The sequence below is a fragment of the Schistocerca piceifrons genome, chromosome 3 (assembly GCF_021461385.2).
Source record: "Schistocerca piceifrons isolate TAMUIC-IGC-003096 chromosome 3, iqSchPice1.1, whole genome shotgun sequence".
In the NCBI taxonomy this organism is placed as follows: domain Eukaryota; kingdom Metazoa; phylum Arthropoda; class Insecta; order Orthoptera; family Acrididae; genus Schistocerca; species Schistocerca piceifrons.
This window is the reverse complement of record NC_060140.1, coordinates 780338384-780482562: the sequence shown is the minus strand read 5'-3', so window position 1 is coordinate 780482562 and position 144179 is coordinate 780338384. Positions and strand designations below refer to the sequence as shown.

Genomic DNA, 144179 nt, shown 5'->3' with positions numbered 1-144179 from the left:
GTCCGCAGCCGTCAGCATGTCTTCGATTACTACCCCAGGTCCCATGTAAGCGCAGAAGAATGTCTCCCATAGCATAATACTGCTCCCACCGGCCTGCGTCCGAGGCACCCTGCCCGTTTCGAGCCGCCGTTCACCTCGATGACGGCGTTTGTGGAGACGACCAGCGACCTAGTGTAGAAAAAATGTGATTCACCCGAAGAGCCGACAGTTTTCCGCACTGATCGACTGTCGAATCCCGATGGTTACGTGCCCACTGCAGTCGTAATTGACGATGTCGTTGGGTCAACAAGTGAACACGTAGAGGTAGTCTGCTACGGAGCTCCATGATCAACAATGTACGTATAAACGATGAACTCCAAAACACTTGTGCGTTTACCACATTGTGTTCTTTCGGCAGAGTGACCACATATCACCACTTATCCTACTTTACAGAGCAGACAAGTTTCCGAACCCCAAGTGCTGTGAAGAGTCGTGGACGTCCAACCATTCAGCACCTAGTGGTAGTTTCATTGTCCTTCTTACCTCTTCACGACAGTAGCACGTGGACATTCGACCAGCTTCGCCATTTTAGAGGTACTCGTTCACAATCTCTGCGTAATAATAATCTGCCCTTTGTCAAAGTTGCTTATCTCAATAGATTTTCCCACTTGCAGCCGATGTCTTCACTAGTGTGGTCCCTCGCCCGTGTCTGCTCCGCTTACATAGCGCTTCAGGTGCCCGCGGCGACAGGAGGCGGCATCCAACGTTACTTTGGGCAGTGGTCATAATCTTTTGGCTTATCAATGTATAAATAAAGACACGTTAATGCTGTACCATAGTCTGTATTAGATTGTGGCTGAACATTGTTTTGAAGTCGGCACTGCCATGTTAGATGCCCCAAAATATTGGCAGACTATTGTTTACATGGAGATTACTATTGCTTTTTGTTTGCAATTTATGTCGTTTGCACACGACAGCTGTTCTAAATAGTAAATTGCTTACACTAATATCATAGATTCAGGAAGGCATTTCCAAATGTTTTTTTCTAGTCTTAAACGCATGTTTGATCGAGTAATACGACGGATTTGCCTTTGTAAATACAACTTTCTTTGTGTTTTACATTTGAGATAACCAAGAAGAGAAGTATATGCTATGAAAAGATTGCTTTCGTAATCAATTGATATCCTCTTTTACTGTATTTGCGCCGATAGTTGATGAAACTAGAACTCCGCAAACAATACTGTACTTGTTTGTTTACTGATACTGATTCCTAGTCATTACGTTTTCAAGTTTCATACCATGTGAACAACATGTTTAATGTTAACATTTGCAAAAAAACTTACCTATGTTTCATTTGATTGTCCATAAATGTGTGCAATGAGGGAAGAAGAAAGCAACGCGTCCTGATTTGTGTCGGAGACAGCACCTCGTGTTCCTGCTGCTAACAAGGCGAGTGCACTATTCGTTTGCCATATATTTTTACGAGCTTCCAACAGGAGCGACTTGTTTACAGGTATCTGTGTAGTTACCAGACTATTTTTGTAATTTCTTGTGTGTTCGAGCGCTTACTAGGCACAAGCTTTTATTTTAATAACAGTGTAGCTGACAGTACCGCCGTTGCTGTCGACCCGTATATCGACCCTCTTGTCGTACAGATTTTTGTTTATTTTCGTTAGTATAGCTCAGTGTCGGATAGAGCGTCAGAGACAGAGCACCTCGTGTTCCTGCTGCTAATAAGGCGGGTTCACAGTTCATTTGTTTATATTTTTACGAGCTTCCAACAGAAGTGACTTATTTACAGATAGCTGTGTAGTTACTAGATTACTTTTGTAAATTCTTGTGTGTTTGAGTGCTTACTAGGCACAAGCTTTTATTTTAATAACAGCGTAGCGTACAGTACGCTGTTGTTATCGACCCTCGTATCGAATAAACTTTTGTTTGTTTTGGTTAGTTTAGCTCAGTGTCGTTTAGACCGTTAGTGAGAGAGCACTTCGAATTCCTGCTGCTAATAAGCCGAGTACATCGTCCATTTGTTACATATTTCTACGAGCTTCAGACAGGAGCGACTGCAGTAATGCATAGGAACTGTGATTGTTGTGTACAGATGCGAGCTGAGTTGGCGACTCTTCGCTCACAGCTCCAGGATGTGTTGCTTTCCGTCACACGGCTTGAGGCTGCTGCCAAGCGGCACCACTCTGGCGGGGGGGGGGGGGGGGAGAGGGGGGGGGAGGTTGAACGCGGGGATGCGAGGGACGTCGAGCAAGTCCCATGTGTCCCCCGATTGGTTCACAGTGTGGCCGCCCTGGCTACTACCTGCACTGAGGTTGACCCCTGACCTGTGGTCGGGTGGGAGATCATTCCAAAGTCTGGGAGGCAGCGAAAAACTATGCGAGGGACCGATCGTAGGTCCTCCACAGTTCGTTTGGCGAACAGGTTTCGGGCGTTGGAAAATGGCGTTATCTATGGCTGACGATGTCTCTAAGCCGGATGCAGTCGTCCACCCTGTTCCAGAGGGTGGGTTTGCTGGAAGTTGGGAGCTCCAACGTTAGGGGCGTAATGGGACCCCTTACGAACATGGCAAGGAGGGGAAGGAAGCCAGTGTGCACTCCATGTGCATACTGGAGGGGGGGAGTCATTGCGGATGTGGAAAGGCTGCTTCCGGATGCCATGAAGAGTACAGGGTGCAGCCAACTGCAGGTGGTGGCTCATGTTGGTACCAATGACGTGTGTCGCTTCGGATCGGAGGAGATTCTCTCTGGTTTCTGGCGGCTACCAGAAATGGCAAAGACTGCCAGTCTTGCTTGCGAGATTAAGGCGGAGCTCACCATCTGCAGCATCGTCGATAGAACTGACTGGGGTCCTTTGGTGCAGTGGAGGGTCTGAATCAGAGTCTCAGGCGGTTCTGTGACTGTGTAAGCAGAAGATTCCTTTACTTGCGCCATCGGCCCATCGGGTGGTGGGTTTCTGGCTTCCGCTTAATACACTCCTGGAAATTGAAATAAGAACACCGTGAATTCATTGTCCCAGGAAGGGGAAACTTTATTGACACATTCCTGGGGTCAGATACATCACATGATCACACTGACAGAACCACAGGCACATAGACACAGGCAACAGAGCATGCACAATGTCAGCACTAGTACAGTGTATATCCACCTTTCGCAGCAACGCAGGCTGCTATTCTCCCATGGAGACGATCGTAGAGATGCTGGATGTAGTCCTGTGGAACGGCTTGCCATGCCATTTCCACCTGGCGCCTCAGTTGGACCAGCGTTCGTGCTGGACGTGCAGACCGCGTGAGACGACGCTTCATCCAGTCCCAAACATGCTCAATGGGGGACAGATCCGGAGATCTTGCTGGCCAGGGTAGTTGACTTACACCTTCTAGAGCACGTTGGATGGCACGGGATACATGCGGACGTGCATTGTCCTGTTGGAACAGCAAGTTCCCTTGCCGGTCTAGGAATGGTAGAACGATGGGTTCGATGACGGTTTGGATGTACCGTGCACTATTCAGTGTCCCCTCGACGATCACCAGTGGTGTACGGCCAGTGTAGGAGATCGCTCCCCACACCATGATGCCGGGTGTTGGCCCTGTGTGCCTCGGTCGTATGCAGTCCTGATTGTGGCGCTCACCTGCACGGCGCCAAACACACATACGACCATCATTGGCACCAAGGCAGAAGCGACTCTCATCGCTGAAGACGACACGTCTCCATTCGTCCCTCCATTCACGCCTGTCGCGACACCACTGGAGGCGGTCTGCACGATGTTGGGGCGTGAGCGGAAGACGGCCTAACGGTGTGCGGGACCGTAGCCCAGCTTCATGGAGACGGTTGCGAATGGTCCTCGCCGATACCCCAGGAGCAACAGTGTCCCTAATTTGCTGGGAAGTGGCGGTGCGGTCCCCTACGGCACTGCGTAGGATCCTACGGTCTTGGCGTGCATCCGTGCGTCGCTGCGGTCCGGTCCCAGGTCGACGGGCACGTGCACCTTCCGCCGACCACTGGCGACAACATCGATGTACTGTGGAGACCTCACGCCCCACGTGTTGAGCAATTCGGCGGTACGTCCACCCGGCCTCCCGCATGCCCACTATACGCCCTCGCTCAAAGTCCGTCAACTGCACATACGGTTCACGTCCACGCTGTCGCGGCATGCTACCAGTGTTAAAGACTGCGATGGAGCTCCGTATGCCACGGCAAACTGGCTGACACTGACGGCGGCGGTGGACAAATGCTGCGCAGCTAGCTCCATTCGACGGCCAACACCGCGGTTCCTGGTGTGTCCGCTGTGCCGTGCGTGTGATCATTGCTTGTACAGCCCTCTCGCAGTGTCCGGAGCAAGTATGGTGGGTCTGACACACCGGTGTCAATGTGTTCTTTTTTCCATTTCCAGGAGTGTATTTTTGAAAGTATTGTTCTTCAAATATTTGAATAAATCGTCAACTGTAGGTTGTCCTGCACATGTTATAGCATAACAGCTGTAGCTGCGTTAGTTTGTACTACAGATTTCGGTAGGTTAGGTGTAACTTTTGATCCTTCAAGGGGTGATCGTGGCCCTGCGGCCCGGGTCTGTACTAGCCGCGGCTCGCGAGCTACGGGCCAGCCAGGCTGTCCGAGGCGAGACGCAAGTGAGCGAGCCAGCTCGGCTGCGCCGCATGCCTCTGCCTCTGCCGCTCCGTTTGACGTAAGTATGTTTACCTCCTCTCCTGGAATCAGTATAAGAGCGGCAAGCAGAAATACACATCAGGCTGTCTGCCGTAATGGTTCACTGGGAGAGGTCTATTCGAGGTAGAGTCAAAAAATGGTTCAAATGGCTCTGAGCACTATGGGACTTATCATCTGAGGTCATCAGTACCCTAGAACTTAGAACTACTTAAACCTAACTAACCTAAGGACATCTCACACATCCATGCCCGAGGCAGGATTCGAACCTGCGACCGTAGCTGTCGCGCGGTTCCAGACTGTAGCGCCTAGAACCGCTCGGCCACTTCTCCCGGCCATTTTTCCTCAATGGAAGCTAGTGGAAGATCGCGTGGCAACAGAAAAGATACAATATGGGTTAGCTTTCCTTTGAGTTGCCCTTTTAATTCAATTGGGTTTCTTTTGAATATACAGTTTGTTAAGTATTCTATTTTGATTTCATTTATACGATGTCTACATGTTTACAAACTAATCAGCTTAGATGGACTCTGTCACAGTAGTTTTTGTTATTTCAAATAAGTCTCTCTCTTCCCCTCCATCCATGAATATACCCTCCGTCCTCCACACAATACACCAACGATTTCGTATTATGTTTACTCGCCGCGCGGGATTAGCCGAGCGGTCTTAGGCGCTGCAGTCATGGACTGTGAGGCTGGCCCCGGCGGAGGTTCGAGACCTGCCTCGGGCATGGGTGTGTATGTTTGTCCTTAGGATAATTTAGGTTAAGTAGTGTGTAAGATTAGGGACTGATGACCTTAGCAGTTAAGTCCCATAAGATTTCACACACATATGAACATTTATGTTTACTCGTTGTTAATATCTCTTCTATTCTCTCTCACACACACTCTCTCTCTGACACTATCGCAGCAAGTGCCCTTCTATTACACTCCCCCAAAACTTTGTAAACAAATCTAGCGGTTTCCAATGACGCTTCATTTTCTCTTTTAATTGCTGCTGTCTTTACTCTCTATCATTCCTCTCACCACCTATGAAACCGTATTCGTTGATCTCCCCTTCCCTATAACCCATTCTTCGTTCTGAGAACAGTCCTTCCTTATCTCTCGGTCCTAAGATAAAACGAACTGTGGCACACGTCTAAGTAAGCAATACTTTGCAAGCATTTCACGCTTATATTTTGCACTTCTGCACTTCTATCCATTCCCAGATCCCGCCCTCCTTCCTGTTACGCGTCCCTTGACATCTGCATCTACATCTAAATGAATACTCTGCAATTCATAATTATGTGCTTGGCAGGGGGTTCTGTGGTCTCGTGGATTAATCGTGTATTGATGTGTAAAACGTGTAGGTTCACATCTCACGTCGGGCGCAGATTTTTAACACACACAAGTAACTCTCCTTCACCCGTAGTAACGCCAAGTTCAGAACGCCTGTAAGCTCCGTAGTTCAATATCCGCAGTAAATATAACATCCCTTCGCTGCCGACTGGGCATTCGTTTGAGCTGTGACAGATGTAGAAACCCCGTAAGGCAGAGACTCTGTCACCAGTAAGCCGTAGTAAACTAGAAAATGTATTTCATTTTAATGAACCAATGGCCATGTAAGTTCACAAGGATCTTACTTTATTTGAAACCGAGACGTTGAAAATTGTGGTGCTGGACTGGGATTAGAATTCGATTTCACTATGTTCCCGAAGATCGCAAACTCTTCTAGGCGTCCTCGAAAGGCACCTATCTGGTTTCGAATCCTGATCAGCACAAAATATTCATTATTTCATTTCAAGCCCTAGCTTGTGCACTCCGAACTACTGGTGGAAAATAGTTGCATTTTCAACGTCTCTTCGTGCGTTGTCAGCTGTAACGTGTTCGTTTCAACTCACAACCACATGATGAGCGTTTTATCACAACATTACAAGATCAAACGTTTCCTTACATCTTTTCAAGTTCAAACATTCCTCTCCATTCTACTGGTGAAAACGGATTTGGGTTTGACGTTGTGTTCGTTGTGATCACCAACGACGACATGTTGTGGATTCAACTTCTAGACAGCAGAGTATTTTCCATCACATCATTGAAAGTACAAACATGCCACTCCTAGCTATTATGGAAAAGAATTTGATAGTGAATGTGTCTTCATGACCACGTGTGTGGGGTTTGAATATCATTCAGCACAGAACTTTTCGTCGCCTGATGTCTAGCTAAACATACGCACATCTCGCTACAGGTAAACAAACAATAGCTATTTATCGTCTGTTCCTGGCTATAAAACGGCGCCGCTATAGGCTGGGTTCGAATCCCAGTCAGGAAAAAACAATTCTATCGTCAATTAAGGTTCCAACATGTCGCTATTGGTGAAAACATTTGATATTTAACTTCTGATTTTATGTCCAGTCGTGCTCAAAAGTTTCCGAACGACCTGAATTGCATTTCACCTGATTCCCATGCGAGCTACATAACGCTGCTGTCTAGCAGGTCCTCTAATCGCTCCTTGGTACAGTCGTTTGACTATTGAAAGTGGTTCCAACAAGTCACCACTAGAAAACACTGCTCTGTATCGCAATAATTCAGGATGTAAAGTAATACCACAATACTAAAAGTATCAGGGAACACCGCATCACGGATGAGACTGTCCTTAAGGCTTGTAAGCTCGCATTTATTGCAATAACTGACATACCTGAAATGTCAGCACTCTCATTATTACGTCAGATAGGTAATGCACGTAGTACGTTCGTCGTATTCATGATTTCCTCTTCAAAGTAACATACCATACTTGTTATTCAACACAAAATGTCATTAAAAATTTACGTTATTCACGAGCAGTTAGTTGAGAATATGTATGAACTTCAAATGACACGACGAACCGCCTCGTTCTGCATATGGATTCAAACCCAGGTCATGCAGGCTAGGCCGCGGTGGCCGTGCGGTTCTAGGCACTTCAGTCCGGAACCGCGTGACTGCTACGGTCGCAGGTTCGAATCCTGCCTCTGGCAGGGATGTGTGTGACGTCCTTAGGTTAGTTAGGTTTAAGTAGTTCTAGGTTCTAGGGGATTGATGACCTTAGATGTTGACTCCCATAGTGCTCAGAGCCATTTGAACCAATCATGCAGGCTAAGATTTCGTGGCTGACGGAAATTAACAGTCATTCCCGACTAGGCATAAAGAGAGTGATATAGCTCATTTTTGGACAGTATCAGTTAGCAAACATCAACTTTAAATTACATAATGTAACATTTTTAACGGACGCGAATTCCTACCCAGCATCTATTGTCCCTGTTAACGAACTACGAGAGATGTTAAATATTGCTGCTTCAGATGTTAAATATTGCTGCTTCACAAGTAACTTACTTGAAATGGAGTGAGGTAAAGCTTTGTGTTGGACAGGGATTCGAACCCAGAATCTAATCGGATTGTTATCGAAGCACAATCAACTTTGACATATCGGATTTTCTCGGCAGTAGCTAGATGTATTAAATGAAATGACGAGACGAAACATTAATTTTTCCCTTCCAGGACTCCGACCCGGCACATATCGCTGTTATATTCCAGAGAAAAGGAACGTTAAGTATGGGTTAGTTACACCAGCAGCGACATGTGAGCATGTTTGAACTAGAAATAATATGACGAAGTGTTCAGTGCTGACTGAGAATCGAACTTCAAAAATATCGTTGTTGGCTACACACAAAGAGGCGACACCAAATTTTTCTCCACCAGCAGCTCGGAATGATATCCCTGAACTTACAGTGATCTCGCAAATAGTTCTGCGTCTCACTGGGAGTCAAAAACGTCGGATATCGTTAGTGTTGACAACGAATGAAAATGCATTAAAAATAAAAATTATTATCCACCAGCAGATAGGTGTTCTCATGCTAGAGCTTCAGAATACCTAATAGAATAGTTACAGGTACAGAAAGCAGGCTAAAGCCGGAAAAAAGTTCAGCCGAGATGTTTTCAAATGATCTAACTGTGTTCAGAAAGGATAGATTAAATGCAGTTGGTGGTGGAGAATTATTGTTGTGGGAAGTAGTTTGCCTTGTGAAATTGAAGTAGATACTTCCAGCGAAATACGGGAGAATGGGTAGTGGTTATACTTGACAATCGGACTAAACTATTAATTGGATCGTTTTGCCGCCCCCCCCCCCCCCGACTCAGGAGATATAGTTGCTGGAGAGTTCAAAGAAAACTTGAGGCTCATTTCAAATAGGTACCCCACTCAGACAATTACAGTCGGTGGTGACTTCAATCTAACCTCGATATGCTGGAAAAATTACACGTTTAAAGCCGACGGCAGACATAAACCGTCATCCGTAATTGTGCTGAATGCTTTCTCAGAAAATTATTTTGAACAATTAACTCATGAGCCCACTCGAAGCGTAAATGGTTGCGAAAGCATATTTCACCTCTTAGCAACTAATAATCTTGGCAAAATAGTGGTATCGTGACTTACAGAGAAACGGAAGTACTGTTACGTGGCAACGTTAGTTTTTTGAAAAATCGGTCAAGGTGCTCGAAAATCTGTGCTAATGTTTTTATGGACTTGAGAAAAACGACCACGACCCACTCAGTGGTGAGGAAGAACAATCAGCATCCATTTTCTACTCTGAGCTCTTTTCTTCTCCTTCTTTGATTCATGTTACAATGCTGCCGTTCCAGGTTACTGGTTTTCCAACAATACTTGGAAGTTCTAACTGTTACATTGTTCACCAATAACGCAAAGACCAATATAAAATTGCGCCAAGCTGGGCATCCTATTAGCAGGCAGGAGAAGGAGTTTTTCTCGTTAAGTTGGACAGAAATACACATAAATGTCATTGTACATAAAGTTATTTCTTAAGGGAAATGGGGGCATCAGAAATGCCGGAGAATGAATTTGAACATTCCAGTTCTGTGGAGAATACAAGTACAAGGAAAATAAAACTTTTGATGCGTATTTCTGATTCTTCAAACAGATTACAGCCTAAGGGTCACTTTACAGGTGACGATTGTAAGTGCTTACGACTGAGATTTTTCAGAATGTTTCATTTATGGAAAGGAATAGATTAATGAAATGATTCAGTAAATGGCTTCATATGATACACAAAACTCACCTGACTGGTGCTATCAGTGTACAACCTGTGGTGCGAAAATGACCGAAGAAAAGTCCAGATGAAGCTGCATGTCATGATTTCTCCTACGTCTATAAGGTGCATGTTAACCGATATGGACAAATACAGGATGTTCAGGTATGTCAACTAGCATTCTTGACATTGCATCATCAACAGACGTCTTATTACTCTTAAAATGACATTGGCTGCAATAGGAAAAGCACATGTCGAGACCAGAGGAAAACATAACACTAGACCAAACAAACTCAAAGGAAAAACCGTATCTAAATGTATCAAAATACACAGTCACTGAGATTCAGACCAAATGAAACACAAATACCACAGTGAAGGGTACACAGACTGTCGCGTGAATACACAGGCGACAACAGAGGCGTGATACGAATGACATCCTGTAATAAATTGTCTCAAGCATCTTGCACCTTTTGTTGGAATTCGGCATTGGGTTTTGCAGTCTCTGGAGTAAGAATGAATTCCCGCCTCACCATGTCCCAGATGTGTTCAGCTACCGAGGGATTTGGTGGTCTTGCTGTCCAGAGGAGTTGAGCACATCGGAGAGCACGTTGCGCCACGGAAGCCGTATGTGGGCGTACGTTTTCTCCCGAAATAGTGACAGTAGCACGGTGGTAATAGCCTGTGAAGTATAGAGGGCACTGGTTACTTCAGGCTGCAGAAACCCCAAATGTGGCTGCGAGTTGCAACTGATGGCCTCCCACACTACGAAGCCTTGAGTGCAACCTGTGTATCGTGGGCGAATACTATCCGGAATAGGCAGCTCACCAGGTCTACGGTGTACGCGTTTACGTCCATCATTCGCATACAGACAGAAACTACTCTCATCACTGAAGACAGCGCCATTCACGATCCCCAGTGAACTCCTTCACGACCCCAGAGTAGCCGTGCTTGGCGATGACGTGGTGTCAGTGGTAGCTTGACGAGAATCACAGGTGATTTGAGTCCTACCGCGAGCAGATGGCTCCCAGTGGTCCTCGGTGACACAGGAGGCACAACATGTACCCAGATTTCTTCCCCGTATGATGTTCGGTCGGTCACCGCCGCTCTCACAATGCATCTATCTTGACGTGTGTCTGTAGTAAGCGGACGTTCGGTACCTCGTCTATAGGTGTGGAAATGTGCCACAGAACACTGCTGAAAGCAGTTGCACATCACCGATAAACTATGCCCAGCATGTGCAGCAGTCCGGCGTTAACTCGTCAAAATGAGCGAATTTGTCAAGATGTTTTGATTTAAATGTCTTTGAAACTACCATGTAAGTCGGAAAGCTAGTTCCCTTCTGTAACATCCACAACTCTGCACAGAGCATATTCGTCTTTTTTGGGTTATGATAGGAGTGTTTTTCATTCTGATTCCCAACTTTTACTCTACCATAATTTTGACATTAGACCGCCATAGCTTGGCAACCGATGTAAATTCTTGTTGACGAGTGATCCGGTACAGGCTTTTTTATTGGCTTTCGAACCTTGTTGCTTACATTGTGGCTACGGAAAAAGCTTTCACAACAACAGGACGACCATTAATTACTTGTATTTGTCCACCTTCTTACAAAATTTCAGTCGATTCGCACAAGTTTGAAAGCTAGAAGTGGCTCTCGTAAAAACCTCATAGAAGTGTGCTTTTGCACGTGAAGTCCGAATGAAGGTAGACTTTCTAAATCAAATTTTTAATTTTATCGCAGGGATGTATTTTTTTATTTGAATCTCTTTAAACCGTTTCCGCGCGTTCAATTCACGTAAGAATGAATTTTATGTGCTACATTTAGTTCGACTTTAAACCATCGTGTTTCGACAACTGATAAAGATTACTGCATAAAAAATTTGATTTTGAGTTTATCAGTTTATATATCTTAGTACAAAGTTTGAGCCGACTGGTACAAGTTCATAATATAGAAGTGGCGCGCTTCAAAGCCATCCCAGCACGTTTTTGCACGTTTTGGACGAAAAATTCCAACAGTGTACATACAAATGGTGCCATTAGCTGAGCATTAGTTTCAGCCCAATTGACATCTTTTGCAACAGGAATTAATCGATTCACACATTTTGCGCTGTAACGATTTACGCACTCAGTACAGTCCAAAAGACACAGACGCAGCTTGAAGCTCTACGTTAATTATTTCTCTACGTTCCTAGATAACTCTCGAAAGTGTACAAACAAATTCCGTTTCGATTTAGTGGCCAGGCACGTACATAAAAATACAAAAGGAAAACAGATTATGGTTCAACGTCCCGTCGACGACAACGCCATTAGAGACAGAGGACATACTTGGATTGAGGAGGACTGGAGAGGGAAATTGGCCGTCCCCTTTCAGAGGAATGAACCCTGCATTTGTCATAAGCAATGTATAGAAATCACGGAAAATTGAAATCTGTATGAGCAAACGTGGATTTGAATCTCCACCCACCCGAAAACGGGATCAGCGTCTTACCATTACTCCACCTTGCTCGCTCATACACATGTACTTCTGCTCATTAAATGCATTTATTTTTCCCATTCACAAGTCACTTTTCAGGCCCTGTAGTTACTGCTGCTACTCCAGCTGTTGTGTAAGACCGAAAATACCACTTGTTTGATCGCAACTAATAAATAAACTGACACCATGTACAATAAGAGAGCGAGAGCCAGACGATTGGGTAGTTAGTCAGATAACAGAGGGGACCAAGTGCGGTTCCGTTAACACTAGCAGTGGCAATAGTTTATCAAATTTTGTTTCAAGAGTTGCAAGTTTTATTCTAATGGCGGCAATAAATGAAATATAATAATAAATGAAAATATAGTGTGTATCCTAACAGACACTGACGCAGGCGAAAATGTAATAAGATAATGGAAACAAAAACATTCCAGTAAACATAGGTCGGTAAATGAGCCCTTTACGAGATTACTGTGACAAGTGTTTAAGAGCCGCTGCTGACATAAATGCGAAATATTGTACTAGTTGGTACAAAATGTATTTTAAATGAAGACTTTTTATTAACTTTATCTAACTGGGCTGACATTTCACACATACCCTACGGTAACAAGGTATACAACACTGCATCGGCATGTTTCAAAATTACTGCAATCTCGAACCAGTTAAGGAAAGTGTTCCACGTTTTGTCCACGCACCTGGATACAATATCAAGCGCCCTAAGCATTCACAAATACCTAGTGGGTGGCTCGTTCACTGGAAATGTTTTTGCTTCTCTTAATGTTGCGAGCTACAAATCTAATTTGCGTGCTACCATCTGGGTGGCGAACTTGAATACACGACCGGAGTAATACAAACACTTACGTCCCAACAATCTTCAGGCTAGTGACTGAACGCGCACCAGTGCAAAACAGTTCCTGTTTTGTAATGTTCATATACTTCTCTGCAAAGATGTTAACTGCATCGATAATAATTAAAGGTAACCAGCATTGAAATGTTCAAAATAAGATGGGCGACACAAATCATTCATCTTTGAAAGCCAATTGTATGTCATTTGTAGAAATAACTCTGAACATCAGCAGTTATTTCTATTCAGTAACATAGGTGGCAGATAATTTCACAAGTGCTACTCAAATGTCCAGCGCAATACATTCAGAAAAGTTCAGTAGCACAGTCTGCAGTGGCTATCTTCATTTTATGTGTGAGTGTTACTGAACAATGTGAAAAAATAATTTCTTATCCTTCCACATTTAGCGTTTTCTTAATCGCGATAAGAGGACCACATTCTAGACACAAAAATCACACCCATACCATAACACCACCTCCTCTGTTCTTCACCATTGGCATCACACATAAGAGGTAAAGTTCTCCATCCCATCGGACTGACACAGGGTATAGCGTGATACATAGCTCCAAATCACTTCCAGACCACCCGTTTCCAGTCATCTATCGCCCATTGCCGTTGGTCTTTTCACCACCACAAGTGTAACTAGTACTGTGTGGCTTATGAGCAGCTGCTCGCCCATCGTACCCCATTCTTTTGAACTCCCTAGTACAGTACCTGTGCAAGCTGGACTGCTGGTGACACTTTATGGCTCATGGGTAATTTCTTCCTCTGATTTCATGCGATTTTTTGAACACCCCCCCCCCCCCCCCCCCGCAATCCTCAACAGTCTCTGACCAACAGTACATGAATCCTGCCTGGTTTTGTTTTAGCTGTGGTTGTTCTTTCTCGTTTTCTTCTGAATAATTAAACAAATGTTGGAAAGTTGGAAAATTTTATTGATTGGGGAGAAATTACAAACAGAGTCCCACAGGTTTCAATTTCGGGTTCACTCTTAGTCTTCACATATGTGTGAACGCTCTTTCACTTAACATTCAGCTTCTTGCAAATGATACTAACGCTGTAATAAATCCTATTAGAGACAAAGCAACAGAAGATGTGTTGTTTCTCAAAGAATTATTAAGTAGTTCTCTGAAAACAGAGTATCCCTTGATTGTGAGAAAATAACCTATACTCTGTTCTGTACAACAAACAGAGTCATGTAATTTCTTAGACTTTCGCGGCGTCTTTGGAAGACGCTGATATCCGGCAGAAAACCCGATTTCCACGAGATGTAAACAGAGTCATACCAAAATTTGATGTAACACGTGAACTGGAGTCAGTAAATAGGGTAGAATGCCCCACATTTTTGCATGTGCATATTGATATAAACGTGAACTGGTAGAATCATACTACTGAGCCTCTCAAACAAGTAAGTTCAGCAACTTTTGCTCTTCATATAATTTGTGGTCTTGGAAACAAACGAATCAGCCTCCTAACATATTTTGCAAATTTCCACATTAATGTCTTATGGAATAACTGCCTGTGGAGCTCTTCACTTAAAAAGAAAGAACTGACTGTATAAATGCGGTCAGTAAGAATAATATGTTGTGTTCATCCACAGTCGTCATGTAGTTACCTCTTCAAGCAGTTAAGCATTTTAAGTCTCCATCACAGTACATACATTCGCTAATGGAATTGGTCATAAATAATCCATCGCAGTTTGAGAAGGATAATGAAGTCCAGACTTATAACACAGAGTACAAACTGACCTTTATTACTCAACATTAAAGCTGTCAGTAGTTCAGAAAGCAGTTCATTATGCAGCAACAAATATTTTTGATGATTTGCCCACTACCATAAAATGTCTGACAGGTAGCAACGCAAGTTTTAAATCTAACCTCCTGGACAGCTCCTTCCATTCCATGGACGAATTTCACAAACTGGTAGTATGTAAAAAGGAAGAAAAGTGCTAGTTTTCTAATGTAGTTGCGTAAACAGGATTAAAAAATAATGCGTTCGTCAATGTTAACACTAAACATTAATACATATCCTGCAAACTGACCCGTTCCACGTCATTTCGGTAAAAGAATCTTTCAGATGATCGGTGGAACATCTAACTAAATAATCACTACACAACCACATCAACAACTGTCCACTTGGGCAGCTTGAAAGTGGTTGGAATGTCCCTAATGGATTTGTTAGTCAAGTGACAAGCAGTGACCAGTCCACGTTCCAAGTCACTGAGATATCCTGAACTGCTCATTCTGCTGTTATTGCTTCTCTACTGATAACAAATTACTCCTCGCATCCTTTTCCACCACTCATGACATCTAGTGTCGGATACTTTTGATCAGATAGTGACCTCTACCCCAAATACATATAGGAACGGCTCTTTCTGTAGTCTTTCTAGGAACCACAAAATCTGCTTTCTAATTGTTGTGTACACAGTTCCGCATAGTCAGTGCAGACACAACTTTCCCACTAGAGCGCGCCCCGCTAAGCACAACAGTGCAGGCGCAGCACTTGTCCGTCTCCGCACTACGAGATGGTGCTGCCATAGAGACAGACCAAATTCTGCTTCCGCCAATCCGCGTATTAATATGTAATGCAGCCAATGAGATTGCTGCTAACGTAGAACCTTTTCTCCTCGTGGATCACACTCGCACAGTGATACATGAACGCGTGAGGTATTATAATGAGTGTACAGACCTCCGATTAGTCAGTCTGCATTAGTCTGTACCAGTCTGCATTTGTCTGCACCAGTCTATAGTGAAGTTTCAGTCTGTGCCTAATAAGATTACCATATTCCTGTACATAGCCATGAAGATAAATGTATAGACACTTTTGTCAAGTATCAGAGATATATGTGAGAATCAGATTAACGTACCAATACCAAAGGAACTTCGGATTGTCAATTGTAAATAGCATCCAGAACCAAGATAATTGGTCACTGTCAATATGCTACTCTAAGCGTGCAAGAGGTATTTCTATAGTCTTACCTAACGGCAGAAGATAAACACGCCACGATAAGACCACGAGACATATCGCTTACACTCGCCTACTTCGTTAGAGCGACAAGTCAAATAATCTGATGGTGTGTGTACTGAAGGTCTTACAGTACGGAAACCACACTAATTCTGGCTGTGGCTCTAAAGTAATGTGCTCTCTATTGAACGTTCCTCGGTGGAATACCATAAGTTACTGAAACTCCCAGATACAGGAGACTTCTGCTCTTAATTTACATTGACATATTGTTAACTTATATGAAATAGATGCAGTTGTTTCCACTGTAATTTTTCAAAAATAGACTACTTCCACCAACATCAGTTTCACTGTTACCGGTAATTATGATACAAAGTGTATATTAAGCAGTCTAGACGGCCTCATTAGCAAAAATAAATTATGATCGCATACTCATTTAGGAAATCATTTTCTGTCTTGGCAAAGATTGGGACTGGAGTCCAGGTTAGCAGAAAATTTAGGACGTTCACTCAGTATTCAACCTAATAAATAATATGACAAAGTAGTTTAAAATCCTGTTTCGAAACGGGTCGTCGTGCAGTAAGAGAGCCTAAGCCAGACTGTCAGTAGACGCTTTGGTGCGCGGAGGACGCCCCTTGGCGGATATGCCCTGACATGTCGGCTGTCCTCGGAACCGCAGCGCTGCGGCCTGGCGCGGCTGCCTGTCCACTGCTATTTCCGTCGCCGCCAATTACACAAAAGCCCTCGCCAGCCGGCGAGAAAAGCCGTTCACCATTCACAGCGGTCGCGCCCCTACCCCTCCTCCCGCAGTGGTCGCAACACAGCAGTCCGAGAGTACCAGAAGGCACACAGCACCATAATGGATCCCAGCTTCTGTACGGGAGTTATGAAGTGTGGCCTTCTTTCATATCAAAGTACCACGGTATAGTTCATGATCTGAAGAAACAATGAACAGCACACCTTCTGTAACTCTTCTGCATTGCCTAACAATAAGATGAAGCACCCGACAGACTTGGTCGAATATCAGTGTATTATGTTGGTGCGTAAGTGCGTAACGTTTTTGTTTTGCATGATGGTATTCCGGTTGCTCTCGGTGTATACATCGATTGTCATTTTTTATTTGTAATCCACTGTTGCTTTCTGAGTTTACATATTGCCACTTTGAAACGTCCCCTTAGAAAAATTAGTGAATTACTGTGCTGATAAACATCTTACGTTATTTGATTTTCAAACAGCTGAACAAAACTACAATAGCGACTATTATAACAATGCCACCCAGCCACAGACTGCACACAGCACAGTCGGTGATTTTCATATAGAGCGCTACATGGCGTTACCAACATAAAAACCTAAACAGCTTACTTATAACTTTCTTATTTGGAGATAGTGAGGGTAGCTGCGGACGTTAGAAAATGGAGTGCCAAGTGGATAAATCGAAACATATTCTTCTGTTTGAATTCAATAGAGATATCATTTACTGAAAACTCGTGATCAATAAAGTTTCAAAAATCAAGAATTATTCTTCCTATAGAATTGATAGGATGGTTGTTAGGTTGTTTTCTATGAGTGATTGTATAATAAATCATTTTGGCAGGCATGGTTGCTTGCTTGCTTCACACGTTTGTCCCACACTGGGCCTTCTGGCTGTGAGCACTCCCTATTAAAGGGTAGACAAAGATGGCACTCTGGTAGCTATGTGCCGGCCGCTGTGGCCGAGCGGTTCTCGGCGCTTCAGTCCGGGACCGCGCTGCTGCTACGGTCGCAGGTTCGAATCCTGCCTCGGGCATGGATGTGTGTGATGTCTTTAGGTTAGTTAGGTTTAAGTAGTTCTAAGTCTAGGGGACTGATGACCTCAGATGTTAGGTTCCATAGTGCTTAGAGCCATTTGAACCATTTGAACTGTTGAGCCCAAACAAACCAGCAAACCTGATAATGTAATGCATCCAGTGGAACAGCGACGGAGTGGTGTACTACGAACTGCTTCCCTGAGGTGTAACCACCACTGCTGTCATTTATTGTCAACAACTGAGGCGTCTTGCAGGCGCAATCCAAGAACAACGACCAGGAAGATTACGTGAATTGACGCTGTTCGAGGATAATGCCCGCCCGTGTTCTGCTGGACTGACAAAAAATACTACATAGGAGTCGGGTTTGGAAGTCATTTCTCATCCAACTTATTCACGTGATCTTGCACCGTCAGATTTTCACCATGGCTCAAAGAGTTCTTGGCCTCAAAAGCATGTGATTCCTGAAGTCAAGGACTCGAAAAGTAACCCCCAGCGTTGGCAGACAGTTGTAAATAGCAAAGGAGAATACATTATTGATTACTAAAGTCTCTGTTATTTGTCCGCAGCTCGTGATCGTGCTGTAGCGTTCTCGCTTCCCGCGCCCGGGTTCCCGGGTTCGATTCCCGGCGGGGTCAGTGATTTTCTGTGCCTCGTGATGACTGGGTGTTGTGCGATGTCCTTAGTTAGGTTTAAGTAGTTCTAAGGTCTAGCGGACTGATGACCATGGATGTTAAGTCCCATAGTGCTCAGAGCCATTTGAACCATTTGAATCTCTGTTATTTGTATCTAATCTCTTTATTAAACTTATGGAAAAACGCTACGAACTTAGGCACCAACCTAATAACTTGTTACACGTACACCGTAGGTAGGTATGTAAATGATCAGAGTTTCAGTTCTCTCTCACAGGTAGAACGGCCACCAGGTTGCATCAGTGTTGCTCGTGTTTAGTGTTGTGACCAGAACTGGTAGGCTGTAAAGGCTAATGGGCACAAACAGCATCATATATTGAATGATCAGTGTGAAGGACACGGAGATGCTGGACACTCTTGTGAGACAGCAATATCACTGATGGAGTTCCAAATGGGCTCACTATGGATGTCCATTTGGCAGGCTGGTCGAATCGTGACAGTAACCTTATCTTAGACTGCGTGGGAACGTGAGGGCAGCCGTACACATTATCAAGGTTCCGGCAGAACACTACTGACCACCAAGCACAATATTCTGTGTCATCCTGCACCATTGGTCGGAGACCACTACCAGCCAGACTAGGGCATTATCGTCGCATGTGAAGGCTGCCGTTATCACCACAACACAAGTATATATAATTATACTTCATGCCGACGTTGCAAACCGAAGATGAAGAGATAGAGAAAGTACAGGAGGGTATTGAACAGGTAATTCAGCACGTAAAGGGAGATGAAATCTAATGATCATGGGAGACTGCAAAGCAGTTATAGACCAAGGAGTACAAGAAAGGATTATGGAAGAATATGGGCTTGGTAGCAGAAATGAAAGAAAAGAAAGTTCCACAATAAATTTCAGCTAGTAATAGTGACACTCTGTTTAAGGACCACGAAGTGAAGAGTTATGCTTGGAAAAGGGCGGGAAATACGGGAAAATTCCAGTTAGATTACATCATCGTCAGACAGAGATTCCGGAATCGGATACTGGATAGTAAGGCGTACCCAGGAGCATATATAGACTCAGGTCACAATTTGGTAATGATGAAGAGTAGGCTGAAGTTTAAGAGACTAGTCAGGAAGTACTAAGGAATGAAGAGATATGCTTGAAGTTTTCTAAGGTTATAGATACTGCAATAAGGAATGCCTCAGCAGACAGATCAGTTGAAGAGCAATCACAGAAGTTGGAAAGAAAACATAGTTATAAAGAAGCTAACTGCGAAGAAACCATGGGTAACAGAAGAAATACTTAAGTTGATCGATGAAAGGAAGAAGTACAAAAATATTCAGGGAACTTCAGAAATACAGAAATACAAATCCCTTAGGAATGAAATAAATAGGAAGAGCAGGAAAGCTAAGGTGAAATGGCTGCATGAAAAATGTGAAGAAATCGAAAAAGAAATGATTGTCGGAAAGACAGGCACAGTATATAGAAAAGTCAAAATAAACTTCGGTGAAATGACAAGCAATAGTGGTAACATTAAGAGCGCAACTGAATTCCACTGTTAAATGCAGAGGAGAGAGCCGATACGTGGAAAGGGTAGATTAAAGGCCTCTATGAGGTGGAAGACTTGTCTGATGTGACAGAAGAAAAAACAGCAGTCGATATAGAATAGATAGAGGATCTAGTATCTGGAGTGTAGCCGGGTATTGTATTGAAACATAGACGATAAGCAGGTCAGACAAGAAGAGACTAGAAATTTGTGGCACAACTAAACAAAAGGAAGAAATCCGTTGATACAGTACATTTCGAGGGGTCATGTTTGGTAACAAAGTGTAAGGGATAGAAACTATAGAGGGGTACCAAGTCTTGTGTACAGTAAGCAGTTCTGGTGATGCAGGCTGCAGCAGTTACGTAGAAATGCGGGGTTCCCCCAGAACAGACTAGTCTTAGGGCTGAAAACTACCACGGCGCCGACGGCATCACGCACAGTGTCTAAGTAGTTTGGGTCGACACTAGTTTCGCTCGCTCCTACAGATCGTAGGTCGCTGGGATATCTGAATCCCGGGACGACGCGGCCAGTCCAACAGGTGCCGATAATAGCATGCCGGCCAGGCCGTCAGGCAGCAGCGTGCACGGCGGTGGTAGAAGTCGAGGAAGCACCGCACGACTTTGAGCATCCGCATACATTAGTATCGCCGGTGCACGAACTAAACCAGTTCCACCGCACTGAGCAACCGAAAATAGTATTTCAGCAATGCTTCGCTATGGGCTCCGACACTATCTCCCAGGACAACACGCCGCTTCCTCCGTCTGAACTCTAAGGTTGATCGGCGGCGTGCTAGCTGCGTCTTGGTATAATTTCTACTGTTTTCACTTCACCAACAGGATAGCTCCAAGACTTCATTTTGTACTAATATGCTTGCCGGACTTAAAAATTTCCCATACTGTTTGATCGTCGGAACTTCTACTGAGAACTACAACTGTAACGAATTTCGTAAATGTTTGCTTCCGCGACTTAAGCTAGAGTGCGGACTTCGTTTATTTTCAAACCCAAGAATTAAGGAACTTATTACGTTGAACTTTAACTTTATTCAGGTTTCACGAAATTTACTCACCTTTAAAGACTATTATATTCTCACTTATCAACTGATTATTTTCACGTTTTGAGGAACTTAACATCTTTTTTTTATTCAGGACCTTAACTTTGTTTCTTATTGAAGAATTATTGTTTATTTTTAACTTTTGTAGGAAATTTGTTTAATTTAGGACTTGAAGGAAATTTACTTCCACAATACGTTGAAGATTTTGTTAAAGTTGTGCTCTAGAAATAATCTTGTTACACTGTGACTACATGTCTCTCTAGTGCATACCTCCACGGAACCAGACATATCAAAGACATAACAAAAACAACAAGACAAATGCAGCTCTCAGTTTTAAGCAAAACGTGAAATTTCTAAAACTCATCTTATTGTTTTTTTTTAAATGAAACTGTTGGTAGCTGACACTCCTTATAGGCTTCGAATTCGGATGTGTTTAAATGTTATTCATCGTTCTTGGGGAGCAGGTCGTCTGCTCTAATTCTGTAAAGCCTATCTGCAAAAAGTGGTTCAAATGGCTCTGAGCACTATGGGACTTAACTTCTGAGGTCATCAGCCCCCTATAACGTAGAACTACTTAAACTTAACTAACCTAAGGGCATCACACCCATCCATACCTGAGGCAGGATTCGAACCTGCGACCGTAGCGGTCGCGCGGTTCCAGACTGTAGCACCTAGAACCGCTCGGCCCCCTCGGCCGGCGCCTGTCTGCAGATCCATCTTGAATATGGATGCTAGATTTACAGGTCAGCAAGTCCTTCCTGCGTTAAAATGCTAGATGTAGTGCACTATGAGGGAATTAGGGTGTCTATGGGGCATGATCGCTCAAGCCGAATTCCTAACTTTCTATGTATGGGATGACTCCCCCTCATGGTGCGCCATACATATCTGTTCCGAAATCGCCTCTATTCACCTCCATTGCCCGTCTATCACTGCAACGTTTGTGCAAGAGCTTCCCGCAGGTAGGACACTTAGAAAATGTAACAGACCTACTAAGGAGACTGCCTACACTACGCTTGTCCGTCCTCTTTTAGAATACTACTGCGCGGTGTGGGATCCTTGCCAGATAGGACTGACGGAGTACATCGAAAAAGTTCAAAGAAAGGCACCACGTTGTGTATTATCCCGAAACATGGGAGAGAGCGTCACTGAAATGATACAGGATTTGGGCTGGAAATCATTAAAAGAAAGGCGTTTTTCGTTGCAACCGGATCTTCTCACGAAATTCCAATCACCAACTTTCTCCTCCGAATGCGAAAATATTTTGTTGAGGTCGACCTACATAGGTAGAAACGATCACCATGATAAAATAAGGGAAATCAGAACTTGTACAGAAAGATACGTTCGTCCTTTCTGCGCGCTGTACGAGATTGGAATAATAGAGAATTGTGAAGGTGGTTCTATGAACCCTCTGCCAGGCGCTTGAATGTCATTTGCAGAGTATCCATGTAGATGTAGATGCTGACACCCCTCGGGCGGTTCACCCTTCTCTAAGGGCATTGTGAGCCAGCAATCCCATTGAACATGATTACAACCCTTTGGACTGCAATTCGACCACAATTTTTTTCTCTGTTGTACAGCGTGGATGCACTAAGACCGTTCAAAACCACTCGACGAAATCTGAATGTGATCCGAAACAGCAAAGTGTGCTTATGCTTTTTCAGCTCTCCTGTTTCACACCCTCCTGTGAAGTGATCAAGAGGAGTGTAGCGTTAACGCCTGGGTGACTAAAACGGCAAAGAGTCCTTCTAAGAGCCCCTAGATTGACAATACCCTCCGTACCAACCTCTCGCCCATGTTCAGCACTTTAAAAATGTACTTGAACAGAGACAACCTGTGGGGAAGTCCTAGGCGCTTGCAGACCGGTAACGCCTTCAGGCGTAAGAACAGTAGGTTAGCGGAACAAGTGTAGCAGTGCAGCCTGCATGCAGGCGGGTGGGACTCTCGTCACGTGTTCTGTCCGTGCAGATACATGCACACGCTGGCTACTTCAGTCAGCTAACCGCACCTAATAATACGTTCCTAGGTAGACACCATCTACTCAAGTTATCTTCTTTGAAAAAAGGAAGGTTTATATGACAGTACCCTGTGCATAGTGGTCCATTTCAGGAGCAATTCAGGGCAACCCTCATTGTTTATTATCGAGCATTGAATCATAGAAAATAGCGTCGTCGTAAGCAATTTCAGAAATATTAATGCACTCTCCTCAGTCTATTACTTACGACACTGGTCAGTATAAACATAACGATTATCCACATGAACCCCATGGAAGGTATGAAAAAACAAACAGCCACCTCAGTATACAGGGTGGTCCATTGATTGTGACCTGGCCAAATATCTCACGAAATAAGCGTCAAACGAAAATACTCAAAGAACAAAACTTGTCTAGCTTGAAGGGGGAAAACAGATGGTGCTATGATTGGCCCGCTAGATGGCGCTGCCATAGGTCAAACGGACATCAATTGCGTTTTTTAAAATAGGAACCCCCCTTTTTATTACATATTTGTGTAGTACGTAAAGAAATATGAATGTTTTAGTTGGACCGCTTTTTTCGCTTTGTGATAGATGGCGCTGTAATAGTCACAAACCTATGGCTCGCAATTTTAGACGAACAGGTGGTAACAGGTAGGTATTTTAAATTAAAATACAGAACGTAGGTACGTTTGAACGTTTTATTTCGGTTGTTACAATGTGATACATGTACCTTTGTGAACTTATCATTTCTGAGAACGCATGCTGTTACAGCATGATTACCTGTAAATATCACATTAATGCAATAAATGTTCAAAATGATATCTGTCAACCTCAATGCATTTGGCAATACGTGTAACGACATTCCTCTCAACACCGACGTTTTCGAGATTCCCGCTTCTCGCGCAATTTGTCTGCTACTGATGTGCGGATTAGCCGCGACAGCAGATAAAACACCTACTTGGGCATCATCATTTGTTGCAGGTCGTGGTTGACGCTTCACATGTGACTGAACACTTCCTGTTTCGTTAAATAACGCAACTATCCGGTGAACAGTCCGGACACTTGGATGATGTCGCCCAGGATACCGAGCAGCATACTTAGCACACGCGCGTTGAGCACTTCGATCACAGTAGCCATACATCAACACGATATCGACCTTTTCCGCAATTGGTAAACGGTCCATTTTAACACGGGTAATGTAGCACGAAGCAAATACCGTCCGCACTGGCGGAATGTTACGTAATACCACGTACTTATACGTTTGTGACTATTAAAGCGCCATCTATCACAAAGCGAAAAAAGTGGTCCAACTAAAACATTCATATTTCTTTACGTACTACACGAATATGTAATAAGAAATGGGGGTTCCTATTTAAAAAAACGCATTTGATATCTTCTTGACCTATGGCAGCGCCATCTAGCGGGCCAACCATAGCGCCATCTGGCTATCCCCCTTCAAGCTAGACGAGTTTCGTTCTTTGTAGTTTTTTCGTTTGATGCTTATTTCGTGAGATATTTGGCACGGTCACTATCAATGGACCACCCTGTATAGCTAGTCAGCAGGGAGCTTACACTATACACAGCTAGTAATCAGCTGTATCACTAGAACAGGAAACATTTTACACACTTCCAAAATTGTAAACACATAAACATATTATATCACACTTCTGAATAACATAAACACAAGACCACCTGCCACCGCCACATCCATCTCAACTTTTCTTGAAACTGTTTCACTATTCCGAGGAGATGTATTGTTCCGCATCTTTGAGAGCAGAAACATTCTTGAACAAAGACACACACAGCATAGATGGTAAACCTGTTAACAGATTTAAAAGTGTTCAGCAGTAAACGATGAACTAGTATTTCTGCAAGCTTATATATACTGAGATGACAAAAGCCATGGGATACCTCCTAATATCATGTCGGCCCTCCATCTCCCAAGTGTAGTGCAGCAGCTCGGCGAGGACTCAAGAAGTCCTTGGAAGTACCCTGCGGAAATAATGAGCCATTCTGCCTTTCTATCCATTCATAACTGCGAAAGTGTTGCTGATGCAAGATTTTGTGCGAGAACTGACTTCTCGATTATGTCCCATAAATGTTCGTTGAGATTCACATTGGGCGCTCGGGATACCTAGATCATTCTCTCGAATTGTCCAGAATGTTCTTGAAACCAGTTGCAAACAGTTGTTTGCGAGTGACATGGCGCACTGTCATCCATAATAATTCCATTGTTGTTTGGCACATGAAACCCATGAAAGGCTGCAAATGGTCTCCAAGTAGTCAGCGGTCTGTTCAGTTGAACCAGAGGATCCACTCCAACACAGTCCACACCATTATGGAGCCAGCTTGCGCAACGACGTGATGAAAACTGGGTCCATGGCTTCGTGGGGTCTGCGACACACTCGAACCTTACCATCAGCTCTTACCAGCTGAAGTCGGGACTCATCTGACCAGGCCACAGTTTTCCAGTCGTCTAGGGTCCAACCGATATGGTCACGAGCCCAGGAGAGGCGCTGCAGGCAACGTCGTGCTGTTAGCAAAGGCATTCACGTCGGTCGTCTGCTGTCATAGCCCATTAAAGCCAAATTTGGCCTCACTGTTCCAGCGGATACGTTCGTTGCATATCCCACATTGATTTCTGCGTTTATTCCACGCAGAGTTGCTTGTCTGCTAGCACTGACTATGCAAAGGCAGCTGCTCTCAGTTGTTAAGTGAAGGGCCTCACCCACTGTGTTGTCCGTGGTGAAACGTAATGCCTGAAATTTGGTTTCCTCAGCACACTCTTGAGGCTATTGCTCTCGGAATATTGAATTCCTTAACAATTTCCGAAATGGAATATCCCATGCGTTTAGTTCCAATTATCATTGCGCGTACAAAGTCCGTTAATTCTCTTCGTGCTGCCATAATCCCGTCGCAAACTTTTTCACACGAATCACCTGAGTAGAAATGACAGCACCGCACTTTTATACCTTGCGTGCGCGACAATAACGCCATCTCTATCAGTGCATAATGTTGTTCCATGACTTCTGTCACCTCATTGTAGTCACTTAACTGTAGAAACACTTCTGAACAATAAATGTTGTTAACTCTGCTCTAAAAGCCGTTTCGTTATCCAGCTGCTTTATGTATGTTGGCATTACATTATAAAGAATGACACCAAAGTGGCTACCATGTCTTTGAGTATGAGCTGTTGTAATTTTTTTCAGCATGGAGAAACCCACAGTTCCATCATTTGTTATAACTATGGTAATCACTACTAATTTGTATGTCTATAAGATTAGCTCTTGTCACTAACACATATTTGTATGTGTATAGGGAGCGTGCAAAAGCACACGCAAGTTTTTAAACAGGGACTTGTTGTGAGTCCTTGTAGAACTAAGTGACACGATTCGAGTAGCCCTTTCCTGTAATGTCAAAATTTCATTTGATCGGGAAAACTATTCCATAAGCTACAATCCACTGGAAGCAAATCAAAGTAAGCTGTTATAACTCTTACTGAGGAGTGTGTAACGTGCGCGTGGGGCACACAATACCCGTTAAAGCCTGTACTATGGTAAGTGAGCGGGGTTCACCTTATGAAAAAGGATTTTTGTATAGATATCGACCGCGTGTAGCTGAATGGTGGCAAATCAGACATACATCCACTCTGTAATAACAATGATCCGTCAAGTAAGTTGAAAATACAATTACACGTCAAGATGGACCAAAAGCAACACTGAAGATGCTAGCAATTTGATAATAATACGGTCGCCAGCCTAATTAGGCATTAACTGAGTTTCTTCCCTGTACAAGTTGGTGTATATTCATGCTAAACAACACGTAGTAACACAGCATAATATAGTAAAATTTTAGAACCAGAAAATCTATTGAACTGATAGTTTCACGTTCTGTGCTGATATGGAAAAACCATGAATACATAACACTACACCATAATGTATACTACAAAACTTCGTACTGTCTATTGATCTGATTAAAATCGGGCATAGGTCACCCTAGCCCTTTCGAGCCACACACAAAATGTCAGTTTTGATAAAGATAAAACACTGATAAATTTTGGCTTTTATACTGACTTTAACTTTTGCTGGTCAAATCAATTTATAACACTTCAGAATTCAAATGAATAAAAAAAAAGGGGGGACCCTGAAACTGTTATGATCACTGTACTAAAAAAATTGATTACTGAAATTATTATACGTTCAAGATTTCCAGTATATGAGTTACTACTCTTTTTATCTTATTTACTGCTCATTTAAATACCTTTATATCTGTCTCGAAATAATTAAACTTCATTACTATATCAATATTAAAGTTACCTTTCAACTTCGTTAGACCTCCGTTATTCATTTACTGGTTCATTAACAAAACAGTTCTTTAAACACCATTCTAACATAGTTAGGTCTGCATGTAATTATTATTAACACAAAATTTAATTTTTCATTTCGGGGCACTCGGATTGCACAACATTTGGAAAGGACCCTGTCTAGGTTAGTTGTGAGGATAATTAAATGAGGGGAAAGTTCTGGTAAAATTTAGGTTATTATTGAACAGTTCACTCTATGGTCCATACGAATACAGTACTAAAAGTTTCAACCTGCTTGTATCGATGCGGCGGTTGGCGGGCGGCGAGATGGCGAGGCACAGAGCACACATGCAACCACAGCTATGGCTCTTGATGTATCGGCACTTTAATTCTTCTTAGCGTCGCACTACTTTTCCATTTAGTGCCTATGGAATTTTGCCATGCTGTGTGGGCGTTGGAACGGCTTACCCGAGGCTCAATGAAGCTACGTCTTCCAGGAGAGCCTCCTCGCTCCAGAAGATGTTGCTCAGACCAGTGCCAAACTCCAACTAACTACTGCTGAGCCCGTTGTGCCGTGCAGTGCCCGTGCGCATTTTCCCGCGCTCGCCTGCCATCCACTTTTTACCGCTCGCTTACAGACAGGGTATTCACCCGAGGTTTTGCATTCTACATATCCTAACACATTGCCTACGTATGGATCAGACGCACAGTTACAATTTTAAACACCTTACAACAGTCTCAACATTTGTTACATTTCAATTCTATTACAATATTGCTTGACATTTAACATAAACATTAACATTCACATTGAAACTTGTTTACAGTTTTCTTAACACAATGACATGAAACAAAAAAGAAATGAAATCAGAACATCAATTACACTAGTTTATCGAAAAATCAGATGGAAAAAAATTTACTTATATGTACAATAGTACAGCGTCGTTGTTGTTACAAGTGTACTTTCCAAATGATTCTCGGAGTGGAAGTCTTGATCAACGTACATTCCTAGAAGTTTTGTACATCGAACCCTTTCTAATCTATTTTCACCCTGTACCAGATGGTGATCTTGGTTTTGATTCATTTTTTTCCTTCTCTAGCAAAGAGACAATTTTCTGTTTGGTATCAGGGCGCATGGGAATGCAGGAGAATGAACTCGCTGACACAGCGGCCAAAGAGGGCTGCTTTCTTTAGCGCTCTTCTCCTGCAGGGCCGGTTCGAGAATATTTTTCCACACAAGCGACTTATTATTTGACCGTTTCTCCCTCCCTTATTTTCCCCTGTACACTTTCAGCCGTGCCTCTTTTCGCTACTAATTGTGAAACACACTGTACACGAATCTCGCAATTGCGCGCCCTTTTCACCTTGGCGTCCCAAGCGGCCACTACTAACCGTTTTTCTATGTCCGTCCTTGCGATTGGTGGTCTGCAAAACTTTTCATAATAAAATGTAACACCTGCAGTCGTCGTTACGATGTCACTTTATTGCACTGCAACCAGTTTCGGTGACCAGGTGAAGATGGTGTACTGAGTTACCGAAACTGATTGCAATGTAATAAAATAACACAAAACTGTTAAGGCTTTCGTGGCCACTTGTTGACAAACTGCCTATTGGCTTCTGTCTCGGGTTCTTCGGCCGACGTTCATCTAATGATTAGACGAATGTCGGCCGAAGAACCCGAGACAGAAGCCAATAAAATAACGTCAATATGACGGCTGCAGCTGTTTCATTTTATTACGCTACTAACTGTTCTGTATATAAGGTGTTCGGAAATTTCAGTTACGAGCTTCTAGGACTCGTAGAAGGGAGTGAGTAAGCAATATTTTGAATAGGAACACGACGTTTTCAGTTCAAATGTTAACTCATCCACTTTTGCTTGAGGAACTGAATCAGGTGTGACGCCGTACCGTTATTAGGTAACAAGTCGAAAGAAAACATAAAGATACATCGAATTTTCACTTAAGCAGATTTGTTTGTATTAACGCTTGAACATTATAAGTTTTAATTACTGCAAAACAAAAAAGAACCCTACATATTGTACGTACAGATCAGTACTGATTCATTACACTAGCGGCTCGATGCGGCGACTACCAACATCGTTATAGACACTGTATCTACGAAGCATGTTCTGATACACACCCTCCATCCCACCTGGTCTCTCTTTAGTTTCTAGTGCAGCGGCCAGATGTCGTCGTAGCAGCAGATCGTCCACTGTCTCTGCAGGAGAAACGTAAATTAAACTTTGCTTACGACTCCACAAGAAGTAGTCCACAGAAGCAAAATCCGGCGATCGCGGCGGCCACGAGGTTGGACCACTTCGGCGTATCCATCTTTCACCATATCGTGTGTTGAGATGTCTCCGAACAGCACGTGAAAAATGGTGTGGTGCACCGACATGCTGAAACCATATTTCCTGACTGGCATACAGTGGTCTGCCCAGACACGGCTGTTTCGCAAATTCAGAAAATAGTCTCTAGTGGACTTACATTCATCTGTGAACAGAACTCGGCGTGGAAACAGGGGTGTGTCGATGCAACGGTGGAGGAACCGCGTGCAGTAGGCAACGCGTTGTGGAAAATTGGCCGAACGCATTGCGTGTACCCTTCGTAAGTGGTACGTATGTAATTGTTGCTCACGCTGAACGTCCCAGACAACACTGCGACTAACACCCACTGCACGCGCAATGTTCGAGCACTCGTTGACAGGTTCTCTTCAACGCGAAGCAGTACATCTTGTTCAAATTCTGGCGTGCGGCGTTGCCGTGGAGCGGCACAGTCCTGCCTCCTCGCGGTGAAGGTACCTGTTTTTCGGTGTCGCTGCATAACTTGGGTAAAAGGTTTGTGCGATGGCATGTTACGTTGCGTTAAAAGTTCGTGGTACAGCCGACTAGCAGCTCTTCTGTTACCTCGAGCTTCAGCATACACAAGGAGCATATCTGTCTATTCCGAAAACCTGTACCTAACCATGTTACTGTATCGGAGACGCACAGGCAATGAATAGGTCTCCCAGCAAGGCAGACGTTAACTGGTATCAGGTGACCCTCTGACGTAGTACACGTCATCCTGTCTGCCGTACTGCATACCAGGACAAGCAACTCTGAGAGTTTTCACTTTCCCTAAGCAGACGAATGGAAAAACTGGTAGAAGCCGACCTCGGGGAAATATTGGAACACGGGAGGCAATACCGACCCTAAGACTTCTCTTAGAAAATAGATTATGGAAAGGCAAACCCATGTTTCTAGCATTTGTAGACTTAGAGAAAGCTTTTGACAATGTTGACTAGAATACTCTCTTTCAAATTCTGAAGGTGGCAGGGGTAAAATAGAGGGAGTGAAAGGCTATTCCCAATTTGTACAAAAACCAGATGGCAGTTATAAGAGTCGAGGGACATGAAAGGGAAGCAGTGATTGTGAAGGGAGAGAGACAGGGTTGTAGCCTCTCCCCGATGTTATTCAATCTGTATATTGAGCAAGCAGTAAAGGAAACAAAAGAAAAATTCGGATAGGTATTAAATTCCATGGAGAAGAAATAAAAACTTTGAGGTCCGCCGATGACATTGTAATTCTGTCAGAGACAGCAAAGGACTTGGAAGAGCAGTTGAACGGAATGGACAGTGTCTTGAAAGGAGGATATAAGATGAACATCAACAAAAGCAAAACGAGGATAATGGAATGTAGTCGAATTAAGTCGGGTGATGCTGACGGAATTAGATTAGGAAATGAGGCACTTACAGTGGTAAAGGAGTTTTGCTATTTGGGGAGCAAAATAATTGATGATGGTCGAAGTAGAGAGGATATAAAATGTAGACTGGCAATGGCAAGGAAAGCGTTTCTGAAGAAGAGAAATTTGTTAACATCGAGTATAGGTTTAAGTGTCAGGAAGTCGTTCCTGAAAGTATTTGTATGGAGTGTAGCCATGTATGAAAGTGAAACATGGACAATAAATAGTTTGGACAAGAAGAGAATAGAAGCTTTCGAAATGTGGTGCTACAGAAGAATGCTGAAGATTAGATGGATAGCTCACATAACTAATGAGGAGTTATTGAACAGAATTGGGCAGAAGAAGAGTTTGTGGCACAACTTGACTAGAAGAAGAGATCGGTTGCTAGGACATGTTCTGAGGCATCAAGGGATCATCAATTTAGTATTGGAGAGCAGCGTGGAGGGTAAAAATCGTAGAGGGAGACCAAGAGATGACTACACTAAGCAGATTCAGAAGGATGTAGGTTGCAGTAGGTACTGGGAGATGAAGAAGCTGGCACAGGATAGAGCAGCACGGAGAGCTGCATAAAACCAGTCTCAGGACTGAAGACCACAACAAAAACAACAAGCAGACATGGAAGCGTTACACATCTGGCTTGAAACCGTCGTAGAATGGAAACAATAAGTCTCTGGTCATGGGTTCCTATTCAAAATATTGTGTACTCACTCCTCTCTGCAATTCCTAGAAGTTTGTAACGGGAATATCCGAACACCCTGTAGAAGTCATAGTTGTCGCGGCTCTGGAGCCCGTCTCAACTCGGCGCCCTAGCCAGCGGCTTGTGTCACTTGTGCGTTAAGCTGGCTCCGCCTCCTCGTTAATCGCCTTGCGATCAGTCACCACATATATGACAAGGAAGACCGTGGCTTGTTGGGAGACTCAGTTGCTGGAATGAGGGGCAATAAACTGCGGTTAGTGCTATCTGCAGAGCGATCATGGCTCATGAGGTGGGAGCTCAGCTCAGAGGCGGATACAGAAAAGGCTCAAGGAGGGGGCGCTAAAGATATCTTGAGCTAACCTTACGCATCAATAGTTTCCCATACATAACTCGCATTACGAGTTAGACATGGGAAACTATTGTTACGTTATTAGTGAAAATATTGTTACGAGTCTGGTAACAATATTTTTACTCAGAAATTACTATGAATTACTATTCCATTGGAATACTATTACTATTCCATTGGAACTACTGACGGCCGTGGGAGAGCCAGTCCTGACAAAACTCTACCATCTGGTGAGCAAGATGTATGAAACAGGCGAAATACCCTCAGACTTCAAGAAGAATATTATAATTCCAATCCCAAAGAAAGCAGGTGTTGACAGATGTGAAAATTACCGAACTATCAGCTTAGTAAGTCACAGCTGCAAAATACTAACACGAATTCTTTACAGACGAATGGAAAAACTAGTAGAAGCCAACCTCGGGGAAGATCAGTTTGGATTCCGTAGAAACACTGGAACACGTGAGGCAATACTGACCTTACGACTTATCTTAGAAGAAAGATTAAGGAAAGGCAAACCTACGTTTCTAGCATTTGTAGACTTAGAGAAAGCTTTTGACAATGTTGACTGGAATACTCTCTTTCACATTTTAAAGGTGACAGGGGTAAAATACAGGGAGCGAAAGGCTATTTACAATTTGTACAGAAACCAGATGGCAGTTATAAGAGTCGAGGGACATGAAAGGGAAGCAGTGGTTGGGAAGGGAGTAAGACAGGGTTGTAGCCTCTCCCCGATGTTGTTCAATCTGTATATTGAGCAAGCAGTAAAGGAAACAAAAGAAAAATTCGGAGTAGGTATTAAAATTCATGGAGAAGAAATAAAAACTTTGAGGTTCGCCGATGACATTGTAATTCTGTCAGAGACAGCAAAGGACTTGCAAGAGCAGTTGAATGGAATGGACAGTGTCTTGAAAGGAGGATATAAGATGAACATCAACAAAAGCAAAACAAGGATAATGGAATGTAGTCTAATTAAGTCGGGTGATGCTGAGGGAATTAGATTAGGAAATGAGGCACTTAAAGTAGTAAAGGAGTTTTGCTATTTGGGGAGCAAAATAACTGATGATGGTCGAAGTAGAGAGGATATAAAATGTAGGCTGGCAATGGCAAGGAAAGCGTTTCTGAAGAAGAGAAATTTGTTAACATCCAGTATAGATTTAAGTGTCAGGAAGTCATTTCTGAAAGTATTCGTATGGAGTGTAGCCATGTATGGAAGTGAAACATGGACGATAAATAGTTTGGACAAGAAGAGAATAGAAGCTTTCGAAATGTGGTGCTACAGAAGAATGCTGAAGATTAGATGGGTAGATCACATAACTAATGAGGAAGTATTGAATAGGATTGGGGAGAAGAGAAGTTTGTGGCACAACTTGACCAGAAGAAGGGATCGGTTGGTAGGACATGTTCTGAGGCATCAAGGGATCACCAATTTAGTATTGGAGGGCAGCGTGGAGGGTAAAAATCGTAGAGGGAGACCAAGAGATGAATACACTAAGCAGATTCAGAAGGATGTAGGTTGCAGTAGGTACTGGGAGATGAAAAAGCTTGCACAGGATAGAGTAGCATGGAGAGTTGCATCAAACCAGTCTCAGGACTGAAGACCACAACAACAACAACATAATTAATACTTCACAATCAACTGATCGCTCTCACTCTTGACTAATCTTGACACCTGCACTTGCTACAACTAAGACTTTTACTTATTCATTCTTCAGTGTTAATATTTCTGCTTCTGAACGTAAACTAGCTTCGTATTCACCGAATAGTCCGTATTTATAAAGCTACGTATCGAAGGTTCTCTGTACAACAAAATAATAGAATATTCGAGACTTTTATGGAACAAATGCCAGACAGAATAACGTATCGACATCACTAGAATGGCCCTGAATTTTCTCGTAGGTATGTGTTAGCTATCTATGTAACAGATAGAAAAGTATAACATGCGATGACGCGTACGCGCGTGCTACGTAGCAAAATGCAACTACTCGATAACTCGTTTCAGTCGAGTCTACTGACGCAAGAAACGAACGAATAGCGTGCGGGCTGACTGGCGTTGGCGGCACGGGTGAAATGCGGGTGGCCCCGCCATTTGTGTCCACCACTGGCTCAGCTCGCTATTTGTGACATCGTATCCAGAGCGATCGCGGTAGTCTGGTTTGGTGTGTAGTGTAAGGTCTAAACCAGAGTCTCAGACGATTCTGCGACGATATCGGATAAGAATTTGTCGGCCTCCGCAATCGAGTGGAAAAATAATAGTCGGGCCCCCTCAATAAGTCAGGCGATCAGTGATGAACTGAAGGGCTTATTTCAATAGTGGTACAAGTCCATTACCTCCATTTTTCTGACTCTGGTGCTTATGACATTAATGATCCAAACAAACAGAAAGAAAGGTTCATCTCTAGCAAGAAGCCGTATGCTTGAATATTTCTGGTATCTCAACTGCAGATTTTTCAGCGCTCATTTAACTTTAGGACTCTGTATCTTAAAATGAACAAAAATGGACTTTTACCACTATTGAAATAAGCCCCGTCAGTTGCCTACTGAAATCGAAGATAGGTCAGCCACATTATTCTCAGAGAAAGTTCTTCCTCATAGATCGAAAACAGGAAATGTTATTGTGATATTAGTAAACTGTAGTAGCATCAACTGTTAGGTCCCAGAATTAGTATCACTTGTCTATATAAATAAAAATCGGTTGCCGCATACACGAAGCATCATTACCTCAGCTTGATTTGAACAATTTGTTTGGTTTTTTTTACGTTCGTTATTGTCAGGACAAGATTTGTGTGAAAGAAAACTTTGGAAAATCCAACGGAGAAGTCAGAAATTAGCACCAACTGCCGCATGTATGAAATATCATCAATTAAGAATGGCTCAACAGTTTTGGTTGTTTTGACTATGGTGTGTTCATAGTTGTCAGGACAAGGTTTGTAAGGAAAAAAAAAGTTGGAAGATCAATCAGAAAAGCCGGAAATTAAAATCAGTTTTGAAAGATCAAAATGGTTCATATGGCTCTGAGCACTATGGGACTTAACATATGAGGTCATCAGTCCCTAGAACGTAGAACTACTTAAACCTAATGGACCTAAGGACATCAACACATCCATGCCCGAGGCAGGATTTGAACCTGCGACCGTAGCAGCAGCGCGGTTCCGGACTGAAGCGCCTAGAACCGCTTGGCCACAGCGGCCGGCTTTGAAAGATCATCACGAGAACGGCACGATCTTATTTTCCTTTTTTTTGGTACTTGTGGATGGTAATGGTATTTTTGGTATGAAAAAGAAAATAAAAAAATTGCATTCAATTTGACAGTTCTGCTGTCACATGTTTACATAGCAAAAATATCGGTCGGGGAACGATAGTTACTGAAAATCTCGAGATCGATTTACTACAGATTTTTACATGACACTCTAATGAATGTATGGGCGGACATAGGCTTAGGCTATGTAGTTACCTCAAACTTTTACGCGATACTCTAACATTCGGACAGTCAAAGGCAGATAGGTGATATATTTTTGTAATGTATTTAATATACACATATGTACCTAATACATAAAGGAGGAAATGTTGTTACCAAAACCTCAAAAAGTCCTTGTCCGATACAAATTTTTAGACGAAACTTTAATGAATGTTCGGGTGGGCATGGGAAGTGTAGTTACCACATATCACGAAAAGTTCTTGACCGATTTACTTCCAAGTTTTTACATGATACTCTAATGAACATTCAGACGAACATAGGCTATAAATATTTGTAATATACGTAGGTTGGAACTTAAATAGTGGCAACACTGCTGTGGAGACACAATGCAATGGAATCTACTATTGTCGCTGATAGCACACGTTTTGACATACCTACCTTACCTCAGAGCAAATGGACTCACCCGTCCCACGTCACCGGCGTGCGCACAATCGAGGGAAAAACAGTCGCTTGTGAGCGAGCGGTCTAACGTAACGGTGTCACTATGTTTTCGAAACAGGAACAGCGGAGTTGGATCAAGATTGAATGTGCCAGAGGTCATACAGCACGACAGTGTCATCAAGGTCTTCAATAGGCGTGCGGGGACTCGGCATTGCCGCACAGAACAGTGGCATGTTGGGTTAAAGTCTTCAACTAAGGTCGGCAAACTGTGGCAGACAAGCATCGAGCAGGTCGTTCTAGCACCTCTGAGGAAGAAATGCATGCTGTTGCCGCTTTAGTGGCCAGTGATCGACGCCATACGATTCGTGAGCTCGCCCACGAAACCGGATTAGCGCATACGACTGTGCTTTGCATCCTGAAGGAACGCCTGGGCATGCGAAAAATTGCACCACGATGGATTGCGCCTGACTTGACGCAAATGCAGAAATGGATACGTTACGACGCTGCTCAGACGCACATGGTGCGCTATGAGCGTGAAGGAGAGGCTTTCTTACGCCGTATCGTAACACTGGATGAGACATGGGCCACATCGTACGAGCCGAAACTGAAACGCCAGTCCAGTGAATGGCGTCATTATGGGTCGCCGTGAAAGTCGAAAGTGCATCAGAGCTCCAATATGGTAAAAGTTATGGCGTTCTCATGTACGACTGTGATGGTGTTATCCTAACGCAGTACGTTCCTCCACGGCAGGGCGTCAGTGCACAGTATTACTGTTCGTTTTAGGAGCATCACCTGCGACCAGCTTTGCGAAAGAAGCGGCGACCGTTTCTGCGCAACCCATCCATCATTTTGCACCAAGATCTTGATGGATTTACTTCAAATTTTTACACGATACTTTACTAAACATTCAGACGGAAATGGACATAAAGAGGAGGAAGGAGGAGCTAGACAGAGAGAGAGGGCGTAGGTTGTTCATAGAGAGATGGGGGAAGGAGAGGATGTAGGAAGCTGCTGAACACTTAGATGGAAATCGATATAGAGAGGGGGAGGAGCAGATGCACAGAGAAAAGGGGGAGGAGCTTATGCACAGAGAGATGGGGTAGGAGGAGATGTACAGAGAGAAAAGGAGAAATGGGAAGATGGACAGAGAGAGGGGGTGCAAGAACCTTAGATGTATATGCAGTTGACATACATATTTAACAATTACCAAGCACTGATGGGTTCGCTAATTAAAGATAATAATGCTAGGACAGTATTAGGCACAGAAATTTGACTGCAGTCGGAAGTGAACAGCAAAGAAATCTTAATTACAGATTAGAATATACACACATCAAAAGAAAGTTTTTCATCACCCCGGTTCCCAGAACTCCTGAAGATAGACCTTGACTGTGAATATTGTATCACAGACACAGTCCTTTTGACTGTTCAGAGACGTCACTAAACCCGCCCAAAGATGTAAACAACCATGTATGAGCAGCGCCTATTAGACGGAGGGGGTCCGACAGCCGATCAGTTCCAGTCATTCCATCAGGAAGGAGGTACAAAGCTCGTGTTGTCTGTAGTTCAACCATGCCTAGGCGGTCAATACCGCGGTTCGATCGCGCCCGCATTGTTACTTTGTGCCAGGAAGGGCTCTCAACAAGGGAAGTGTCCAGGCGTCTCGGAATGAACCAAAGCGATGTTGTTCGGACATGTAGGAGATACAGAGAGACAGGAACTGTCGATGACATGTCTCGCTCAGGCCGCCCAAGGGTTACTACTGCAGTGGATAACCGCTACGTACGGATTATGGCTCGGAGGAATCCTGACAGAAACGCTACCATGTTGAATAATGCTTTTCGTGCAGCCACAGGTCGTCGTGTTACGACTCAAACTGTGAGCAATAGGCTGCGTGATGCGCAACTTCTCTCCCGACGTCCATGGCGAGGTCCATCTTTGCAACCACGACACCAAGCAGCCCGGTACAGATGGGCCCAACAACATGCCGAATGGACCGCTCAGAATTGGCATCACTTTCTCTTCACCGATGAGTGTCGTATATGCCTTCAAAAATGGTTCAAATGGCTCTGAGCACTACGGGACTTAACATCTATGGTCATCAGTCCCCTAAAACATAGAACTACTTAAACCTAACTAACCTAAGGACGGCACACACATCCATGCCCGAGGCAGGATTCGAACCTGCGACCGTAGCAATCGCGCGGTTCCGGACTGAGCGCTTAGAACCGCTAGACCACCGCGGGCGGCCGTATATGCCTTCAACCAGACAATCGTCGGAGACGTGTTTGGAGGCAACCTGGTCAGGCTGAACGCCTTAGACACACCGTTCAGCGAGTGCAGCAAGGTGGAGGTTCCCTGCTGTTTTGGGGTGGCGTTATGTGGGGCCGACGTACGCCGCTGGTGGTCATGGAAGGCGCCGTAACGGCTGTACAATACGTGAATGCCATCCTACGACCGAGAGTGCAACCATATAGGCAGCATATTAGCGAGGCATTCGTCTTCATGGACGACAATTCGGGCTCCCATCGTCCACATCTTGTGAGTCACTTCCTTCAGGATAACGATATCGCTCGACTAGAGTGGCCAGCATGTTCTCCAGACACGAACCCTGTCGAACGTGCCTGGGATAGATTGAAAAGGGCTGTTCATGGATGATGTGACCCACCAACCACTCTGAGGGATCTAAGCCGAATCGCCGTTGAGGAGTGGGACAATCTGGACCAACAGTGCCTTGATGAACGTGTGGATAGTATGCCACGACGAATATAAGCGTGCATCAATGCAAGAGGACGTGCTACAGGGTATTAGAGGTACCAGTGTGTACAACAATCTGGAACACTACCTTTGAAGGTCTCGCTGTATGGTGATACAACATGTAATGTGTGGTTTTCATGGGTAATAAAAAGGGCGGAAATGATGTTTATGTTGATCTCTACTCCAAATTTCTGTACACGTTCCGGAACTCTCGGAACCTCGGTGAACCAAAACTTTTTTTGATGTGTGTATATGAGAAGGGTATGTTAGACGACAATGCTGGCGGCATACACTACCTGATCAAATGTCTAAAAACACCTTTCAGAGGGTGTTAATATGGTGTGTGTCCTCTCTTTACCTCTCCTGCGGCTTGAACTCTGCTGGGGACACCTTCAGTGAGATTTCTGAATCGCTGTAAAGGAATGGCTGCTCATTTTTCCTCAAGAGCCGAAACCAGAGAAGGTAGTGATGTTGGACACTTGGGTCTGAAGCGAATTCGATATTCTGGCTCTTCCCAAAGGTGGTCCATTGGCCAGAGTATTCCAGGAATGTTGTTGTCCACGAACAGTGGACTCATAGATGATGCTTTATAGCAGATGCATTGTCGTGTTGAAACAAACAATCATCATCTCCGAACTGTTCCTTTATTGTACACAGTATTCAATGCTGTAAAATGTCTTCATATCCTTCTGCATTTGGAGTTTTCTTAAGCACAATAAGAGGACCACACACTAACTACAATAAACACCGCCATTCTGTAACACCACTTCCTCCAAACTTCGCTGTTAGCATTACATGTGATGACAGATAACGTTTTCCAGTGATCCAATCAGCACGCTTTTGATCAAATAGTGTGTGTACAATAGTAAAGAATACGTTAATAGCTAGTGAGGTTATTGTGAAGAATATCAAATAATATGCCTGAAGTTAAGCATCAAATGTGTGTTAAACATAGCAATCATTAATCATATGCTTTAATAGACTGCCTGCGTCATTAGCTGTAGCGGCGTGATGTTTTAGGAGAACTTGAGGAATATTGTGAAAAAATTTCCTCATCGCGCTATTGTAATAAGGGGAGACCCCGATTTTCCAACTATAGAATGGGACAGAAACGCGATCAAAACTGGTGCAGGAACAAGGATTCTTGTGACTCATTCTGAATGCCCTGCCCGAGAATTACTTCGTACACATAGTTAGATAACCAGCGCATGAGGGTAACATCTTACACATCCTAGCAACAAACAGACCTGAACTTTTCGAATCAGTTAACAGAGAGAGGCATCAGTAGTGATCAGGCTGTGATAGTCAATGATCATCAGTGTTATAAGGAATCTAAAGAAGCATAGAAAATTATTTTCTCTTTGCAAGAGTGATAGGATACAAATTGAAGGGTATCTGAGTAGTCAACGCCCAATATTCCGTTCTGAGGATGATTACCCGGAATGCAAAAAATTCAAAAGCATCGTTTAACACTCTTTAGACAAGTACGTTCTGAACAAGATTTCAAGGGATGGGAAAGACCCACTGTAATTTAATAGCCATGTCAGAAAGTTATTATGAATGCAAAGAGAGATTCATCGCGGATTTAAGAGAAGTAAAAACCCTTGCTGACAAACAAAAGCCGAACGAAGCGAAAATGAGAGTAAGGAGAGCAAGGACACAAGAGTTCTATGAATTTGAAAGTAAAATTTTTCCACCCAACCTACTAAAAATCTAAGAAATTTTGGTATTGTGTAAAACCAGTAAATGGATCGAAATCATCTATACGTTCGCTCAGTGACCGTACTGGCACCGAAATGGAAGACGACAGAGAAAAGGCCTAAATACGTATTTCAGTCTTCAGAAACTGCTTCACTATGGAAGATCGTAATTTGGCCCCTCTCTTCAACAACCGCACAAATGCCAAAGTGTCTACATTAAGATAAGTGACGGCTGAAAATAAAAGCAACTACAGTCCCTTATGAAAAGGCATCAGGATCAGATGAGATCCTGTAAGATTCTACAAAGATTATGCAAAATAGCTTGCTCCTTTTCTAGCAGTAGTCTGTCGTAGGTGGCTGGAGCAACAAATCGTACCTAGCGACTTGACCAAAATACTGGTCGTTCTTACTCTTAAGAAGGGTTTTTGTACAGATACACATAGTAATATAGGCTTATATCACTGGCGTCAGTCTACAGTTGATTTATGGAACATTCTGTTCTAACATATTATGACGTTTTTGGAGAACGAAAATCTCTTCTACAAAAATTCTTCAATCAGAGATCCTTTGAAGCTCAACTCGCTCTCTTTTTCCATGGCATCCAGAGGGCCGCAAACGTCGGCGCTCAGGTTTATGCAGTGTTCCTTGACTTCAGGTAGTTAACCCCAAACGATAGTAAATGTATCGTATTTCGCATGCGTAAAAGAAGAAATCAACTATTGTAGAAACCTCACCGTTAGAAAAAGATGTTTCAAATATCTATAACGAAGTACTGTCTGCAAAGGCTGCACACATATTCAGTCAGATCTTGATAACATTTAAAAGTGGTGCAAAGACTGGCATTGTGCTTTAAATGTTTAAAATGTAAAGCTGTGTGTTTCACAAATGGAAAAAGCATAGTATATTACGATTATCAACCTATCATGAGTTACAGTGTGAATCAGTTAACTCATACAAATACCTGAGTGTACCACCTTGTAAGGATATGAAATGCAATGATGACATAGATTTACTCATGGTAAAACAAGTGGCAGGCTTTTGTTAATTGGTGGGATACTAGGGAAATGCAGTCTGTCTACAAAGGAGATTGCTTACAATACATTCAAGCAATCCATCTTGTAATATTGTTCAAAGGTGTGAGAAACATACTAAATAGGGCTGATGTGGGATATTGAATGTATGTACAAGTTTTTCTGACCCATGGGAGAGAGTCATAGAGATGCTGAAGAAACTGAAATGGCAGACACTTGAAGATAGATGCACACTATCTTAAGGAAACGTACTTACAAAAATTTAAATTACCAATTTTAAATGATGACTATACAAATGCACCACAGCTCCCTGTGTCTTGCTCCTGTAGGGACCCAGAGGACAAGATTAGACTAATTACAGAATGCACAGAGGCATTTAAACAGTCATTCCTCCTGTGCTCCTTACGTGTATGGAACATGAAAGAGCCCTAATAACTGGTACAATTGGACATAGCCTTTGCTTTGTACTTCACAGTGGTTTGCAGAGTATAGATGTAGATGCAGATCTCAATACAATGTCATATTGTAAGGAAAACAAATTATTGCACACTTTTACTATCCCATAGTATGTTGCTTCAAGCAAACAGCGAAAGAAAATGTTTCATGAATTTCTCTTATTCTTAATAAATACTTTTATATTTTAGAAAAACTGAATTAAAACTTTGAAAAATTCAACTGCAATCAGAGCTGTATCATACAGCATTACGTTCATATTAAAATAAGTAAGTGTTATGGAGATGCTTTGGGAACTAAAATGGGAATCCCTGGAGGGAAGGGGGCCTTCTTTTTGGGAAACACTATTACGAAAATTTAGAGAACCAGCATTTGAAGCTGACTGTCAAATGATTCCACTCTCGCTAACATACATCTCGCATAAGAACCATGAAGATAAGATACGAGAAATTAGGGCTCATACAGAGGGCTACAGGCAGTCGTTCCTCCCTCCCTCTATTTGCGAGTGGAAAAGAAAGGGAAATGACAAGTAGTGATACAGGGTGTCCTCCACTCGCACCTTACGTTGGCTTGCAGAGTATCTACACTCCTGGAAATTCAAATAAGAACACCGTGAATTCATTGTCCCAGGAAGGGGACACTTTATTGACACATTCCTGGGGTCAGATACATCACATGATCACACTGACAGAACCACAGGCACATAGACACAGGCAACAGAGCATGCGCAATGTCGGCACTAGTACAGTGTATATCCACCTTTCGCAGCAATGCAGGCTGCTATTCTCCCATGGAGACGATCGTAGAGATGCTGGATGTAGTCCTGTGGAACGGCTTGCCATGCCATTTCCACCTGGCGCCTCAGTTGGACCAGCGTTCGTGCTGGACGTGCAGACCGCGTGAGACGACGCTTCATCCAGTCCCAAACATGCTCAATGGGGGACAGATCCGGAGATCTTGCTGGCCAGGGTAGTTGACTTACACCTTCTAGAGCACGTTGGGTGGCACGGGATACATGCGGACGTGCATTGTCCTGTTGGAACAGCAAGTTCCCTTGCCGGTCTAGGAATGGTAGAACGATGGGTTCGATGACGGTTTGATGTACCGTGCACTATTCAGTGTCCCCTCGACGATCACCAGTGGTGTACGGCCAGTGTAGGAGATCGCTCCCCACACCATGATGCCGGGTGTTGGCCCTGTGTGCCTCGGTCGTATGCAGTCCTGATTGTGGCGCTCACCTCCACGGCGCCAAACACGCATACGACCATCATTGGCACCACGGCAGAAGCGACTCTCATCGCTGAAGACGACACGTCTCCATTCGTCCCTCCATTCACGCCTGTCGCGACACCACTGGAGGCGGGCTGCACGATGTTGGGGCGTGAGCGGAAGACGGCCTAACGGTGTGCGGGACCGTAGCGCAGCTTCATGGAGACGGTTGCGAATGGTCCTCGCCGATACCCCAGGAGCAACAGTGTCCCTAATTTGCTGGGAAGTGGCGGTGTGCTCCCCTACGGCACTGCGTAGGATCCTACGGTCTTGGCGTGCATTCGTGCGTCGCTGCGGTCCGGTCCCAGGTCGACGGGCACGTGCACCTTCCGCCGACCACTGGCGACAACATCGATGTACTGTGGAGACCTCACGCCCCACGTGTTGAGCAATTTGGCGGTACGTCCACCCGGCCTCCCGCATGCCCACTATACGCCCTCGCTCAAAGTCCGTCAACTGCACATACGGTTCACGTCCACGCTGTCGCGGCATGCTACCAGTGTTAAAGACTGCGATGGAGCTCCGTATGCCATAGCAAACTGGCTGACACTGACGGCGGCGGTGCACAAATGCTGCGCAGCTAGCGCCATTCGACGGCCAACACCGCGGTTCCTGGTGTGTCCGCTGTGCCGTGCGTGTGATCATTGCTTGTACAGCCCTCTCGCAGTGTCCGGAGCAAGTATGGTGGGTCTGACACACCGGTGTCAATGTGTTCTTTTTTCCATTTCCAGGAGTGTATGTTGATGCAGATGTAGATATTTATTAAAATAAATAATTGTATGCTAACAGGTAGTTGTGTGAATCATAAACTTCTTTAAATACTTCTTTTGAGGGCAATCTCTGCATGTCTTACCTCTTATAAAAAGTTGATTCAGTATAGGAATAAATGCACATTTGATGCTCATGACATTACTATCATCTGTTCAGTACAAGGACCATCTCTACAGCCCACATTACAAATAGTGTCTAGCAGATTTCCATGCATGATTTAAAAATTTTAATATAAACTGGACTAAAACGTGTATTGAAGCATGGAAGGTCCACAGAGTTTATTAGAATTTTGTTTGAGTTGAAATAATGCAATAGTGACTGATACATATAATTTATTTTGTTGTAAAGCAATAAGCAATCTGTAAATAACGTTTTGTGACTACACCTTGTGGCTTTGAAATATAGTACATTCTGAAAGCTGTCATTTGCTTCATTCACATGTTGTCTACCAAAGCTTCGAAATAATAACTTTTAGAACACAGTTTTGATTTATGTATCTTTGTAAATGTTTCTCTAATTGGTGAAAATTTTTGTTGTAACATAACATAAAAATGATCAAACTCCACTGTTAACACATTAAGAGGTAAGAATGAGTTAGGCATCCAAAGTACCAGAATGTTAACAATGCAAGAAAGCCTAGAACCAGCATAAACCTGCCATGATATGTGACTTCTCATATCACAAATTCTTCATCAAGGATACTCTCAGCCTAGTCAAGTAAACCATTTTCTTTGAAATTTTTGGTTTTTGAGACCCCTTTATGTAAATAAGCTGTGTCTAAGCTGTACCAAAACAAATTACCAGTACCTAGCACCAACACTGTATGACTCCTATAACACACTTTGTATTCCCAAAAGCAACAGCTTAATTTCAATGTTTTTTTGAGAATGAGATAACTGAAAAAATTGTGGGTCATGCATTAGGGGTAATTAATGCAGAAGAATAATACAAAAAATGGAAAATACCAAGGAAACAGTGACACATACTTAAAGGACATAACAGACTATCAGGTTTCTACTTAATATAAAATGGTCATTGACTGTTGTCCTGTGACAGTTTATACTATGTGGACATTTTCCAGTTATATGTATAAGTTACAGGTAAAAAATTACAACATGAAAAACTAGTGTGTGAATTTCAGAATGTTCCATATTCACATTAAATAAACAAATACAAATGAAGTTTGATTGGTTTGATAGATCACATATGAATCTTTGTCAATGCAGTTATATAAGACACACACAAACAGTACCTAGAACTAAATAATTTTAGACATCACAGCAGCAGGTATACTTTTATCACTATCATTAGTCCCCAGAATGAGCTCTGGAGCCTGAAAACATAAATACATTTCTAACACATGTGAGACTGGTTCTGATCTATCTTCCTACCACAGTCGCACAAGGATGCTTTGTGAGTGTGTTAGGAATTTGGTGTTGTACCTATGGTCTGCATGGTACGAAAATACCATTGCACACATGTAATCAATGATCTCAATGTTGGTTCCACTACACTCCCTGTAAAGGAAACATTATCGCTAACAGAAATTAGTGTATGGGTTCAGACCTAACTATGCGTTAGCAAAAAGTTGAAAATCTTATATTTTCACTATTAAGGTTTTTTTTACTCTGAGTATGACTTCATGACATAGCAATGTTAGCAAAATTACGTACAGGATTGTGAAATATTGATACTGGGATTTCACAATTGTGAAGCGAAATTCCTAACTATTATAAGGTTCTTTAATGGCAAGATAGTTGATGATCATGTCTGGGAATCGATAAAAATGCAAACAAATTAAATGCAGAGATATCAATTACGCTAAAATACACAAAATTGAATGGGGGTCGGTAAAGAGCAATCAGAAAGAAGTACACAATTAAAACAACGCATAACTCTACAGTGGCTGATCAGTCCTTTTCGTTAGATCGGATATCTCGCGTTTCTGCTTCAATTTAGTCCAACAGTAGTGAGCTAGTTTAACCTCAGGTCATGGTTGAATGTACAAAAAAAGTAGGAGAGATGGAGACGACTGCAGTTCTGATTGTCAATTGAATATTACTTGCTGGCGTGGCACGAGTGCGCATGTGTTTACCTTGAGTCGATGGCGGCAGTGGCGGCTGTTGGCGCGAGCTGTGAACTTGAGAATCTATTCGAAATGTCTCTGAACTGTTGAACACCAGTCGGATACATTTCCCAGTTCTTTGGTGAACCCAAGACTCCTAGTTATTCTCAAGCTAATTGGTATGGTACACACTATTTGGCTGGAATAGCGAATATGTCATTACCCTCAAATCCCTTGCAAACATTAACTGTCAGTGCTTGGTGCGATTCTCCGAACTAGGAGACTTTGCAGTTTAACTCCTAACGAGTTAAGACAAGCATATGAACAAGTGTTACGATGATGCCTCTCACAACCATCTCAGTGCAGTGCGAGTCACCTCGCTCAAACACTGGACGATTTTCTGCAAGAGAAGAGGCAGTTACTCTGACTTCAATTTACCTATATCAAAGCTGGTGGCCACACGTTTTCTTTCTGGCCAATCAGGGCGTTCATACTTGTTATAACTCCACTCACTAGAGATTTGTACCTTATCACAGGCGTCGTTTCTTTCATAGGGCAAAGTTTAAATTCTGCTACGTAATACAGAGATAAACAGCTTTTTCTCTCATGCAAGTTTTTAACCCAGGTGGCTATAGTGAGTCACCAATGTTTTGAGTTGGATTTCTCTGGACGTTTTATCTGGGCTCTCCTGCCGTGTTCCTGTAGAATGGCTTTCCGGAGGGTTGTTGTTAAAAGCAGGGACAAGTTTGAGCTTTTGCCGACAGCCTATGCAATGGCTCAGTCATCTCATTGCATCTGCTAGGTGCCCGGTGACGAAAGGTGTCGGCCTACATGGGACGAGCATTGCCATCGTAAAATTCTCTTTCCCTCAGAACTGTGTCTTGTAGCTCAGATCAGGAAAATTACATGGGTGCAATTACTAGTGTGAGTATTACTGGTTTATATTCACGAAATGCTGGCATATTTATTACATCTGCATATTAATAAAATTCGTTAAATTTCACGTAATAGTGTCATGTGACTAACGAGTTAATCGGAATTGTTTCAGGAATTGAGTGTAAGGTGTGTTATTTGTCTGACACCTTACACATTATTATACTGTTTTGTGTACAATCTTGTAAAATAAAAGTCGTAAAAAGAAATTATCTCAAAAACACAGATACACATCAGTATAAATAGAGTTTCACTCTTTTTTGGGGCTGTGGGGGTGGGGGATGTCATCACTCATCTGACTGGTTTGATGCGGCCCACCACGAATTTCTCTCCTATGCCAACCTCTTATCTGAGAGCAGCACTTCTAACCTCCATCCTCAATTATTTGCTGGATGTATTCCAATCTCTGTCTTTCTCTACAGTTTTTGCCCTCTACAATTCCCTCTAGTATCGGGGAGGTAATTTCCTGATGCCTTAACAGGTGTCCTATCATCCTGTCCCTTCTGCTTGTCAGTGTTTCCCACACATTCGTTTCCTCTCCAATTCTGTGCAGAACCTCCTCATTCCTTAGCTTATCAGTCCACCTAATTTTCAACATTCACCTGTAGCACCACATCTCAGATTCCTCCATTCTCTTCTGTTCCGATTTTCCCACAATCCATGTTTCACTACCATACACTGTTGTGCTCCAGATGTACATTCTCAGAAATTTCTTCCTCGAATTAAGGCCTATGTTAGATACTAGTAGACTTCTCCTGGCCGGGGATGCCCTTTTGCCAATGCTTGTCTGCTTTTGATGTCCTCATTGCTCCATCCATCACTGGTTATTTTGCTGCTTAGATAGCAGAATTTCTTAACAACATCTACTTCGTGATCATCAATCCTGATGTTAAGTTTCTCGCTGTTCTCATTTCTGCTACTTATTACTTTCATCTTTTTATCAATTTACGCTCAATCCATGTTCTGTACTCATTAGATTGTTCATTCCATTCAGCATATCATGTAGTTCTTCTTCACTTTCACTCAGGACAGCAATGTTATCACCGAATTGTATCACTGATATCCCTTCACCTTGAATTTTAGTTCCACTCCTCAACCTTTCTGTTGTGAAAGACTACATCCCTGTGCACTCTTATTATTCCTTCTTTGCTTTTGTACATATAATATATTACCCATCTATCCCTACAGCTTGCCCCTATTTTTCTCATAATTTTGAACATTTTGCACCGTGTTACATTGTCGTATGCTTTTTCCAGGTCGACAAACCCTATGAATGTCTTGTTTAGTCTTTAGTCTTGCTTCCATTATCAGCTGCAACATCAGAATTGCTTCTCTGGTGCCTTTACTTTTTCTAAAGCCAAACTGATCATCATCTAACATATCCTCAGTTTTTTTCCATTCTTCTGTAGATTATTCTTGTCAGCAACTTGAACACATAAGCTGTTAAGCTAATTGTACAGTAATTCTTGCAATTGTCAGCTCTTGCACTCTTCAGAATTATGTGCATGATATTTTTCCAAAAATCAGAAGGTATGTCGCCAGACTCATAAATTCTACACAGCAATGTGAATAGTCATTTGTTGCCACTTCCACCAATGACTTACTCCCACTCATTCAGAAACCGATGACTGATAACAGTGAAACTAACGAAGTTTTGAGATTAGCATGTAGTAAATGTCATAAGTGGTCACTTTTTTGATGTTGATATGACACAAATTCTTAAAACTCTCTTTCAATAGCTGAGTAACCGCAAAGTGTGGAGATGGTTTGATTGTAATATTTAATGCCAGTTCACACACGATGTCAACACACTAGATGGCGATATCACAGTCAGATGAAGACATGTTCATACTAGATGGAATGTCAGCAGAACATATATTTGCTTATCCCAGTACTGGATGGCGACAGTGAGTTACCAATTATGTCACAAAACGTCAGAATTAAAGAACAAGCAATGATAAAGTTTGTTACTTGTGAAAGCAAGCTTCATAATGGTTGTCCATGACAAGTTTGCTTGGTAAACTGAACAAGTGAAACAATGTCGTCCAAACATTCCAGAACATCGACTTATTTTGCTAGAGAAACTATGTACATAGAAATACATCAAACTGTATTTAAAAGACAACACACAGGACCCTTTTTTTATCCAGTTTACATATTTTTTTCTATTTACCAAGTAACATAACAAAAGATAGTATTTTTTCCTTCTGTAGAGCTGACAGTTTCACAGTGAAACAGTTTTCTTTAAAGAGATGTTTTATCAATTTATGTTCTTATTTGTGCGCAGTGTAGGACTTTTCTTTGTCTTTTTCGCTTTCAGATATGTGCCCTCTTTTGTAAAAGAGCATTCATAAAAAAAAGGTAAGTTCTTATGGAATCTTTGCAAGAAAACAAAGCAATCGATAGAATAAAACTAAGAAGACAGAAAAGCGCAAAATCCACTGCGGTGACGTGGATGAACGCGACGAGAATAGCTCAACTTTCGACGTTAACAGACGATGCCTTGCTGCCACCTCCCCCCTCTTCCCCACTATCGACAGAACTTTCTTCCCGAGAAACCTTAACGTTAACATTTCGTTTCGTTCCTTTCTGTCAAGTGTTAATTGGTCTTTAAACTTTTTTGCATTGCAATTTCAGGATTTACTGTGTATTATATTATTACACAAAAAACGTGTACATTGCATTTCTCCTTCTCAGTCAGTTGCAGGTATAGAAGCCGAGATCATGAATAATTCATTTGCTCTGAACGCCACGCAGCATATCTTAGGGCCATTGTATAGTAAACACGTAGTTCCATACCAAAGGTGACCCAAATGGTTACACGTTTGCTTACGAAAATAATGCCTTAAAATGGATATTTGGAGGTAGACAATCTCCGAAATATATTTATCGTATTCCATTTATCTGACTACAGTGTTTGTATACCAGTAAGACATGCAATGACGTTTTCGTTAATGAACTACAATGCAGTAAACAGTAAATATGTAGTTACTGGTCTCTGATAACTACCATAAATATTTTCAATATTATTATCTTTATTTATTCTCGTTCTTCGTCTTTAATGTGCTTGGACAGGCATACAGTTCTCGGAAAAAAATGTCAGATACAGCGTGTTATAATTCTCCTCGTTGCTCATCTGTCGATACGTTTCAGTTTTGTAAGTAATTGAACAACGCTGTCGTACAGTCCTGTTCCAGTTACACTTGCGAGTTCAGTTAACGGTTTCAAAGCAGTTGTTGTCCTGAGAGCTTTTTGTTCCGTGGGTTGCCTAACATTAGCTACGATTTAACGATCTTTGATGACGCTACTTGGGTCACTTCTTATCGATAGTTTAATATTTGAATTTCTTTGACAGTTTTATATATAATCTTTGAATATTAACTGGTTAATATCTTTGATTTGTTGTAAAATATGCAAACTTATGCGGAAGACGCGAAAATGGCGCAGCGATTTACAGGTCCACCTGCAGCCGGACCTGGTGTGCCTCCTCAGCAGAGGTATCCTCCACCGCCAGTGCCACCTTTGAGGCAGTATGCGGGTCCCAGCTTTCCGGTACTTAGCGCTGAACTCGCGAAATGCGTTTTGTGCGTTGTAGCTTGTGATGTTGTTTACAGTGGTTTAGTTATGTTCTGTAGTTGTACACAACTTTCGACGGTGTTTTCAATTTGTATAAATATATCATTGAAACTTTTTAAAAAACACACACTTCGCGGCTTTGTGTTGAAATATGATTCTGTCTGTTGCTGTAATGATAATCAGTGCAGCGAAAAAAAAGCACCGTTGTAGAAGTACTCCGTGAAAACGTTCGTTGCAAATAAGGTTTCGTGAAAGATTCAGCGATTTTTAGGTTATGTCAAGTTCAGAGCGAAGTTACTAATGTCAGAACATAAACAAAGGTACGGGTTGACGTAAATAAGAGTTCGCATGAAGAGAGTGTATGACAGTTGTGTTCAATGCCTTTGTGTACTGTCACGTGTTGTAAATAGGCTATATGAATCTCTTTCGAAAAGAGTTCATTCGTCTCATTGACATTCCATGTCGAAGACGCCTTACAAGTGATGTTAACATATTTTCTGAGTTGGAATTGTGTGAACTGTGATTCATCTTGCCCCAGTATTGCCTTAAGAAAGTTATTTCCATTGTTTTATCCGTAGTGATCTTCGCAGACGATTAGACAACTAGGCTTATCTTGTGCTTACTTTCTTCGGAAGTCAGCATGAAAACATCAGATAAATTATTTTGGTTATAAACCATTAATACATGTCGTTCTATTACCAACTGCATATTAAGATAATTTTTCCTTATTGTGTATCATAACCTTGTTATCAAGATTGATAATTTCTGACAGGATTTTATAGAGTGGTGTTGCACTTTTAACACTTTCGTTATTGTAAATACTCGCTGTTCCTAAGTTATGAGAAATAACGAGTTTTAAATAATGTTTTTGTCAGTCAGCTATAAATTATTTTTATTTTAGCGTATATCAGTTACCTTGATTTATGTGTATGGTTACACCTTGCATATTATTACAAAGATGTTAATATTAATATAAGTTTATTTGTAAAATTTTGTTATGAACTACTGGGCATTGAGCTAATCCCCGTGAATGGCATTTTTCTTTCGTAGCTTCAGCCACGTCCAGCATTTAATCCGCCTCCTACTATGGGCTCTTCTGCTGGACCAAACATGATGCCCAGACCTCAGCAGCCAACCTCTTATCCACCAATGCGACAGGGACCTATGACACAGCAATCAACATCCAAACGACCGTCTGACAACAGACCACCTGCACCTCAACCAAAAGCGTGAGTTTGAATCATTTACCGTACCATATGAAACTCGCAAAATACTCGCACACACTTATTTTGCTTTAGCAATATATTTGTTTTATATTTTATGAATATTGGATAAATGTCTTGTCAAAAGTACTACCTAAGAGAATTTACACGAAGAAAACAAAATCTGCTGCAAGGGTGTTGTAGGCTAATTGCCATTATTGATGCGATTTGTGTATTATCTAGCACAGCTCTTAAACTGATGCAGTATTTATCATACTTTGAGGGAAGTCAGTTGCCACAATTCAGTAATGCAAATGTGTATCTTAAGTGAATATTCTCATGGTTTGTACTTTAAAAGTTTCAATTATAGCTGTGGCTGTGACACCACACATCCGTTCCTTCTATTTCACTGCCAATTTTATATTTCTGCAGTAGATGTTCATGTACAGGTTCAGTTCCACAGTATATGTAGGGGAGAGTGGTGAGACTTGATCCCTTTTTTACATTTTATTTTTTAAAGTGGTAGGTATAAACATCAGAAAAGAACTAAAATGTGTAATAAATAGTCAGTTTTTAACTCTTTCTGCCCCTATTTTTAATTCAATCCTTTGCCATTTACTATCATCATAAAAAATTAAAAACTAAAGCCATGCAGAATGGATCAAGTTTCACCATATGTGGGACACTTGATCCCATTTACAGGGAGACTTGATCCGCCACTTCGTTGTGGTAAATGAAACAATTTATTCATTATTCAAACTAAATTTTATTTTGTTTATAAGATTTATAAGATGAACTGAGGTTTACTAACAAAAGAAATTCACATAATAACTTTAGAAAACAAATTCCTTGATGATCTCTAAAGGCATTGCTTGAAGTGCGATCTGTAGCCTACAAAACATGTTAAGAGATCATAAAAAAGTCACTTAGTTTTCAAATATGTATTTTAAATAGTTGAAATTATTGTCAAAAAATTAGAATTAGCATGTTTAGTGTATCCAAGATCATATATGAGGTAAAGCACATTCATGCAAAGAAAAAACAAGTATACTTCTTGAGAAAGTCAATAACTGCTGCCTGTGTTTGAAGTATTTAACATGATGAAATTATAGACAAACATACAAATTATTGAATATTAAAGCCCTCAAATTTGACACTGTTAAAAATGAAACTGGTAACTCTGTCATTCTTTGAAGAGAATGCTGGAGATGGAATGACTCGTACAATTTGGTTCCTTTCAATGCCACATATGTCTCAAGTTTCTGGCCACTTGAACCGTTGACCCTCTATCTTCCTCGCACATTCTATGGTGAAATTCTCTTCGTCAGGAACATTGACAATCTCTCCCACATAATGTTTTTCAGATGTCTTTGTTTGGAAGGTAGCTATGATCCAATTGCCAGTGCCTGGTTCATCATTCAAAATTTCATCAGAATCACTGTTACTCAAACTCTCCAAGTCATTATCAAACTCACATGGAGACAGTTCTTCACTTTCAGAAGTTTCTACTTTTGGCTTATACGTTTGTTTCTTGTTTTCAAAGTTCAGCCTCTTAGGTCTTCCCACTGGTTTCAATCTTCGTGCTTTTCTTGCTCCTAGTTCTGCCTCAAGTTTATCTTTTACCGGTGTGTTTCTTAGGATTGCAGTACATGCTCGTTTCCTTCCTTGTCTAGTTGTAGTGTGAGCTGCTGCCTTAGGATGTGGTCTGATATCTTCAAAGGATCTGTATCCAATAGCGCTAAGTCTAATTCCAGAAGATGAAGGTGTTGATAATGAAACAAACTCTTTTGGAGAATCACAGACTTCCACAGATTGTAAGTGGTCTGTTGTATATACAGACAAAAATTCATCATCTGTAAATATATCAGAGTTAAATGGCCATATGCCTGAAACCCGAAAACCACTAATCACATTGCTGGGTGTAAAAGCTTTAGGGAAAGCTCTACCAAAAATGTCGGAGATATCATAGAGATAGTTTTCCCTGGATGCGCTGTCATCCAGTCTCCTGCAGCAGAATTGTAATATGCCTTCAGTGGACCATACACTGACCTACCAAGGGGCTGCATTTTGTGGGAATGTATGGGGAGGAATTGTCAAAAGAGTAATTCCATTTTCTTTTGCAAAATGTAAGGATTCCAAACTAATATGACTATCATGATTGTCCATGATGATAGGTGCTTTGTGTTCAGCACTGCATTTTACAAACTTATGAAAATGTTTTAAAAACAAAACAAAATTATCAACTGTCATCCAACCGCTGGAATTAGTGGAACCACTGGTTCCAGGAGGAGCTCCATGCAGCATCCTATCCTGCCAGTTCACACGTGGAAAGATCATGAAAGGTGGGATGTGGCCTCCTATAGCATTTATTGCACAACATGCTGTCACAAGTTCACCTCTCTTGGCAGAAGTCACTTTTCCCACCTGTTTCTCTCCTCTTACAGCCACTATTTTTCCTGGTTTGTGGACTGTAGTAAGACCCGTTTCGTCTATGTTCCAAATAGATTCTGGACCAAGGACTTCCCTAGTGATAATCTGGCGAAGATTATCAAAAAACTGTCTAACATTGTGTTCATTAAAGCTGCTTCCTCTGCTTATACTGGTTCCTTCTGGTGTACGAAGAGAGAGTTCAGGGTGCCTTCTCATGAAACCTCTGAACAAGTCATTTCCAGCTTTGCCCTCTTTTCTTCCAATTTTCAGGAATTTTCTTTTTATTTTCAGAAGAAAATTGATATGCAAATGCACGCACACTTCTTGCACTCAGGCCATGGTGTAATTTGCTTGCCGTTTTCAAGTATTCACATAAAGAATTTTCTTCCTCAGTTGAAAACACCTGAGACTTGTTGTATGTAGAAGAATAAGAAATTTCAGTATCTTAACTGCTTCCTAACATAGCGTTTTAAGGTCATTAGTGGGACTTGAAATTCGTTTGATGCTCCTCGTAAACTTTTTTCCCCCAAGGCCCGCCATTACTGCAAGTTCCATACTTCTAGAGTCAATTTTTTTCCTAGCTTTGACTCCCTCTTTCCTTTTATATGTAAGACCCATAGTTCTGCAATATAAAGCAAAATTACGATACTTTTTGTTTTAATTTATTAGACCTAAGTTTCATTTTCACCCATATTGTATAATTCAATGAATTATATTACAATAAAATGCCTATATATTATCATTTGTTGGGTGTTGTATGTCTTACAATAATGTGATACCAGGAAAACAATTAAATCTTTGGGAAACATTTGAACTGGGACACTTGATCCCTGGATCAAGTCTCACCAAGTTCTTGAGGATCAAGTCTCCCCATAAGACACAAGTAAACAAAATTGCTTCTGAATGCTCCCTAATCTACAGTTAGCATTTATTTTCAGTTATACTTTATGAACTTTTATAGGAAACAGTTACCAGCATTATTTCTTACTGAATTAATATGTAAAAATAATTGGATTCACTTACCAAAATAAAAGTTAATTAGGTGAAAAATCTTTCTTTCCCTCTTACTGGACAGCAACAACAGTTAAACTCACAGATGCAAATTACAACAATGGAAAGTGGATGGCAAGAAACACTGATGCCAACAAAAAAAAATTTAATTCCCCAAAATGGCCAAAATAATGGGAGGAACAAGTCTCCCCACTGATCAAGTCTCACCACTCTCCCCTACACTTCTTGTTCTGCTGCCATATTGTGATTTCACTCTCTTGACCTCCCATAGCAGATTTGTTATTATCAAAGCCATGAATACTAACCTAGAATTCATTTAGAATCCAAATATAAAAGCTGATAACATCAGTAATTGCACCACATTCAACAGAATTTTTTTTTTACTTATTGCATACTATTTCCTTGAAGACATTGGATCCCATTAAGTTCCTATTGTGAATCTTTCTTGTATGGAAGTTTTTAAACATGAGAAAAATAGCCAAATGCACTGGTATTGCCAAACAGTGACAAGAATTTCATGTAACCAATCTCATTTTGCGATGTATAGAAGGAATGCTAATGCTAAACATTTTAGTTTCAGATTAGAAATGTTAGCAAAGTTATCGGCACATCCTTCTGAAGTGATGGATGTTTGTAGTATTTGCAGGTCACATTAAAAGTATTGTAGAATTTCAGTGCAACTAATATAATGGATTGTACTATGGAAAAGTCAGTTTCTAGGCATTATGGAGCCTAAGGGAAATATACATATGCAAGTAATTGGGAAAATAACAGCCATTTGGCTTTGTAAGTTAAAGAATTTTCACTAAGGAGAAATACATTACGTACAAAATTGAAGCTTTACTTCCTTAATATAATCATTTGTTATTTAAGCACCTGTCATACCTGTCAAACAGGTTTAGGATTCCTGTGTCATAGTTGGTAATTACCTTTTATTTACTGCTTTCTTCACCTCGGCATTACTTCGAAAATATTTCCCAGTCAGAAATTCTTTCAATTTCATGAAAAGCTGTCTTGCATGGTATTGTTGTTCACTTGGCTATAAACCATTGGTGATGAGCAACTGGTGCCTTGGTCGAGTTCCAGCATGAATATTTTATTGTCCAGTGTCGAACTTTTCAACAAACTTCCTCACATTTCTATCATTTGTTACTGTATCTTTACATGTATTGAACCCCCCTGCCCCCTTTTATTTTTCAGTATGGCATGAATGTAAACATTACACTGTGCTTTGATCAATTTGTTACCACAACCTTTATTTGGCTGTCAGATTTGTTGGCTTTGCCAACTCTCAGCCTCATTGTCACCTTTCAGCCTTACCTAGACCTTGGGCTGTGCTACAGATCAATCGTTCACCACAGCCAAGATAACAGGGTGAGGTCCAATACCACATTTTAACACACTTTCTGTAATTCACTGTAAATTTCTACAGGTTTTAACTTACAGGCATTCAAAAGTTGAATTACACATCTGAAATCGCTATTGGTACTGCTTAGAGTGCCAGTCGAAACAACTTGTCATTGTGCATTCTACGGCAGTTTAAAATGAGATGTGTGATGCAGAAAATACATTGGAATAAGCCCAAGGGTGTCATATTGGTAAGAAATCACAGTATCACGTAAATGTATGAAACAGTTAGGGGCTTCTGATTCGTGAGTGTGTAATGTATAACAGCAAGTGCCAAAATTCTGCCAAATTAAAAGCTGATGAGAATTGTGTTCCATATTCATGGTACAAGGTTGAGGTTACGGATATGAAAGTAGCTAGGATGATTGCAGGTACTAGTAGATGGGAACAATGGCAGGAGGGTGTCCACAATGAGGAAATCAAAGAAAAACTGGGAATGAACTCTATAGATGTAGCAGTCAGGACGAACAGGCTTAGATGGTGGGGTCATGTTACACGCATGGGAGAAGCAAGGTTACCCAAGAGACTCATGGGTTCAGCAGTAGAGGGTAGGAGGAGTCGGGGCAGACCAAGGAGAAGGTACCTGGATTCAGTTAAGAATGATTTTGAAGTAATAGGTTTAACATCAGAAGAGGCACTAATGTTAGCACTGAATAGGGGATCATGGAGGAATTTTATAAGGGGGCTATGCTCCAGACTGAACGCTGAAAGGCATAATCAGTCTTAGATGATGATGATGATGATCCATGGTACATTGTGTGCGTTGGCTTGCTCTCTGTGACCGCTCTCTTGTGAGGCAAACAGCGAGCGTTACCCACTGGCTGGTTCAAAACTTCTATACCCATTTTTCTTGGCATTATTATGCTGATAGCTGCAGTGAGGGTAGACAGTAGTTAGGAGGAGGAGGAGGCAGTCATATTTCCTAGTTCATAGCAGTAAATTACCTCATTGGCACACATTATAGGTCTTCTCCATTCTTGGCTAAACCTATGGTTGCCAGATCTGTGTTTAAGAATTGTTATCTTTGTCTATGAACTACAATAGAACACAGATATAACTGCCAGACCAACTCTGCAGTGGTTTGACCTGATGCCAATCTACCAGTGTCACTGATAGATTGGCATCAGGTCAAACCACTGCAGACACCCTCTGTCTAAATTTACATGATAAATGATCCCCCTATACCATTAGATTAAATTGATTCTTCGGTATACCTTCATTCATGTTAATAGTACAACTACTGCCCCACATTCTAACCAATGCCTGATATGTGATGAGGGTGAGTTTGTTGCTATGCCACTAGTAAGTATGTGATAACTCTATTGTGAGTAAATACATTACAGAATTACTGTAGGCATTAAACATAACAGGGAGCAACTCACTTTTCACAGAGTACTTTAATCACTGACCAGTATGATTTTTATCCTGTAGCTGTTATAGCATCCACAGCTATGCTTGTGGGAGCATATGTTAATTAAGGTATGAAGAGATTGACAGGAAACAATTGCAAACATTCAAGTGAAGCTATGTAATGCAAATAGAAAACATTCAATAGCATTGTACTGTACTCTTTACTTGTGCTGAACTGGGACACAGGCCTGAACCTGCCCTCACAGCATCACTTCTGACAGTACCTCTCCTACTTGCTAAACTTCTCAAAGTTCTTGTGCAAATATCTCAGTTTTACCATTCTAGGACTAAAGGGTATTGCATATCTGTGGAATCCAAAATGGGCTTAAGTAGAGTAATGTGAGAAATGTAGTTGAAAGGAAATTTTTGTGCCAGTCTGATGGAAAAATCCTAGAAAGTTTTTATCTCGTGTAAAATTAGTGAATGAATCAGTCACCTATTTGATCACAAAATAATTCTGATACTGAAATAAAGGGCAAGACAGAAAATTGAAGTACAAAATTCTGTCTTCCAAAAATGGGTTCACTGAGGAAGGTCAGTCATGATATCAATGCTAAAATGGCAGCTGTCGGGATAAGTGATTGGGAAATAACAGAATTTGCTAAAATCGTTCAACAAATGAGACAACTGGTCGTGGTGAGATTTGTGTTTAATTTTGTACAAATTATATGAAAGAACTTTCTCTCATTCTAGCAGAAGTATATTATAAATGATTGGAGCAATGAAGACATTTGCATAATTGGAAAAGGGTGCAGATTTTTCCCGTATTCAAAGTGGGTTATCGGACGGATGCACTTATAGGCCTATGTCAGCCTGTTTCAGCATTATGCAACACATTTTATACTGACAAACTGCCTATTGGCTTCTGTCTCGGGTTCATCTAATGATTTTTCTGACATTTCGCCAGCACGAGTGGCTGGCATTGTCAAAGCGTCACCCTCCATTGCCTGTGGTGAACTGGAGCCGAGCTCGCGGCCGCAGACTATATATACCTGGCGCGCTAACGTCCAAGGTCTTCTCGACGGTCATTTCCTGTGCGGTTCTCCTCTTGCTACGTGCGACGGTCATTCACTGCAGTATGGGAAGCCAGGATCTGTTTACCTTTAGGCTTTCCTCTTTCTTGTTCAAACTGTTCGCGTGTTTTTGTATTTCTACAGCTTCTCTGAACAAGCGCGTGTGATAGTGCTTCTCTACAGCCAGAACTTCCGTGTCGGAGAATTTTATTATGCGGTCAGTCTCATTCAGTGCGTGCTCTGCCACGGCCGATTTCTCCACCTGCCCCAACCTGCAATGTCGCTTATGCTCTTTGATCCTGGGGTTAATGGATTGTCCAGTCATTTCGACATAAACTTTTCCGCATGTGCATGGTATACGGTATATTCCCAACATTGAAAGTGGGTCTCAGAGTGACAGACAGAATCGGCTGTATATTGCGCAAACATGGCGTAAAGACGATTTTCAAACCGACAAGGAAGATCAAAGGGTGTCTTAGATCGGCGAAGGAGAAAAGAGACCCACCGAAGGAGAAAAGAGACCCACTTTCAATGTCGAGAATATACCGTATACCATGCACATGCGGAAAAGTTTATGTCGGAATGACTGGACGATCCATTAACACCAGGATCAAAGAGCATAAGCGACATTGCAGGTTGGGGCAGGTGGAGAAATCGGCTGTGGCAGAGCACGCACTGAATGAGACCGACCACGTAATAAAATTCGCTGACAGGGAAGTTCTGGCTGTAGAGAAGCACTATCACACTCACTTGTTCAGAGAAGCTGTAGAAATACAAAAACACACGAACAGTTTGAACAAGAAAGAGGAAAGCCTAAAGGTAAACGGATCCTGGCTTCCCGTACTGCAGCAAACGACCGTCGCAGGTAGCAAGAGGAGAACCGCACCAGAAATGACCGCGGAGAAGCCCTCAGACGTTGGCGTGCCAGGTACATATAGTCTGAAACAGGCCACTTGAAGAATGAACTTGGATTATGCAAACAGGATCTCACGAAACTTGGCTTGGTTTGTTGGTCTGAGAGATCCTGAGGGCTGTAGATACCACCATCCAGGTTGATACCACATTCTTTGACTTCCTGAAGGCACTCAATGGAGTTCCACACTGTCTGGTAGTGGAAAAAAAAAATGCAAGTTTACTGAATATTGGGCCAGCTTTGTGGATATATTCAGGACTTCCCAGCAAATAGAACATCAACATTTTGTTAATGGGACTAAATTGTAGGTATAAAACCCTAGCTTGTGAAAGCACCTTAAGAGAGTATTATAGTGTCATTAATGTTCATCATATATTAAAATGACCTGGCGAATGACATTGTAAATCCCTTCACTAAGTAAAGTAGTGTACTGGTAAGATACTGGACTCATATTTTGAAGGAGAGCAGGTGAAATTCCCATCCAGCCATCTAGATTTGAATTGATTAAGGCAAATGCCTTTGTGTTTCCCTTAAAAAGGACAAAACAATCATGTTCTTATTCAAATGATCTTGTCATCAGCAGGATGTTAAATCGTAAGGTTTCACCTTTCCTCCATTTCAGAGCTCTGTTGTGTTATTTGTGGAGTATGCAGTTGTAAATGGGACAGTTGTTAAACCAGAAGGTTGTAGAAAAATGCAGGATGAACAATTGGTTTAGGGGACTGGCTGTTGACCTGAACATTAATAAACATAACATATTGCTCTTAAACAGGTAGATATATCCATTACTGTTCATTTATGCATTTGGTTATAAATCACTGGAACCAGTACGACTTAAGGTATATAGGAGTAATTGTCCGGAGTGGCCTAAAGTGGTAGTGCCACATGAAACCACTTGTAAGAAAGCAAAAGTGTCAGGATGAATTTTATTGGAAGAACCCAAAGTAAATGTAACTGTTGCTTGAAAGAGATGACTACAGAATACTTGTTCAACTGGTTCTTGGTATATTTTGACAGTCTGGAACCCTTATCGGCATAGCTTGGCACAAGACTGCTAGTTGTTAATTTACAAAGTCAACTTTTCGAGTAATGGATTAACTTTTAAGTTACTTTCAAAAAACATTAACACACTCTGTAACTTCATTAACTTTCTCTGACTGCGTTTATCATTAATCAGGTATCTACTACTTATGACTAAAACGATGTCGTGCTGCCTGCGGGAATTGTGTTCTGACAAGTTTGTCTTGTAGGTGTGTGGCTACATCAGGGTGCACATGACTGGTGTAAACAGTCAAGTGCAGGCTAGAATAACTAGCTGCTTATTGTTGCTTGTTTACTGAGTTCACGTCAAGTACTGCTTTTAGTTAATGCATTGACTGCAACATTTCATCCAAAGTTTTGGTTGAAATGGCTGGAAATGTGCGACAACAGTCAAGTGGAAGTAGTAAGAAAACAAAGGGAAAAAGTTGTAGAAGAGGCTTTAAGGCATGGAACCACCAAAAGTTCAAAAGACAGAGATACTGTAAACAGCAGTGGCAGAAGCAGCAACAACGAAGAGGAATAGTTTTTAATGTCTGTTACTCACTCTAAAGAGAAGCCTAGAACCAACACATCTGTAAAAAGTAAAGCCCAAAACATAGTCAGAATGTGGCTGAATATGAAATCAGAAGAATCATTAAACAGTGCAATATTTCTAGGGAAACAGGTTTCAGTGAATTTATTTATGAAATATAATACCCCCTACATCCTTGAGTGCTGCAGTCGAATGACCTTTTTTTTCTGTGGGCAAAGACATTCTCAGTTGAAAATTTTAAGATATTGATGTTCATGAAGGAAAATAAGCATTTTATATCAGATAGTGCCCAGTTTCCTTGTATGTTGATTCTCTTGCAATTTAGCATTGATAACTAAATGATTATAAAACTAAATCATCAAGCTGTTTTCTATTTATTTTCAATGTCCTACCTAAACTTCTGCAACCAATACACTTTCATTTATGCATTGGTAATGCGTTTGATTCACTTACTCATTTAAGAACACCCATGACAAGAAGTTTACTATTATGATTAATGATTGACTTCCGATAAATCTCCTATAAAGTGGTGCTGTAATGTTTAACGAAGTTAACTTTTTTAGTAACAGATTAATGATTATCAAAGCTAACTTTTTGATTAATGTTGCCCAGCTATACTTATCAGGTAGGATTAATAGAAGAGATAGAAAGGGTCCAAAGAAGAGAGATGCATTTTATCACTATTAGTAAGTGCAACAGTGTTACTTAGATGCTCATCAAACTCCAGGGTGGTGGCATTTTTCATCTCAAGGAGAGATTTACTGTTAAAATACCAAGAACAGGCTTTACAAGAAGAGGGAGACAGTAGTTTACTTCTTACCACTCACCTCATGAAATGACCACAATAGGAAAAGTAAAAGAAATTGAAGCCTATACAGAGACTTACTGAGAGTCATTCTTCCCACACATGATTGACAAATGGATCAGGAAAGGGAGAAATGATAGTGGTGCCATAAATACACTCTGCCACATGCTGGATGGTGGTGCAGTAATACAAAACAAACTAAATAGAACATGTACACCTCACAACTGAAAAAGCAAATTGCCTTGTAGGGAGTAATTTTTGAACATAAAATAAGATTGTTTGATAGGAATCGAAGAACTCAAAATTAATGGAGTAAAATAAGAACAGTCTGGAACTCGTAGATTTGCGCTTTCTGTTTTACATTGATGGGAATAATAGATAGTACATAGTCACACACTGAGAATAGGCTTCAGTAGTTTTATTAACTCGAAAACAGAACGGGAAAAAAATCGGTTGATACAGGCGACTTGTCGAGACACAAACAGAAGAACACAAAATAAACATGAAGTCAGAGTTAAAACTCTAAGCAGTATGTAGTTAACATTAGCACAGAGCTCCAAGTGGTGGACGCAAGCGTAGTGGCTGACACCATTCATTTGTCACCACAAAGTCGCTCAACTCGCACCACAAATGCATCTCTGGATGGCACAAACAGAACTAATGCGCATGATCACAGCAGTTGATATGTGTAGAGGTTGGTACAACATTATGATTAATTCAGTGTTTTTGCTATTAAGAACAGTGGTTGTTTGGTTGGTCCATTATATTACCACTAATATTTAGAGCTAAAACGCTGTATTTAGTGGTCTAAATAAAACTTAGTTTCTTGTAACTTATTAGTGTTCTCTTATGGTGTTTCAATTGCTTTCCAGAGACTTTCCCCACACAACAGGCAAGAAAAAGAAGAAACTTGCCGATAAGATTCTTCCACAGAAAGTTAGAGATCTTGTCCCTGAATCTCAAGCCTATATGGATCTGTTGGCTTTTGAACGAAAATTGGATTCGACAATAATGAGAAAGAGATTAGACATCCAGGTATGTTTATTTTGGCCAAAACTAGTAATATGAAGAGGATGCAGTGTCAAGTATGGTCAGCATTAAGTTGTGCATGATAATTACATGAAATATTTATGTTATGGTTTCATTTTTAAAAGGTTGGAAAGAAATGACATAAATTTTTGATTGCTGAATGTAGAGGATAAATTTGAACTTCACCATAAAAAAATGAGGACTGTCCAAGGAAGTTTTCTGAGTGTGTCCCTTGGCTTTCAGTGGCTTGGTACAAAATAATAATGCAATTATGATTTATTCAGTTTGTCACCCCAGTTACCTTTGTCTTTGAAAATCCCCCCACAACTGTGAAAAAGTCCGTATTAAGCAACAACCAAAACATTCAAGGACCCATACATACAGATGCAAAAGTACTGTGATGTGGTTGCTGTCACTGCACAAACAATTCGGCATAACACTTTTGTACCAATCTTCATCAGTGCACCTGTTACCATTGAAAAGCAAATACCAATACTGGAAAAACAAACTCAGGACAAAACTGAGCAGTACTAATCATAATCATGATAGCAAAGAGCAAAGTGAGAATTACTGTTGTCATCAGTGCCTACAATGAATGACTAGAACCAGAACCTTGAGCCATGAAGTGGTTTAGTTAGTTAGTAATAAAGATTGGAAGGAGTCAATAAGGAGGATTGCTGGCAAAGTCAAATCAACACACGTTATTGTTACACTGAAAAAAACAGGTAAATTTTGCCAAATAGCATCTACCAAAGCAAAACATCCAATTTTTCAGAATAACAAACATAATATTTTAAAGATCATAGTTCTTATTATAGGAAATGGTGACCTATAATTATTATAAATAACTGGAAACAGTCTTGATTGGATAAATTTTTTAATGTGGTGACCAGTTTTGATCTTATTATAAGACCGTCTCACTAGTACTCATGCAGTCACAGGCAACAGGGTTGCCATGTTCCACTGCCTCCGGCTGACATCTATGGTCTGAAGATGATCTTCTAATAAGATCGAAACCGGTCACCACATTAAAAAAATTTATGTGATCAAGACTGCTTCCAGTTTATTTATAACAAACAGAAGAGGACATGGGAAGAGTGAGGTTTCAGTTCCACCAACCAGGAATCGTAAAGTTGTCTTACCTCCATGTCATAATTACTGTCTGCTGTATCAGTGGTTAATAGTGCAGTAAAAAAACTGAATATATTCATAAATACTGTATTTACCAGACTATAAGAGGTGGTTTTCCCATCAGGTTCATCAGTTGAAAAATATAGGGTCATCTTACATTAACAGACCTGATGTCAGTGTTTTCACGGTGTAAGAGCTTAATATAGGAGTCATCTTACAGTCACAGATGAATCTTTGGTATGCTCAGATTAAAATTCCTTTGTGATTGTCAGATGGCAGAGGTGGGGAGTGGTGTTGCCAGCTCGTACACAACATGTGATGTGCTCATGTGACCAATAGTTTTTGGGCGCTAAAGAAGAAACAGGTAGTCAACTTACTAACTGTTGCCACTGTCTTTGTTGGTGGACAGAATGTTGTTGGTGGCCTTAGTTGTAGGACAACTGCAGTGTTGGCCCCCCTGTCAATCCACACTGGCACAGACCCGTTGACAATCAACACAAATGGTAGTTAATGGTCTGGTGTGGAGTTTTAAATAGTTCCTTGATAGGACCATAATTTTTTGACCGAAATGTTACTGGGGAATTTTATTTACAACTTCTCCCCGATGATTTGTTGGAGCTAATCGAAGATGTTGATTTAGAAACTAGGCAACGAATATGGTTCCAACAGGACGGAGCAGTTCCCTATTATGCTAAAAATGTGCAGAACGTTTTAAATTTACAGTACCCTGGTCGGGGGATAGGACGCGGCGTACCAATTCAGTGGTCTCTGCGTTCACCAGACCTAATATCTCCTGATTTTTTTCTTGTGGGGTTATTTAAAAAATATTCTTTATGAAAGACACCCCACAACCAGAAACAATATGGGGCAACACATTCGAAGAGCATGTGCAGCCATACCATGGGATGTGCTGCTCAAAACTGTGGACAACTTTCACAGGCAATTGACTTTTGTGCATTGAAGCAAATTGGGATGATTTTGAACAATTACTTCATGGCTAATTTCATTAATTAAGCACCCCAAATTGTGAGAGGTAAGGGGACTCTCACTAATGAAGCACCCTATGGGCACATCATTCTACTACGTCCATGTCGTCGTTCCTGGGTAACGCTAAAAGTAGGATACAATACATTTTGTACAAAAATAGCTTAATTTGGCATAACAAAAGAATTGGTGCAGGTTTTTTTATTGATTTGATGACTCTTTCTCGGATAATTCTAAATAAATCTGAGTTCTTCCCCAATTTTACTTCTTTCTCGATTTCAGTGCCATTTGCCAATGGTTTAAAAAAATGTTTCAGACAAAACTTGATCATTTTTTATGGAGAATCCGAATCTACAATAAAAAATGGGTGTTTCCATTTAAGATTTAAAAGTTGCCCCCACCCCACCCAAGGGGGCGGGGGCTGGAGGTCACGTGTAGTATCATTTGATGTCCCTCTATGAGCTTACGAACTAGTCTTACCCACTATTTTTACCCGATGTATAGTTTTCGAGATAATCTCATCTGAAACTTCATTTGGACCACCCTGTAGATCAAAGCTGAGTTCATAGTCACAAGTATCTCTCTCTCTCTCTCTCTCTCTCTCTCTCTCTCTCTCTCTCTCTCTCCAGGTTGCAGGGTTTTGAAGGTGAACAGATGAGAGGAAGTGCGGTTTCCAAGAGGATTCCCATCTCCCAACCTTGGATGTCCAAAAACAGGGCTATAAAGCAGCAGGTATTAGTTATGGCAAACGTGTGGAGTATCGCTCTTGCCTTCCTGCAATTGCATCATCTTGCTATAAAATATGCTCAACTCAGCAGGCTCTTACTGCAGTAATCATTTGTGTAACCACAGCATCATCTCTGTGGCCATAATAATCTGCGTCTAATAGATTCTTAAAGTGCTGCCTCTCCCCCTGTTTCAGAATTAGTCTGTCAGCACATTTGCTCTAAAAGTTTGAATTTTTAGGCAGCTGATTTAATTTAGCAGCATAAATACATTGTATTAAATTCTTGTTAATAATACATACCTGCGTACGGATGACTTCGTGCCTAGGAACCATTTTATACTATTGATGTTATCCTAATATTAAATGTATTTTCCTTAGATTTCAGAAATAACTACAGGACTAGTCAGATTCCAGTTTTGTATACTTTCAGGCAAGATAAGTCCCTGTCCATTTTACAACATAAACAACTGATATCAAGGCATAATTACATTAATTCTCAGTTTTTTTAAATTTGTTCATGTAGAAATAAAAGTACAAAACATGTAGCATGTTAAATCTGTGAAAGAAGCTTCCCCCCCCCCCCCCCTGCAGGTCTGGGGGTTAGAATAGGCCCGAGGTATTCCTGCCTGTCATAAGAAGTGACTAAAAGGAGTCCACATGTTTCGGACTTTATGTGATGGTCCCCTGAAGGATGTGACCTCCATTTTTCAAAATTTTCCTGAAGAGCGAGCCAATTGGGAAAGGGCGCCTTACATGGTGCATCGTGTCCATTGTGCATTGAGATCTTTAGCAGACTTTCTCATCGTCACATTACAGTCCCGCCCATTCTCCATCTCTTGGGCAAGAACACCTTCCTGGGTGTCTTTTCCACGATGCACTATGCAGTGTCACCTTTCTGTGCCGGCGATGACCGTGGACTTCTTTGCACCTCACATCCAGGACAGGGTGTGGTGGGGCAGCCATGTACCCTGTTGGTTGTAGCCCCCTGACAACACAGGGATTACTCTGCTGATGCCTGCACTGTTAACTCCTCACGTATGCCAAGGAGTAGATGCCCATCTCCACGGGGCATCGGGGCTCCCGACAATAGCCATTCTGCCAGGTGGCCTTTGCTGCGGCTGGTTGGCGTCTGTAGGGAGGGCCTCTGGTCGGAGTGGGTGGCATCAGGGTGGATGACACACCATGAAGCATAGTACGTCATTTCTTGCTGATGGTCCACCACCAGCAGTCTCTAAGCAGTCAAAGTCTAACTTAAATGCTACGAAATATGACCTCAAGTGGTTCCCCTCCCTGGCCACACCATGGGAGGAATGCTAGGCTAAGGATGGTAGTGAAGCTTATTCATCCCGGTACCTTGTATGTACAAGAGTTGATGGGACATCTTTCATGTCCATGAAGCCTCAGTTTCTTGTGGAACATGGGGAGGGCAACTTTTGGGAGGTGGTGGGCTTGTCCAAAATGCACTCTCGGTCAGTTTTGAAGAAAAACAGCATCCTCTGCCCAGTCAAGGGCACATTGGGGGGTTGTTTCTGTTACCATCACGCATCATAAAAGCTTAAATATGATCCAGGATATTATGTTCCACTGGGACCTTCTTTTGCAGTCTGACAACAAGCTGCACGCCAGTTTAGAACAGTGAGGTGTTCATTTCATCCGGTGCATCCATCAGGGTCTGAGGGATAACCAGGTTGCCACCGATGCTTTCATCTAGGCCTTCTAGGGTGACACGTCGCCCGAGAAGGTCAAGGTGATGGTCTACCGCTGTGATGTCAAGCTGTATATCCCTCCCCTGATGCAGTGCTTTAAGTGCTGGAAGTTCAGCCATATGTCTTTCTGCTGTACTTCTAGCCCCACCTGTCAAGATTGTGGACATCCATCGCATCCCAATACTCCATGTGCCCCACCTCTCATTCGTGTCCGGAGATCATCATTCACCTTGCTTGCCAGACTGTAGGATTTTACAGAAAGAGAGGAAAATCATGGAATATAAGACCCTGGACCGACTGACCTACACTGAGGCTAAGAGAAAATATGAGCTCCTGCATCCTGTGGCTATGACCTCACACGCCGCTGCTACAAGAACAGTTGTCATCCCATCAGTTCCTCAAATTCCTGTCACCTACAAGAACAGTTGTCATCCCATCAGTTCTTCAAATTCCTGTCACCCCTCAGAACCGGGAGACTACACCTGCCCCCTTGATGGTAGGGGGTTACTTCCCTCCCTGTTGCTCCCGCACAGCCTACTTCGGGAGCAACACCCCCCGCCCCCCAACCATCGGGGATTTCAGTCCCCACTTCTGAGCCAGAGAAGCACAAGGCTTCTTCAACTCCTCTCGCAAGGAAGGGTCCCCTAGGGTCACTCCCTTCCCAGGTTTCTGCTAATGGGACAGATGACACCCACCATCGGCTGAAGAGCCCAAAAGCAGCTGATCGTAGGGCTTCACGCTCATCCTCAGTCTCGGAGACTGAAACAGTGAAGTCCTCCTAGCCAGGGAACCCAAGGAACAGCACAAGAAATCGAAAAAGAAGACCACCAAGAACAAGGAACTTGCGGTGGCACCCCCACCACTGCTACCTACAGGCTCCGCATCTTGGGGTAAGGTGGAGATTCTGGCATTCACTGAGGACCTAGATCTCGCCAGACCCTCAGACACGATGGACATACACTGCTCAGGCAATAAGTCGGTGGCAACAGGTGACCCTGAGGCATAAACTACCTCATTGAATGTTCCATGCCTTCCCAACCTCACGATGACGTCATCCTCCAGTTGAATTGCGGCGGTTTTTCCCCCCGCCTGGCTGAGCTACGGCAACTGTTAAGCATTACACCTGCTTTCTGCATTGCCCTCCATGAAACTTGGTTCCAGGCAATGCAGACCCCTGCCTTCTGTGGCTATAAGGGATAACACAGGAACCGTAGTGACTTTAATTGAGTGTTAGGTGGAGTTTGCGTTTGTCCTAAACCCTGTCTGTAGTGAAACTGTGCCCCTTCAAACCCCTCTTGAAGCTGTGGCTGTCAGAATAAGTACAACACTGGAAATAACTGTCTGCAATGTATATCTTCCTCCAGATGGTGCAGTACCCCTGCACTGATTGATCAACTCCCTAAACCTTTTCCTACTTTTGGGAGATTTTAACACCCATAACCCCTTGTGGGGTGACACCGTGCTTACGGGCCAAGGCAAAGATGTCGATACTTCAACCTCTGCCTCTTAAATACTGGGGCTGCCACACAATTCATTGTGGCTTGAGGTAGTTACTCGGCCATTGATTTATCAGTTTGCAGCCAAGGACTTCTCCTGCCTCATCTATCCACTGGAGTGCACATTACAACCTGTGTGGTAGTGACCACTTCCCCCATCTTCCCGTCACTGCCCCCAGCGTCAGGCCTGCAGACACCTGTACAGATGGGCTTTAAACAAGGTGGACTGGGAAACTTTCACCTCTGATGTCACCATTGACTCTCCCCCACATGGTAACATCGATGTGATGGTTGAACAGGTGGCTACCACAATCGTTTCTGTGGCAGAAAATGCGATCCCTCGGCGAAAGACAGTCCCTTGGTGGTCGCCAGAAGTCACTGAGGCAATTACAGAGCGTCGGTGAGCTCTACGGAGACATAAGCGGTACACTTCCCTAGAGCATCTGATAGCCTTTAAGCAGCTCTGTACCCATGTATACTAACTTATAAATCGAACGGAAACAGGAGTGTTGGGAGAGGTATGTGTCAACCATTTGGTGCCATATGTCACCTTCCCAAGTCTGGACGAAGATCAGACGTCTTTTTGGGTACCAGACCCCAAAATGTGTCTGTGGCGTTACCATCAATGGCGTGCTATGTACCGACACAAACGTGATTGCCGAGCACTTCGCCGAGCACTATGCTTGAGCCTCTGAGTCGGAGAAGTACCCCCAAGCCTTTCGCACCCTCAGACGGTGGATGGAAAGAAAAGTCCTCTCGTTCACTACACGCCACAGTGAACTCTATAATGCCCCATTTACAGAGTGGGAGCTCCTCAGTGCACTTGAATATTGCCCTGACACAGCTCCTGGGCTGGATTGGATCCACTGTCAGATGAATAAACATCTCATCTGATTAGAAGCACCATCTCGTCATCTTCGACCGGATCTGGTGCAATGGCATCTTTCCACCACAATGGTGGGAGAGCACCATCATTCTGGTGCTCAAACCCGCTTGATGTGGATAGCTATCGGCTCATCAGCCGCACCAACATTCTTTGTAAGCTGCTGGAACATATGGTGTGTCAGCAGTTGGGTTGGATCCTGGAGTCACGTGGCCTACTGGCTCCATGTCTAGGCGGTTTCCGCCAGCAGCACTCAACCACTGATAATCTTGTGTCCCTCGAGTCTGCCATCCGAACAGCCTTTTCCAGATGCCAACACCTTGTTGCTGTCTTTTTTTTATCCACACAAAGGGTACGACATCACCTGGCGACATCATATCCTCTCCACATTATAAGGTCTCCGAGGCCCACGCCCAATTTTTATCCAGAATTTCCTGTCGCTACGTACTTTCCGCATCCAAGTTCATGCCCCCCATTCTCTCTTAATTTGTCTCTGTCTGCCTTTATGTTTTCTGTTCTTCTATTCGTCTGTGGCAGTCTGCCCCTGTTTGGAATCCAAAGGCACTTCACTTCTGTAATACAGTGATCCGATTCTATTCTTGTGTTCTTCCTGACCTTTGTGTTCATGATCTCTTTAGTGTTTGTCCAGCTGATTGCTATGTGGTCAATTTGGAATTCCCCAAGGCGGGTACATTGGTTTGCCCATGTCTTTTTCTTACGCGGTTCGACCCTGAAGTGTGTTGTCGTCAATCTCAGTTTGTTTTCTCGACGCAGTTCAGTTAGTCTTTCTCCATTTTTGTTTGTCAGCTGGTGTGCAGGGTACTCGCCCACTACTCCTTTACGTTGCTTCTCTTTTCAAATCTCTGCATTATAATCTTCCTTTACATGTCTATATGGTATGTTTCTCAGTGTATCATCTAGCTCCTCCGAGAAACTGTCTGCCACTTTCTTGTCTTTCGTGTTCTTGTCATTTGTAGGTGCATGTCCATTTATTATTGTATACTCTTTGTTCCCTGCTTGAATTGTCAGTGTTGATATCCTTTCTGACCTGCTCTTCATTTCAGTTATGCCATTTTCTTATTTCTTGTCTACTATGAACCCCATACCAATGCATCTAGGTGCATGTCTTTCCGTTCCCACTCTAACTCCTCATTTCCCTTTCAGTATTATGAAACCTTCTGACTCCACTGTATCTTCGTCATTGTATCTTGTTTCTTGCATCACTAATAATCCAATGCTTCTCGCTTTCATATAATCTATTACATGTTTAGGTTTACCAGTCTCAGTCATTGTCTATACACTTATGGTTCCAAGTCTGAAAGTCTTTTTAGTTTCAATCTTCTTTGAGGTTCTTGGGAGCTTCGCCTCTTCCCTTATGCACTTTTTTGGCAGCTCCCCCAGAATCCAAATGCCTGCTTGCATCGACCTTGGTCAATGGGGGATTGTCTCCCTGGGGTAATCTCGGTTCCATAGTGCGATCCAAGCCATGAGCTATTCATTATTATTATTATTATTATTTCTTTCTTGTCTCAGACATTATTTCTGGTTAAAAATGGAAGGTGACGCGGACCTTGATCAGCGTGACTTCCTTTTAACTGTACGATACATGTTACATTGCATTTGGGAACTTTCGGGTAATTGAACAAGTGTCAATAATTACATATTTCTGTAGTTGTATATACAAGTTTGGATGTAGCTGTATTGCATTGATGTACTGGTGGATATTGTGTGGTATGACTCCTGTAGTTGATAATATAATTGGTATAATGTCAACTTTATCCTGATGCCACATGTCCTTGACTTCCTCAGCCAGTTGGATGTATTTTTCAATTTTTTTCTCCTGTTTTCTTTTGTATATTTGTTGTATTGGGTATGGATATTCCAATTAGTTGTGTTACTTTCTTCTTTTTATTGGTGAGTATGATGTCAGGTTTGTTATGTGGTGTTGTTTTATCTGTTATAATGGTTCTGTTCCAGTATAATGTGTATTCATCGTTCTCCAGTACATTTTGTGGTGCATACTTGTATGTGGGAACATGTTGTTTTATAAGTTTATGTTGTAAGGCAAGCTGTTGATGTATTATTGTTGCTACATTGTCATGTCTTCTGTATTTGCTAGTATTGTACACCCGCTTGTGATGTGATCTACTGTTTATATTTGTTGTTTGCAAAGTCTGCATTTATCTGTTGTGCTATTGGGATCTTTAATAATATGCTTACTGTAATATCTGGTGTTTATTGTTTGATCCTGTATTGCAATCGTGAATCCTTCCGTCTCACTGTATATATTACCTTTTCTTAGCCATGTGTTGGATGCGTCTTGATCGATGTGTGGCTGTGTTAGATGATATGGGTGCTTGCCATGTAGTGTTTTCTTTTTCCAATTTACTTTCTTCGTATCTGTTGATGTTATGTGATCTAAGGGGTTGTAGAAGTGGTTATGAAATTGCAATGGTGTAGCCGATGTATTTATATGAGTGATTGCTTTGTGTATTTTGCTAGTTTCTGCTCGTTCTAGAAAGAATTTTCTTAAATTGTCTACCTGTCCATAATGTAGGTTTTTTATGTCGATAAATCCCCTTCCTCCTTCCTTTCTGCTTAATGTGAATCTTTCAGTTGCTGAATGTATGTGATGTATTCTATATTTGTGGCATTGTGATCGTGTAAGTGTATTGAGTGCTTCTATGTCTGTGTTACTCCATTTCACTACTCCAAATGAGTAGGTCAATATTGGTATAGCATAAGTATTTATAGCTTTTGTCTTGTTTCTTGCTGTCAATTCTGTTTTCAGTATTTTTGTTAGTCTTTGTCTATATTTTTCTTTTAGTTCTTCTTTAATATTTGTATTATCTATTCCTATTTTTTGTCTGTATCCTAGATATTTATAGGCATCTGTTTCTTCCATCGCTTCTATGCAGTCGCTGTGGTTATCCAATATGTAATCTTCTTGTTTAGTGTGTTTTCTCTTGACTATGCTATTTTTCTTACATTTGTCTGTTCCAAAAGCCATATTTATATCATTGCTGAATACTTCTGTTATCTGTAGTAATTGATTGAGTTGTTGATTTGTTGCTGCCAGTAGTTTTAGATCATCCATGTATAGCAGATGTGTGATTTTGTGTGGGTATGTTCCAGTAAGATTGTATCCATAATTTGTATTATTTAGCATGTTGGATAGTGGGTTCAGAGCAAGGCAGAACCAGAAAGGAGTTAATTAGTCTCCTTGGTATATTCCACACTTAATCTGTATTGGCTGTGATGTGATATTATTTGAATTTGTTTGGATATTAAGTGTGGTTTTCCAATTTTTCATTACTATGTTTAGGAACTGTATCACTTTAGGATCTACTTTGTATATTTCTAATATTTGTAGTAACCATGAGTGGGGTACACTATCAAAAGCTTTTTGGTAATCAATGTACGTGTAGTGTAGCGACCTTTGTTTAGTTTTAGCTTGATATGTAACCTCTGCATCTATTATCAGTTGCTCTTTACATCCTCGTGCCCCTTTGCAACAGCCTTTTTGTTCTTCATTTATAATTTTGTTCTGTGCTGTATGTGTCATTAATTTCTGTGTAATGACTGAAGTTAATATTTTATATATTGTTGGTAGGCATGTTATGGGGCGATATTTAGCTGAGTTTGCTGTGTCTGCTTGATCTTTAGGTTTCAGATAAGTTATTCCTTGTGTAAGTGTATCAGGGAATGTGTATGGGTCTGCAATGTGACTGTTAAATAATTTAGTTAGATGTGAATGGGTTGAGGTGAACTTCTTTAGCTGGAAATTTGCTATTTTATCTTTTCCAGGGGGTTTCCAATTGTGAGTAGAATTAATTCCTTGGGTGACTTCATGTTGCAAAATTATCACTTCAGGCATTTGTGGTATCATCTTGTATGTGTCTGTTTCTGCTTGTATCCACCGTGCATGCCTGTTATGTTGTACCGGGTTTGACCAGATGTTGCTCCAGAAGTGTTCCATGTCTGTTATGTTTGGTGGATTGTCTATTTTAATGTGTGTGTTATCTATTGTCTGGTAAAATTTCTTTTGGTTTGTGTTGAATGTTTGGTTTTGTTTCCTTCTATTTTCACTTTTTTGTATCTTCTAAATCGTTTGGCCAATGCTTGTAATTTCTGCTTCTTTTCATCTAATTGCTCTATCGCTTCTTGTTGTGAGATTTTACCTAACCTTTTTCGTTTTTTGTCTGATATTTCATTTCTTATAAATTGTGTTAGCTGTCCAATGTCTTTTCTCAGTTTTTCTATTCTGATCTGTAGCCTGTGTCGCCATGCTGGTTTTGTGGGTTTCTTCTGTGTGTTGGTTGGTTCTGATCTCTGCCTAGTGTGTATATTTAGTGTAGTGAGTGCTCCTATATAAACCAGTAGTTGTAACTCTTCAATAGTTGTGTTTTCATTTATTTTGTTGTGTATGATTGTGTTGATAGTTTTTATTGTTGTTTCGACTTGTGGGTTATTTGGCGGTCTATGCAAGAATGGTCTAATGTCTGTATTTGTGTCTTTGTATTCTGTATATGTCAGCTGAAATTTTTCTTCTATATCTAACATGTGTGTCTCTTCGTGTTCTATTTGTGCTTGTTCTGGTGACTGTCTTAAGATTTCGTTTTCCTCTGACTGTTTAATTGATGCGTGTTGTTCTTTGTTTGTTTGCTCTGGGATGTTTGAGTCCATTACTGTATTTTCTTCTTCTTCTGATTGCACATTATTTTGCTCCAGTATTTGTTGTACTTGTTGTTTGATGTTTTCTAATTCTGACTGGGGTATTCTGTTATTTTTGATTACTACACGGATCTGATCAGCTAGTCGTTGTTCTGTTAAAAATTTAATTCTGGTTATCTGGTAATAAATGTTGTGTATACTTGTGATCTGTATCTAGTTGTGTTGGTTCCTAGGTTTGTTGCTTGGTAATAACAGAACATGAGGTGGCGGTTAACTTCATCTGAACATCACAAGAGTTGTTGGGACACCCTATTTTTGTTAGTGATTAGTCTGTTGCATGTTTTGCTTTCGAGGTGTCATTTGTTCCCTATTCTTCTTAAAGAATTAATTTTAGTCAAAAACTATTAAGTGTTGTTCATGCAGTGCATGAATTTACTTGAAATGTCTGAGAAATTAGCACACTCTGCTGTTTCCTTATTTTAGTATAACATAAGCATCAAAATTTGTAATGTTCTTTATTCCATTCTTACCTGTATGACGATTATACTGCATTGTAGAAACATAGTTCTACAATCCCATGGTTGGAAAATCCTGTTTTGATGTTAAAATCAAACAGTGGAAAATCCAGGATGTAAAGTAACAGTGTAATGTAAAAGGTAGTTGCTATACTCAGCATGCTGAGTCACAGAAAACACACCAAAAAGACTGTCACACAATTAGCTTTCAGCCAACAAGGATTTTGTCAAAATTAGATAACATACACACATGCACACCCCATGCAAACACATCTCACACACCCATGACTACAGTCTCTGACAGCTGGAGCAATAGGGCATTGTGAGAGAGGCAACCGAGTGGGGGTAAGGAGGAGGCTGGGTCGGGGAGGAGTAGGGATAGCAGGGTTGGGTTAGGGGATGGTAAAGTGCTGCTTGGAGTGTGCAGGGACAGGGTGGAGAGTAGGGCAGCTAGATGCAGTCAGGAGATCAGATGAAGGGCAGGGGAGAGAGGAGGGACTTAAAAAGTAGAAAAGTAAAAAAGACAGAATCTGTTGGTGGAATAGAGGGCTGTGTAGTGCTGGAATGGGAACAGGGAAGGGGCTAGATGGGTAAGGACAATCTCTAGCAAAGGATGTGACCAGGAGGGTTATGGGAATGTAGGATACATTACAGGGATAGTTCCCACCTGTGCAATTCAGAAAAGCTGGTGTTGGTGGGATGGATAGAGATTGCACAGGCTGTAAAGCAGTCATTGAAATGAAGGACATCGTGTTGGGCAGCATGCTCAGCAACAAGATGGTCCAGTTGCTTCTTGGCCACAGTTTTTTGGTGGCCATTCATGCAGACTTACAGCTTGTTGGTTGTCATCCCCACATAGAATGCTACACAGTGGTTGCAGCTTAAGTTATAGATCTCTGGACTGGTTTCACAGGTAGCTCTGCCTTTGATGGGATAGGTGATGTTTGTGACAGGAATGGAGTAGGTGGCGATGGGTGGATGTATGGGGCAGGTCTTGCATCTAGGTCTTTTACAGGGATGTGAGCAATGAGGCAAAGGTTTGGGTGCAGGGTTGTGTAGAGATGGACAAGAATATTGTGTACCTTTGGTGGGAAGTGGAATACCACTGTGGAAGGTATTTTAAACTGCAAGGACAAGGATTACCTGGCCGAAGGATTCTGCCAGCTGTCACATTCATCCACCTACAAACCCTGCCACTGTGGCACCATTCCAGAAATCCATTAGCATCTCCAGTCTCTACTGAAATCCTTAGGCCCACCCCAGAACTTCTCCCCAGAGTCCAACTCTCTCCTCACTGCTACCATCCCCCCCTCCTCTCCTCCCCCCCCCCCCCCCCTCTTATTTTCTGCATGCTTCCTGAAGTCCATAAAGCCAAACATCCAGGCCGATTACTTTGCTGCCACTGAGAAAATCTCTGCTCTCGTACACCAACACCTGCAGCCAATTACCCGCAACCTATTCTCCTATATAAAAGAAATCAACCATTTTCTTCACCGACTCGCCATAGTTCCTGCCCTTTACTATACAGTGTAGATGCCACCTCAGTTTACACTAACATCCCTAATGCCCATGGCCTTACCACTATTGAACACTACCTTACCCAGCACCGACAGATTCCAAACCAACCACCTCCTTCCTATTTGCCCTGACCAACTATATCCTCACCTCCATTACTTCTGCTTTGAAGGCAGTTTTTTTTTTTTCCCATCAGTCTACTGACAGGTTTGATGTGGCCCGCCACAAATTCCTTTCTTGTGCTAACCTCTTCATCTCAGGGTAGCACTTGCAACCTACGTCCTCAATTATTTGCTTGGCGTATTCCAATCTCTGTCTCCCTCTACAGTTTTTACCCTCTACAGCTCCCTCTAGTACCATGGAAGTCATTCCCTCATGTCTTAGCAGATGTCCTATCATCCTGTCCCTTCTCCTTATCAGTGTTTTCCACATATTCCTTTCCTCTCCGATTCTGTGTAGAACCTCCTCATTCCTTACTTTATCAGTCCACCTAATTTTCAACATTCGTCTATAGCACCACATCTCAAATGCTTCGATTCTCTTCTGTTCCGGTTTTCCCACAGTCCATGTTTCACTACCATACAATGCTGTACTCCAGACGTACATCCCCAGAAATTTCTTCCTCAAATTATGGCCGGTATTTGATATTAGTAGACTTCTCTTGGCCAGAAATGCCTTTTTTGCCATAGCGAGTCTGCTTTTGATGTCCTCCTTGCTCCGTCCGTCATTGGTTATTTTACTGCCTAGGTAGCAGAATTCCATAACTTCATTGACTTCGTGACCATCAATCCTGATGTTAAGTTTCTCGCTGTTCTCATTTCTACTACTTCTCATTACCTTCGTCTTTCTCCGACTTACTCTCAAACCATACTGTGTACTCATTAGACTGTTCATTCCGTTCAGCAGATCATTTAATTCTTCTTCACTTTCACTCAGGATAGCAATGTCATCAGTGAATCGTATCATCGATATCCTTTCACCTTGTATTTTAATTCCACTCCTGAACCTTTCTTTTATTTCCATCATTGCTTCCTCGATGTACAGATTGAAGAGTAGGGGCGAAAGGCTACAGCCTTGTCTTACATCCTTCTTAATACGAGCACTTCGTGCTTGATCGTCCACTCTTATTATTCCCTCTTAGTTGTTGTACATATTGTATATGACCCGTCTCTCCCTATAGCTTACCCCTACTTTTTTCAGAATCTCGAACAGCTTGCACCATTTTATATTGTCGAACGCTTTTTCCAGGTCGACAAATCCTATGAAAGTGTCTTGATTTTTCTTTAGCCTTGCTTCCATTATTAGCCGTAACGTCAGAATTGCCTCTCTCGTCCCTTTACTTTTCCTAAAGCCAAACTGATCGTCACCTAGCGCATTCTCAATTTTCTTTTCCATTCTTCTGTATATTATTCTTGTAAGCAGCTTCGATGCATGAGCTGTTAAGCTGATTGTGCGATAATTCTCGCACTTGTCAGCTCTTGCCGTCTTCGGAATTGTGTGGATGACGCTTTTCCGAAAGTCAGATGGTATATCACCAGACTCGTATATTCTACACACCAACGTGAATAGTCGTTTTGTTGCCACTTCCCCCAATGATTTTAGAAATTCTGATGGAAAGTTATCTATCCCTTCTGCCTTATTTGACCATAAGTCCTCCAAAGCTCTTTTAAATTCCGATTCTAATACTGGATCCCCTATCTCTTCTAAATCGACTCCTGTTTCTTCTTCTATCACATCAGACAAATCTTCACCCTCTTAGAGGCTTTCAATGTATTCTTTCCACCTATCTGCTCTCTCCTCTGCATTTAACAGTGGAATTCCCGTTGCACTCTCAATGTTACCACCGTTGCTTGTAATGTCACCAAAGGTTGTTTTGACTTTCCTGTATGCTGAGTCTGTCCTTCCGACAATCGTATCTTTTTCGATGTGTTCACATTTTTCCTGCAGCCATTTCGTCTTAGCTTCCCTGCACTTTCTATTTATTTCATTCCTCAGCGACTTGTATTTCTGTATTCCTGATTTTCCCGTAACAAGTTTGTACTTCCTCCTTTCATCAATCAACTGAAGTATTTCTTCTGTTACCCATGGTTTCTTCGCAGCTACCTTCTTTGTACCTATGTTTTCCTTCCCAACTTCTGTGGTGGCCCTTTTTAGAGGTGTCCATTCCTCTTCAACTGTACTGCCTACTGCGCATTACCTACAAACAAATCCGGGGTACGGCTATGGACACCTGCATGGCACCATCCTGTGCCAACCTATTTATGGACCATCGATATGAATCCGTCCTAAACACCCAGAATCCCAAGCCCTTCATCTGGTTCAGATTCATTGATGACACCTTCATGATCTGGATCGAGGGTGAGGACACTATCCACATTCCATCAGAACCTCGACACAGTCTGCCCCAGTCCCTTCACCTGGTCCTACTCAATCCATCAAGCCACCTTCCTCAGTGTTTCCCTCCACCTCAGAGATAGCTATATCAGTAGCTATATCCATTTCAAACCTACCAACCACCAGCAATACCTCCAATTCGATAGCTGCCACACATTCCATACAAAGAAGTCGCTTCCACACAGCTTAGCAATCTGTGGCCGTTGCATCTGTAGTGACAAGCAGTCCCTCTCGAAATATAGTGTCTCACTGAGGCCTTTACAGATGGTAATTACTCTTCAACCTTGTACAGAAACAGATCTCCCGTGCATTATCTTTCCAGTCGCCCAACACCTCCCAAAGCCCCACCATCCGTCCACCAAGGATCGTTCCCCTCGTGACACAGTACCACCCAGGACTGGAGTAACTGAATTACACTCTTCGCCAGTGTTTAGACTACCTCTCGTTGTGCCCTGAAATGAGAAGTCCTGCCCCCTATCCTTCCTATTTCTCCCACAGCGGTATTCTGCTGCCCACCGAATCTACACTACATCCTCATCCATCCCTACACAGCCCCTGCTCCAAACCTCTTGCGTCATTGCTCATATCCCTGTAATAGACCTACATGCCAGATCTGTCACATACATCCACCACTGCCGACTCCAGTCCACTCCCAAACATCACCTATCCTATCAAAGGCAGGGCTACCTGTGAAACCAGTCATGTGATTTACAAGCTTAGCTGCAACCACTGCACGCGTTCTACGTGGGAATGACAACCAATAAGCTGACTGCATGAATGGCCACCGACAAACTGTGGCCAAGAAGCAACTGGACCACACTGGTGCTGAGCACGCCGCCCAACAAGACATCCTTCATTTCAGTGACCGCTTTGCAGCTTGTGCAATCTGGATCCTTCCCACCATCACCAGCTTTTCTGAATTGCATCGGTGGGAACTCTACCTGCAATGTGTCCTACATTCCCATAACCCTCCACACAATCTTCGTTAGTCATTGTCCTTAACCATCTAGCCCATTCCCTGTTCCCATTCCAGCACTACACAGCCCTCTGTTCCACCAGCACACCCATTCTTTTTATTTCTCTCCTTTTCCACTAACTTCCCCTCTCTCCCCCACCCACTGTGTAATCTCCTGACTGCACCTAGCTGTCCCACTCTCCAGCTCATCTCTGTATGCTCCCAGTGGCATTTAACCATCCCAGCCCTTACCCTGCTAACCCCTCCCCCTGTCCTAGCCTCCTTTTTACCCCCACCTAGTGGCCTCTCTCATGATGCCCTGCTGCTCACAGTCTGGCTCCAGCTGCCAGAGAGTGTGGTCATGTGTGTGTGAGTTGTTTGCAAGTTGTGTTTGCACAAGTGTGTGTGTGTGTGTGTGTGTGTGTGTGTGTGTGTTGTCTAATTTTGACAAAGGCCTTGTTGGCTGAAAGCTAATTGTGTGACAGTCTTATTGGTGTGCTTTCTGCAACTCAGCATCTCTGCTATATGGTGAGTAGCAACTATTCTTTTCATTATATTGTGATTTGATGTTAAGTAGTCAGGTTCAAGGTTCAGTAAAAGACTTTCCAAAAAGTCTCTAGAAATAGTGAGTGTTTTTTTGCCATGGTCTGTGCCTACTACATACCTAATCTTTTGCCAATTTTATTTGTACAGGAAGCATTGAAGAGACCAATGAAGCAGAAGCGGAAACTTAGAATCTTCATATCCAATACTTTCTACCCTGCCAAGGACCCATCGGAGGGAGAAGAAGGAAGTGTAGCTTCGTGGGAACTTCGTGTTGAAGGAAGGCTTCTTGAAGATAGCAAGAATGATCCAAATAAGGTGGTTTCTATAATAATTGTACTGTATATCATTCATGACAAACAGTGCATGCTAAAAAGAGTAGAGATTTGTGCCTTTCTGCAACTAGCCCTATTAATAAAAAAAAAGAATGCCCCTGTACCTTCATTCATAAAACTTGGAGGTAACTGGATAATACATTGCCTAGTAATATGTGCAGATGAGAATATATGTAAGCCTTAGCAGTCATATAGTCAGTGTCAGTTTAATTGGTCACAATTTTGTAGTGTATTATTTCCTTATTGACAAATTTAAATTGGAGCACACTAATTCATTGCCACTCCCCACACATTTTGATCAAAAGCTTATGATATCCTCCCAGGATGTTCATTAGAAATAGCTCTGCCAAATACAAATATGGGGAATGAATTCAGATACTGCCTTGTTAAAGTAACCTCTTTGGCATTTATTGAAGCAAGTTTCTGAAATCCTTTGATATCTTAATCTAAATAGCCATATAAGTGTTTGAACTCTGTTCCTCCTAAATGCATGTGCAGTATTCTGGCCAGTTCACCATCTCATTGACTAACAACTTTAATATCAGTACTTCATATGAAATTACACTTGTGAGAGTTCTATCTTCACTGAGACTGGTATATGTTAATAGTCTGAAAGCATTTGTTTTCCGCACGTCTATTAATTGAGCTTGACAGACATGTTATCAAACTTTGTTGAACCATTTACAATGCTCTCTCTCTCTCTCTCTCTCTCTCTCTCTCTCTCTCTCTCTCTCTCTCATGTGTGTGCACACACAGCTTCTTCTCACCTAAAGCATTTTACATCATCATACCTCAACAGGTATCTCTGCAATTTTCACCTCTTGCACATGTTACTGATTGGTTTCATAGAATCCAGTTGTTTGTGTCTGCTATGAGATCACTTCTCAGCTGTGGAACAGAAACAGTTTAGTTTGAAGCTCGTTGTGACTTCCACCATTTTTTGAAATTTTTGTTTATGAACCTTGGACAGAATAACACTTGCAATACATGAAATGTGTGTTCATTTGTCCTTATTGTCTTCTTTTCCTAAACTTTTTTATATTTTCTTCACTTTGATCAATTGAAATATCTTTTACCCACAATGTCTTTGTTACCTACTTTTCTTAAACCTGTGTTTGTTATTCTTGCTTTTGTGGTACATTCTGCATCCCCTTCCCTTTCCTTCCCCGAGGGGCTTAAAACACTTATGCCAATATGTGACATGCACTGGAGCTCTTGGTTCCTCTCGCCTTTTATGAGAAATGACCAAACTTAGTCCAACTTTGGAGTTTTTTTTCCCCTCTCTCCTTCAGTGTTTCACCCTCCACCTCATTTTCTAAATTTTGTAGCTGTACATGCTGTCTGGTGAAGAACACCTACTGTGGCACTCAAGAGTCCACAAAGCACAAGGATCTTAAGCACATCTTAGTCATGCGGACTTTGCATACACACCAAAAATCCAGTGTGGTAATCAGTTAAACAGGGAAGGGTTGTCACATACCGTTTTGACTGTAACCCTCTGACAATGTGGGTTTCATACTACTGATGTCAAAGCTGTGAATTCCCCACGCGGCCATGGAGTGAGTGCCCATGTTTTGCGGGGCACTCGGATTCTGTGCAATGATCAGTTGGCAGTTGCTGTGGCTAGTTGATGACAATGGAGAGAGCCCTTGATTGAATAGTGTCATCAAGGCAGATAATCCACAAGTGAAACAGATCAAACTTATTAAAACAAATTGCCTTCTCAATAGCAGTTATAAAGCTGTTGGCTACAACACTTTTATCATTTCCATATCTGGCCACGCCGAAGGGATGCGGGACAAACACAAAGAAGTGGAGTCATGTCTACAGCAACAAATTGTCGTTCTTTGTGGAACATAATGAGGAAGAATTTTGAGAAATACCTGCATTAGAAAAGGCTAAAAATGGGTCTCTGTTGATGAGAATGACAAATGCTACTAAATCTCGAGCACTGAAAAAATCCATTTGTAAAAAGCTACAACATAGCCCAGAACCATTACTGAGGCTCAGTTGCTGTACAAAGACCTGCCTGCTCAGCGGTAGCGAGAAATTTCTGTGCTTAACTTCCACAGGTCAGTGGCCTGGCACCCTGACAAGCCTTCAGGGAGGTTCTGTGGTTCAGCCCACTACTATATGGCAACAGCTGTATGTTGATCCCTGAACTGTGTTAGAGATCAGAATGAGATTTTCACTCTACAGTGGAGTGTGCACCGATATGTTAGAGATGCTTCCCCATGACACAGATACTCCACAGTCAGTACTAGACAGTTGCATTCAAACTTGTGGCCCAGCTGAGTAGATGATTGGCTTGGCATTGCACCTGCCAAGTACCACTTGTCGCCCCAAGTTCTACTGACGTCGCCTCAGTATCTGTTGTAACTATGATGTTGCCACTGGAATCCTCCAGCTGCCCACTGCAGCTCTCTAGCCATTGGTCCAGTTTTACTCTAGACAATGCTGCAACCTGCTGCAAAGCCAGAAGACACCTGGTTGCCTCCTCCCTGCAACAGAGCCATCTTCAGTGCACCATATACCACTACAGAGTCAGAAAACACCAAGTTGGCATTCCTCAGTAAGCCTTCCACTCTGTGCTAATGTCACTGGCCAATTGCTGCAACAGCTAAAATTCAAGATGTCATATTCCAAAGACAATTTATGCTGCAAGCTTATGACAAATTTGTGGTAACTTATATCCAAGCTGGTGAAACTTTGTACTTCATTTATGCATTTCAAGTTTTCAGCATAACAGTTGAACAAGTGAAGAACAGGAGCCACTGGCTATGAGGCTCAAACAAGTCACAGCATAGTAATCAGTGCCAGTCGTCACGTTGAAGCTACCGCATTGCTGTCTTTGTTTTGTGTGAATATAAACAATGTGCATTGTACATGGTTTCTACCATGTGCTTGTATTTCACTGTGCTTTGTTTCACTGTGATTTAGAAAATCCTAATATTTCGAAAATCCCACCAAAATGATTTCATGCATGTTGAGATGTCACTGAATGGCCAGACAGTGGAGTTACTATGGAGAACTTCTGAGTTTTATGGGCAGGAGAAACAGTACTACCATCAATTCCCCTGTATAAAGTTTTGAAACGAACATCAAAAACCCTCTGAATCAGTTCAAGAACAAGAGTTATTGCAAAAGTTGAACTATGTAGCTGTCGGATATAACTATTCTGAGGCCTCTGAATCAGATATTGTATTTTTAGCGACCCCTGGAAAGAAGAAAAATCAGCCCCATTCTGTCACCAACTTAGGTTCTTCCCAGACTTCTGCTCCCCACACCTAACAAATTGTTATATCCATTTCAATAAATGGAAGCTCACCAGTGCTTCAGCTTTATGGCAGGATAATTCCCGAGAGCAGTGTACACAGTCAAATGTTAAAACACCTCAGCCAAAGAAATAAAAAGAATATCATTGAGATTTTATTTGCTTGTGCAAGGAAAAAAAATTTTCTCTCCATGGCAGAAGAGCATCATAGGTTATTGAGAATGGGAAGAGATACAGAAAACATTTATAATTAGAGACCAGTTTGTCTGAATAACCATCTTGAAGCCTTGTCCAAGTGTACTAAACCTAGAATCTGCAATCCCCGATGACTTTGCACAATGCTGACACTTGATAACTGTGTTCCTTGACTTTCAAAATGTGTATGATACAACTTGGTGTCAGCACATGTTATCCACGTTACATAAAAGGGGGTTCCAGGACTGTATAGAAGTTTATATGTAGAACTTTGTATCACTTCCACTGTTTTAGATCAGAGTAGGCACAGTTATTAGTAGTTAGCATGTTCAGGAGAAGAGGATTCCACAGGGATTAGTACTGAGTACTAACCTCTTTGTGAAAGCAATAAATAATATTGGAACTGCAGTGGGACCTATAATCTCATTGGCATTGTACGAAGATAATTTTCACTTTCATAGCCGCTCTACATCCATTGCATAATATAGAACGTCAACTTCAGAGACCTATAGGGAAGGCACATGACTGGGCTTAAAATCAGGGGTATTATATCTGACCTTTGTCATAAATTTCTATAGACTCAGGTCTGTACTAGATTCATTTATGAGATCAGATGTTACAGGTAGTTGAACAATTCTACTTCTTAGACTTACTATTAAACAACAGAGTTGTATGGCTACCTCGCTTTCATTAACTAATGGGATCTAATGCAAATGGATAATAAAAAATTTACTCACCAAGCGGCGGCAGGAGCGCACACACGACTCTAACTTTTACTATGTTTTGGAGCCAGTGACTCCTCCTTCTTGCTGAATAGTTGAAGGGGAAGGAAGAGGGGTGAAAGAAAAGGGGTACAGTTCAGAAAAGTCACCCAGAACCCTGGGTCAGGGGAGACTTGCCAGATGAGATGAGAAGGAAAGACTGACTGACTGAGGACTGGACTGGATGAGATTTGAAAACCTGAAAGCTTAATGTTCGAAGACAGGATAGTATGCAAGGCAGAGACTACTACTAAAACATTGAGCTCGAGTTATTAAGAGTGAAAAACTAAGTGCATTGTATGTAACAGAGATGGGATGGAGGAGAGCAAAAAATAGACAGGTCAGGATATCACAGAGGTAGAAAACTAAATTGGAGTGAAGAAAGGAGTAGTTACTATGAATAAATGTCAAAACAGAAGGAATGAATGTAAACTGCTCTGCACCAGGATATTGTATTTTGCCAGTTTACAGCCTCTGCCTATGCCCATTCATCCTGACTGATAACTGGGTGGTAGTCTACAACATGACAGTAGGCTCTACAACATGACAATTCTGACCTCAGTGCCTGTTTACGACACATGCCATCTGGATTCTTCCCCCAGACACCAGTTTCTCAGAACTCCACAGGTGGGAACTAGCACGACAATATGTCCTTGGTTCTCGCAACCCACCTAGTGTTAATTTACATTAATCCATCTTGTCTCGGCATTTATTCGCAATAACTACTCCTTTCTTCACTCCATTTTAGTTTTCTGCCTCTGTGATTTCCTGACCTGTCTATTTTTTGCCATTCTCCCTCCCTTTCTCTGTTACTTACAATGCTCTTAGCTTTTCACTCTTGTTAACTCGTGCATAATGTTTCAGTAGTAATCTCTGTCTTGCATACTACCTTGTCTTCCTCTGTTAGCTCCTGAACTGTACCCCTTTTCCTAAACCTCTCCAGTCCTTTCCCTTCAACCGACTTCCTCACCTCCAACTCTTCTGTCGGAAGAAGGAGCCACTGGCTCTGAAAGCTTGTAAAAGTTGAACCTTTTTGTGTGTATGCTCTCTGTTTCCTTGGTTACATCTGCGAAATAGAGGAGACATTTCACTAAAATTTTGTAAAACAATAATTTTGTCTCTGCTAGTTTATAGATGTCTTGTATGAATCGCCAGCACCATCGAACTCAAGTTATTAGACTCTGTACATAGTAGTGGTGTAAGACTGGTAAGACTGGAAACTAGAGCCTTCTGAATAAGTCCAATCAACAATCTTGCAGAAGTGGTTGTTTCACCTTTGAGAGTCAAACACCAGCAACTTCTTGTCATAAGCAATTGCAAAGTGAAATTAAATGTCATGTGGTGAGGGCCTCCTGTCAGACTGGTCGCCTGGTGCAAGTCTTTTTAGGTGACACCACTTCGGTGACTTGCATGTTGATTTGGGGTGGGGGGGGGGGGGGAGATGATAATGAGATGATGATATGACGACGACGACGATGACACAACCCGCAGCGCAGTCCCTGAGCAGAGAAAATCTCTGACCCAGCTGGGGATCGAACCCGGGCCCCTGTGCTCATTATTCCACTGTACTGACCACTCAGCTATTGAGGCGCACAAGCAGTCACAATCAACCAGAGGGCTTGTTACCCCACCATGTACCAAAACCAAAACCCAACTGCTCATGAATAGACTCTGAACAGGAAGAGCAGCCAAGGATCAGCACACTAAACTCAAATGTCCCCTGCTTTCATGTAGACGCAGAATCTCATATCGGACTCCTCCGACTGATCCCACCATTCAGCAATAATGTCAGTGTTTTAGAAGTAGGGACATGAGAATGTAGCATCTTTTTAGGAAAAATTGTCATCTGTCCGTTCTTTTATTTTTATTTTTTTAGTTTAATCATGTATAAATTTAAGATTGTCATGCCGTGTGCCTGAAGATGAGTAGGTTCTTACCGCTACACACCCCTTTCACCCCCCTCCCTCAAATACCATCCCGGTACCCCCACCCCAGGATTCTCGAGTACAGAGGTTTTATCCATATATCGAATGGATAACTGTCAATTCTCTAATATATAAGAAGTATTTCTTTCCACCTATAAAATTAGTTACCACGACATCACATGTGTTGAAATTGACCAACTCAGTTATAACAAAAAAAAATGCAATTTTAGAGTCTTGCCGCGAGGGATTAGCCGAGCAGTCTAGGTGCTGCAGTCATGGACTGTGCGGCTGGTCCCGGCGGAGGTTCGAGTCCTCCCTCGGGCATGGGTGTGTGTGTGTTTGTCATTAGGATAATTTAGGTTAAGTAGTGTGTAAGCTTAGGGACTGATGACCTTAGCAGTTAAGTCCAATAAGATTTCACACACAAATGTCTTGCGACAAGTTTTAGTGCCTGCATTACTGTATTTTAAATTTAGTTTGTGAGTTATCTCCCTTTATTTCTCTAAAGTATTTGCTACAGCATTAATCATAAGAGTGTATTGCAGAAATTACTCCACATGCTTGTAAGTTGTATTTGTCTATAATATCAGGGTACCCAAGCATTCATAATTTTGTTTTTCTTGTAGGTGAAGAGAAAATTTTCATCATTCTTCAAGAGTCTAGTCATAGAACTTGACAAGGATCTCTATGGGCCAGATAATCATCTAGTTGAATGGCATAGAACACCAACAACACAGGAAACAGATGGTTTTCAGGTAATTAAAGAGAGGTATTTTGTGTGCGCATTTGAGTGTGTATGTGAAATAGTCTTTAACATAAAGATAGCATATGCATGTGCTATCTTCATGTTAGATTTATTTACAGTACATAAGATGATGACTTTGCCCAAGAAGCTGCTTTCAGATACACTGCGGATAACACAAAACTAAGCATGCCACATATCCCCACTAATACTCTACTTTCAGCCAGAGCATTAAACACAATGCTCAAAACTCTGTTGAAAGAATGAAGCCAGATTATGAATATTCGCAGCATTTTTTGACATTTTATTATTGTGGTTGAGAAACCAGAATTTGGGAGACATGCAGTGGTAATAGCTTACTTAAGATGTTCTACAGTAGAGCAGCACTCACTTTGGCGATAACAGCTTGAGATTATGAGCAGAGATGGCACCTCTCCATGGCAATGAAATAGTTAGACTGATTCAGTAGGATCCTGGGGAACAATTTCTTTGTGTGTCATGCCTTGCACTTTAAAAAAATGCAGTGTGCAACCTTTTCATTGAATTGAATCTTTCATCAGTGATGCCCAATGTTTTTAAAAGCTTTTTGAAAGCCTTTAATTTGTTGCAAGTAATTAATTTTTTAAGGAAGGAAAATATAACCTAATTTCTGACATTTTTAAAATTTACATATCCTACAAAATGTTTCTGCAAGCTACACAACTTGTTTCAGCTGGTTATTCTTAAGAGATCGTTGTTTCGAATGGTCTTTACTTTCCTGTCATCTTGAAAGTAATTAAAGATGATGGGGAACATTTGTATGATTCAAATTTCATGTGAAAAGCATGGTAAACAGTTTTTAGCAGGATTACAAGAGCATTTGATGACCAATTTGATGCGCGCGCGCGCACACACACACACACACACACACACACACACACACACACACACACACACACACACACATTGCAGAGTAGAATGGTAGTGGTCATGTGTGTCTGTGTAGGTGATGGCCTCCACCAAATGAATCCTCCCCCTGCGGGTCCGGGGATTAGAATAGGCCCGCGGTATTCCTGCCTGTCGTAAGAGGTGACTAAAAGGAGTCCATCCCCCTCACGGGGGTAGTTGGCGCCTGCGTCCAGAGACGGACGGTTCCACGACCTATAATCGTGGTCCTTTTGGTTTTTCACTTCTCGTTTCTTCCTTCCTTTTGTTGGTTCCTTTCTTTGCTCTTCTCCACCTCACTGTCTTCCTTACTCTTTCCCTTGACTTCCCCTTGCCTTCTCATTGCCTTTTTCTCCTTGCCTTCTCATTGCCTTTTTCTCATTGCCTTTTTCTCATTGCCTTTTTCTCATTGCCTTTTTCTCATTGCCTTTTTCTCATTGCCTTTTTCTCATTGCCTTTTTCTCATTGCCTTTTTCTCATTGCCTTTTTCTCATTGCCTTCTTCTCCTTGCTTTCTCATTGCCTTCTTCTCCTTACCTTCTCTGGTCTCCGCCTCGGCGTTTGAGACAGTCTGTCCTCTTTCTCCCTCTCTCTCTTCTTTTTCCTCTTCTTCCTTCCTCCCTGTGCGTGCCTGAAGGCCGACCCACGCGTTCGCACGCGTAGCCGGTGACAGGGTAACGCGTAAGTCCCCGCCCTGGGTAGACATGTAAGGCACGCGCGTACCCCCTGGTAAAGGCCAGGCCCGGGGAGGGGTGATTGCCTGAGCTGATACCTTCTGACCATGCCGATTGGTCCCTCCGTCTGTTTCTCGGGAGGTGTGACCTGAGGTGTAAACATTCACCTACGGCGGGAGTGCCCTCTGAGGGGGTCCCCACAAGGAAGGAGCGCGCCATCGGAGACGCTGGCAATCATGGGGGATTCCTCCGCAATGGATTCTACTCCATCTCTCTCGACTTCGACCCAAAAACGGAAACGTGACCAGCCAACAGTGACAAAAGTACTACCGCCTGCCCCACAGTTCCTCGTAGTTTCTCGATCTGAGGACGGAAAGGATTTTTCCTCTGTCAACCCTTTCGTTATTCAGAAGGGCGTAGATGCCATAGCCAGATCTGTCAAATCTTGTACCAGGTTGCGTAACGGCACCTTATTACTAGAAACTGAGAGTGCCTTTCAGGCACAAAAACTGCTTCGGGCCACCCTCTTGTACACGTTCCCTGTCCGGGTGGAGGCCCACCGAACTTTGAATTCGTCTCGTGGTGTAGTCTATACTAGCTCCCTCGACGGATTGACTGACGAGGAGCTTCAATCTTTCCTCACTGAGCAGGGCGTGACGGCTGTCCATAGGGTCATGAAAAAGGTCAACAATGACCTTGTACCGACCCGGACTCTTTTCTTGACCTTCGATAGTGTTAAGCTGCCATCGCGCATCAAGGCGGGCTACGAGGTTATTTCTGTTCGCCCCTATGTCCCGACACCTACGCGCTGCTACCAGTGTCAGCGTTTCAGTCACACTCGACAGTCTTGTTCCAATGCGGCTAAATGTGTCACTTGTGGCAGGGATGCCCATGAGGGTGACTGTCCACCTCCGTCTCCTCGTTGTGTGAACTGTCAGGGTGACCATGCCGCATCCTCCCGCGACTGTCCTGTCTATAAGGAAGAACGCTGTATCCAAGAAATTCGGGTCAAAGAGAAAGTGTCCACCTCGGCTGCTCGCAAGCTATTGGCTAGTAGGAAGCCCACGCTGCTCCCAGCGGGGAAATACAGTACTGTCCTCGCCTCTCCTCGGACTACCCGGGAGGTAGCAACCCAGACATGCGATCTGACCTTCAGCACCACGGTCGTCCGTTCGGCCAGTGCTAAGATCGCGCGGTCGACGTCTCCTCTTCCTCCCATCACCCCACAGACACCAGCCCCTTCCTCAGCTTCTGCTAAGACGAAGACATCGAAGTCAGATGCACGGGCCTTCAAGAAGGAACCATCCCGTGCAGACTTCCTCCGTACCTCGACCTCCCAGCCTTCGACCGGTACTTCCACTAAACGTCCTTCCAAAAAGGCGCATAGGAAGCACAGTTCTCCTTCTCCGCCACGGCGCATTTCTTCTCCTGCGCCACCCAGCGGTTGCCGCCCCAGGCTGTCATCCGTTTTGCCTGGCCGCACCACTGGTAGCCGTACATCTGGCCGTTCACCGGCGGAGGAAGCTCCCCCTCCCGGCCATCCTCCCGAGATGGCCGATGACCCTATAGACCCAATGGACGATGACTGTCCGCCTACTGATAGCGGCGGCAGTGCTCGCTCGAAGCCAGGCCCTAAGCGGCCTTCGAGGTGACCACTTCTATCATCATCCTTTTCTTACGATGGCACTTATTCACTGGAATATTCGCAGCATTCGCTCCAACCGAGAGGACTTGGAAGTTGCTGCTCCGCTTGCACCGTCCGCTCGTCGTAGCCCTCCAGGAAACGAAGCTACGCCCATGCGATCAAATTGCCTTGGCACACTACACCTCTGTGCGTTTTGACCTACCCCCTGTGGTAGGTATCCCAGCTCATGGAGGGGTTATGTTGCTGGTCCGGGATGATATTTACTACGATCCCATCACGTTGCACACCGGCCTGCAGGCAGTTGCCATCCGCATTACTCTCCCCACTTTTACGTTTTCCTTTTGTACCGTTTACACTCCATCGTCATCTGCCGTTACCAGGGCAGACGTGATGCAACTTATTGCTCAGCTACCTGCACCATTTTTGTTAACTGGAGACTTCAATGCCCACCATCCCCTTTGGGGCTCTCCAGCATCCTGCCCGAGGGGCTCCTTGTTAGCAGACCTTTTCAACCAGCTCGATCTTGTCTGCCTCAATACTGGCGCCCCTACTTTTCTTTCGGACACATCTCACACCTATTCCCATTTAGACCTCTCTATATGTACTCCCCAACTTGCACGCCGGTTTGAGTGGTATGCACTTTCTGATACATATTCGAGCGACCACTTCCCGTGTGTTATCCATCTCCTGCAGCATACCCCCTCTCCGTGCTTCTCTAATTGGACCATCTCCAAGGCAGACTGGGGGCTCTTCTCTTCCAGGGCGACCTTTCAGGATCAAACCTTCACAAGCTGCGATCGTCAGGTCGCACACCTCACGGAAGTCATTCTCGCTGCTGCTGAATATTCCATCCCTCACCCTCCTTCTCCACGTCGCGTACCGGTCCCCTGGTGGACCGCAGCATGTAGAGATGCTTTACGTGCTCGTCGACGTGCTTTACGCACATTTAAACGCCACCCTACAGTGGCGAATTGTGTCAATTATAAACGATTACGTGCTCAGTGTCGTCGTATTATCAAAGAAAGCAAGAAAGCCAGCTGGGCTGCTTTCACAAGCACCTTCAACAGTTTTACTCCTTCTTCTGTTGTCTGGGGTAGCCTGCGCCGGCTATCTGGCACTAAGGTCCACTCACCAGTTTCTGGCTTGAAGGTCGCGAATGACGTCCTTGTGGCCCCTGAGGCTGTCTCCAATGCCTTCGGTCGCTTTTTCGCAGAGGTTTCGAGCTCCGCTCATTACCACCCTGCCTTCCTCCCCCGCAAACAGGCAGAGGAGGCTAGGCCACCTAACTTCCGCTCCTCGAATTGTGAAAGTTATAATGCCCCATTCACCATGCGGGAACTCGAAAACGCACTTGGCCGATCACGGTCCTCTGCTCCAGGGCCAGATTCTATTCATATTCAGATGCTGAAGAACCTTTCTCCTGCGGGTAAAGGTTTTCTTCTTCGTACATACAATCGCATCTGGATTGAGGGACATGTTCCCGCATGCTGGCGCGAGTCTATTGTTGTCCCGATTCCTAAGCCGGGGAAGGACAAGCACTTGCCTTCCAGTTATCGACCTATCTCGCTTACCAGCTGTGTCTGTAAAGTGATGGAGCGAATGGTTAACTCTCGATTGGTTTGGCTGCTCGAGTCTCGACGCCTACTTACCAATGTACAATGTGGATTTCGTAGGCGCCGCTCTGCTGTTGACCATCTGGTTACCTTGTCGACCTTCATTATGAATAACTTCTTGCGGAAGCGCCCGACCGCGGCTGTGTTCTTTGATTTGGAGAAGGCTTACGACACCTGTTGGAGGGCGGGCATTCTCCGCACCATGCATACATGGGGCCTTCGCGGTCGCCTCCCTCTTTTTATTCGTTCCTTTTTAATGGATCGACAGTTCAGGGTACGTGTGGGTTCTGTCCTGTCCGACACCTTTCGCCAGGAGAATGGGGTGCCACAGGGCTCAGTTTTGAGCGTCGCTCTCTTCGCCATCGCGATCAATCCAATAATGGATTGCCTCCCAGCTGATGTATCAGGCTCCCTTTTCGTGGACGATTTTACCATCTATTGCAGCGCGCAGTGTACACGTGTCCTGGAGCGCTGTCTTCAGCGTTCTCTTGACCGTCTTTACTCCTGGAGTGTCGCCAATGGCTTCCGTTTTTCTGCCGAGAAGACGGTCTGTATTAACTTCTGGCGCTACAAAGAGTTTCTCCCACCGTCCTTACGACTCGGTCCTGTTGCTCTCCCAATCGTGGAGACAACTAAATTTTTAGGCCTTGCAATTGACAGGAAACTTAGCTGGTCTCCACATGTGTCATATTTGGCCGCCCGTTGTACCCGTTCTTTAAATGTCCTCCGTGTTCTCAGTGGTATGTCGTGGGGAGCGGATCGAACCGTCCTACTTCGTCTATATAGGTCGATCGTCCGCTCCAAGCTGGATTATGGGAGCTTCGTATACTCCTCTGCACGGCCTTCCATCTTACGCCGCCTCAACTCCATACAACATCGGGGTTTACGACTTGCGATCGGAGCATTTTATACCATTCCCGTAGAGAGTCTTCATGCTGACGCTGGCGAATTGCCACTCACCTACCGGCGCGATATACTGCTTTGTCGGTATGCCTGTCGGCTACTGTCAATGCCCGACCATCCGTCTTATCGTTCCTTTTTTGACGACTCTCTTGACCGTCAATACGGGTTGTATGTCTCTGCCCTGCTACCCCCTGGAGTTCGCTTTCGTCGCCTCCTTCAACACCTTAATTTTTCACTCCCTGCAATCTTTCGAGTGGGCGAGAGCCGCACGCCACCTTGGCTCCAGGCTCAGGTCCGCGTTCACCTTGACCTCAGCTCGCTCCCAAAAGAGGTCACCCCCGGTTCGGTCTACCACTCCCGTTTTTTGGAACTTCGTTCGAAGTTCATCAACATGACTTTCATTTATACAGATGGCTCTAAGACCAATGACGGGGTCGGGTGTTCCTTTATTGTCGGGGCACAAAGTTTCAAATACCGGCTCGATGGCCATTGTTCGGTCTTCACAGCCGAGCTCTTTGCCCTCTACCAGGCTGTTCTTTACATCTGCCGCCACCGACATTCTGCTTATGTCATCTGCTCAGATTCCCTGAGCGCCATCCAGAGCCTCAGTGATCCGTACCCGGTTCACCCTTTCGTACACCGGATCCAACGCTCTCTTCAGCAGCTGGTGGACGTCGGTTCTCCAGTTAGCTTTATGTGGGTTCCTGGCCATGTCGGTATCCCTGGGAACGAAGCTGCAGATGCCGCGGCCAAGGCTGCGGTCCTCCAGCCTCGGACAGCTTCTTGTTGTGTCCCTTCGTCCGATTTTAGCAGGGTCATTTGTTGGCGCATCTTATCGCTGTGGCATGCCGATTGGGCTGCACTTACCGACAACAAGCTTCGGGCCTTAAAACCTCTTCCCGTGGCTTGGACGTCCTCCTCACGCCCTTCTCGGCGGGAGGAGGTCGTTTTAGCCCGGTTAAGAATTGGACACTGCCGGTTCAGCCATCGCCATCTGCTGACGGCTGCGCCGGCGCCGTTCTGCCCATGTGGGCACTTGCTGACGGTTAGACACATTTTAATGTCCTGTCCAGATCTTAACACACTGCGCCTCGATCTTAACCTGCCAAATACTTTCGATGCCATTTTAGCGGATGACCCACGAGCAGCTGCTCGTGTTCTTCGTTTTATCAATTTGACAAACCTCGCTAAGGACATTTGATGATGCTGTTTTTTAATCCTATGCCTGTCAGTCTGTCTTTTATCGTGTTTTCCCTTTTAGTTGTTGTGGTCAACTTGTGCCTCGCGGTGCATTCTTAGAGTAGTCAGGGCGCTAATGACCATTGAAGTTGTGCGCCCTAAAACCACAAAAAAAAAAAAAAAAAAAACCAAATGAATCTGTGTTCCTGACAGATGACACAATTTTTATGTTAGGAAAAGGATTGTCATGCCCATTTTTGGGCAGGTGTGTCCAGATGCTGTACTTTTTTTCCATATTCTTTTAACACTTGTACATATAGGTGTCATTAGAGAGACAGACTTCCCATTAGTTATGAATGACAATCTAATAAGTCATTTTCTGGGGAAAATGGTAAGTCTGCTAGAACTAGACATTATAGTGCCAACCATCTGTCATCCAAGTGTTCCACTGTATACTGTACTACTTCATCTCCCATTCAAATAAGAAATGGCACATTTTAGATTAATTTTATTATTTGCAGTTCTAGCTAAAGTAATTACTCTAAAGTATTCACATGGTGTAGTATTCCAGTATCATAGAGACCTTAAACTATTTGCTATTGAAGTAGAGCAAGTAAACTTCGCCAGATGATGTACACTACCAATGACTGAAAATTACTTGCATTTTTTATATTTATGTACAGAAAATAGTTGTTTCAAACTACCTCTGATAAAATAGTTAATCCAGATCAAATTCACTAGGAAATAGGGAAGTAATTTTATGTTTTCGCATTTTGAGGCAGAATTTGCTTCTGTTTCACATGTATGCAAATTTTTCCAGTCCCTAACTGTAAGTAACAAAATAGTGATTATGAAAATGTGTGCATAGTCAAACCTTTTTTTACCTTCCCAAAATATAAAAAACTGCAAACAATAAAATGTGATATTGTTTGGCATATCCAACAATACCTCATTAGTTATTTGTGTTGTTTAAACAAATAATGAATATTTTCAATAGGTGAAACGACCAGGAGATAAAAATGTACGCTGCACAATTCTCCTTTTGCTGGATTACCAACCACTGCAGTTCAAATTGGATCCTAGACTTGCAAGACTTCTTGGTGTGCACACACAGACACGACCCGTTATCATCAGTGCTCTCTGGCAGTACATAAAAACGCACAAACTACAAGTAAGTAAATGGCCTGATATTTTTCTGATCATCCATTATAAATCAGCTATACTACCTATAAAACTTAAGAAAACTTCCTTCATATTGTACGAATAGTGAACCACTCTCATAACAGGCACAGTCACTTTAGATACTTTCAGGGAATTTGTGTGTCAAGTTTCATGTTTCATAAATGAGAAAATCAATCTTTTTTTCTGTCCACTGTCATTGGCGCACATACTGAGAAATAAGGGTCACAGTAGTCTGAAAGCAATGTTTGACGTGATGAAATTAAAATGAATGTTTGCTCATGTAATACATTCTCTCAGTTGAGGAAATTTGAGATCAGATGTTTTATATATACCATGAGGCAACAGTCAGTCAGTCAAGAAAGAAATGTAATTTTATTATTTGTAGTTGGCTGTGCGTTGCCTGTTACCATTTGGTAAGATTAGTAGATCTCTGTACTAACAAATCCACTTTTAATTAACTGTCTCTGGCTGTCCAAGTGAAACTTCCATAAGAATGAAATCACTACAACTCATTATTAATAAACACTATTTTCAGAAAAAATTACTTTCAAGGAATAAATATAAAACAAGTTTCCAAATTAACATGACTTCAGTGAACTGCCACTTAAGTTGACTACTTTGATACAAACATTTGTTTATTGGTTAGCTGTAGAGGAATATGAGAGCCATTCGTTTGCTTAACTGTTGTCACAGTCCCCCACACATAATCAATTGCTCCAAATGCAACAGACGGTCTGAATGCATAGTAAGTGACTTCGGTGTCGGTTCAGTGACAGTGTACATGTTCCAATATTCTTTTTACATTATACTGAAAGATCTTACTGCTGAAAATCAAGCATCTCCTAGTTGAAAAGGAAGGACACTACTGTGTCGTTATTCAGAGACTTAGGTCTTACCTGAAATAGATTCCATAGAAAGGAAGGAACAGGGTTCCAGGTCAAACAAACATGAGATAATTGAACAAAATCAAATAGGTGTGGTAATAACTTAATAGGGATGTTGGTTAAATACTATGAACAGCTTAGAGAATATATAATTGTAGTCCCAAATCAATGTAAAGACCAACTAGAATAAGGTAAGTATTTATGCCTCCTAGCCCTGCAGGTGGTGGTGGTGATTTTGAAGAAATAAGAGAAGTTATCCAGTTAAAGGAGATGAAAACTGAAAACTGAGGAATTCAATAGTAGGAAAAGGAGGAGAGAAAAATAATTAACATGGACCAGAAAAAGGAATGAAAGGGAAAGCTGCCTGGTAGGATATTGCACAGTGAACATTGTAACTGTTGCTATCACTTAGTTGAAGAATCTTTAAACAAGGTCATGTGTGTGAAAGAGATCTGCATTATCATGTTGGGATTTGTAAGATTCTCCTTGATAGGTCAGGGGTGCCCTTCTGAACATAGCACTTTTTTGTCAGGCAGTATCAATGATGATGAGATGGGAGGTGTAATGTTAAGAGATAAGGAGCTATTCTAGGTGCAGTGGGCAACATCAACAGGTCAGACAGAATGGACTTCATTTCAGGGCATGATTTTTAGGCAATCGAAACTTTGTCAAAGTAGATGATCAATACATTTAAGACCAGTATAGTAATGAGTGACAGGTAGTGCAGTCCCATGTTTTTTGAGGGATCAGTAGTACCAGGATTGGACATGGTGGCCCAGGAGATCTATTTTTGACTATGCCAGTGTGTTAATTACGTCCAGTTAAGGCTGACGTGATAATGTTGGTGTATTGCTGGAAAGAATCTGTATCTGAACAAATACGTTTACCTTGAATGCCAAGGGTTTATGGGAGGGCATGTTTGACGTGGAAAGGATGGCAGCTGTCAAAATGTAAGTGCCATTGTTTGTTTGAAGGTTTTATGCCAATAAAACAGTGTAGCTGATCCTCAGTGATGATGTCAACATCAAGGGAAGTGGCAAGGGATTCACAATAGTACCGTGTGAAATTTAATTGGATGTCTGTAGGTAGAGATTCTAAAAATTTTAACAGGTCAACCTCACAGTGAGTCAGTATGTCAAATATGTCATAAATATATCTGAACCAAGTGAGGGGCTGAAGGCTTACGGATTCTAGGAAAGGCTCCTCCAAGAGACACATGCAGAGGTTGGCATAAGAATGAGCCATCCTGGTTCTCATGGTCATACCCTTGATTTGTCTGTTTATCTGCAACTCAAAGGTAATATAGTTGCTGATAAGTATAAAGTTGAAACTTCGTGGCAGATTAAGACTGTGTGCCAGACCAAGACTTGGTCCGGCACACAGTTTTAATCTGCTACCAAGTTTCAGATTAGAGCCCACACACACACACACACACACACACACAGAGACAGAGACAGAGACAGCATATATACCATATTTACCAAATTGTGAGATGAGGTTTTTCCGCAAATTTATTGTTAAAAAAATACGAGGTCTTCTTATATTTGCAGATTAGAACATTTCTGCTGAGGTTAACATTCTTATGCAGTTTAGTAGAGCATGTAAGAGTATAGTCTTACATTTCTAGGTGTAGCTTCTCATTTACAGATGAAGCTTTGAATATTTAGGTCATTTGCAGATTTATATTGCAAAATTTTGAAGGGCAGGTCTGGTCAGACGATACTTGCAATCAAAAAGGTTCAAGATTTCCCAATATGCCAAAGCGCTCGGTAAAGTATCGACATGCTCGAACAATCACGTGACAGTTGGCTTGCTAATGCAAGAGATACGTGAGAAACTAGCAACTAGCCACTATAACAGTCAATTACTCTGCTTAAAATTTGACAATTTTGGGAAACACAATTCCATCATCTTGCAGACTGTTGTTTTATTTGAACAGGTTTGCAATAAAGTTCTAATACATGTGAGGATACCATATGCAAGCATTACTGCTGCTTTTTAAGTAAAGGTAACATTCAAAAGCGGCAATGTTGTCCATCAAAAAAAACATTGCTTGATTCAGATCCCAGATCAATATTTTATTTGATTATGAGAGACAGCAATAATTTAATAAGCGGGCTGAAAATGAGAAATTGGGTCACTCTTCGCGAATTAGAATATCGGATGAAAATGTTGCCAGCTTTTAAACAGCTTTAGACTATGATGATATCAAAGTGAAACAAGAAGGAAAATTAATCCAGAATGCAATATCTAATAAACAAAATTATTCCTATTAAACTGACTGTGATGGTCGTGAGAGTAAATTTTGGCAGCAAGACCCATCGTGAAGCTAGTACCATCAAATCTGTAGATGGCAGGGCGAGCACAAGTTCGAGAACTGGTCTGAATCGTGACTGTGACATTTCATTTATGTAATAGATGCTGTTACAGATGACTCGCACCCCAGAAGATATTGCAATCCTTGTTTCGCAGTTGCTCAAGCACAGCACTATGGCAGGGTTGGAGGGGGAACAGTGATACAAGTGTCTCTCAGAACTAGAGGAGTGCAGGAAGGGGAGTAGTGAGCGGGCAGCAAATTGCATTGTGTTGCCGAACACTGGAATCTATACTGCATCCTTTGGCATTTAAGGAACCACATTTAAACTGTGTTTTGCCTGAATTCATTCATAGTGTGAATTGAATTGACTTTAAAATTGCTTAAATACTCAACAATAGTATTCATTTCTGCAGGAGATGGTGAAAGTCCAGGTAGGCGGCAGTGGCATACTTATGTTACGTGCTACAATCTCGTCGACATTCACTGATGTATGACGGGAGTGAATGAGGGTGTGTCAGCTCCTAGAGCACACGCAAAATAACGTGGCCAGTAGATGCACAGTTGACAGGGCACGTGTGGGGAGAACAGTAGTGCTAGGGGTTGTGGGCAGGCACTATAGGGGAAATGTCAAGCACCGGAGGAGAATTACCATATTAAACTGAAGCCTACACTTACATTTTTTGTGAATATTATCTGGAGCTCCTCCATGCCACCCTTGCATGGTAACCATTCAGAAAGATGTATTGTCATCCCTGCTTTGATTAGTATCTAGAAAGAATTTCACTGAAAATAAAACAAAAGCAATGATTTATTTTGCCTTGCTTGTTAACTATTTGTAACTTTCAGAGAAGAGTCATGAGTGGCGAATTTTGAGTAAAACCTACATTTCTGTTGTTACCATTTTAAAATTTGCTTCTTTTGCCAAAATACAACAGAGTTAACACAATGTTACCTCCCTAATGTGTTGTACTGACACAATTGTAAGAGAATCCTTAAACAGTGGTTTATTAAGTGAGGAACTGAGGAAAAGTAAGGCCAATTGTTTTTGAAAAAGTACCCCCTCGGTGCAAAAATAAATGTGCAATGTCTTCATTTATGTTTTTCCTAAACCCAGAGTATTTCTCATTTCACCAGCTGTTGATGGCCCTTAAAAATTACATTCTTTCACCAGAAATGTCTGTAGTTAATGGACTAGCGTGATAGGTAATGAAGTTGGCATAATAGCTATATGGAAAGCTATTCTTCTCTTTGCATGCTGTTGTTTGCCAAAATCTCATTTTGATATCTCAGTTTGTATGAAATACGAGGAATATTGTGGATATTTCTTTCTGGCTTTATCATTAGTGTACATGATTGCATGTGATTGTACCACATATGATCAATTTTCTCGAGATAGGTGCCAGATAAAGACCTCCACACATGTTTAAGAAAAATTAAATATGTTAGCTAAATGTCATATGCAGTAACACATTATGTAATATGCATCAAATTCAAAATCAAAGCGACCCTTATTTTTTCTTGCAAACTTTTTGAGCTTTGCATATTATCTTACTTAGAGCAAATATCGCATTAACTATGATCATTAATGAAATGATGGGCATGTCATCATGAAGCTGACTTACAAATCTCTTAGTTCTGCAAAAATGAAATTTTTTCATGAATAGTTTCTGTAAAATCATTTACAAAGGATTGTAGAGCATGCATCTCGATTCAGTCATCACAGCACATAGTCAACTAACTGAAGGTAGGCAAACATAGTTGGCCTACCCTCTTGAACAAACAAATGAACTTGCCAGTGCTTTGTACAAAAATTGATCACTGCACATTGGTCAACATATCCAGAGCAGACCCTAGTTTCACACAGCCATTGAGAGACAGCGGGCAGGCAATATGTTGGAAGTAAATGACATTAACATTCTCATGTCAGTATAGAAGCAAAATCCAGTATGTATTTAGATAAAAACAGCTGTGTTCTCAGGTCCCACATTAACCATTGCCTCAGAAATTGCAATATATTCAGAAGAAACACCCAAATATAAATTTCACAGTTGTGCCATTAGGATGATGATGACGATGATGTGCACAGGTGGCACCACGTAACTGCGGGTATGGTGGCACAATCTATTGGTAGAGAGACTGATGTGTGTGCAGTTTGATTTTGCATAGTGCAGGTGTGGTTTCACACTGGAGAGGAGGTGTCACACAACTTATCATCCACTACCAAACATGAAGGCGAGTAAGCAGAACAACGAGGAGTGATTCGATTTTTGGCAGCAGAGGGAGTTGGAGGCCGTGAAATGTATTGACAGATGAAAGTTGTGTACAGTCAGATAAACATGAGAACTGTCACACAGTCAGCTGCTCAGCTCATTCATATAAGTTGCTGACAAGTAGCAGAAATGAGATTAGAGAAAATCTTAACTTGAAAATCAGGAAGTAGACAAAGTGAAGGACTTTTGCAAACTTGAAAGCAAAATACTACATGACAGACGAAGCAAGGACGACAAAAACCACAAGGAAAAATTCCACTAAAATCTTCCAAGCATAAATGAATTAGTCGTACTAAATTATTATAAAGACTTAAGCTCAAATACACAGTGAGACAAAAATTTTTAAATAAATATAAATAAATAAACCACTCAACATTACTGTTCAGAATACCACTGTTCTTTTATTATAAGTCCTGACACAGTCTTTCTCAAGTAGAAGTGAAATTCAAATTCAGACAACCATACTCTGCTTACTGTAAACAGTTCACAATTTGAAGAGAGTCCCATAGTGAGAGTTGTACTTCCAAAATGATAATACAAAGCTAGGTATATTTACCCCATGTTATCATAGGACGAGTAGTTAATAACTTATGCATTAAGTAAACTTTTACTGTGTATGACAATTATTATACAAAAGATACAAAATTTAAAACTGCTCTATCATTATTAACTGCCCTTTAGTTTCCTCATGATACATGTGAAATTGCAAAAAGAAATGGGGCATAGTTAACAAAAATTGCCTAATTATCATAATATTTCAAATATCAATGACTAATTGAATGAACACTTGGAATATAATGGTTTGTTTGTGTTATGAAGTAAATGTATCATGCTATGCAGCATTATTACAAGCAACTTTATGAATTAGGGTTTTATTATTTTGTGAATTTTTTCCTGTTCTGTACAGCTTGTGGAACAGTTATCAAGACAGTTACGTGAATAATATTATTTGTTTTTTCAGGATGCACATGAAAGGGAATACATTAACTGTGACAAGTATTTGGAACAAATATTTGCTTGCCAGAGAATGAAATTTGCAGAAATTCCTCAGCGTCTGAATCCTTTACTTCATCCTCCTGATCCAATTGTAATAAATCACACTATCAGGTAATAACCTCTAAATCTTAGATATTGACAGAAAAAGAAGTCAGTGTTTTGTAAAAGTGACGATTACATTTGTTTTAACCAGCTGATATGTATCCATTTAATGACTTTAAACTTTGTTTGTGCATTTAATGATGTGCTTTTATTGTTTTGTGACTTTCATATGTTATAACATTACAGTGTGGAAGGTGCAGAACAGAAACAGACCGCATGTTATGACATTGACGTAGAAGTAGACGATACCCTGAAAACACAGATGAACAACTTCCTGCTCTCAACAGCAAGTCAACAAGAAATTCAGGTAGATCAGCATGGCCAATCATATGAATTTCCTTTTTCTTTCAATTCGACTCTACTTTCTTCCTGCCACCTTCACCTTTGTGTTGTGTATTTAGACATGCACAGTTGAAGAATCATTCAATGAGTAAACAGTCAACTGCGAGTCAATGGACTAACTATATTCAGACTTCCAGTGTCAATTCATTTACAGAGTAGCAGACCATATTTTTTCTTGTGAGGAAGTAACATGATGTAAAGTTTGCTCCCCACACTAAGCAACCACAGTGAAAGTTGTTTAGTGACAACTAGGGCATTTAATTTTTACTACATAGACGTATGTACTCAGAAGGCCACTGTACAGCATATGGTAGAGGATTATTCATGCTGTTGTTAATGATTTGATGAACTGTTCCATTTGCTGATAGAGTGAAGGAAACTGACTGTCTGTCCTGCCTCTGTACTCATCCTTGTCTGTAACCTTGCACTTGTGACACTTTTGTGTGGTGTTCTCTCTCTCTCTCTCTCTCTCTCTCTCTCTCTCTCTCTCCCTCTCCCCCTCTTTCTTTTTCACACACACACACACACACACACACACACACACCAGTTCTCTAAAATTTATTCAATTGGTTTCTAAAGTGCTATTTCATCCTCCTTCCAAAAATTCCCCTTAAAGTTCCCTGAGCTTCTCTGTTACACTTTAGCAGAGCCTGTTGGCCTTTTATGGTCATAGTAGCTCGTGTCTGAATTTGTTCAGTTTATGCTGCCATTATTACTACATGAAGACTCCAAATTCTAGAACTAAATCTAGACTTGATTGCTCTAGTATTTTATGAGAGACATCCCTTCACAGATGTCTACATAATGTGACATAGTCTATACATTCACTGCTAATCACATACTTCTGGGTTCTTTCCATTTGGTACAAACATTATCTTGCATTTATCCATATTCAGACATAGCTGCCATTCCTTGCACTAAGAGGAATTTTTTTTATCTTTCTTCATATTTGTAAGATCATCAAATTATAAAACTTAATTGAAAAACTATTATTTGTGACTGTGCACTGTGGTGAAACATTATTATGAAAGTATTCTAATTTGAATATGGATTTTTAAATGCGGAGTACTTTCTGCCTGCTGTCTTTAATTTCAACATCAGCTTGATCTAAAAGAACTAGGGATAGAAAATTTGGTAGCTCTGAAAAACTGATAAATCTAATGGTGTGATATTTTTACTACATAAAGATAAGAAAAGTCTTTCATCCACATAATTCAGAGGCACTCATTACACTGGAGGGTTGAGATAGCACTGGTTGTGGAAGTAACCATGCCTTTGATGCTGAGCATTTTGAGCTCAGCAACCTGTTCTGCCTCTGGGTGGTCAACTGTGCCCTTGGTTACAGTGTGGCAATAGCCATCCATTTGGGTGGACAGCTGGTTGGTATTCAGGTGTCACACTTGGGTCTTTTTGTGGAAGAAGATAAGTTACAAGAAAATGAAGAAGTTGCCAAATTATTATTATTATTATTTTTATTTATTTTATTTTATTTTTTTTTAATTCAGAGTTATTTCATTTTCTGGCTATGTTGGAAATCATTACTAAATTTGTGTCTAACCTGGGAGCAAAGTGGGGAAGGGAAAGAGTATTAGTCAAATGTTGTATGTAATCTTTTGGTATATCTAGATATTCAGATTACATTATACTTAGGAAAGGCGTACTTTAATGAGTATTGCAGAGTTGCTTCAAGTTAATATGAGCACATATCTATTTAACATTCAGTACTTGATATCATAAAATTCAGGTAATGGTGTTTTCTGATCTGATGTAGGAACCTGAAAGAGTTTTTCAAATCCTTACTCTCTCTGCTGTTTTCCCCTATTTTAGTGCTCCACATACCAAAATATTTTAATTGCTCAGTAAATTGCTATTATAATTTATCTTCATCTCATGTTTTCAGAGTTTGGATAACAAGATCCATGAAACTGTTGAGACAATTAATCAGCTAAAGACTAACAGGGAGTTCTTTCTCAGCTTTGCTAAAGATCCTCAGCAATTCATCAATAAGTGGATAATTTCACAGACAAGAGATCTAAAGGTATGTATATCGTATAAAGTTAGTGGAACTAAGAGAAGTATTGCCCCAACAATTCCTAAATACTATTTATTTTTTATAAGTGAATAAATGCTAGTGGAAACATTCTTCTGTGGCAACATCTCTCAACATGGTGAAACTGTTTCTTTTTAAAAATTAATAAATAAAAATAGTTAGTTTTTTAGTGTGAAGAAAACATAAAATGTGATAAGAGTAACAGTCTCAGATTGTAATTGCATAGGGCTGATGTTTCAAAAATAAAAAAAATTATAATGGTAAGAGTAAAGATAACAATTCACCATTTGGTTGAGATGTTGTTGGTAAACAGGCCTTAAACTAGACTGAAATTACAGTTACGCTTTCAGCAATGTTGTTCTTACAACTGAGTGGATTATGTTTGCTTGCTTGTTTACTGTCAGTCCTGGGCATGTGTGTATCTGCCATTTTAGCTTTCAGCTGTATGGTGAATGATTGTCTTGACTTTCCCATTGTTTGTATCTCACCCAGGACATTCCCGTATTATTTAAAAACTTCTCTGATGTAAAAATTGAAGTAAAATGTTTAATTTTACAGTTGTAAAAATGCAGTATTGCATTGGCACACAAAGTGTAGGAATCTATTACACAAAGACAGAAGCACACACACACACACACACACACACACACACACACACACACACACCTTACTGCTCAGAGTTGATTGTTCATCCTTATCCACCCAACAGCCTAGTTCTCATACTTTCGGACTTCTGTCTGTTTGGCCCAATGAAAGGTGCATTCCGTGGGGCAGTACATGGATGATTGAGAGCTTATTGATGGAGCAGGACATCGAGTGGTACCATGCGAGCATGCAGGTCCTCCCAGTAAGATGGCATAAGCCCATCCCATTGACCAGAGATTATGTTGAAAAATAGGATTTTGTACACAAAAGAGTGGGAAATAATGCAGTGCCTTGAAATCCTGAATAAAACCAACCTGTTTCCAGAAAAACTTATTGTGTGACGTATTGAATGCCATGCATAGTACCTACCTCAGAATTCCTTTCTAATAACTGTCCCATATTGTCCTTAAAGTCGCAAAGCCCTCATAAAATTGTTAAAATTCTCTTCAATTTCTCATGTTAATATTGGCTTACAATTAACAGTAACAAGTTTTACAGCTATCCTTCTTCAATTGATAACTGTCAAAGTGTGAGTGACTCTACTAAAAAAATCTATTAAAATAACATCCACTTTGACTACACTGAATACACAATCAGCTGACAAACATTGAAAAATATTAATTTTGGGTTCAGTACAGCTCACCAAACTTAGTTCTGCAGCATGCTGCATCATGATGATGAACGGAGCGTCACTGCACTCAATGAGGCTGTGGTTTGTATGTTGTGGAGTAGCTGTGTTTGATACTGCATAGTTGTTGGACACCCGTTGAACACAGTCATCATCCTTAGTAACTGTCAGCCACCATTCTTCTGTCTCATTGACTTGGTATTTTTCTGCAACCTATATTTCGCCAGTAACTGTGTTTATCAGCAAAAATATCCCTTAGTGAATGTTTGGTTTTCAGTGCAAATATTCATCTATGGACTACTTTGTGATGTTCCTTTGTTTACTCAGTTGTCTTGAACAACCCCAGTATTTTCCAATAAGGCACAAAGAAATTACAGGCATTGACAGTGCGTGGGCACTGATTTCAAATGAACAGTGAACGTTTGAAATTAGTGCCCGGCCAGGATTCAAACCCAGATTTCCTGCTTACTAGACAAGTGCTCTGACTGCTAACCCATTCGAACGCAATGGGCAGTGCAACTGCATGGACTACCTTAGCACGACCCCCCCCCCCTGCCCCCCTCCTGTCAGACCCAAATTCTCTACCTTCCACACCGCCAATTGCCCCCTTGTGCACTATCCTCATTACTTGTGACATTTCTCTGATTTCCATAAGAGTTCGAACCTGGTGTGCATTTGTGATGAAGAGATCATTGTCCATCTTCCCTTAATTTTAAATAAATACTTATCAGGGACTTGTTTACTATCTCATAAAGGTATTATGTAGTAAAAACCACTGGTGTAACTGGAATTGATAACTTGTAGGAAGTAGAAACATTTGACTTAATTTCATACATCATAATCAATGTTTTTGGAAAGCCTGTGGCTGTCATTCATTATTTGAATAATGAAACACTGCACCAAGTACATATTTTTTCATATTTAGTGTGATGTGTTTTGAGAATTTTTTCACATTGTCAAGTGCAAATATTTACTTATATTTTGTGTGGTGTTTGCATATGTGTTGTGCATCTCTTTCCCTGTAGTTGTCTTTTTGAGATTATCAAGTACTGTGCCTCCTCAGTTATGTGGAAAACCACACATATGCAAACTATGACTCATATTGTTTATATGTGAAACATTACAAAAAAAAAACCTAGTTGTTGCTGTGTTTAAACCAAAAACATTGAGTAACTCAGTCAATGAAGGTGTCTACTAGCGCTACAAGTGGCCAAGTGACGAAATATGCTGAATATGGTTCGCCAAAGCTGTCATGATGGTCACAACAATCGCGAAGCTATGCATCCACAGTAGAGGCATCTTGGAAACTGTGATTGTTGACGATATCTTTATTCAAATGAACCTAGTTACTCCCATCAGCCACCACGCTAAGTAGGGCTCGACGGCAGCAGCAGCACATACGGCACAAATTTTTCCAACCTTTACCCATACATTGGTTTATATCCGCTGAGTAGAATTCCCTGGTGTCAAGAAATTTAATGATGAAATGTTTGTAAACACTGAAACTTCCTGGTAGATTATGTGTGCCAGACCAAGACTAGAACTCGTGACCTTTGCCTGTCGCGGGCGAGTGCTCTACCATCTGAGCTACCCAAGCATGACTCATGCCCCGTCCAATTGGGTGCATGACAATAGAATGAAAATATTCACCATCTCTGCTTGAAAACATGAGTCATCCGTTGTGATGACTCGCCACATGCAAAATATGTAACAAAATCACATGATAGTTGCACTCTCATCTTCATTAAATCCATATCATTTTATTTTTTTGCAAGTGTCGGTCATCAGAAAGGTAGACATCAGTTCGCACATCACTCTTCCTGAGTGCTGTGTGACACCAAAGTACAAAAATACATTTCATCACATACAAGTTTTTCTCACTTAGCTTAACATAGGCTCTGAATATAAATTATTGATGCATATAATCTCATATACAAAAATAAAGAATATACACATGCACTTATTGCACATTTTAAATAATTTCTTTGCCTTGTAATTGTCCTGACATCCTATCATCTGACTGATTCACACATAATATGTTTAATAAGATATGTTTGGTTCAAATCCTCAACACTTCTTCCTGAGTTGAGATCCCTATTTACTTTTTTTAAAAAAAGTAACCCCTATTCTGTATTATTCATGCAGTCAGTGTGGCTCCTATCAAGCTGTCAGAGAAACATTTTCATCGCATAGTTCCAATTTGGATTTTTTAAAAAAGTCAGTGCAATGTCCTGATAGCTTGAAGAATCAGGCTTGCCATATAAAGCGAAACCATTTTGATTACTAACGAAATGTGGCACAATTTTCAGTGCGGCACACTTTGTTTTAGTGACTGTATTATATTACTTTGTTTGATATGTTATAAGCATTTAAATTTTAATGTAATGGAAATTATAGTGTATTACATTGCATTTGTTTTACAGACAATGACCGATGTTGTGGGTAATCCAGAAGAGGAAAGGAGAGCAGAATATTTCTACCAGCCTTGGACACAAGAAGCAGTCTGTCGCTATTTCTATACGAAAGTACAGCAGAAACGAGCAGAACTTGAACAAGCGTTGGGTATCCGTAATGCTTAGTCGGAACTGTCATGCTCACAGACGAATAATATATGTTAATTCGACACTATTTGTGGTTGTGAATGCTTTGCTGTTTTGCTCATTTTCTTTTAGTGGCTTCTGGAAAGTGCTTTTGGAAAGCTGCTTGTTTGTAATTCTGATAAAGACTGTTATTGCAAAAACTTTCTTGTGATTCCTTGGTAAACCATCAACAAGTTCATATTTCATCTGACTGAATTTTATAAGTGAGAGACATTTTAGATAGTTGTACAATACGAAGTAGATTTGGTTACTTATAATTTTACTGTATTTATCTTTCCTGCTATGAAAAGCAGTTGTTTATTAGAATTTATTGCATTCCACACCATTGAAACCTTCAGTTTAATAAGATCGAACACTTGTTCTGTACAATAGTTTCCTCAGTGTATAGTGTATGTGAATTTACAGTACTTCCAGATTTAATTAGAATATTTCATGCAAAAGATACTAGTGTTACCCTCGACTCCTTTTATTCATTGTACTTGTTTGAAGTACATATTGATGTAATTCATTCTAATTGTATGTTATGTGTCTACTATCAGTAAAAAAATGAGTCATGGAGATTAAATAAACTCGGTGGCTATAGTTGTAAACTCATCTTTTGAATGTTGAGATGTCACTCCAGTAAGAGGTAATAAAGAGCTTAATTTGCAGTTCTACTTCACACAGCAGATGTTATACTGACTTCCACTATGTCACTTCTAATATCTGAAAGTAATGTATGGAAAAAGTCCTATATTAACTCAGGTAGTAGTAGAAAATCCCGTCAAGAAACAGAGCAATAGTAGACCTTCCTATAGTTGTTTTTCTAATATCTTATAAAGATATAATCCAGTTGACTGATACAAAGAAAGATGAATACCCTATGAAATAATACGGGGTGCGACAAATAAGTGGCCTGGACATTTTGAAACCGTCTATGGCAGCATTAACAGAGGAGAAAAAGGCCTACATTCACCAGTCTGGTCACGGCCCTAGCTGGCCATCCAGGTCAGAAGCTCTGTCAGTGTGCGATTACTTTGTGTGGGGAGCCCACGAGTCTAAGGTGTATTGCAACAACTATCACAGTCTTCAAGAACTGCAGCAGGTCTTTTCGGATCATCTTGAAGCAGTCAAGCTTCAATCCGCCTTCAGCACCTTGCTGACGAGGGCTTAAAAGTGAAAAGTGCCAAGAAATGAATGTTGGGCACTTTCAACATCTTCTGTAGTCAGGTTAGTACAGTATTTCCTTTCCTCTGCTACGTTTCTTTGTACTCTGAAACTCATTTCTCTGGGCCTCTTTTATTTGCCCCACCCTGTAGTATTTTTTGCTGCTGTGGTACTGCCCATGTGTACAGTATCTATGAAAAGAAATGAAAACATATTAGAAACTGTGAAATGTGTCCACATTTTGTAATTGTTTACTTTCATTGTCAGTCAGGTGGTATATATTTGCTAGACCTAATTTCTCAGAAGGCAAATAGTGTAAGTCATATATTGATTGCAGAAACTCTCATACCTGTTTCCAGTTAAATGTATTGTATTGGCACTATGGAAGTATACCTACATAATGATTTTTTAAATTGTACCCAGTAAAATAGCCTCCAACTTTCTTGGTTGAGGTATTTCTGTAGTCAGCAGATTGCTCAAATAAATGTCCCAATATAATGCTGCACATTTACCTACTGTATACTTTGAAATGAGCTCCAAGATAATCAGACATTGGCAAATTGTTCATATAAAAAAGTAGCATTTGAACTAATGGAAAACTTTGAATGGCTTCAGAAAATGATGCTTAGTACATGACTAACAGATTAGGGCAGGGCCATGTATGAAAGCTACCACGTTACATATCAGATATGCTGCAATTACTGTACAGCATTCTATGTGGACATGACAGGTAATCAACCATCTACTCACATAAATGACTACTGCCAAACTGTGACAAACCACTAACTTGGCCATCCAGTTACTGGACATGCTGCACACCCCAACACTAATGACTTCAGTAGCTGCTTCACTACATGGGCCATTTGGATAATCCCTGCCATACAAGTTTCTCTAAACTATGCAAATGGGTATTTTTTCTTGGGCATTTCCTGTGCTCTCGCAATCCCTCTGGCTTAAATCTCCACTACCTTGGTTCCTCACTGCCTTACCTAACCTCACCTTTTTACCTTCATTTTACCTTAACCTTACCTTTTTACCTTAACCTTACCTTTTTACCTTAACCTTACCTTTTTACCTTAACCTTACCTTTTTACCTTAACCTTACCTTGACCTTACCTTTTTACCTTAACCTTGACCTTACCTTTTTACCTTAACCTTGACCTTACCTTTTTACCTTAACCTTGACCTTACCTTTTTACCTTGACCTTGACCTTACCTTTTTACCTTGACCTTGACCTTACCTTTTTACCTTGACCTTGACCTTACCTTTTTACCTTGACCTTACCTTTTTACCTTGACCTTGACCTTACCTTTTTACCTTGACCTTGACCTTACCTTTTTACCTTGACCTTGACCTTACCTTTTTACCTTGACCTTACCTTTTTACCTTGACCTTACCTTTTTACCTTGACCTTGACCTTACCTTTTTACCTTGACCTTGACCTTACCTTTTTACCTTGACCTTGACCTTACCTTTTTACCTTGACCTTGACCTTACCTTTTTACCTTGACCTTGACCTTACCTTGTTACCTTGACCTTGACCTTACCTTGTTACCTTGACCTTGACCTTACCTTGTTACCTTGACCTTGACCTTACCTTGTTACCTTGACCTTGACCTTACCTTGTTACCTTGACCTTGACCTTACCTTGTTACCTTGACCTTACCTTGTTACCTTGACCTTACCTTGTTGCCTTGACCTTACCTTGTTGCCTTGACCTTACCTTGTTGCCTTGACCTTACCTTGTTGCCTTGACCTTACCTTGTTGCCTTGACCTTACCTTGTTACCTTGACCTTACCTTGTTACCTTGACCTTACCTTGTTACCTTGACCTTACCTTGTTACCTTGACCTTACCTTGTTACCTTGACCTTACCTTGTTACCTTGACCTTACCTTGTTACCTTGACCTTACCTTGTTACCTTGACCTTACCTTGTTACCTTGACCTTACCTTGTTACCTTGACCTTACCTTGTTACCTTGACCTTACCTTGTTACCTTGACCTTACCTTGTTACCTTGACCTTACCTTGTTACCTTGACCTTACCTTGTTACCTTGACCTTACCTTGTTACCTTGACCTTACCTTGTTACCTTGACCTTACCTTGTTACCTTGACCTTACCTTGTTACCTTGACCTTACCTTGACCTTACCTTGACCTTACCTTGACCTTACCTTGACCTTACCTTGACCTTACCTTGACCTTACCTTGACCTTACCTTGACCTTACCTTGACCTTACCTTGACCTTACCTTGACCTTACCTTGACCTTACCTTGACCTTACCTGGACCTTACCTTGACCTTACCTGGACCTTACCTTGACCTTACCTGGACCTTACCTTGACCTTACCTGGACCTTACCTGGACCTTACCTTGACCTTACCTGGACCTTACCTTGACCTTACCTGGACCTTACCTGGACCTTACCTGGACCTTACCTGGACCTTACCTGGACCTTACCTGGACCTTACCTGGACCTTACCTGGACCTTACCTGGACCTTACCTGGACCTTACCTGGACCTTACCTGGACCTTACCTGGACCTTACCTGGACCTTACCTGGACCTTACCTGGACCTTACCTGGACCTTACCTTGTTACCTGGACCTTACCTTGTTACCTGGACCTTACCTTGTTACCTGGACCTTACCTTGTTACCTGGACCTTACCTTGTTACCTGGACCTTACCTTGTTACCTGGACCTTACCTTGTTACCTGGACCTTACCTTGTTACCTGGACCTTACCTTGTTACCTGGACCTTACCTTGTTACCTGGACCTTACCTTGTTACCTGGACCTTACCTTGTTACCTGGACCTTACCTTGTTACCTGGACCTTACCTTGTTACCTGGACCTTACCTTGTTACCTTGACCTTACCTTGTTACCTTGACCTTACCTTGTTACCTTGACCTTACCGTGTTACCTTGACCTTACCTTGTTACCTTGACCTTACCTTGTTACCTTGACCTTACCTTGTTACCTTGACCTTACCTTGTTACCTTGACCTTACCTTGTTACCTTGACCTTACCTTGTTACCTTGACCTTACCTTGTTACCTTGACCTTACCTTGTTACCTGGACCTTACCTTGTTACCTGGACCTTACCTTGTTACCTGGACCTTACCTTGTTACCTGGACCTTACCTTGTTACCTGGACCTTACCTTGTTACCTGGACCTTACCTTGTTACCTGGACCTTACCTTGTTACCTGGACCTTACCTTGTTACCTGGACCTTACCTTGTTACCTGGACCTTACCTTGTTACCTGGACCTTACCTTGTTACCTGGACCTTACCTTGTTACCTGGACCTTACCTTGTTACCTGGACCTTACCTTGTTACCTGGACCTTACCTTGTTACCTGGACCTTACCTTGTTACCTGGACCTTACCTTGTTACCTGGACCTTACCTTGTTACCTGGACCTTACCTTGTTACCTTGACCTTACCTTGTTACCTTGACCTTACCTTGTTACCTTGACCTTACCTTGTTACCTTGACCTTACCTTGTTACCTTGTCCTTACCTTGTTACCTTGACCTTACCTTGTTACCTTGACCTTACCTTGTTACCTTGACCTTACCTTGTTACCTTGACCGTACCTTGTTACCTTGACCGTACCTTGTTACCTTGACCGTACCTTGTTACCTTGACCTTACCTTGTTACCTTGACCTTACCTTGTTACCTTGACCTTACCTTGTTACCTTGACCTTACCTTGTTACCTTGACCTTACCTTGTTACCTTGACCTTACCTTGTTACCTTGACCTTACCTTGTTACCTTGACCTTACCTTGTTACCTTGACCTTACCTTGTTACCTTGACCTTACCTTGTTACCTTGACCTTACCTTGTTACCTTGACCTTACCTTGTTACCTTGACCTTACCTTGTTACCTTGACCTTACCTTGTTACCTTGACCTTACCTTGTTACCTTAACCTTACCTTGTTACCTTAACCTTACCTTGTTACCTTACCTTTTTACCTTGACCTTGACCTTACCTTTTTACCTTGACCTTGACCTTACCTTTTTACCTTGACCTTGACCTTACCTTTTTACCTTGACCTTGACCTTACCTTGTTACCTTGACCTTGACCTTACCTTGTTACCTTGACCTTACCTTGTTACCTTGACCTTACCTTGTTACCTTGACCTTACCTTGTTACCTTGACCCTACCTTGTTACCTTGACCCTACCTTGTTACCTTGACCCTACCTTGTTACCTTGACCCTACCTTGTTACCTTGACCCTACCTTGTTACCTTGACCCTACCTTGTTACCTTGACCCTACCTTGTTACCTTGACCCTACCTTGTTACCTTGACCCTACCTTGTTACCTTGACCCTACCTTGTTACCTTGACCCTACCTTGTTACCTTGACCCTACCTTGTTACCTTGACCCTACCTTGTTACCTTGACCCTACCTTGTTACCTTGACCCTACCTTGTTACCTTGACCCTACCTTTTTACCTTGACCCTACCTTTTTACCTTGACCCTACCTTGTTACCTTGACCCTGACCCTGACCCTGACCCTGACCCTGACCTAACCTTTTTACCTTGACCCTGACCCAAGTGAACTTTCTCTCTCTCTCTCTCTCTCTCTCTCTCTCTCTCTCTCTCTCTCTCTCTCTCTCTCTCTCTCTCTCTCTCTCTCTCTCTCTCTGTCTGTGTGTGTCTGTAACTCTGTCTCTCTGATGCAATGGGAGGTACTTGCACATGGGGGAGAATACGTGATACATGATGAGATTTGGATTTGTCTAGGCGTCACTATCTCCATGCATTTTATGGGTCAACAGAGTGTCAACAGCACTTGTTCAGAATCTGCGACAAGTTGCAGATCAACTGTACAAGACATTTTTGGTGGATGAAAATGCAAGCCAAGTAAACTGTGGTACCCACCATTCTTTCAAGATGACTGTCATATAACTTATGCGACTAGGCATTGTACTAGTTAAACATGGCATATAATTGCTGAATAAGGTGCTGTACACTACCTCTTCCTCTAAAACCCCCATGATAATATGGCAGTTAGTGTTCAGTTTATCTTCAACTTACATAACTCTGTGGTGAACGAAGTGTGTAAACAATTTATATAGTTACATTTATTTTCAAATATAGTGTTTTCAAAAAGATTGATGAGATTTCGCAAGACTATATCTTGTGCATGAATGATAAAAGAAACTTAGGATGAATTTTAATTTACACTTAAGACTACAAGTTTATATTTTCAAAACTACAAGAGTATATCTTTTACATGCATTCTGTAACATATTATTTATCCATTACATAATACAGAAAATTAATTACTTTAGTAAATAAATTTTGTCTCATGGGTGATTTGTTTTTAACAAATACACTAATAATTTCACCATGTGTTATCATTGGAAGAAGAAACATTGGAAACAATGAGTGAAATATTTACTGGTTTCCTGTGGATGCTGATTGGTCTGGCATCTATTAGACATCAAGTGACACGGACTGGTTACTACAGTTTCCTTTTTATTGTTCCAGGTGAAAAGTATCCAAATTGCACATTAATTCAAAATATTTTAAATTACAACTTGCTTGACTGTGTAATAAAATCAACACCATAGTGACCTAAGATCAGATCAATACTATGCTACATTTTCACAGCCATAACAACCTTTATAACTTTTAATGAAGTATGTCTTTTCAGTCTTTGTTCACACTTCAATTATAATTAGATCGATGATACACAAATAAATTTATAAGCTTTCTTGAGACAGATGTTGGCTTACAACAAAGATACTTACAGTTTTCACATTTCATTTAATATTTCTTTTTTCTGATTAAAATTACGAACATTTCCATGTCCATTTTTCACTATTTATAATTTAATAATTTCTTCACTCACAAAGAGGTTGAACATTCGCCAACATAAATGCGAATTTTTGGGTCTTGTTTATTTTGATAGAAAATATTGCTTTTTCACAAAACTTTAAGTGTTGCGAACAGTGTACTGCCCTGTATATGCATATTATTGGTTGACATCAGGCAGTTCCTACATACAAGTTCTAAATAAAAGAAAGTTCCCTGAAACACAGTCAAAATTGAGAAGTATGTGTGCAAAACTAAATGAGAATGCAAAGTTTGAGGAGATCAATTGCAAATATGAAATATACTTGTATGTCAAGTTGTAGAGTAGTTTTGTGTATTGTGTTCTACATAACTACTTGACCTTGGCAGTTGCATTTTTCACCCACCAGACACAAGACAAACATCCACATGACAGTCAAACTTTAGCCCATTCTTGGAACAGCATACGCAGGAATGGATGCAGTAGCTCAATAGTTGTTGGAAGGAAAGCACATAGACTGTTCTCTTTCCAAAACCTAAACAAAAAATGTTCGCATACCATGAGATCAAGAGACCTTGCAGGATAATAGTGCAATGCGAGACCTGTACAACCTTATGGCCAATTCATTTTTGTAACAGCTTAGTTCATTGCAAAGAAATGTTCTTGCGTGCAGGTATGAGTGCAGTGGTTTTCTGTAATGTTGAAAAAAATGAAATACCTTCTATTCTTGTGATATCCCCATCTCGACTCTGCGCGTATTTTTTGACAAAAGAGAACCTAGCTGCACAAGAAAACAAAAGGAGAGAGAAAACATACATGCAGTGTTGCAACAGATTCTCCAGGCTTTGTGTCGGATTTCATTAATTGTTTATTTACAGTTGGTTAAGCCAAGATTCTGTCACCCTACTCTCTAAGATCTTGTATTTTATCTCGATTTGTCTTAAGGTCTGTGCTATATATCTTAGAGAAGTCTGTTTTCTAACTGATCTGGTGCTTTACCTTGAATATTTTGATATAATTAAGCTTACATTCTCAGTTGCTTAATGAGACATACCCTATCACTTAAGCTTGCTTTGTCACTCACTCTACTGCACCAAATGATGATGGCCATTATTGCCTTTGCTCCTTTTCCATCAGTAAGGCTACTGAATTTCGTATTATTCTTCCTTGACCAAGAATCATTATTATTACATACTCATTCCCCATAAAACACTGTGTTCCCTAAAAGATGCATTTTATAGAGCCTGTTGGCCCCTCCTAGTTTCCTCTCAGAGAGTTGTAAAAAGCAAACGAAGAATGTCTGCTCTTGCAGCAATAAGTAGGTTTGGCAGCTGGAACTTTCCCTTTCATGGCTGCTCCACTCCACTTCCTCAGTGCTGGCTGACTCCTTGTCACATAAAATTATTATCTGTACACTACAGCCACTCCTCCCATTCCTCTCCGCACCCCCCGTCCAACATTTGCTTGCAGTTTAATGACCAGCATACTGAAAGATGACTCTCATCTTCCTGGAAGAAGTCATGCCCACATTTATACAATAATGGCAAAAGTAATTAAAGTTTTTATGGAATTTATGATAAAATTTCTACTGAAAGAAATGCCACTGAGAGTATGTATGGATTTAGCAACAAGCCACAATAGAGATCCAACTGTTCAAGTGAATGACCTCTATTACAGTTGCACTTATTTATTTCCACTTTCTTGATGTTTTCAGAGTGCTGCTATTGATCTTATCGTGGGCCCAGATAAGAAAGTTTGTAATACTTACAGCCTGTAATGTTTGATGCTTGGGTGAAAGAAAAGTCACTAGTGCAAAAATACCAATCCTGAACCTTTTAATCCCAGTAGCCATTAAGACAGTTATTAATCAGTACTACGAAGTTAATGACTCTTTATGTTATATAGTTCCTCAGCAAGCCTTTGCACATAGTCTGTTCCCCAGTATGGGAGTAATGCCTTCTGCTGTAAGGTGCATTAAATTGCTGGCAGCTTTTCAGTTTGGACTCTTCCTCATACAGCCTAGACACTACAAGCCAGCTTGTCTCGTATTTCTTGCGGGTGTCTCCCAAAACTGACAGCAGAACTGTCACCAGCGACAGCAGCTCGTGATGGCACTATGGACTGCATCATCGGGTGTTGAGATGTGTACCTCCTCAGGCAACCTTCAGCCTGTTTCTGATTCATTAGAAATGCACTTAGTATCACTTTCCTCCACTCCTGCCACCACCAAGGAATGTGTCCCTTGGTCAGTTTTTGGCCTATTTAATACCTTAACCCTTAACTGTCAAGCCGGCTTTCCTACAACGTATACTGTGAAGCCTCTGGGACCCCTATGTTTAAACATAGAGTTAAGACTGAAATCATTTGAAAATTTTAAGGGTCACATTAATTTTTAGTCATTTAAGTGTTGTTCAAATACTCCTTGTTGATTTCATGGTTCTAATAAAAATTGCGGTGTTTTACTTTCTATCACACAAAATCACATACTTTCATGTAACTCCTTAAATAATGTACATAAATGAAATGTTAGAGAATTGAATTTTATATTCTGAAAAATTATATTCACTGTAGCAAGTAGATCTTCACGTAAAACTAAATTCCAGGATTTAGACATGTACTTGAATATCGCTCTCAGTAGGTACAAAAAGACTGTAAAATTGACATTCAGTCCTTTGATCTACAGTTTTCTTCACCACCACTCAGAACACATTTGGTTTTAAATAACACTAAAGAAAGGTACTTTGGAGAAGCAGAAAGTCCCCATCACCAGTGTCCTGAAGTTCTTCCTCTGAATGCACATTTCTGCAAGCACATTTTGTACCATATTGAAGAAAACAGATATGTTGTTCACAAGGCGGGATCTCCGAAACCCTAACACGTCAGCAACAAAGGTGATAATGCAACCAACATTAAAATGTAGGGTTAGTGATGTAAGGAAGAAGCATACTCATCAAGCCAGAACGACCTTGGAGAGTGAGTTAAGTGTTAGTCCTTTTACAGCTTTACATGGTTTGGAAAACCTTGTAAGGGTAGACTGTACAATCTGTGGCTAACATCACTCCCCTCACTCCATTTCATTATAAGAATCATAATTTAATACAAAACATAGCTACTTGAAGTTGCCTTACTAGGTTTCTTGTACTTTCCAGGGACACTCGCCCCTGAAATTATGATGCAAAAGTCTCTAAGGTATCCATCTTGGGACCCTGAGCGCCATATTGTATAACATTAGTTAACTAAAGAAAAAACATTTCTGGCTACCTATCTTAACTGTTACATGTGCTCCCATATTCCTTCACACAGTTGTGGAAAAAAAGGGCAAGAAGAAATATATTTTGGACCAGTAACTAGTTTTGTTCAAATTATTTTCCGACCAGAGAATGCACTTTTTCAAAAATAACTATATTATTTTTATTATTGTGATTATTATACAAATTATTAGAGACCACAAATAGCAATCAAACCAAAAAAGAGAAAGGAAAATTGTATATCAATTACACCCAATAAATTGAAGGATCTGAGTATTAATTAAACTCAAGAAATATGGAACACACAAAATGCAGAAAACTTACTAGAAAACACTCTGGAGTTAACAGCTTTTAATAACCTAATGTCATTTATCTATGTACCGATATTATTACTTTCCTGTCGCAGTGGGTAAGTCCGTCCAGCCATTGTGCTATGTAATGGTAACATTCTCCTTCACTTAATCATAGTCTCTATCGCTGCTTGATTGCTGGACCATTTACATTCAAATCTATTCTGTTACAGTGCATGCAAATTTTGCTCCTAAGGGCCTACAAACACAGGAATTGGGTCTTTGGTCTTACTACAGAATGTAATTTGACATGAAATATTAGAAATTTCTCCTTGAGCCATGGTTCAGGATGCCACGTTGGATAAGGTTGATAGTTTTTATTTCATCAGTCAATGGTTTGACTACCACGACAAGTGTAACATTGAGTCTTTGCTTGATATTACTGCTATACTATGTCTGCTATGAATAGTTACTGAAGACCTCTCTACTACTCTCTCATCTCTTGTTGCATACTCTTTGGCATCAAAATTGTTACTACTTCATTACGCCTGACAGTAATACCATTATTCCCTGTACTCCCAGTGCTCACTTTGATCGTTGTAGTGGCCATTCTTTCCATGTGGCTGCCTTATTTTTTGTTCCTCATATTGCAGTGTTTCAATTTTACAACTTCCCAATTCCCAAACACTTTCTTAGACTTACAGCAAAGCAAAGCAAAAAATAGACATTTGGGTGCAGAATCCTTGCTGTTCCATAAGGCTGTTGCTAAATGTCAAAGAATTTTGGTATCTCTGCATCATTCTCTTCAGATTTTTCATGTGCCCATACTAGAACTTGGTCTCCTACTCTGAAGTTGAACCTGTTGTGACTTTATCGCACTGTTCTTTCTTATATTTACCTTCATCTCACTATTTTTCTTCGCCAATTCTCTTTTCTGGGTGTAAAACTATTAAACTGGGATTCCTACACCTGTCATAAATCCTTGAGATGGGAAATCAGAGTTCTGATAAACTTCATTGTTCAGTTCATCCTCCACATCTGTCACAAATTTCTCTCAAGCAATATGTTAATGACTATAGACTGACCTACATAACCACCTTATCTCCCTCAAACAGTTGCCCACAAGATTAGAAGTGGGATGGTATTTCATTCCATTCCCTCTTTCTGTGCTTGAGAAATAAATTGCAGTCAGTGTCAGTGAGAACCTTCTTTGGATTCCCATAGTTAGGGAAATATGTGTTCTTCATTTTACTGACTACATATGCTGTTTTTGCTTTCTTCTGTGCAAAAAGCTAGATGAACTTGGAAAACCATTCAAGTACCATGAAACTATAACAGTAACACACCGGATTTGGGCTGTGGACAATATAGGTCCACAGGTAGGATTTCCATCGTCTCCTGGGGGCTATGCCTTTGCATACTTTAATATTGTTCCTGATTACACTTGCTAAGTTTTTCTTTTGACCTCTGGCCATTCCTTCAAGCTTACTAATTTTTCAAACTTATCCTTCTATCTCATTCTCAGCTACTTTCCTCTCATTCCTTTGCAGCTCCTGAACTTTGTTTCCACAATTTATGGACATCACTTTCAGTGATACCACTCCTTTTTTCCTGTGTTATTTACTATCATTCCTTTAAATTTTACAACTACTCCTACCTCCTGTTTAATTCATCAACAGTATTTATCACAATTAATTCGTATTTAAGCAGCCAGCCCATTCCTAAAATAAAGTTCATACTTAGCCTAGTTACTACTGAAAACCTTTGTTTCAAACTCAATCCTCCTACTCCAAACTTCAAAAATATCTATTTTCTAATGGGCTTACCAAATTTTCCAGTCGCTCCTATGACCTTGATACAGGTTACTGGCGTTTCTGTTAAGTTTTTTAATTTACATTCAATGATTCTGAGATTACCGAAAGTTCGCTACCAGAGTTGACTAATGCCCACTCTGTCTTGATATGTGCTTTTATATTAATTATAGGGTGGATATAATAGAGGGAAACATTCCACGTGGGAAAAATATATCTAAAAAGAAAGATGATGAAACTTACCAAACAAAAGCGCTGGCAGGTCGATAGACACACAAACAAACACAAACATACACACAAAATTCTAGCTTTCGCAACCAATGGTTGCCTCGTCAGGAAAGAGGGAAGGAGAAGGAAAGACAAAAGGATATGGGTTTTAAGGGAGAGGGTAAGGAGTCATTCCAATCCCGGGAGCGGAAAGACTTACCTTAGGGGAAAAAAAGGACAGGTATACACTCGCACACACACACATATCCATCCACACATACACAGACACAAGCAGACTTTTGTAAAGGCAAAGAGTTTGGGCAGAGATGTCAGTCGGGGCGGATGTACAGAGGCAAAGATGAAGTTGAAAGACAGGTGGGGTATGAGCGGCGGCAAATTGAAATTAGAAATTAGCGGAGATTGAGGCCTGGCGGATAGCGAGAAGAAAGGATATGCTGAAGGGCAAGTTCCCATCTCCGGAGTTCTGACAGGTTGGTGTTAGTGGGAAGTATCCAGATAACCCGGACGGTGTAACACTGTGCCAAGATGTGCTGGCCGTGCACCAAGGCATGTTTAGCCACAGGGTGATCCTCATTACCAACAAACACTGTCTGCCTGTGTCCATTCATGCGAATGGACAGTTTGTTGCTGGTCATTCCCACATAGAACGCTTCACAGTGTAGGCAGGTCAGTTGGTAAATCACGTGGGTGCTTTCACACGTGGCTCTGCCTTTGATCGTGTACACCTTCCGGGTTACAGGACTGGAATAGGTGGTGGTGGGAGGGTGCATGGGACAGGTTTTACACCGGGGGCGGTTACAGGGGTAGGAGCCAGAGGGTAGGGAAGGTGGTTTGGGGATTTCATAGGGATGAACTAAGAGGTTGCGAAGGTTAGGTGGACGGCGGAAAGACACTCTTGGTGGAGTGGGGAGGATTTCATGAAGGATGGATCTCATTTCAGGGCAGGATTTGAGGAAGTCGTATCCCTGCTGGAGAGCCACATTCAGAATCTGATCCAGTCCCGGAAAGTATCCTGTCACAAGTGGGGCACTTTTGGGGTTCTTCTGTGGAAGGTTCCGGGTTTGAGGAGATGAGGATGTGGCTCTGGTTATTTGCTTCTGTACCAGGTCGGGAGGGTAGTTACGGGATGCAAAAGCTGTTTTTAGGTTGTTGGTGTAATGGTTCAAGGATTCCGGACTGGAGCAGATTCGTTTGCCACGAAGACCTAGGCTGTAGGGAAGGGACCGTTTGATGTGGAATGGGTGGCAGCTGTCATAATGGAGGTACTGTTGCTTGTTGGTGGGTTTAATGTGGACGGACGTGTGAAGCTGGCCATTGGACAGGTGGAGGTCAACGTCAAGGAAAGTGGCATGGGATTTGGAGTAGGACCAGGTGAATCTGATGGGACCAAAGGAGTTGAGGTTGGAGAGGAAATTCTGGAGTTCTTCTTCACTGTGAGTCCAGATCACGAAAATGTCATCAATAAATCTGTACCAAACTTCGGGTTGGCAGGCCTGGGTAACCAGGAAGGCTTCCTCTAAGCGACCCATGAATAGGTTGGCATACGAGGGGGCCATCCTGGTACCCATGGCTGTTCCCTTTAATTGTTGGTATGTCTGGCCTTCAAAAGTGAAGAAGTTGTGGGTCAGGATGAAGCTGGCTAAGGTAATGAGGAAAGAGGTTTTAGGTAGGGCGGCAGGTGATCGGCGTGAAAGGAAGTGCTCCATCGCAGCGAGGCCCTGGACATGCGGAATATTTGTGTATAAGGAAGTGGCATCAATGGTTACAAGGATGGTTTCCGGGGGTAACAGACTGGGTAGGGATTCCAGGCGTTTGAGAAAGTGGTTGGTGTCTTTGATGAAGGATGGGAGACTGCATGTAATGGGTTGAAGGTGTTGATCTACGTAGGCAGAGATGCGTTCGGTGGGGGCTTGGTAACCAGCTACAATGGGACGGCCGGGATGATTGGGTTTGTGAATTTTGGGAAGAAGGTAGAAGGTAGGGGTGCGGGGTGTTGGTGGGGTCAGGAGGTTGATGGAGTCGGGTGAAAGGTTTTGTAGGGGGCCTAAGGTTCTGAGGATTCCTTGAAGCTCCGCCTGGACATCAGGAATGGGATTGCCTTGGCAAACTTTGTAAGTAGTGGTGTCTGAAAGCTGACGCAGTCCCTCAGCCACATACTCCTGACGATCAAGTACCACACTTGTGGAACCCTTGTCCGCCGGAAGAATGACGATGGATCGGTCAGCCTTCAGATCACGGATAGCCTGGGCTTCAGCAGTGGTGATGTTGGGAGTAGGATTAAGGTTTCTTAAGAAGGATTGAGAGGCAAGGCTGGAAGTCAGAAATTCCTGGAAGGTTAGGAGAGGGTGATTTTGAGGAAGAGGAGGTGGGTCCCGCTGTGACGGAGGACGGAACTGTTCCAGGCATGGTTCAATTTGGATAGTGTCTTGGGGAGTTGGATCATTAGGAGTAGGATTAGGATCATTTTTCTTCGTGGCAAAGTGATATTTCCAGCAGAGAGTACGGGTGTAGGACAGTAAATCTTTGACGAGGGCTGTTTGGTTAAAACTGGGAGTGGGGCTGAAGGTGAGGCCTTTGGATAGGACAGAGGTTTCGGATTGGGAGAGAGGTTTGGAGGAAAGGTTAACTACTGAATTGGGGTGTTGTGGTTCCAGATTGCGTTGATTGGAATTTTGAGGTTTTGGAGGGAGTGGAGCTGGAAGTGGGAGATTGAGTAGATGGGAGAGACTGGGTTTGTGTGCAATGAGAGGAGGTTGAGGTTTGCTGGAAAGGTTGTGAAGGGTGAGTGAGTTGCCTTTCCGGAGGTGGGAAACCAGGAGATTGGATAGTTTTTTAAGGTGGAGGGTGGCATGCTGCTCTAATTTGCGGCTGGCCTGTAGGAGGATGCTCTGAACAACAGGTGTGGATGTGGGAGAGGAAAGATTGAGGATTTTTATAAAGGATAGGAGTTGATGGGCGTGTTGATTGGCTGAGTGGACGTGTAGGTGAAGGATTAGGTGGGTGAGGGCAATGGATTGTTTGGTTTGGAACTGGTATAGGGACTGATGGAAAGAAGGGTTGCAGCCAGAGATGGGAACTTTAAGTGTGAGGCCTTTGGGGGTGATGCCAAATGTCAGACAAGCCTGAGAAAATAAAATATGGGAGTGTAATCTGGCTAGGGCGAAGGCATGTTTGCGGAGGGAATGTAAATAAAACTTAATGGGGTCGTTGTGAAGGTGTTGTGAGGGTGACATGGTACTAGAAGGTGGAAAGTGGAACACGAGGCTGAAATGAAAATGAAAATAAATATGAAAAAATATATGGGGAGAGATAAAGGTAAAATTAGAAAGCAAATGGAGATCTGGTGTGAAAAAAGGCGAAAAAGGGTTGGTTAGGGCTGGGCTATGTTTATCCTGTGGTGAACTTGTGTAGGTAGATAATGATGTGCATAAAGGTTAGGTGGTTGTGTTGCCGCCAAAACACGTTAAAGGGTGGAGAAATTCGGGAAAATTTCGAAAAAACTACGTGAGGATGTATTAAAAGGAGTGGTTTGGTGGTGGCAGATTATGGAAATGAAGCTAACAATTGTTTGATGAAGAAATAATGACGTTAAAACCTGTGGCAAGCGGCTAAAAACGATCGGTGATGTGAGAAAAACGGAAATGGAAATAAAGCAAAAGTTATTAAAACTGCCGAAAGGGTTGTTTAATAGCTAAAAGGAACTGTTTGTGGACTGGAAACGGTGGATTTTATAGCAGCAAAGCGGAAAAAAAAAAATTTTTTTGGTTATGGTTTCGAAGTGATTTACGTATTATTACGTATTATTGAGTGTATATCGACGGGATAAAATTGTATACTGGATTACGGTAAAAAAGGAGAAGGTGAATAGAAAGTGAAACTGCTGGCAAAAACAGAAGGAGGAAATAAGACGACAGAAAAGACTTCGAAATGTAACAGTGACAATAACAATAACGATAACAATAACAAACGTGATTGTTGGCTTCAAATTAATGATATGAATATAATAGAGGGAAACATTCCACGTGGGAAAAATATATCTAAAAAGAAAGATGATGAAACTTACCAAACAAAAGCGCTGGCAGGTCGATAGACACACAAACAAACACAAACATACACACAAAATTCTAGCTTTCGCAACCAATGGTTGCCTCGTCAGGAAAGAGGGAAGGAGAAGGAAAGACAAAAGGATATGGGTTTTAAGGGAGAGGGTAAGGAGTCATTCCAATCCCGGGAGCGGAAAGACTTACCTTAGGGGGAAAAAAGGACAGGTATACACTCGCACACACACACATATCCATCCACACATACACAGACACAAGCAGACATTTGTAAAGGCAAAGAGTTTGGGCAGAGATGTCAGTCGGGGCGGATGTACAGAGGCAAAGATGAAGTTGAAAGACAGGTGGGGTATGAGCGGCGGCAAATTGAAATTAGAAATTAGCGGAGATTGAGGCCTGGCGGATAGCGAGAAGAAAGGATATGCTGAAGGGCAAGTTCCCATCTCCGGAGTTCTGACAGGTTGGTGTTAGTGGGAAGTATCCAGATAACCCGGACGGTGTAACACTGTGCCAAGATGTGCTGGCCGTGCACCAAGGCATGTTTAGCCACAGGGTGATCCTCATTACCAACAAACACTGTCTGCCTGTGTCCATTCACGCGAATGGACAGTTTGTTGCTGGTCATTCCCACATAGAACGCTTCACAGTGTAGGCAGGTCAGTTGGTAAATCACGTGGTTGCTTTCACACGTGGCTCTGCCTTTGATCGTGTACACCTTCCGGGTTACAGGACTGGAATAGGTGGTGGTGGGAGGGTGCATGGGACAGGTTTTACACCGGGGGCGGTTACAGGGGTAGGAGCCAGAGGGTAGGGAAGGTGGTTTGGGGATTTCATAGGGATGAACTAGGAGGTTGCGAAGGTTAGGTGGACGGCGGAAAGACACTCTTGGTGGAGTGGGGAGGATTTCATGGAGGATGGATCTCATTTCAGGGCAGGATTTGAGGAAGTCGTATCCCTGCTGGAGAGCCACATTCAGAATCTGATCCAGTCCCGGAAAGTATCCTGTCACAAGTGGGGCACTTTTGGGGTTCTTCTGTGGAAGGTTCCGGGTTTGAGGAGATGAGGATGTGGCTCTGGTTATTTGCTTCTGTACCAGGTCGGGAGGGTAGTTACGGGATGCAAAAGCTGTTTTTAGGTTGTTGGTGTAATGGTTCAAGGATTCCGGACTGGAGCAGATTCGTTTGCCACGAAGACCTAGGCTGTAGGGAAGGGACCGTTTGATGTGGAATGGGTGGCAGCTGTCATAATGGAGGTACTGTTGCTTGTTGGTGGGTTTAATGTGGACGGACGTGTGAAGCTGGCCATTGGACAGGTGGAGGTCAACGTCAAGGAAAGTGGCATGGGATTTGGAGTAGGACCAGGTGAATCTGATGGGACCAAAGGAGTTGAGGTTGGAGAGGAAATTCTGGAGTTCTTCTTCACTGTGAGTCCAGATCACGAAAATGTCATCAATAAATCTGTACCAAACTTCGGGTTGGCAGGCCTGGGTAACCAGGAAGGCTTCCTCTAAGCGACCCATGAATAGGTTGGCATACGAGGGGGCCATCCTGGTACCCATGGCTGTTCCCTTTAATTGTTGGTATGTCTGGCCTTCAAAAGTGAAGAAGTTGTGGGTCAGGATGAAGCTGGCTAAGGTAATGAGGAAAGAGGTTTTAGGTAGGGCGGCAGGTGATCGGCGTGAAAGGAAGTGCTCCATCGCAGCGAGGCCCTGGACATGCGGAATATTTGTGTATAAGGAAGTGGCATCAATGGTTACAAGGATGGTTTCCAGGGGTAACAGACTGGGTAGGGATTCCAGGCGTTTGAGAAAGTGGTTGGTGTCTTTGATGAAGGATGGGAGACTGCATGTAATGGGTTGAAGGTGTTGATCTACGTAGGCAGAGATGCGTTCGGTGGGGGCTTGGTAACCAGCTACAATGGGACGGCCGGGATGATTGGGTTTGTGAATTTTGGGAAGAAGGTAGAAGGTAGGGGTGCGGGGTGTTGGTGGGGTCAGGAGGTTGATGGAGTCGGGTGAAAGGTTTTGTAGGGGGCCTAAGGTTCTGAGGATTCCTTGAAGCTCCGCCTGGACATCAGGAATGGGATTGCCTTGGCAAACTTTGTAAGTAGTGGTGTCTGAAAGCTGACGCAGTCCCTCAGCCACATACTCCTGACGATCAAGTACCACACTTGTGGAACCCTTGTCCGCCGGAAGAATGACGATGGATCGGTCAGCCTTCAGATCACGGATAGCCTGGGCTTCAGCAGTGGTGATGTTGGGGGTAGGATTAACTCCCTCCAAAACCTCAAAATTCCAATCAACGCAATCTGGAACCACAACACCCCAATTCAGTAGTTAACCTTTCCTCCAAACCTCTCTCCCAATCCGAAACCTCTGTCCTATCCAAAGGCCTCACCTTCAGCCCCACTCCCAGTTTTAACCAAACAGCCCTCGTCAAAGATTTACTGTCCTACACCCGTACTCTCTGCTGGAAATATCACTTTGCCACGAAGAAAAATGATCCTAATCCTACTACTAATGATCCAACTCCCCAAGACACTATCCAAATTGAACCATGCCTGGAACAGTTCCGTCCTCCGTCACAGCGGGACCCACCTCCTCTTCCTCAAAATCACCCTCTCCTAACCTTCCAGGAATTTCTGACTTCCAGCCTTGCCTCTCAATCCTTCTTAAAAAACCTTAATCCTACTCCCAACATCACCACTGCTGAAGCCCAGGCTATCCGTGATCTGAAGGCTGACCGATCCATCGTCATTCTTCCGGCGGACAAGGGTTCCACAAGTGTGGTACTTGATCGTCAGGAGTATGTGGCTGAGGGACTGCGTCAGCTTTCAGACACCACTACTTACAAAGTTTGCCAAGGCAATCCCATTCCTGATGTCCAGGCGGAGCTTCAAGGAATCCTCAGAACCTTAGGCCCCCTACAAAACCTTTCACCCGACTCCATCAACCTCCTGACCCCACCAACACCCCGCACCCCTACCTTCTACCTTCTTCCCAAAATTCACAAACCCAATCATCCCGGCCGTCCCATTGTAGCTGGTTACCAAGCCCCCACCGAACGCATCTCTGCCTACGTAGATCAACACCTTCAACCCATTACATGCAGTCTCCCATCCTTCATCAAAGACACCAACCACTTTCTCAAACGCCTGGAATCCCTACCCAGTCTGTTACCCCCGGAAACCATCCTTGTAACCATTGATGCCACTTCCTTATACACAAATATTCCGCATGTCCAGGGCCTCGCTGCGATGGAGCACTTCCTTTCACGCCGATCACCTGCCGCCCTACCTAAAACCTCTTTCCTCATTACCTTAGCCAGCTTCATCCTGACCCACAACTTCTTCACTTTTGAAGGCCAGACATACCAACAATTAAAGGGAACAGCCATGGGTACCAGGATGGCCCCCTCGTATGCCAACCTATTCATGGGTCGCTTAGAGGAAGCCTTCCTGGTTACCCAGGCCTGCCAACCCGAAGTTTGGTACAGATTTATTGATGACATTTTCGTGATCTGGACTCACAGTGAAGAAGAACTCCAGAATTTCCTCTCCAACCTCAACTCCTTTGGTCCCATCAGATTCACCTGGTCCTACTCCAAATCCCATGCCACTTTCCTTGACGTTGACCTCCACCTGTCCAATGGCCAGCTTCACACGTCCGTCCACATTAAACCCACCAACAAGCAACAGTACCTCCATTATGACAGCTGCCACCCATTCCACATCAAACGGTCCCTTCCCTACAGCCTAGGTCTTCGTGGCAAACGAATCTGCTCCAGTCCGGAATCCTTGAACCATTACACCAACAACCTAAAAACAGCTTTTGCATCCCGTAACTACCCTCCCGACCTGGTACAGAAGCAAATAACCAGAGCCACATCCTCATCTCCTCAAACCCGGAACCTTCCACAGAAAAACCCCAAAAGTGCCCCACTTGTGACAGGATACTTTCCGGGACTGGATCAGATTCTGAATGTGGCTCTCCAGCAGGGATACGACTTCCTCAAATCCTGCCCTGAAATGAGATCCATCCTTCATGAAATCCTCCCCACTCCACAAAGAGTGTCTTTCCGCCGTCCACCTAACCTTCGCAACCTCCTAGTTCATCCCTATGAAATCCCCAAACCACCTTCCCTACCCTCTGGCTCCTACCCCTGTAACCGCCCCCGGTGTAAAACCTGTCCCATGCACCCTCCCACCACCATCTATTCCAGTCCTGTAACCCGGAAGGTGTACACGATCAAAGGCAGAGCCACGTGTGAAAGCACCCACGTGATTTACCAACTGACCTGCCTACACTGTGAAGCGTTCTATGTGGGAATGACCAGCAACAAACTGTCCATTCGCATGAATGGACACAGGCAGACAGTGTTTGTTGGTAATGAGGATCACCCTGTGGCTAAACATGCCTTGGTGCACGGCCAGCACATCTTGGCACAGTGTTACACCGTCCGGGTTATCTGGATACTTCCCACTAACACCAACCTGTCAGAACTCCGGAGATGGGAACTTGCCCTTCAGCATATCCTTTCTTCTCGCTATCCGCCAGGCCTCAATCTCCGCTAATTTCTAATTTCAATTTGCCGCCGCTCATACCCCACCTGTCTTTCAACTTCATCTTTGCCTCTGTACATCCGCCCCGACTGACATCTCTGCCCAAACTCTTTGCCTTTACAAATGTCTGCTTGTGTCTGTGTATGTGTGGATGGATATGTGTGTGTGTGCGAGTGTATACCTGTCCTTTTTTCCCCCTAAGGTAAGTCTTTCCGCTCCCGGGATTGGAATGACTCCTTACCCTCTCCCTTAAAACCCATATCCTTTTGTCTTTCCTTCTCCTTCCCTCTTTCCTGACGAGGCAACCATTGGTTGCGAAAGCTAGAATTTTGTGTGTATGTTTGTGTGTCTATCGACCTGCCAGCGCTTTTGTTTGGTAAGTTTCATCATCTTTCTTTTTAGATATATTTTTCCCACGTGGAATGTTTCCCTCTGTTATATTCATATCATTAATTTGAAGCCAACAATCACGTTTGTTATTGTTATCGTTATTGTTATTGTCACTGTTACATTTCGAAGTCTTTTCTGTCGTCTTATTTCCTCCTTCTGTTTTTGCCAGCAGTTTCACTTTCTATTCACCTTCTCCTTTTTTACCGTAATCCAGTATACAATTTTATCCCGTCGATATACACTCAATAATACGTAATAATACGTAAATCACTTCGAAACCATAACCAAAAAAATTTTTTTTTTCCGCTTTGCTGCTATAAAATCCACCGTTTCCAGTCCACAAACAGTTCCTTTTAGCTATTAAACAACCCTTTCGGCAGTTTTAATAACTTTTGCTTTATTTCCATTTCCGTTTTTCTCACATCACCGATCGTTTTTAGCCGCTTGCCACAGGTTTTAACGTCATTATTTCTTCATCAAACAATTGTTAGCTTCATTTCCATAATCTGCCACCACCAAACCACTCCTTTTAATACATCCTCACGTAGTTTTTTCGAAATTTTCCCGAATTTCTCCACCCTTTAACGTGTTTTGGCGGCAACACAACCACCTAACCTTTATGCACATCATTATCTACCTACACAAGTTCACCACAGGATAAACATAGCCCAGCCCTAACCAACCCTTTTTCGCCTTTTTTCACACCAGATCTCCATTTGCTTTCTAATTTTACCTTTATCTCTCCCCATATATTTTTTCATATTTATTTTCATTTTCATTTCAGCCTCGTGTTCCACTTTCCACCTTCTAGTACCATGTCACCCTCACAACACCTTCACAACGACCCCATTAAGTTTTATTTACATTCCCTCCGCAAACATGCCTTCGCCCTAGCCAGATTACACTCCCATATTTTATTTTCTCGGGCTTGTCTGACAGTTGGCATCACCCCCAAAGGCCTCACACTTAAAGTTCCCATCTCTGGCTGCAACCCTTCTTTCCATCAGTCCCTATACCAGTTCCAAACCAAACAATCCATTGCCCTCACCCACCTAATCCTTCACCTACACATCCACTCAGCCAATCAACACGCCCATCAACTCCTATCCTTTATAAAAATCCTCAATCTTTCCTCTCCCACATCCACACCTGTTGTTCAGAGCATCCTCCTACAGGCCAACCGCAAATTAGAGCAGCATGCCACCCTCCACCTTAAAAAACTATCCAATCTCCTGGTTTCCCACCTCCGGAAAGGCAACTCACACACCCTTCACAACCTTTCCAGCAAACCTCAACCTCCTCTCATTGCACACAAACCCAGTCTGTCCCATCTACTCAATCTCCCACTTCCAGCTCCACTCCCTCCAAAACCTCAAAATTCCAATCAACGCAATCTGGAAACACAACACCCCAATTCAGTAGTTAACCTTTCCTCCAAACCTCTCTCCCAATCCGAAACCTCTGTCCTATCCAAAGGCCTCACCTTCAGCCCCACTCCCAGTTTTAACCAAACAGCCCTCGTCAAAGATTTACTGTCCTACACCCGTACTCTCTGCTGGAAATATCACTTTGCCACGAAGAAAAATGATCCTAATCCTACTCCTAATGATCCAACTCCCCAAGACACTATCCAAATTGAACCATGCCTGGAACAGTTCCGTCCTCCGTCACAGCGGGACCCACCTCCTCTTCCTCAAAATCACCCTCTCCTAACCTTCCAGGAATTTCTGACTTCCAGCCTTGCCTCTCAATCCTTCTTAAGAAACCTTAATCCTACTCCCAACATCACCACTGCTGAAGCCCAGGCTATCCGTGATCTGAAGGCTGACCGATCCATCGTCATTCTTCCGGCGGACAAGGGTTCCACAACCTGACCGATCCATCGTCATTCTTCCGGCGGACAAGGGTTCCACAAGTGTGGTACTTGATCGTCAGGAGTATGTGGCTGAGGGACTGCGTCAGCTTTCAGACACCACTACTTACAAAGTTTGCCAAGGCAATCCCATTCCTGATGTCCAGGCGGAGCTTCAAGGAATCCTCAGAACCTTAGGCCCCCTACAAAACCTTTCACCCGACTCCATCAACCTCCTGACCCCACCAACACCCCGCACCCCTACCTTCTACCTTCTTCCCAAAATTCACAAACCCAATCATCCCGGCCGTCCCATTGTAGCTGGTTACCAAGCCCCCACCGAACGCATCTCTGCCTACGTAGATCAACACCTTCAACCCATTACATGCAGTCTCCCATCCTTCATCAAAGACACCAACCACTTTCTCAAACGCCTGGAATCCCTACCCAGTCTGTTACCCCCGGAAACCATCCTTGTAACCATTGATGCCACTTCCTTATACACAAATATTCCGCATGTCCAGGGCCTCGCTGCGATGGAGCACTTCCTTTCACGCCGATCACCTGCCGCCCTACCTAAAACCTCTTTCCTCATTACCTTAGCCAGCTTCATCCTGACCCACAACTTCTTCACTTTTGAAGGCCAGACATACCAACAATTAAAGGGAACAGCCATGGGTACCAGGATGGCCCCCTCGTATGCCAACCTATTCATGGGTCGCTTAGAGGAAGCCTTCCTGGTTACCCAGGCCTGCCAACCCGAAGTTTGGTACAGATTTATTGATGACATTTTCGTGATCTGGACTCACAGTGAAGAAGAACTCCAGAATTTCCTCTCCAACCTCAACTCCTTTGGTCCCATCAGATTCACCTGGTCCTACTCCAAATCCCATGCCACTTTCCTTGACGTTGACCTCCACCTGTCCAATGGCCAGCTTCACACGTCCGTCCACATTAAACCCACCAACAAGCAACAGTACCTCCATTATGACAGCTGCCACCCATTCCACATCAAACGGTCCCTTCCCTACAGCCTAGGTCTTCGTGGCAAACGAATCTGCTCCAGTCCGGAATCCTTGAACCATTACACCAACAACCTAAAAACAGCTTTTGCATCCCGTAACTACCCTCCCGACCTGGTACAGAAGCAAATAACCAGAGCCACATCCTCATCTCCTCAAACCCGGAACCTTCCACAGAAGAACCCCAAAAGTGCCCCACTTGTGACAGGATACTTTCCGGGACTGGATCAGATTCTGAATGTGGCTCTCCAGCAGGGATACGACTTCCTCAAATCCTGCCCTGAAATGAGATCCATCCTTCATGAAATCCTCCCCACTCCACCAAGAGTGTCTTTCCGCCGTCCACCTAACCTTCGCAACCTCCTAGTTCATCCCTATGAAATCCCCAAACCACCTTCCCTACCCTCTGGCTCCTACCCCTGTAACCGCCCCCGGTGTAAAACCTGTCCCATGCACCCTCCCACCACCACCTATTCCAGTCCTGTAACCCGGAAGGTGTACACGATCAAAGGCAGAGCCACGTGTGAAAGCACCCACGTGATTTACCAACTGACCTGCCTACACTGTGAAGCGTTCTATGTGGGAATGACCAGCAACAAACTGTCCATTCGCATGAATGGACACAGGCAGACAGTGTTTGTTGGTAATGAGGATCACCCTGTGGCTAAACATGCCTTGGTGCACGGCCAGCATATCTTGGCACAGTGTTACACCGTCCGGGTTATCTGGATACTTCCCACTAACACCAACCTGTCAGAACTCCGGAGATGGGAACTTGCCCTTCAGCATATCCTTTCTTCTCGCTATCCGCCAGGCCTCAATCTCCGCTAATTTCTAATTTCAATTTGCCGCCGCTCATACCCCACCTGTCTTTCAACTTCATCTTTGCCTCTGTACATCCGCCCCGACTGACATCTCTGCCCAAACTCTTTGCCTTTACAAATGTCTGCTTGTGTCTGTGTATGTGTGGATGGATATGTGTGTGTGTGCGAGTGTATACCTGTCCTTTTTTCCCCCTAAGGTAAGTCTTTCCGCTCCCGGGATTGGAATGACTCCTTACCCTCTCCCTTAAAACCCATATCCTTTTGTCTTTCCTTCTCCTTCCCTCTTTCCTGACGAGGCAACCATTGGTTGCGAAAGCTAGAATTTTGTGTGTATGTTTGTGTGTCTATCGACCTGCCAGCGCTTTTGTTTGGTAAGTTTCATCATCTTTCTTTTTAGATATATTTTTCCCACGTGGAATGTTTCCCTCTGTTATATTCATATCATTAATTTGAAGCCAACAATCACGTTTGTTATTGTTATCGTTATTGTTATTGTCACTGTTACATTTCGAAGTCTTTTCTGTCGTCTTATTTCCTCCTTCTGTTTTTGCCAGCAGTTTCACTTTCTATTCACCTTCTCCTTTTTTACCGTAATCCAGTATACAATTTTATCCCGTCGATATACACTCAATAATACGTAATAATACGTAAATCACTTCGAAACCATAACCAAAAAAATTTTTTTTTTTCCGCTTTGCTGCTATAAAATCCACCGTTTCCAGTCCACAAACAGTTCCTTTTAGCTATTAAACAACCCTTTCGGCAGTTTTAATAACTTTTGCTTTATTTCCATTTCCGTTTTTCTCACATCACCGATCGTTTTTAGCCGCTTGCCACAGGTTTTAACGTCATTATTTCTTCATCAAACAATTGTTAGCTTCATTTCCATAATCTGCCACCACCAAACCACTCCTTTTAATACATCCTCACGTAGTTTTTTCGAAATTTTCCCGAATTTCTCCACCCTTTAACGTGTTTTGGCGGCAACACAACCACCTAACCTTTATGCACATCATTATCTACCTACACAAGTTCACCACAGGATAAACATAGCCCAGCCCTAACCAACCCTTTTTCGCCTTTTTTCACACCAGATCTCCATTTGCTTTCTAATTTTACCTTTATCTCTCCCCATATATTTTTTCATATTTATTTTCATTTTCATTTCAGCCTCGTGTTCCACTTTCCACCTTCTAGTACCATGTCACCCTCACAACACCTTCACAACAACCCCATTAAGTTTTATTTACATTCCCTGCGCAAACATGCCTTCGCCCTAGCCAGATTACACTCCCATATTTTATTTTCTCAGGCTTGTCTGACAGTTGGCATCACCCCCAAAGGCCTCACACTTAAAGTTCCCATCTCTGGCTGCAACCCTTCTTTCCATCAGTCCCTATACCAGTTCCAAACCAAACAATCCATTGCCCTCACCCACCTAATCCTTCACCTACACATCCACTCAGCCAATCAACACGCCCATCAACTCCTATCCTTTATAAAAATCCTCAATCTTTCCTCTCCCACATCCACACCTGTTGTTCAGAGCATCCTCCTACAGGCCAACCGCAAATTAGAGCAGCATGCCACCCTCCACCTTAAAAAACTATCCAATCTCCTGGTTTCCCACCTCCGGAAAGGCAACTCACTCACCCTTCACAACCTTTCCAGCAAACCTCAACCTCCTCTCATTGCACACAAACCCAGTCTGTCCCATCTACTCAATCTCCCACTTCCAGCTCCACTCCCTCCAAAACCTCAAAATTCCAATCAACGCAATCTGGAACCACAACACCCCAATTCAGTAGTTAACCTTTCCTCCAAACCTCTCTCCCAATCCGAAACCTCTGTCCTATCCAAAGGCCTCACCTTCAGCCCCACTCCCAGTTTTAACCAAACAGCCCTCGTCAAAGATTTACTGTCCTACACCCGTACTCTCTGCTGGAAATATCACTTTGCCACGAAGAAAAATGATCCTAATCCTACTCCTAATGATCCAACTCCCCAAGACACTATCCAAATTGAACCATGCCTGGAACAGTTCCGTCCTCCGTCACAGCGGGACCCACCTCCTCTTCCTCAAAATCACCCTCTCCTAACCTTCCAGGAATTTCTGACTTCCAGCCTTGCCTCTCAATCCTTCTTAAGAAACCTTAATCCTACTCCCAACATCACCACTGCTGAAGCCCAGGCTATCCGTGATCTGAAGGCTGACCGATCCATCGTCATTCTTCCGGCGGACAAGGGTTCCACAACCTGACCGATCCATCGTCATTCTTCCGGCGGACAAGGGTTCCACAAGTGTGGTACTTGATCGTCAGGAGTATGTGGCTGAGGGACTGCGTCAGCTTTCAGACACCACTACTTACAAAGTTTGCCAAGGCAATCCCATTCCTGATGTCCAGGCGGAGCTTCAAGGAATCCTCAGAACCTTAGGCCCCCTACAAAACCTTTCACCCGACTCCATCAACCTCCTGACCCCACCAACACCCCGCACCCCTACCTTCTACCTTCTTCCCAAAATTCACAAACCCAATCATCCCGGCCGTCCCATTGTAGCTGGTTACCAAGCCCCCACCGAACGCATCTCTGCCTACGTAGATCAACACCTTCAACCCATTACATGCAGTCTCCCATCCTTCATCAAAGACACCAACCACTTTCTCAAACGCCTGGAATCCCTACCCAGTCTGTTACCCCCGGAAACCATCCTTGTAACCATTGATGCCACTTCCTTATACACAAATATTCCGCATGTCCAGGGCCTCGCTGCGATGGAGCACTTCCTTTCACGCCGATCACCTGCCGCCCTACCTAAAACCTCTTTCCTCATTACCTTAGCCAGCTTCATCCTGACCCACAACTTCTTCACTTTTGAAGGCCAGACATACCAACAATTAAAGGGAACAGCCATGGGTACCAGGATGGCCCCCTCGTATGCCAACCTATTCATGGGTCGCTTAGAGGAAGCCTTCCTGGTTACCCAGGCCTGCCAACCCGAAGTTTGGTACAGATTTATTGATGACATTTTCGTGATCTGGACTCACAGTGAAGAAGAACTCCAGAATTTCCTCTCCAACCTCAACTCCTTTGGTCCCATCAGATTCACCTGGTCCTACTCCAAATCCCATGCCACTTTCCTTGACGTTGACCTCCACCTGTCCAATGGCCAGCTTCACACGTCCGTCCACATTAAACCCACCAACAAGCAACAGTACCTCCATTATGACAGCTGCCACCCATTCCACATCAAACGGTCCCTTCCCTACAGCCTAGGTCTTCGTGGCAAACGAATCTGCTCCAGTCCGGAATCCTTGAACCATTACACCAACAACCTAAAAACAGCTTTTGCATCCCGTAACTACCCTCCCGACCTGGTACAGAAGCAAATAACCAGAGCCACATCCTCATCTCCTCAAACCCGGAACCTTCCACAGAAGAACCCCAAAAGTGCCCCACTTGTGACAGGATACTTTCCGGGACTGGATCAGATTCTGAATGTGGCTCTCCAGCAGGGATACGACTTCCTCAAATCCTGCCCTGAAATGAGATCCATCCTTCATGAAATCCTCCCCACTCCACCAAGAGTGTCTTTCCGCCGTCCACCTAACCTTCGCAACCTCTTAGTTCATCCCTATGAAATCCCCAAACCACCTTCCCTACCCTCTGGCTCCTACCCCTGTAACCGCCCCCGGTGTAAAACCTGTCCCATGCACCCTCCCACCACCACCTATTCCAGTCCTGTAACCCGGAAGGTGTACACGATCAAAGGCAGAGCCACGTGTGAAAGCACCCACGTGATTTACCAACTGACCTGCCTACACTGTGAAGCGTTCTATGTGGGAATGACCAGCAACAAACTGTCCATTCGCATGAATGGACACAGGCAGACAGTGTTTGTTGGTAATGAGGATCACCCTGTGGCTAAACATGCCTTGGTGCACGGCCAGCACATCTTGGCACAGTGTTACACCGTCCGGGTTATCTGGATACTTCCCACTAACACCAACCTGTCAGAACTCCGGAGATGGGAACTTGCCCTTCAGCATATCCTTTCTTCTCGCTATCCGCCAGGCCTCAATCTCCGCTAATTTCTAATTTCAATTTGCCGCCGCTCATACCCCACCTGTCTTTCAACTTCATCTTTGCCTCTGTACATCCGCCCCGACTGACATCTCTGCCCAAACTCTTTGCCTTTACAAATGTCTGCTGGTGTCTGTGTATGTGTGGATGGATATGTGTGTGTGTGCGAGTGTATACCTGTCCTTTTTTCCCCCTAAGGTAAGTCTTTCCGCTCCCGGGATTGGAATGACTCCTTACCCTCTCCCTTAAAACCCATATCCTTTTGTCTTTCCTTCTCCTTCCCTCTTTCCTGACGAGGCAACCATTGGTTGCGAAAGCTAGAATTTTGTGTGTATGTTTGTGTTTGTTTGTGTGTCTATCGACCTGCCAGCGCTTTTGTTTGGTAAGTTTCATCATCTTTCTTTTTAGATATATTTTTCCCACGTGGAATGTTTCCCTCTGTTATATTCATATCATTAATTTGAAGCCAACAATCACGTTTGTTATTGTTATCGTTATTGTTATTGTCACTGTTACATTTCGAAGTCTTTTCTGTCGTCTTATTTCCTCCTTCTGTTTTTGCCAGCAGTTTCACTTTCTATTCACCTTCTCCTTTTTTACCGTAATCCAGTATACAATTTTATCCCGTCGATATACACTCAATAATACGTAATAATACGTAAATCACTTCGAAACCATAACCAAAAAAAATTTTTTTTTTCCGCTTTGCTGCTATAAAATCCACCGTTTCCAGTCCACAAACAGTTCCTTTTAGCTATTAAACAACCCTTTCGGCAGTTTTAATAACTTTTGCTTTATTTCCATTTCCGTTTTTCTCACATCACCGATCGTTTTTAGCCGCTTGCCACAGGTTTTAACGTCATTATTTCTTCATCAAACAATTGTTAGCTTCATTTCCATAATCTGCCACCACCAAACCACTCCTTTTAATACATCCTCACGTAGTTTTTTCGAAATTTTCCCGAATTTCTCCACCCTTTAACGTGTTTTGGCGGCAACACAACCACCTAACCTTTATGCACATCATTATCTACCTACACAAGTTCACCACAGGATAAACATAGCCCAGCCCTAACCAACCCTTTTTCGCCTTTTTTCACACCAGATCTCCATTTGCTTTCTAATTTTACCTTTATCTCTCCCCATATATTTTTTCATATTTATTTTCATTTTCATTTCAGCCTCGTGTTCCACTTTCCACCTTCTAGTACCATGTCACCCTCACAACACCTTCACAACAACCCCATTAAGTTTTATTTACATTCCCTGCGCAAACATGCCTTCGCCCTAGCCAGATTACACTCCCATATTTTATTTTCTCAGGCTTGTCTGACAGTTGGCATCACCCCCAAAGGCCTCACACTTAAAGTTCCCATCTCTGGCTGCAACCCTTCTTTCCATCAGTCCCTATACCAGTTCCAAACCAAACAATCCATTGCCCTCACCCACCTAATCCTTCACCTACACATCCACTCAGCCAATCAACACACCCATCAACTCCTATCCTTTATAAAAATCCTCAATCTTTCCTCTCCCACATCCACACCTGTTGTTCAGAGCATCCTCCTACAGGCCAACCGCAAATTAGAGCAGCATGCCACCCTCCACCTTAAAAAACTATCCAATCTCCTGGTTTCCCACCTCCGGAAAGGCAACTCACTCACCCTTCACAACCTTTCCAGCAAACCTCAACCTCCTCTCATTGCACACAAACCCAGTCTGTCCCATCTACTCAATCTCCCACTTCCAGCTCCACTCCCTCCAAAACCTCAAAATTCCAATCAACGCAATCTGGAACCACAACACCCCAATTCAGTAGTTAACCTTTCCTCCAAACCTCTCTCCCAATCCGAAACCTCTGTCCTATCCAAAGGCCTCACCTTCAGCCCCACTCCCAGTTTTAACCAAACAGCCCTCGTCAAAGATTTACTGTCCTACACCCGTACTCTCTGCTGGAAATATCACTTTGCCACGAAGAAAAATGATCCTAATCCTACTCCTAATGATCCAACTCCCCAAGACACTATCCAAATTGAACCATGCCTGGAACAGTTCCGTCCTCCGTCACAGCGGGACCCACCTCCTCTTCCTCAAAATCACCCTCTCCTAACCTTCCAGGAATTTCTGACTTCCAGCCTTGCCTCTCAATCCTTCTTAAAAAACCTTAATCCTACTCCCAACATCACCACTGCTGAAGCCCAGGCTATCCGTGATCTGAAGGCTGACCGATCCATCGTCATTCTTCCGGCGGACAAGGGTTCCACAACCTGACCGATCCATCGTCATTCTTCCGGCGGACAAGGGTTCCACAAGTGTGGTACTTGATCGTCAGGAGTATGTGGCTGAGGGACTGCGTCAGCTTTCAGACACCACTACTTACAAAGTTTGCCAAGGCAATCCCATTCCTGATGTCCAGGCGGAGCTTCAAGGAATCCTCAGAACCTTAGGCCCCCTACAAAACCTTTCACCCGACTCCATCAACCTCCTGACCCCACCAACACCCCGCACCCCTACCTTCTACCTTCTTCCCAAAATTCACAAACCCAATCATCCCGGCCGTCCCATTGTAGCTCGTTACCAAGCCCCCACCGAACGCATCTCTGCCTACGTAGATCAACACCTTCAACCCATTACATGCAGTCTCCCATCCTTCATCAAAGACACCAACCACTTTCTCAAACGCCTGGAATCCCTACCCAGTCTGTTACCCCCGGAAACCATCCTTGTAACCATTGATGCCACTTCCTTATACACAAATATTCCGCATGTCCAGGGCCTCGCTGCGATGGAGCACTTCCTTTCACGCCGATCACCTGCCGCCCTACCTAAAACCTCTTTCCTCATTACCTTAGCCAGCTTCATCCTGACCCACAACTTCTTCACTTTTGAAGGCCAGACATACCAACAATTAAAGGGAACAGCCATGGGTACCAGGATGGCCCCCTCGTATGCCAACCTATTCATGGGTCGCTTAGAGGAAGCCTTCCTGGTTACCCAGGCCTGCCAACCCGAAGTTTGGTACAGATTTATTGATGACATTTTCGTGATCTGGACTCACAGTGAAGAAGAACTCCAGAATTTCCTCTCCAACCTCAACTCCTTTGGTCCCATCAGATTCACCTGGTCCTACTCCAAATCCCATGCCACTTTCCTTGACGTTGACCTCCACCTGTCCAATGGCCAGCTTCACACGTCCGTCCGCATTAAACCCACCAACAAGCAACAGTACCTCCATTATGACAGCTGCCACCCATTCCACATCAAACGGTCCCTTCCCTACAGCCTAGGTCTTCGTGGCAAACGAATCTGCTCCAGTCCGGAATCCTTGAACCATTACACCAACAACCTAAAAACAGCTTTTGCATCCCGTAACTACCCTCCCGACCTGGTACAGAAGCAAATAACCAGAGCCACATCCTCATCTCCTCAAACCCGGAACCTTCCACAGAAGAACCCCAAAAGTGCCCCACTTGTGACAGGATACTTTCCGGGACTGGATCAGATTCTGAATGTGGCTCTCCAGCAGGGATACGACTTCCTCAAATCCTGCCCTGAAATGAGATCCATCCTTCATGAAATCCTCCCCACTCCACCAAGAGTGTCTTTCCGCCGTCCACCTAACCTTCGCAACCTCCTAGTTCATCCCTATGAAATCCCCAAACCACCTTCCCTACCCTCTGGCTCCTACCCCTGTAACCGCCCCCGGTGTAAAACCTGTCCCATGCACCCTCCCACCACCACCTATTCCAGTCCTGTAACCCGGAAGGTGTACACGATCAAAGGCAGAGCCACGTGTGAAAGCACCCACGTGATTTACCAACTGACCTGCCTACACTGTGAAGCGTTCTATGTGGGAATGACCAGCAACAAACTGTCCATTCGCATGAATGGACACAGGCAGACAGTGTTTGTTGGTAATGAGGATCACCCTGTGGCTAAACATGCCTTGGTGCACGGCCAGCACATCTTGGCACAGTGTTACACCGTCCGGGTTATCTGGATACTTCCCACTAACACCAACCTGTCAGAACTCCGGAGATGGGAACTTGCCCTTCAGCATATCCTTTCTTCTCGCTATCCGCCAGGCCTCAATCTCCGCTAATTTCTAATTTCAATTTGCCGCCGCTCATACCCCACCTGTCTTTCAACTTCATCTTTGCCTCTGAACATCCGCCCCGACTGACATCTCTGCCCAAACTCTTTGCCTTTACAAATGTCTGCTGGTGTCTGTGTATGTGTGGATGGATATGTGTGTGTGTGCGAGTGTATACCTGTCCTTTTTTCCCCCTAAGGTAAGTCTTTCCGCTCCCGGGATTGGAATGACTCCTTACCCTCTCCCTTAAAACCCATATCCTTTTGTCTTTCCTTCTCCTTCCCTCTTTCCTGACGAGGCAACCATTGGTTGCGAAAGCTAGAATTTTGTGTGTATGTTTGTGTTTGTTTGTGTGTCTATCGACCTGCCAGCGCTTTTGTTTGGTAAGTTTCATCATCTTTCTTTTTAGATATATTTTTCCCACGTGGAATGTTTCCCTCTGTTATATTCATATCATTAATTTGAAGCCAACAATCACGTTTGTTATTGTTATCGTTATTGTTATTGTCACTGTTACATTTCGAAGTCTTTTCTGTCGTCTTATTTCCTCCTTCTGTTTTTGCCAGCAGTTTCACTTTCTATTCACCTTCTCCTTTTTTACCGTAATCCAGTATACAATTTTATCCCGTCGATATACACTCAATAATACGTAATAATACGTAAATCACTTCGAAACCATAACCAAAAAAAATTTTTTTTTTCCGCTTTGCTGCTATAAAATCCACCGTTTCCAGTCCACAAACAGTTCCTTTTAGCTATTAAACAACCCTTTCGGCAGTTTTAATAACTTTTGCTTTATTTCCATTTCCGTTTTTCTCACATCACCGATCGTTTTTAGCCGCTTGCCACAGGTTTTAACGTCATTATTTCTTCATCAAACAATTGTTAGCTTCATTTCCATAATCTGCCACCACCAAACCACTCCTTTTAATACATCCTCACGTAGTTTTTTCGAAATTTTCCCGAATTTCTCCACCCTTTAACGTGTTTTGGCGGCAACACAACCACCTAACCTTTATGCACATCATTATCTACCTACACAAGTTCACCACAGGATAAACATAGCCCAGCCCTAACCAACCCTTTTTCGCCTTTTTTCACACCAGATCTCCATTTGCTTTCTAATTTTACCTTTATCTCTCCCCATATATTTTTTCATATTTATTTTCATTTTCATTTCAGCCTCGTGTTCCACTTTCCACCTTCTAGTACCATGTCACCCTCACAACACCTTCACAACAACCCCATTAAGTTTTATTTACATTCCCTGCGCAAACATGCCTTCGCCCTAGCCAGATTACACTCCCATATTTTATTTTCTCAGGCTTGTCTGACAGTTGGCATCACCCCCAAAGGCCTCACACTTAAAGTTCCCATCTCTGGCTGCAACCCTTCTTTCCATCAGTCCCTATACCAGTTCCAAACCAAACAATCCATTGCCCTCACCCACCTAATCCTTCACCTACACATCCACTCAGCCAATCAACACACCCATCAACTCCTATCCTTTATAAAAATCCTCAATCTTTCCTCTCCCACATCCACACCTGTTGTTCAGAGCATCCTCCTACAGGCCAACCGCAAATTAGAGCAGCATGCCACCCTCCACCTTAAAAAACTATCCAATCTCCTGGTTTCCCACCTCCGGAAAGGCAACTCACTCACCCTTCACAACCTTTCCAGCAAACCTCAACCTCCTCTCATTGCACACAAACCCAGTCTGTCCCATCTACTCAATCTCCCACTTCCAGCTCCACTCCCTCCAAAACCTCAAAATTCCAATCAACGCAATCTGGAACCACAACACCCCAATTCAGTAGTTAACCTTTCCTC

General features: G+C 42.5%; 1 protein-coding gene across 3 annotated transcripts; it reads left to right on the top strand.

Moving 5' to 3' along the window:
* The first annotated feature begins 50241 nt into the window (after window positions 1-50241).
* Window positions 50242-109587, top strand: LOC124788903 (brahma-associated protein of 60 kDa). 3 transcript variants are annotated; one of them, XM_047256183.1, is made up of 10 exons: window positions 50242-50399; window positions 51474-51652; window positions 63060-63222; window positions 80890-81057; window positions 87856-87984; window positions 95906-96079; window positions 102523-102668; window positions 102846-102966; window positions 104902-105039; window positions 108748-109587. In XM_047256183.1, the coding sequence occupies exons 1-10, from the start codon at window positions 50259-50261 to the stop codon at window positions 108901-108903; spliced, it is 1515 nt and encodes a 504-aa protein (XP_047112139.1). In that variant the 5' UTR covers window positions 50242-50258; the 3' UTR covers window positions 108904-109587. The 3 variants fall into 3 exon arrangements, with proteins under 3 accessions (XP_047112139.1, XP_047112140.1, XP_047112141.1); XM_047256184.1 differs by lacking the exon at window positions 50242-50399 and adding an exon at window positions 50408-50431; XM_047256185.1 differs by lacking the exon at window positions 50242-50399 and adding an exon at window positions 50536-50743.
* Window positions 109588-144179: the final 34592 nt, after the last annotated feature.

Bases quoted from the DNA above. Each gene is read 5' to 3' on its own strand.
- LOC124788903 (XM_047256183.1), top strand. From the start codon at position 50,259: ATGCAAACTTATGCGGAAGACGCGAAAATGGCGCAGCGATTTACAGGT. The intron at 50,400-51,473 runs GTACTTAGCGCT...TTTCTTTCGTAG, and splicing joins ATGCGGGTCCCAGCTTTCCG to CTTCAGCCACGTCCAGCATT. The intron at 102,967-104,901 runs GTAGATCAGCAT...TCATGTTTTCAG, and splicing joins CAAGTCAACAAGAAATTCAG to AGTTTGGATAACAAGATCCA.